The sequence below is a fragment of the Syngnathus typhle genome, linkage group LG17 (assembly GCF_033458585.1).
Source record: "Syngnathus typhle isolate RoL2023-S1 ecotype Sweden linkage group LG17, RoL_Styp_1.0, whole genome shotgun sequence".
Taxonomy (NCBI): domain Eukaryota; kingdom Metazoa; phylum Chordata; class Actinopteri; order Syngnathiformes; family Syngnathidae; genus Syngnathus; species Syngnathus typhle.
Genome location: NC_083754.1, coordinates 1518975 through 1636491, shown reverse-complemented (window position 1 = coordinate 1636491; position 117517 = coordinate 1518975). Strand labels below are relative to the sequence as shown.

General features: G+C 45.8%; 18 protein-coding genes across 28 annotated transcripts; 10 read left to right on the top strand and 8 right to left on the bottom strand.

Moving 5' to 3' along the window:
* The first annotated feature begins 397 nt into the window (after positions 1–397).
* prr12b (proline rich 12b) lies at positions 398–15911 on the top strand. The gene is made up of 16 exons (XM_061302363.1): positions 398–1132; positions 2942–3093; positions 3283–3444; positions 3630–7978; positions 8078–8284; positions 9092–9166; positions 9699–10464; positions 11195–11823; positions 11901–12017; positions 12183–12316; positions 12996–13657; positions 13722–13841; positions 13899–13996; positions 14076–14207; positions 14481–14576; positions 15186–15911. The coding sequence occupies exons 1-16, from the start codon at positions 1050–1052 to the stop codon at positions 15318–15320; spliced, it is 7917 nt and encodes a 2638-aa protein (XP_061158347.1). The 5' UTR covers positions 398–1049; the 3' UTR covers positions 15321–15911.
* A 1066-nt stretch (positions 15912–16977) lies between these two features.
* Positions 16978–20194, top strand: tspan4b (tetraspanin 4b). 2 transcript variants are annotated; one of them, XM_061303480.1, is made up of 9 exons: positions 16978–17263; positions 17949–18018; positions 18105–18296; positions 18408–18482; positions 18605–18700; positions 18766–18894; positions 19123–19206; positions 19314–19384; positions 19573–20194. In XM_061303480.1, the coding sequence occupies exons 2-8, from the start codon at positions 17950–17952 to the stop codon at positions 19380–19382; spliced, it is 714 nt and encodes a 237-aa protein (XP_061159464.1). In that variant the 5' UTR covers positions 16978–17263; position 17949; the 3' UTR covers positions 19383–19384; positions 19573–20194. The 2 variants fall into 2 exon arrangements, with proteins under 2 accessions (XP_061159464.1, XP_061159463.1); XM_061303479.1 differs by having other exon boundaries at positions 16979–17263; positions 19314–20194.
* On the bottom strand, positions 19989–24779 carry bcl2l12 (BCL2 like 12). The gene is made up of 8 exons (XM_061303478.1): positions 24557–24779; positions 23145–23310; positions 22826–23036; positions 22473–22746; positions 22247–22390; positions 21613–21689; positions 21263–21550; positions 19989–21103 (listed from the first exon to the last, which is right to left on the bottom strand). Exons 2-8 carry the CDS (start codon positions 23306–23308, stop codon positions 21062–21064), a joined length of 1200 nt encoding a protein of 399 aa, XP_061159462.1. The 5' UTR covers positions 23309–23310; positions 24557–24779; the 3' UTR covers positions 19989–21061.
* Positions 24780–31198: 6419 nt separating this feature from the next.
* Positions 31199–35178, top strand: nosip (nitric oxide synthase interacting protein). The gene is made up of 10 exons (XM_061303031.1): positions 31199–31247; positions 31466–31541; positions 31734–31839; positions 31989–32070; positions 32310–32445; positions 32511–32656; positions 33377–33493; positions 33632–33702; positions 33778–33886; positions 34461–35178. Exons 2-10 carry the CDS (start codon positions 31472–31474, stop codon positions 34530–34532), a joined length of 909 nt encoding a protein of 302 aa, XP_061159015.1. The 5' UTR covers positions 31199–31247; positions 31466–31471; the 3' UTR covers positions 34533–35178.
* Positions 34710–38019, bottom strand: rcn3 (reticulocalbin 3, EF-hand calcium binding domain). Of its 2 annotated transcripts, none has more exons than XM_061303030.1 (8): positions 37906–38019; positions 37137–37370; positions 36838–37031; positions 36603–36775; positions 36431–36491; positions 36259–36350; positions 36043–36150; positions 34710–34974 (listed from the first exon to the last, which is right to left on the bottom strand). In XM_061303030.1, the coding sequence occupies exons 2-8, from the start codon at positions 37355–37357 to the stop codon at positions 34867–34869; spliced, it is 957 nt and encodes a 318-aa protein (XP_061159014.1). In that variant the 5' UTR covers positions 37358–37370; positions 37906–38019; the 3' UTR covers positions 34710–34866. The 2 variants fall into 2 exon arrangements, with proteins under 2 accessions (XP_061159014.1, XP_061159013.1); XM_061303029.1 differs by lacking the exon at positions 34710–34974 and adding an exon at positions 35167–35834.
* Positions 38020–40958: 2939 nt separating this feature from the next.
* napsa (napsin A aspartic peptidase) lies at positions 40959–45156 on the top strand. Of its 2 annotated transcripts, XM_061303027.1 has the most exons (10): positions 40959–41162; positions 41349–41506; positions 42343–42392; positions 43505–43628; positions 43719–43837; positions 43938–44137; positions 44217–44339; positions 44411–44555; positions 44616–44714; positions 44781–45156. In XM_061303027.1, exons 1-10 carry the CDS (start codon positions 41095–41097, stop codon positions 44940–44942), a joined length of 1248 nt encoding a protein of 415 aa, XP_061159011.1. In that variant the 5' UTR covers positions 40959–41094; the 3' UTR covers positions 44943–45156. The 2 variants fall into 2 exon arrangements, with proteins under 2 accessions (XP_061159011.1, XP_061159012.1); XM_061303028.1 differs by lacking the exon at positions 42343–42392 and having other exon boundaries at positions 40960–41162; positions 41349–41502.
* mief1 (mitochondrial elongation factor 1) lies at positions 45139–47988 on the bottom strand. The gene is made up of 4 exons (XM_061303026.1): positions 47842–47988; positions 47588–47768; positions 47019–47290; positions 45139–46939 (listed from the first exon to the last, which is right to left on the bottom strand). Exons 1-4 carry the CDS (start codon positions 47986–47988, stop codon positions 46100–46102), a joined length of 1440 nt encoding a protein of 479 aa, XP_061159010.1. The 3' UTR covers positions 45139–46099.
* Positions 47989–48133: 145 nt separating this feature from the next.
* LOC133170260 (mitochondrial ribosome and complex I assembly factor AltMIEF1-like) lies at positions 48134–49129 on the bottom strand. The gene is made up of 2 exons (XM_061303032.1): positions 48995–49129; positions 48134–48382 (listed from the first exon to the last, which is right to left on the bottom strand). Exon 2 carries the CDS (start codon positions 48344–48346, stop codon positions 48134–48136), a length of 213 nt encoding a protein of 70 aa, XP_061159016.1. The 5' UTR covers positions 48347–48382; positions 48995–49129.
* A 315-nt stretch (positions 49130–49444) lies between these two features.
* Positions 49445–57049, bottom strand: si:ch211-256m1.8 (uncharacterized). Of its 2 annotated transcripts, XM_061303275.1 has the most exons (5): positions 56921–57049; positions 56470–56644; positions 54397–54860; positions 53929–54330; positions 49445–53861 (listed from the first exon to the last, which is right to left on the bottom strand). In XM_061303275.1, the coding sequence occupies exons 3-5, from the start codon at positions 54481–54483 to the stop codon at positions 49992–49994; spliced, it is 4359 nt and encodes a 1452-aa protein (XP_061159259.1). In that variant the 5' UTR covers positions 54484–54860; positions 56470–56644; positions 56921–57049; the 3' UTR covers positions 49445–49991. The 2 variants fall into 2 exon arrangements, with proteins under 2 accessions (XP_061159259.1, XP_061159261.1); XM_061303277.1 differs by lacking the exons at positions 56470–56644; positions 56921–57049 and adding an exon at positions 56153–56225.
* Positions 57040–58438, top strand: LOC133170388 (3-mercaptopyruvate sulfurtransferase-like). Its single transcript, XM_061303279.1, has 2 exons — positions 57040–57628; positions 57808–58438. The coding sequence occupies exons 1-2, from the start codon at positions 57040–57042 to the stop codon at positions 58104–58106; spliced, it is 888 nt and encodes a 295-aa protein (XP_061159263.1). The 3' UTR covers positions 58107–58438.
* A 489-nt stretch (positions 58439–58927) lies between these two features.
* Positions 58928–60579, top strand: LOC133170387 (3-mercaptopyruvate sulfurtransferase-like). Its single transcript, XM_061303278.1, has 2 exons — positions 58928–59581; positions 60047–60579. Exons 1-2 carry the CDS (start codon positions 58990–58992, stop codon positions 60343–60345), a joined length of 891 nt encoding a protein of 296 aa, XP_061159262.1. The 5' UTR covers positions 58928–58989; the 3' UTR covers positions 60346–60579.
* Positions 60580–60867: 288 nt separating this feature from the next.
* Positions 60868–62908, top strand: LOC133170389 (SUMO-conjugating enzyme UBC9-like). Its single transcript, XM_061303280.1, has 7 exons — positions 60868–61180; positions 61387–61472; positions 61553–61636; positions 61716–61788; positions 61876–61985; positions 62140–62219; positions 62405–62908. Exons 2-7 carry the CDS (start codon positions 61407–61409, stop codon positions 62466–62468), a joined length of 477 nt encoding a protein of 158 aa, XP_061159264.1. The 5' UTR covers positions 60868–61180; positions 61387–61406; the 3' UTR covers positions 62469–62908.
* Positions 62909–63993: 1085 nt separating this feature from the next.
* Positions 63994–67871, top strand: il2rb (interleukin 2 receptor, beta). Its single transcript, XM_061302967.1, has 10 exons — positions 63994–64148; positions 65031–65122; positions 65401–65536; positions 65597–65663; positions 65738–65831; positions 65921–66066; positions 66297–66465; positions 66608–66710; positions 66911–66980; positions 67058–67871. The coding sequence occupies exons 1-10, from the start codon at positions 64051–64053 to the stop codon at positions 67769–67771; spliced, it is 1689 nt and encodes a 562-aa protein (XP_061158951.1). The 5' UTR covers positions 63994–64050; the 3' UTR covers positions 67772–67871.
* Positions 67872–68010: 139 nt separating this feature from the next.
* Positions 68011–70717, top strand: c1qtnf6a (C1q and TNF related 6a). The gene is made up of 3 exons (XM_061302971.1): positions 68011–68682; positions 69462–69650; positions 70060–70717. The coding sequence occupies exons 2-3, from the start codon at positions 69473–69475 to the stop codon at positions 70605–70607; spliced, it is 726 nt and encodes a 241-aa protein (XP_061158955.1). The 5' UTR covers positions 68011–68682; positions 69462–69472; the 3' UTR covers positions 70608–70717.
* LOC133170227 (carbohydrate sulfotransferase 12-like) lies at positions 70627–75771 on the bottom strand. Of its 2 annotated transcripts, XM_061302970.1 has the most exons (6): positions 75517–75771; positions 74545–74686; positions 73589–74224; positions 73212–73364; positions 72921–73100; positions 70627–72846 (listed from the first exon to the last, which is right to left on the bottom strand). In XM_061302970.1, the coding sequence occupies exons 3-6, from the start codon at positions 73979–73981 to the stop codon at positions 72298–72300; spliced, it is 1275 nt and encodes a 424-aa protein (XP_061158954.1). In that variant the 5' UTR covers positions 73982–74224; positions 74545–74686; positions 75517–75771; the 3' UTR covers positions 70627–72297. The 2 variants fall into 2 exon arrangements, with proteins under 2 accessions (XP_061158954.1, XP_061158953.1); XM_061302969.1 differs by lacking the exon at positions 74545–74686.
* A 356-nt stretch (positions 75772–76127) lies between these two features.
* Positions 76128–84258, bottom strand: card11 (caspase recruitment domain family, member 11). Of its 3 annotated transcripts, none has more exons than XM_061302964.1 (24): positions 84012–84258; positions 82145–82373; positions 81935–82072; positions 81664–81840; positions 81240–81388; positions 80933–81112; positions 80697–80843; positions 80488–80613; positions 80226–80420; positions 79999–80148; positions 79654–79866; positions 79481–79587; positions 79256–79290; positions 79058–79181; positions 78797–78998; positions 78567–78693; positions 78249–78492; positions 78096–78180; positions 77928–78023; positions 77506–77623; positions 77258–77440; positions 76917–77038; positions 76710–76825; positions 76128–76466 (listed from the first exon to the last, which is right to left on the bottom strand). In XM_061302964.1, exons 2-24 carry the CDS (start codon positions 82341–82343, stop codon positions 76262–76264), a joined length of 3438 nt encoding a protein of 1145 aa, XP_061158948.1. In that variant the 5' UTR covers positions 82344–82373; positions 84012–84258; the 3' UTR covers positions 76128–76261. The 3 variants fall into 3 exon arrangements, with proteins under 3 accessions (XP_061158948.1, XP_061158949.1, XP_061158950.1); XM_061302965.1 differs by having other exon boundaries at positions 77928–78011; XM_061302966.1 differs by having other exon boundaries at positions 82145–82353; positions 84012–84257.
* Positions 84259–85090: 832 nt separating this feature from the next.
* On the top strand, positions 85091–86052 carry LOC133170980 (immediate early response gene 2 protein-like). Its single transcript, XM_061304221.1, has 2 exons — positions 85091–85327; positions 85452–86052. The coding sequence occupies exons 1-2, from the start codon at positions 85277–85279 to the stop codon at positions 85728–85730; spliced, it is 330 nt and encodes a 109-aa protein (XP_061160205.1). The 5' UTR covers positions 85091–85276; the 3' UTR covers positions 85731–86052.
* A 1565-nt stretch (positions 86053–87617) lies between these two features.
* tnrc18 (trinucleotide repeat containing 18) lies at positions 87618–117261 on the bottom strand. Of its 4 annotated transcripts, none has more exons than XM_061302960.1 (30): positions 117073–117261; positions 115242–115601; positions 108830–108970; positions 106952–107053; positions 105151–106863; positions 103811–103895; positions 103486–103688; positions 102899–103045; positions 102640–102824; positions 102185–102575; positions 101276–102115; positions 101031–101176; positions 100822–100955; positions 100650–100760; positions 100381–100561; positions 100008–100299; positions 99599–99829; positions 97279–97458; positions 96185–96639; positions 95784–95942; positions 95513–95657; positions 95305–95422; positions 94482–94557; positions 94081–94189; positions 93598–93714; positions 92806–92952; positions 90630–92311; positions 90312–90548; positions 90150–90224; positions 87618–90090 (listed from the first exon to the last, which is right to left on the bottom strand). In XM_061302960.1, the coding sequence occupies exons 2-30, from the start codon at positions 115447–115449 to the stop codon at positions 89884–89886; spliced, it is 8817 nt and encodes a 2938-aa protein (XP_061158944.1). In that variant the 5' UTR covers positions 115450–115601; positions 117073–117261; the 3' UTR covers positions 87618–89883. The 4 variants fall into 4 exon arrangements, with proteins under 4 accessions (XP_061158944.1, XP_061158945.1, XP_061158946.1 ...); XM_061302961.1 differs by having other exon boundaries at positions 95513–95654; XM_061302962.1 differs by having other exon boundaries at positions 95793–95942.
* Between the last annotated feature and the right edge of the window lie 256 nt (positions 117262–117517).

Here is a 117517-nt window from a genome sequence, read left to right as displayed (position 1 = left end):
CAAACTCCAAAGGCAACAAGTCCTGTCAGAACAAGGTTTGGCCGTGTTGTCACAAGGCCACAAAAACTGGATTTATAAGCATGTATGTATGAAAAGAAAAAGGAAATGTTTAAGAGTGGTGTTATAAGAAAAGAAAAAGTTTTTCCTTCATGCAAAATTAGTACGTCTTCATGTTTGCAAAGAAAGGGGGATGTGGTGTTAAGTGTTTGTACTGCTGTTTTATTCTGAAGGGCCAAACAGGAAGTGGGGGTTGGGGGTGTTCCGGTGATGTGGAATGGCTGCGAGTTTAGAAGATATGAGACGCAAATAAAGACCGTCTAGTTGCTCTACAAAGTGTTGGTTGAATCCTTACGCCCGAAACGCGACAGTAGCCAACTTGTCTGGCTAGTACAGACAAGTACACGCGCGTGCACGTGCTGGCGGGAAGATGTCAACGCGCCATTCTTTTGCACGTTCCAGCATGTGGTTGTCGTTAAAACGGCAGACGAGTGACCATAAAAAAAGCCGAGCTTGTTCAGCACAGCCAATTTCTTCCTCAAGGGCCCCCACAATACTACCGAGAGCGCTGCCGTGCGTAACAAATTAATGTGCGTGTGAGAGAGAGAGAGAGAGAGAACTGGAGGAGGGGGACGGAAGAGAAGAATCGTCTTAAAAATGGCGTCTTGTGAAGAAAAGGGGCCAAAATAGCTTTGGTGTGGTGGGCTTGCGTATTGGAGCTGCTGAGGAACGTGGAGCTGAGCGCGGGAGACAATAGACAGTATGGGGAGGAGGTACTCCTGGCTGCTGTGACCCCCTCCTCCTCCGCCTCCTCCTCCACTCGCTCCTTCTCCTCCTCCTCCCTCCATTCCTCCCAGTCTACAGGCTCGTCAAGCAGAGAAATAAACAGAAGCGAGCGCAAAGAGAAGGAAGAGAGGACATTCCTCCCCTCCCCTGTCTCTCTCTCTTTCTCTCTCTCTCTCTCCCCCCTACCCCCCCACCCCACTCGTACTATCTGCTGCCCATCTTCATCCAGGCAGCATCCCTTTTTTTTTTTTTTTTTTAAATTTTTCATGGAGAGGAATTATCCTGCAGCCGGCTTCGGAGATCTCGGCTCTGGGACGGGATGGAGTTACGACAGATCGGCCAAAGCAAGGTAAGCGAGGTGATTTGGGGGGCGTGGGGGGGGGGGGACCCCTGCATTCAGCCAGGCGGGCTCAATGCACGGTGCTCGCAGCTCAGGTACAGTCAGGCGTATTGTCATCAAACTGGGGTAGGGGGTGGGGGCGTCTCTAAAATGCGATGGAAGGTTAATAGTGACAGTACGGGGAATCGGGTTGAGGGGCCGGCGGGGGTGTAAAAAAAAAAAAAAAAAAAAGGGGGGGCTTCATATATTCCAATGGAGACATGTGGAAGAATGACAGATGACATCTGGCTCCATACGCGGGGGCTGCATTGTTATCCATCACCGCTGCAGCTTTGTCTGCCTTAAGACAACACACGCGTGACAGGACAGGAGAGGAGACACTTGAAGCTCCGTGGTGGGGTGGGGGGGGGCACGAGCACGCTTCATTGCTGCTCTCTCTCGTCTGGACAACTATTTGCACATATTCAACAGACAAGTGCAAACGGCTCAGCCAAATTGACGGCATTGTTTTCAAATGCCAAAACACCTCCTCCAGTGTGAAATGTGACGTTTCCCCGATTCGTAAACAATGCTTTGCAATCGTGTCACGTGACTGACGAACGTGCCCTCGTTCTGTCGCCGGATTAAGCGTCAGCTAATTACATGCAATGTCTTCCTTCCGCAAAGTTGCGTTTCGTCGCCCGGCAAGTTGTCCTCCCCTCGGTGGCTTACTTGGCTGATTGTGCACACATGTTCGTGAGCGTGTGCCAATGCAGCAGCACGCTGACAGCCTCCACGCATTCTTCCACCGCTTGCTCGGATCCGAGACCGGAGCCCCCCCGGTTAGCGATCGGGCTAAAGATCTAGCAAAGAGTCGTTTGACGTTGACACCATTCAGCAGTGAACTACAGTTGCACCCAGCCCAACTTACTTCTCCCGCCAATAAATGATTCATTGAGTCGATTTTCTTTCCACGCCAATGCAGCCAGTGTGCTGGAATGAAGTGCGCGCGCGCGCGCGCACGCGCGGCCTGGAAGCCTCACTGAATTGAGTCTAGCTGCTGTTAGCTTCGCTGCTTCACGTTAGCGGTCGCCTTGACAACCTCCAACCATGACCAGCCATCGCTCCTCCGTCAGATTCTTTGGCGAGCTGTCTGTGGAAAAATGCTGCGTGCATGAGCATTCCATATTTATGCATGTCTGTGATGCACTGGCAATATGAGAGCTAAAAGCAAGAAATGGGTGAAAGAATTAAATGCAACTTCCCTGCCATTATTGCAAAAAATAAGATCATATTTTGAGATATCAGCATCCAGCACACCAAATTAATAATATAATACAATCAAACAAATATGGTATTACATACATTATGAGAAATTCATAGCTATTTTTTTTAAATCAATTTTAAAAAATAATTTCTGCAATTGCCATGCTCGATGACTCATCAAGTGTGAAATTATAACTATGTGCAGTAATGTGTTTTCATCTACCCATGCCAGTGATTCATACTGGTCGAATAATGAAATACTCCAGCTAAACTAAACTACTTTTTTGTGATGTTTTTGCTTGGTGTTGTGTTAAAAGGTGTTTTTTGTAATGTTAAATATGCTCCCTGACTCAATATTTGGGGAAACATCGGTTGAGTTATTATAGATTTAGCATGAGTAGGATGATTACCTGGCCAACCGCCCAAATGAGGACAAGTAGTTAAGAAAATGAATGAATAAAACAATGATAGTGTGTCAACATTGCACAGGTATGGTGGAGTTGAATTATTATTACATTACTTTTCCCCTCCCATGTATTTTCTAAAAGAACTTAACGTTGATGACGTTTTCAGCCTCATGTACGGGAGTGCCGGCTCATCACACCCCGACTCCGAGCTGCTCCACCGGCAAGCCTATGGTACCCCACACCCCCTCCAGAGTTATGCAACCAATCACCACCCGGGAGGCTCCAGACAGGGTGGGGCCTGGGGTGGACGCACATTGGGTAAGGAAAAAGATTTAAAAAAAAAGTTTTGACAATAAAGATCCAGCCACTTTTGGAAAGACAGTGGCATGTGGTGATTACAGTTTTGAATTGCCCCCCTCCCCCTCTTATGTATATTAATATCTGACTTAAAATATGAAATGTTTGATCAAATTGAAAACATGACATGTGCGCTTTGTTGCCTGCCAGGCCTTTCCGGTCTGTTTGACGCCAGTCTCCACCACTCGGGCCCCTCGGGTCCCGATCCATCCGTCATGAATCTGATTTCAGCTTTAGATTCCCGTGGTCCACAGCCCCCACCCTCTGCTTCTTCCCTCCTCACGCAATTCCGCACTCCCTCTTGGCAGACTGGTAAGTGTCAGCATGTTAGGGGAATCCTAGTTTCATGGAAACACAAGTGAAATCCTGCAGGATTGTAAATAATCCTTTCAAAAGATGAATCGTCAATCGTTAAAATGACCCCATTTGAACTTTCCCCAATGTAGTGACTCGTAAAAACTGACCATATCCATTGAATGTCCATTTGTGTCCTTTAGCAATGCACACACCGGCCCCAACAGAGCTCTTTATTTCAGGAGCTCTTCCGGGTTCCGGCTCCTTCCCCTCCTCATCAGCCCTTTCCGCATACCAGCATCCTGGCTCTTTTTCTGGACGCTCCTTCACTCCTTCATTATCCCTCCAGGACACCCCCACCTTTAGTCCAAGTTCCAATGGTTTGTTGTCCCCTCACGATCCCCTGCTTCACATTAAAACCTCCTCCCAGTCCAGCTTGGGATTTGATCGCCTGCTGTCTTCCCAGAGTAGCGCCTACCGGAGCTCGCAGGAGCTAGCGCCAATGGCGCAAAACCATGCCCCGCCCAACTCCTCCAGTTGCCACCTGCCCCCTCCCCAGTTTAACCTACTGTCGTCCCAACTTCACAACCAGTCCTCTCAGCTCTATAATGCCTCCATGTTTTCCTCTACCCCAGCCCTGATACCCACAACCCCTCCACACGAGAGGGCAATTCCCCGTCAAGATACCGTTATAAAACATTACCAACGTTCCTCCCCGGTTCATTCCACTCCACTCCCACTCCAGCAATATCTCAGTTGCGGCGGGTCAATGGGCTTTCAGCAAATGCCCAGCCAACACCGTCATCCCGGTATGTCCTGTAGTTCCTTAGAGGAGCACAGTCCACCATCAGATCCCAAACCCTCATTACAGTCCGAGTCACAACGGTATCAACCCAATATTCAAACACCCTACACCTCTTCTTCCTCCAGCTTGGCCTCCTCCTCCTTATCTGGCTCGAAAGAAAACAAGAGCTCCACAAGTGGCAACTCCTCATCAAATTCAACATCATCCTCGTCGCGAACCTCACAGACCCCGCCGACGGCTTCGTCCAGCTCCTCTTCAGCATCTTCAAACCCCAAAACAAGCACCGGCACCTTGTCCGCCCCCTCTCGTCAGCAGCCCCCACCTCAACCGGTACCGGTACCGCCTCCTTTGCCGGTGGTGTCATCAGCCCAGTCAGCTCCCAAAGCCCGCCTCTCAGCTTACGGTTCTCCACCAGGGTCTAAATCGAGCACAAGTCTACCGGGCCAGACCCCTCCCCAGCCACAAGCCCAGTCATACTCTCCTAACCAGCCAGCATCGACTCACATGTCTCAGTCTTGCGCTAGCTTTGGTTCCCCGAATCCGAGAGACATCAATTCTGGAGCAGGAGGGAATGGAGGGAAGGCTTACACTGATTTAGGCTCAGGCGGGCGCTCATTCTCAGCAGAAATTGTCTTTGGGGACTCGAGCTTTAGTTCAGCTTCTCACAGAAGAGCAGAAAGTCCTTCTGTAGGGTATGGAAATGCTGCGGGATCAACAGGAAGTGGGGCGTCTGGAATTTCCTCACTTGATACTGGACTTGGATCTGCAGGTTCCGGAAGCGCCAGTGCTGCCAGTGGAGGCGGCAACTCGTACCACTTGAATGAGTCCAGTCCCGCACCTTCTATCGGTTCTACTGTGCCCCACCCCGGGTTGCACTCTCCTGCTTCTGCACGACCCGCACAATCCCCTGGAAGTTCAGGAGCCAGCAAATACCTCCCCTCCATGCTCTCCCCCGCATTCATGGCATCGTCCCATCACATGAACGAAACACACCAACAGCCCTACCACTCGACTCCGCCCAAACCAAAAGCACAGAGCAACATCCTTGGAGGCGAGCGCTCCCAAGAGGAGGAAGATGACGATTTCCTCATCCAGCAATTACTCCACACACAAAGTTCAACTTCTCATTCCGCACAGCATCATCAACCGTCTCTGCACAGATCCCAACTCCCATTATCCGAAGACGCAGACGCTAAGGGAGTGACTTATGACATGAACAAGATCTCCGAGGAGCGTTACCACCTTCACAGTGTCATTCGTACGAATAGCGCTGGCACTCCGGAGCCCGAAACATCTATCGGTGAAGTAACGAGTGGGTTGAGTAGTCAACTGGAAATATCACAGAAGAAGCAACAACAGACCAAGTCTGACTTACCCATCCCGAAATCCGCTTCCGAAGGGGTCACGGACTCTCTTTCCCATACGAACCACTCGCATCAATCAGAACACGACTCCCTGGGTTCTGTTGGTCATTACGCAAGAGGGGACCCCTACACGCAGCACCCGCATTCCCACCATATCTCCCACCTGTCACCCCATTCTCAAAGCCAACAACAGCTCTCTCAGTCTCAGCAAAATCATCCTCACTCGCATCCTCACATGGAGTTAAAAAAGGCTTCCGATGGGACGGATAGTTCCTACTTGTGCAATACAACAGACGTGCGACAAAACCAGGCTTCGCACCAGATGATGAACTCGCCGCCGGATTGTCCTCAGCAAGCTCAGATGCTGCATTCTGTCATGTCGCGGACTAAAATGGACCCCCAGCAAGCACAGCAGCAACATGCCTTGAGCCAGCAAGAGATGATGGGATCATCTCGTGGAGCAGGGCTGGCAGGGGTGGATTCCCATACGCAGAATCAGTCCTCGCAGTTGCAACTCCAGCTACAGAATCAGACTTTGGATACACGCTATAGCCTGGGAGCAGCGAGAGAGCAAAGCCGAATCAACCAGAACTCCACGTTAGATATGATGGACCAGCGTCTTTCGCAGTCAAGGAGCAGAGATGGTGGAGGAGGCTCTCTGTCGTTAGATAGACACGGCATCAGGATTGGTGCAGAAGGTGACGTTGTTGCTGGGGAAAGACATAGACAACAGCACAGTCTGTCATCCCACCACCATCCTCAACCAACGGAGCTTCATGGCTTCCTGTCGGAACCAGACATGGGGTTACCCGCCACCTCCCATTTCCACCATGTCAACCCATCTCAGAGCCACGCACAGCATCAACACCAAGCGCACAGTCACCATCAACTTTCCCATTTAGCTCATCCGCAGGCACATCGGATGGCAGCAAACGTAGGAACCCCTCAACAACTCCAACAGTCCCAACCCAGAGAGCCGGACAACCATCTGTCGCACACCCAGATGGAGCCGCTGAAGCAACATCAGTATGACACCGTTAGCCCTGGTGGAAAAACAAGACTGAATCCAAATCAGCAACAGGAGCAGTTTACGTCTTTAACGTCAATCTGCTTTTCGGACTCGCTCTTAAATGATGAAGACAGGACTTTCTTTCCAGGAATGGATGAGATGTTTTGCTCAGCAAACTATAAGTCCAGTTGCGCTGGAAATTCAGTGACGGGACAGACTTCTCAAGAGGACGTTACCCAAGCTCGTGGGCAGGAGGGCATGGATGTCCTTAAAACAGGAGATGGTGGACAACGTTACGGTCTGGTCGGTCATCACGGAGATCAAGGCTACGGACAATATTGTCACGCTCTCTCCGGATCTGGAAATACAAATCTGAATTTAGACCTTGACTCGATGAAGACCCACGATCTGCCCTCAACTGTGAATACCGATCAACTGGGCCTTATACAGACGCAGACCCCTGCGTTGGGATTGAATCCATCCGCTCAAGATAAAATGAGCGGATCTGTGGAAGTCGTCGGCGCTTCGAGCAATCCTGGTCTGACCTCGGCCATTTTTTGCTCATCCCGACCCAAGAAAATGCTCAAAACCAGCAGCTCCTTTCATTTGCTGAAACAGCGGCGCGAGCCCCAAACTCTCACCAAGAAAAATTACGCGCAAGAGTACGAATTTGAAGACGATGAAGATAAAGCCGACGGTCCGGCCGATATACGTCTAAACAGTCGACGCCTTCCCGATCTTCTCCCTGACTTGGTTTCTAGTTGTCGAAAGTCTAGCGGTACACCCGGAGTCGGCGGGCTCAGTCCCCTGATGGCTGACATGGACTTCTGCCACCCGTCCACTTATTCTTCCCTCGGGCATTCTCAAGCACTCCTCCCCCAGGACGGCCCAAAGAAAAGAGGGAGGAAACCCACCAAACCCAAACGTGAAGGCCCTCCTCGCCCTAGAGGAAGACCACGAATACGCCCTCTTCCGGAGCCTTCTTACTGCCGAGGCCTGATGGGATCAGCGGCTGGAGAAAGTCGACGGGGTCGCGGGAGGGGGAGAGGTCGAGGTAGGAGGGAGGAAGGACACGTGGAAATCCATCAAGATATGAATAAAGGACGCAACCTCCCGTATCAGCATCAACAACCGCAGCAGCAGCAGCAGCAGCAGCAGCAGCAGCAGCAGCACTTCAGCCACGCGCAGCATCTCCAACAGCATCCACACGGACAACAGCTGGACCACCACCTTCATATATCGCAACATCTTTTGCATCATCACGTGCCCCCCTCCCACCACCCGATACATCACCAACAACAGCAACACAATTTCCAACAACAGATGCAGCAACCGGCCCAACAGCTGCAACAAGATCCAGGCAGCCCTGTCAAGGTATTGTGAAAATCATATTTGGATTTTAGGAACCGTGACGTGCCAAATGAGACCAAATCCTTTTCTGACTTGAAGTTCTATCGGGGATGTGTCTTCCAGGTCGCTCTCCTGGGTTCCGCCATGCCCCCGTCGCAATCGTTGCTGAGGACCGATTCACTGTCCAGCACCGATCCAGCTCTGTCTGACGGATCCATGGGGTCAGCCCCATCACTGGGCCCCAGTCCTGGACCCAGTGCCAATATGGACAACAGCAGAAATGAAAGAAATCAGACGCGGGACAAGATGCATCATGAGAATTCTGGAGAGGTATCTACATCAACGCCAATTCAATGCAGTGTCTGAAAAGATCATGTGAATGACGACAATACGGGTTTTGGACTGGCTGTGTGCAATGTGTGACCAAAGCTGAGACTTTCTCATCTCCTCTGTCAAATTATTCACAACAGCTTGAGGGCGAATCAGGCGGCTTTTTCACAGAGGAGTGGCAAAATGACAAAAAAAAAAAAAAAAGAAAAGCAGGCTATGGTTTGGAAAGAAAAGTGGCTAAACAGTGATTCTTTTTTTTTTTCTATTAAAAATGAAGACCTGAGAATCAGAAATATTTGATGCGTACTAAAAAGCATGAATTTCCTATTTCATTCACGATGGAATAAATGATAGGCCCTTTTTTTATACGCTATAAAATAGTTAGCGGTCACGTTATGTAATTTAATTTGAGAAATAAAATAGTCTGATGAAAAAATGTCTCGCTATTCTGGTCTGGGGCATTGTGATTTAAATAGGGATTTATCTCTTTTACAGTTTGAACATTAAATGTGTGATGTATATTTTGGCTGCAAGAAAGCACCTTCTGTCCAACTCCTTTACAGTTTATGTGATTGTATTTGGAGATATGCTCTCATTGTGACGACTTGGTAACCATGGTTATACTGCTGATTTTTTTTTTTTTTTGCAAAGGTGCTGCTTTGGAGGGTCCCTCCCCTCCACCCCAAATCTGCAGTCCTGCAATTTTAGAATGATAGAGCACAACCTTAACAATGGACTAGTGAAGCATCGAGTGATTGTAGTTGATCCACATATTTTGACATTTTTTCTTCTTATTTCTCCACACAGATTAGGTGGAAGAAAGAAATGGAAGATCCGTTGAACCCCGAAGCCTGGGGAGCTATGCAGAAACTCTCCAATTCTGTAAGTTGCATTGCATGAAGACACGCAAATGATTAGGTCAAGCTTTGAAAACAGCATGCATTGCATTGCGTGTTTTCACTTTTTCACGTTTTCACTTGGGAAATTGTGCCATCGATGACTTTCCATTGGAAAAGGAAGAAGATGTGCAAATGGGGAACATTCTGTGCTCTTTTCTGATCACCGGATTTGGGGGGAAAAGGAAGGTTTGAGCTGACTGACAGCCAGTTCTCTCTGACTGACAAAAGAGAGGAGAGAGATCACTGTTACCAGGGCAGCCGTTGCCATGGTTACTGTCTTTTCTTTCCTCCGTGCTGCCACCTGCTGTCTCTCAAGCCTTACTACCGATAAGGCAACAAACTGAATGTTCTTCCTTGATTTCATTTACATTTGAAGGATAAAATTGAGGCAGTTAAAATATGTTTATGGAAATATTTGAAACAGTAGCAATGATGAGCATTGTTAATAATGACTTCTCATAAAAGATCCACTATTCTTGCTCTTGCAGTCATTCCATCTCCCTTCTTATTTCCAGGTGGACGAGAAAGCATTCGACTTTAAACCTGGCTTCATGTCATCCTTTTTGGACTTCTTGAAGACGGGCAAAAAACAGCCAGGCCTCCAACTGGTAGATGACAGGTGTGAAGAGGAAAGCATGGACACGTGTTCCTCTCTGAAAGGTGGGATCAGACCCATAACTCCCACCCCGCCACTATCGCCGCAGCAGCCCTTCGGCGAGGAGACCCGGGGAGGCCAGGGGGTGGACTTAGCTCTCGGTAGTTGCCCCAGTCCTTGTAAACCTCTGGATGACGAACTGAAAGAGAACCTGGAGGCCCTGCCGTCGTTCTCCTCTGACGAAGAAGACTCGGTCAGTAAAAACCAAGACTTGCAGAAAAGCATCTCGTCCGCCATCTCCGCCCTTTACGACACTCCTCACTCTCTGGCTGCCGCTATGGCCTCTGCGATGGTGAAAGTACCTTCGACTACATCTCCCCCAACCCCGCAGGAGCCCGCGCTCAGCCCCTTGCCTCCCGCCGTTCCTCCCCTGGTCACCGCTATGGCTAACGGTGAAGTGGGAATGCTCACGTACAATCAACTTCACGCTCCGGAGGAGAACCGTTTCGTCTCCTCGCAGCCCAACAGAGAAGAGGAAGAGGAGAGCCAAAGTGAGACAACGGGAGAACACAGGGAGGACGAAGAAGGGGGAGGAGGGGAAACAACCACCGAGGAAGCTCTGGAAGAGCTGAAGAAAGACGACAGAGCTTCTGAAAGACAGAGGTCAGAGGCTTCCAAAGTTGAAGGTAATACCGTCGTTTTGACTTTCTCCTCATGGATGTTTAACAGAAAGAAAATGTCTTCAAATGTCAATCCTTAGATGATTCTGGACTCGCTTGTAGGACTAAATCTCATTTGGAGCGTAATTGGTTTGTCTTTGTTCAAAAATGACATGGTCATCTGCTCTCAAAGCATTTGGGCTTAGCAGGTGGCGGAACATTCACCAGGGTTGGAAATGCTTTGTCAGCTTTGCCAAAAACTGATGAGGACAACCCTCAGAAGCAGACCATTAAGATCATCTGCCAAGTCACTTGCTACTGACCATGTGTCCGCGCTGTTGTACAAAGGGAGTTGGAAATTGGGTTCAAGGGATTCACTTATTTACAATAGCAAGTCATTTTTACTGCCAACTTAAAAGTCTTTTTTCATAATCATATCATTTCTTTTTTCATTTTTAGATTAATATATCTTATCCCCCCCCCCTACCAATTCCACATCCCAATTTTTATCTCCCCCCCCCTTTTTTATGGAGAATTTAATATTTAATATGGCTCTTTTGGGTTTCTTTTTTTCCAATGAATTTTAATGAGCATCAATAATATGCGGATTTACTCCTCAAATAATTGATAGTCCAGCCCAACTGAGTAAAACCCACCAGATGGGTCGGTGGCGTGCCTTCCATTCCGCATTCTCTAGCTGAAGGTGAAGCTGATCCCCCCCCTCCTCCTCCTCCTCTTCCTCTTTCCTGTGTTCCAGATTCCTCATCAGGCCCGTCGCTGGCTCCGGCTCCACTGTCAGCATCAGCCTCTGTTTCTCCTTCACCACCCACCTACTCTTCACCCTCGCCGCTCCCTCCCGCACGTCTGTCTGTCTCCGCAAAGTCCCCGGCGCCGATCCAGCAGGATGAAGAGGTGGATGCTTCTTCTCCTCCCTGTAAACAGCAGCAGCAGCAGCAGGTTTCCTACCAAGCAGCTCCAACTGCGGGCACCTCGCCACCCCCCTCCACCTCCCCTCCCGCCTTCCCATCGCCGCCTCTCTCCAACCTTCCTCAGAGTCACTCCATCGCCCCTCCGTCCACCACACCTCCCCCATCGTGCTCTGACCACGACCAAGAACCCGAAGCTGGGCAGGCTTCTCCTCCCTCCTCCTCCTCCTCTTCTTCGTCTTCTTCACCATCCGTTTCTTCATCGCCACCTCCGTCCCCACCCACCCCAGAAGAAGCCCCGGCATCCCAGCGACTCACCGCCCTGCACCTGGCCAAGAAACAGGCCGACGCTGCCATCGCAGGGGAAAGCGAGGCGGAGGACAGTGAGAGCGGAGGCGAGGGGATCTTCCGCGAACGGGATGAGTTTGTTATCCGAACAGAGGACATCGGGACGCTCAAGGTGAGTTCCTCCTCGGTTCACGGGGAACGATTGATAACCAGCCGTAAATAGCACACGTGGTTTGTTTGCGTCATCAGATGGCTTTGCAGACGGGTCGGGAGCCGCCGCCGATCTGGAGAGTGCAGAAAGCCTTGCTCCAAAAATTCAGCCCGGAGATCAAGGATGGTCAAAGGCAGTTCTGCGCAACCAGTAATGTGAGTTATTGGATGGTGCTGCGCCCCAAAGAGACTTGAAGGAAAAAGCACACCAAACAAATCCATGCTCATGTGATACCTGTCAATGATTTTCCATTTAAAAATCTTTTAAAGGCGAGAAAGGTAATGGCCCTTTCTTTCTTCTTCTTCTGTCTCTTCCCACAGTATCTGGGTTATTTTGGTGACGCTAAAATGCGATACCAGCGTTTGTACGTGAAGTTCCTGGAGAACGTCAACAAGAAAGACTATGTCCGAGTATGTTCCAGAAAGCCGTGGCACAGAACCGGTCTGACTTTGAGGTAAGTCAGGCGCTCCGTTTTATACGTCTGTATATCGTAGAAAAGAATCCAAGTGGAGAATCTGGTTTTTAGCTTGATCAATAAAGGTTGACTCAAACCAAATGCATGTTTGATAATGCGGTACTCTTCTTTGCGCTAAAAATTGTGCCACCTAAATGAATTAAAAATGAATAAATAAATAAATAAATAAATAAATAAATAAATAAATAAATAAATAAATAAATAAATAAATAAATAAATGAATGAATGAATGAATGAATGAATGAATGAATGAATGAATGAATGAATAAATGAATAAATGAATAAATAAATAAATAAATAAATAAATAAATAAATGAATGGATGAATGGATGAATGGATGAATGGATGAATGGATGAATGGATGAATGGATGAATGGATGAATGGATGAATGGATGAATGGATGAATGGATGAATGGATGAATGGATGAATAGATGGATGGATGAATAGATGGATGGATGAATAGATGGATGGATGAATAGATGAATAAATAAATAAATAAATAAATAAATAAATAAATAAATAAATAGATAGATAGATAGATAGATAGATAAATAAATACGAAAAATGGGTGGTCAACCTATGAATATGTTCCAAGATTGTGAGCCCCACCACAGAAGACAATGCTACCAACGGTCTCGTTCTTTTCTTCCAAACAGGCGGCAAACGCTCCCGAAACAACTCCCCACCCCACCGCGAGTGGAGAGAGACGACAGGGACAAGGAGAGACCCAAAGACAAGGAGCTGAAGGACAAGAAAGAGCAAAAGGAACGAGAGCGCAAGGAAAGGTTGGAGAGGGAGAAGAGAGAAAGGCACAGGCAGGAAAAGGAGAGTGAGCAAAATGAAGACGACCATCGGGCGAAAGAACAAGACAAAGCAGCAGCGCCCCTCAAACGGCAGAGTGAGCAGAGAGAAGAACAGGACAAGGAGACCACAGAACCCCAGCGGGAGCACAAAGAGAGAGAAAAGTGGAGCAGGGAACTCAGAGAGAGGGAGGAACAGGACAGGAAGCGACAAGAGGAAAAGGACCAACAGGGGAAGGAGCGCCTTCAAGCCAAAGAGAGACTTGCCCAAAAGGACAGACACAAAGAGACAGAAAAGGACTTGGCCAGAGGCATAGCGGCCAGGGAGGTCAGGAGAGGTCAAGTTCAGTGCGTCAAGGAGGAAAACAGAGGAGTTGACAAGAAGATGGTGCGCCACGCCAGAGGCAAGAGCACACTGGACAAGACGGAGGCTCCTCCCAAGAAGAGGAAGAAGTGGATGAAGGAGTTGCCATCCTCCTCCTCCGAATCGGATTCGTCTCTCCCCAGTGAAGACGAAGGTCGGTATCAGCGGGGAAACATCACCATGTCAGTGAGCTCAGCCAGAGTTCTTTGTGTTTTCAGGTCCTCTGCGCGTTGGACTAAATAGCCGGGCCATGAGAGAGATGTTTCGGAGCTACGTGGAGATGTTGGTCAGCACGGCGCTGGATCCCGACATGATCCAAGCCCTGGAGGACACCGACGGTGAGAACTGACATACTCCGATTGATCCAGGTTTATAAAATATCTTTTGTTCCTTAGATGAGTTATACTTACCACCCATGAGGAAGATTGACAGTCTGCTGAATGAGCAGAAAAAAAGATTGTTGAGGAGAGTCACCATGAGTGCTCAGCACCAGGTAAGGCGGAAACAGCAGGAGGTGCTTGAAATTGAAGTGACATTTCTTTCCTGCTTTGTTTGTCTCCCTTGCTCACTAGGAGGCTCTTCATCTCTTTCCTAAAATGACAGCAGACCCGCTGGAATCTGGAAGTGTCAAAGTTCGACTTGGTGGCGAGGGTTACAACCGCAAAACTCTCAACCGTTGCAAGAGGAGCAATCCTAAGCAACAAGTAAGTGCTGCCGCTGCTGCTGCTGTTGCCATGACAACATCATCTTATATGTTCAGGGAAGGATTCTTGGATTTTTTTTGGTGTGTGTGTACATTGAGGATAAAGAGGCAGAAAGCGTATTGTGTTAAATGATGTCAATTTGTTTATTCACATTGTATTCGACCATTTTTGTGTTACTTTCTACACGACCAATCTCAAGTCGCAATTTGACTTTGCCTAAAATTCTTGAAAAAAAAAAATCCCCCTTTTTTTTTTTCTTCAATTCCTTTTCAGGATTTGAAGCTCTCCATGGAAACATGCCGTATCTACAGTCTGTATCATTCCCTTCACCACTACAAGTATCACACCTTTCTCCATTGCAAGAAGGAGGTAAGACTGCTGTTTTGTGCTCAAATACAAAGAGCTACCGTAATTTTCGGACTATAAGTCGCGTTTGTTTTTCATAGTTTGGGTGGGGGGGCGACTTATACTCAGGAGCGACTTATATACATATATATGTTTTTTTTTCACTTTTTGGGGCATTTTATGGCTGGTGCAATTTATACTCCAGTGCGACTTATAGTCCGAAAATTACTCCAGTTGCCCTTTTGCACAAGTTTAAACCGAAACCTTGTTACCGTACAAACAGAGTCACAATTTAGCGTGAAGTCTGCGTCCAAATCAATTGTTATTTTCTCAAGAAGGAGAAAAATGTCTGTTTCCCAGATACGAACGTGCTTTGGTTCGAGATGTGCGTATCAACTCCAAACCAAAAGCGAAAGGCTTTTGTGCGCATGCTAAGAGTATGTCATTATCTACAGAGTATTGTGCCACGATGCCAGAAAGAAGCCATTACTCCAAAACAAACACATTGCACTTTGCAAATGCACTATCATTTTGAAAAACACGTCCTGTGGGCTGCAAAACAAAAATGAAAACGCTTTGATAGACAGATGGAATGAGAGCAAATCATATGTTGAAAATACCTTTTGTGCTCAGACGGACAGCATCGAGCAGGCTGCGGACGACCCGGGCCAGGAGGAGGTGGTGCAGCAGTGCATGGCCAACCAGAGCTGGCTTGAGAGGCTTTTTAATTCCTTCGTGGAGTTGCTCAGCCTCAGTGGCAAAGCCTGAATAACAACGTGTGTATGGACCTGCAACATGTCCAGACAGAACTCTGGACAGCAGAAGAAAGCCCCTGTTGATATATTTGAAGAAGGTTTCATTCAAAGAGGATTATTTCAAGAAAGAAAAAAAAAAAAAGAATTTTTTGAAGGATGTTTGGCGAGAATTCGGTCAGCCACTAAGCCGCATGGAAATGAATGAAGGCCAAACAAAAGATAAAAACACAGTAGTTGCTATTGATAACCATGCTTTGTATCATTTATACAATGACATTTTTCAAAAAAAGAAAAGATCATCCTCAAGGGTTTGATGGTTGTAAATAATTTGGGGGATATGTTTTAAATGGGTATAGAAAAAGAAAAAAAATGGCCCACCTGTAGTGCTTTCTTCTTTCTCTCAGACCTACACAGATAAAACAAAGTGACTATGTAATAGTCTCCTTGTTCCTACCTGCCTCTGTCTGAAAGCGGTTGAGATTCAGGGGTAACGTATTTCAAATAACTTCTATTCTCTTTTTTTTTGGGTGTGTGTTTGTTCTTCAAAAGACAACCACAAAGAGGTTTTATTCCAGTAAAAAAAAAATCTACTTCCGTCAAGGAAGTGCGACATGAAACGATCCAAACGCCTAAATGTCCGTTGTTAATGTGCGTCCTTTTTATCTGTTTGTTGTTGATTGATATTTGCCATCATTTGACCTCTCGGATTCTTGCAGAGCATATTGTTATGATGTGTAAATAGTGTACAGCTTCTTCATTCTCCGCTTCCAACTTCTTCTGTACATGAAATTCCTGTATTTGACAAACGTAAATAAAACACTTCGAATGACAGGTAATAATGGTTAGCTATCTCGACTGCTCGGTGTGTTCGGCCGATCTTTTATGCAATTTTTATTTTTAGACACGACCACCTTAAGATTAACAAATAGCACTGGTCTTTCCAATCAGGGAATATTGAACACAAACGGTGGAGCAACACATGTAGGCCATTAACGTCATAATATTCACGGGCATTTACCGTAATTTTCAGACTATAAGTCGCACCAGCCATAAAATGCCCAAAAAAGTGAAAAAAAAAACCATATACATGTATATAAGTCGCTCCTGAGTATAAGTCCCCCCCCCCCACCCAAACTATGAAAAAAAACGCGACTTATAGTCCGAAAATTACGGTATACTTTTATTGTCTGAGAAGAACCACTGCTACATGGGGAGACGCGCCAACAGGTAAATTTCCTCTTTGAATTTTGTGACATGGTTTTCCTTGGTGGTGAGCGCTGACAATGCTCTCTTTCAAGCCAGCCCAGAGGGACGGACGTTGCTATCCGTCCAGAGCAAGAGCCAGCACTGAGAGGGTCCGCCTGATGACCCGTGTTGACACAGAGGAGAATGCTACGGTATTTAAGGCACTCAAGGAACACGTATTTATTGTCAGCGGGATTAAGATACGATATGATCATTGACGCCCATTGGAATGCATTGGAGAAAAAAAATAATCATTCCAAAAAAGATGGAAAATGGGAGGAAATTTTGTAAATAGACGATGATGAATACATTCAGTGCAGTTGCGTTAATTATTAGAATGAGCCAAACAATGTTTTCTGAACAAAGAGGAAATGTGGAAGAAGTGGGGGGGAGATGGAAAGAATGGGGAGGGGAGGAGCACAGAGAAGGCCGGACCAAACTCAGACATCTGGAAACTTTTGAAACTAGAGTAAAGCTTCCCAGATGGAAAAATACATCAAGTCCAAAGGTTGGGAATCAGGAATGAAGACAAACTCATTGGGGGAAGAGAAGCACGGGGGAGAGAGAACAGCAAAGAAAGATTCTTGAAACGTATGCTGCTGCTGCTGCTGCTGCTTCAGGACAAAGAAAGCAAGCAAGAGGAAAAGCAAGGGATTTGAAAGTGGGAGTACAAAACGCAAGCTAACAGCAACAACATTAGACATCCTCAAGGTAAATCCTGCACACTGATCGACATTTTCAAAATCACATAGTATGAAAAATAGTATGTGCACAGATCTTTTTGATTTTTTTCTGTCGTCCAAATGAGATATCTTTTATTTGTAGTTCTCAAAGTATCATTATTTATTCAACCCAAAAACATAATTGTGCCACCTACCTTTGAAAAGACATGTATTGTAATAAAATAAAAAAGTGTGACTTCTGAATGTTACGTCTAATTTTAAGAATTACCATTTTTTTTTTCATCATTACATATTATATAATTATCATTTCTCCTTTCTTTTTCTTCTCCTTTTCCTCCTTTTCCTTCTCCTGCTACATTTACATTTTGAAACCTTAACTCGACGCTAGCCCATCTGATCCAACCAACCCAAACAAATGAAAATGTCAGATGGTTGTTGCGCTTAGCTGACGAGCAATCCGAGTTACATGGCCATGGGAAATGCCTTCGCCAGTATAATTAGGTCTATCGAGAAGGGAAGGGAGCTTCCTTCCTGTCAGCAATTTGACTTCCCGTATGAGGTCACTTGTCAGAGGTAAGACCACGAGGCTTTACGTTCACAAACAAACGGAAGCGTGGACAAAAGCTGTGGGCATCTTCATCCTGACACAAGGTCGAAGCTCTCAACTTGTGCCCATGATGCTTCTTTTCTTGACTCCTACTTTCTTTCTGCAGGATGTCAGCATCTCGCAAATGTTTGTGCTGCGTCAAATATGTGATGTTTGTCTTTAACCTCATCTTCTGGGTGAGTAGTGTCTCCTCTCCCCCCCCCGATAGTCACGTTTCAGTGCAATCTACCTGGAGTGGCCATATTGTATGTTTTTGAAACAGCTGGGAGGATGTGGATTGTTCGGCGTAGGAGTGTGGCTGTCCTTCACCCAGTCCGAGTTTTCATCTCTTCCGCTCTCCTTTCCGTCGCTCTCGGCAGCCAACCTGCTGCTGGTGGCCGGCGGGATCACCATGGTAACGGGCTTTCTCGGCTGTCTCGGGGCCCTCAAGGAGCAACGCTGCCTGTTGTGCATGGTCAGTCCAAGCCCTTTTTTTTTTTTTTTTTTTATGTGGGTGCGCCCACGCCGAAGATGTCAGTGTGATGATTGTGATGAAAGAGGAGTTTGAACTTCTCCTCCTGTGCAGTTCTTTGTTATCCTGTTGCTCCTGGTCCTGACAGAAATCGCTCTAGCGCTGGTCGTACACATCTTTCGAGATAAGGTGAGCTCACCATTTTTGCAGTAGATTGAGCAGCTGGCAATTTGCAGGAAGAAATGTCATGGAAAAAAAAAAGCTTTTTAAAAGCCATTACAGTGAAATCAGATTTTTTTTTTTTTATTCAGCTGGATTCCAAAGCACAGGGTGAATTAAAGGAAGGGATGAAAAGTTATGAATCGGATCCTGGGCTGAAGAAATCTTGGGATAATGTCCAAAAAATGGTAAGCAGAGGCTTTTGGAGCATTTGAAACTCAAGTCGTGTTTTTGACTCGTCTCCTCCTTCCAGTTCAAATGCTGCGGCGTGACCAACCAAAGCGACTGGTACGAAGTACTCAACGGAACGCTGCCGTCGTCCTGCTGCTCCGTCGGGATTGACCAATGCGCTGACGGATGGAAAGGGCTCGTTTACACCGAGGTACTGGGGGTTCCAAACAACAAGCCTGATCTTCTCATATGAGATCTAAATCTCCTCCAGATGCTCGAATGTGGGCTGTTGCACATACACACCACCAAGGGAGGTCGAATGTGCATGTTAAATAGGAGCACAACGAGTTTGTCTGGCTCCATTCTTGACATACCAATCCTGCCGTATACTCGAGAGAGCATTTTGACTTCTTATCTTACGCCTGTGTCTTTTTTGCAGCCTTGTTATAACAAGGCCAGGGATTGGCTCCTGGAAAACATTCCATCCGTTTTGGTGTTTGGCGTGTGCGTTGGTGTTGTGCAGGTAGTTTCTCAACGACTTTATTTTAGCTTGCTATCTTTATTGAATAGGCTTCGAAGCACAAGATGAGGATTTTGAAAGTTTCATACTGTACTCTCTTCTCCGATCAGATCTTGGCCCTGGTGTTCTCCATGCTGATGTACTGCCAAATCATGTGTGCTGAGAAGTATTTGGACTGAGTGTGAGTGAGCTGCATTTCCTCTTTGTTACGCTCGTAAATCAATGCGCTTAATCGGATCAATAGCATTTTTTTGTCCATCTGCTTTGGACAAAGTCAATTATAATGATTGAGAGCTCTTTTACGACAAAGCCATTAGAAGATGACTGGATAATAACTAAGAGAGATCTTGCTCATCTTGCCCTCGTTAGGATCACGGGTGAGCTGGAGCACACCTTTCCATGTTCTTGGAATGTAAAAAGAAATATACAGACATTCAATTGAAGGCAACTACAGGAATAGTCATCCAGAATATAGAAGGCATGGAAAGTGCAAGTGCACAAAGTAAAATATGTGCGACGATTCAATACGGGATCTTTGTCTTACTGAAGGTTGTTTATACAACATGTAAAATATGTTATAATACCAATTTGCATATATGTATTTGTGATATGAATTTATTTCTGCACTATGTTCCCAGGCTGCTTTTTTCAACAGTTATGGGATTTGATGAATGTTTTTGTTCTTCTTTTTGATTTGTTATTGTGCCTTATGTTGTCTGACGTCTCCTTTTGTTTTGTGAGTAACTCATAATTGATGGCTCTAAATTAACTATTGCAGATCTGAGCTGAAATGCATCAAAAAGCATTATACAGGATTCCTTCCAGTCAATATTTTATTTCCAAAATCTTTTTTTTTTTCAGACCAAGATCTTATTTGCATTCAATCAAGTGATAATGTTTTGTATTGTATCACATTCCCTTTGTCCACTCTCAATTTTTGTACAGTGCAAAAAGAGCAATTTTATAATAAAGCTCATTGAGCAAGCAAATATTTTGGCGCTCGAGTAAACTGGCCTTGCTTGACAGCCTTTGATAGCTGCTTTCCCTCTCTGGCAATATTGTAAATATGAATATGAATGATCAATTAAAAACAGCACTCAGTATTTTTTGAAAAAATACATTTCCATTTGTAGTGGACAAAAGAAAATTGGTGTAATTAGTCAAGGTTTTACCTTGAAACATTCAAAGCAACAACAATAATGATCAAATCTTCAAATCCTAGAAAGAAGACACACATACATATAGAATAACTTATATAACATTGTCACAATTATTTCTAAGCAATAGGGGGGAATAAAGATAGAAAAACGTTGCTGCACAGCCAGGCATGTTTTCAAAGTCCGGTATCCATTGTGTAATACAAAAAACATACAGAAAAAAATAAATAAAAATACAGTAGCGTTTGTACGGATGGTAAACTGAACTTTTAGTGAACTGACATCTTTAAATAGCCACACGCTTGATGGAGGTAGTATTAATTAATTAATTAGACTCTTAACAAAGGTGGCCAAGTGACGCAGTTGGAAAAAGTTTGTGTGCGTCATACGGCGTAAACTTTCCCAACAATTGAGGGCACAAAAAAAAAAAAGTTTGCTACATTAGTCCCTGAAACTTCTTGACCCGACGCCATTATGACTTCCAGAGGGTCTTTTCATTTTAAACTGTGACTCATATATGTAACGTATGCATTCCTCAACCGTCTTCAGTCTCATTCAAACTACTAACGATGACGATAATCCAAGTTGAAGAGTAAACTTTCACAGCAATCATTTTCAGCGATTAAAACAATGCCACCAGACAACCTCAAGATGGCGCAGTTGATGTCATTGAAGAAGAAGAAGAAAAAAAAAAAGGGGTTTCAGTCGTATTCCACAGAATCCTCCATTTCGACGACATTCTCCTGAGGATGAAACAAAATATAAATGTTAGGATTAAAATATATATATATATATATATATATATATATATATATATATATATATATATATGTGTGTGACTGCTCCAGAATGCGTGTTTCTGCTCCTTCAACGTGGTCTAGGTCATGTTAAGAAGCCCTCACCCATCCTCCTTGACTCTTTAACCACGGGGCAAAGGTCTCCATGTAGCATTCTGCGTAGCCTTGCATGCGATGCACACCCGTCGCCGTCACTATCCGCCTCGACAACTCCATGGTGACGGCCATGCGGCGTAACGTCGGGCTGGACGTCGGGCTGGACATCGGGCTGGACATGGGCTGGAGGAAGGTGAGGTCGGATTCTTGCGTGCTGCTGACAAGGTCGAGTAGCCTGGCGTAGGATGCGTACGACAGCCGAGACAAGCTCGCGCGCAGAAATGGGTCTGTCTGGATCTGTATAGGGCAGAAAGACATTTTAGATGGAACGGACGGGATGAGAAGAAACACGACGTTACCTTATTGTTGATGGAATCGGCTTCGGCCGACAGCACTTCAACAAGCTGCTGCACCATTAGTTCTTTGTCATCCACAACTTTAAAAACAGGAATAGTAGGTTTAGTACACGTACAAAGCAAAACTAAAATAATCCATACATGGGTACGCAGCAATGTTTGATTTTCATTGGTTCATTGGTTTTATTTTGAATATTACATAACATTATTACAAATTATTTCTGCGACGACTGCGTGTTTTCTAACCCCTCTGTTATTAAAAAAATCGAACATTTTATATAGAAAATGAATATAATTTTAAATATCAAACATTTTGTACGTCTCCAATTGACCTACCTCATGCAGCATCATGGTTATGACTTACGGGAAAAACGATGGTTGTAAAATATTTTGTGATAATTACAAAGCCAATGTGTTTTGGCAATTGCTCCGCCTTGGCCAAATGACGAAGCAGATCGCTCGAGGTTTGCTGGAAAGGTCTATTAGACGTTCCTGACAGAGGCACGGTCAGCCAGTAAGCAATACATGTTGTTGACGGCGTGCCGTGTGGTTTGATGTGGATCAAACCTGGCCGACAGGTTTTTGACTTTGCACTTGCTTTGTTATTTCCTTGTATGTATCTGAGCAAACGTATTACCCGATGGAGCCTGTGCGGCGGCGGCGCCGGCGGCAGGTGGGGGGCTCACTCTGCCTTTACAGCTGGACCTTTTTAGGCTGGCAGACTTTTGGGCAATTCTTTCCAGCTTCTCCGCAACTTCATAGTAGAAAGCAGGAGGGTGATCTATGTGCCCAAGAAACAACATCACAATCATGAAGTTCTGTAACTTTGTGGTGAATGGGTTGAGGTACATTGAGAAACTTACTTGGGGAAACAATGATGGGTATGAGCTCAGCTGTTTTGTCAAAGACCAATGTAGAAGGCCTCTGCGGTGGAGCTCCGGGTGCCTTTTTGTCCTTCTTGTTCTCCTCCCCCTCCTTTTCTCTCTCTTTCTCCTTTGCCTTATCCTTCTCTAGCTTTATCTTGAAAATCTTGGAAAGGCTTTTTTTAATCTTCTTTCTGTTCAGTCTTTTGCTCTGTTTCTTTTCGCCGCCGCCGTCGTCATCTTCGGACGTAGAGGAGGGAGACAAAACGTCTTCCTGCGGGTAAAGGGTTTCTCTGCGTTTAAAAACCTTTTTTTGTTGTTGTTCCCACCTCCCGTTTGGGTCTCTTGCTTACCTCCGATAGCGCCCTGATGTTTGGTGCTTTGGGCTTGCTGTCCTTTTCTAAAGTACCTTTCCCATCTTTGGTAAATGGGCGCACAGTACTCCGGCGGGGCAGCTGCTTGAGGAAACCCTTAAAGCCCGTCTTCTTCTCATCTCCTGAGCTTTGCTCTTCGGCCTGAGAATCCCATCCATCTTTTACCTTTGGTTCTGGCTTGATGCTCGCACTGTGAGTGACGTAAGAATTGATTAGCAGATGATATGTAGCAGATGTTTCTGACTCCATAAACTAACACGCCATCCATCGGTGTGCCCTTGAGTGATGATAAAATTACCTGTACTTGTTTTTATCCTTATAAGCCCCTCCAACTCTGCCGGGTCGCTCTACAGGTGGGACGGACAGCACTCGATTGAGGAAAGCTTGAAGCACAAGACGGCTCTCAGCTTTAATCTCAAGCAAAGAGAAGGAGGTCACGGAGGAAGAGCGACCCATAGACATCACTATAGGTAAAACGGAAAAGTGGATTAGGAAATGTTTTGAATTTTGTTTTTTGATGAATATTTTGGGAGCAAATTTCAAACTTGAAATACGTTCAGTTAGCGAGATATCATTTTGTTCAACCAACTCTGTCGTTTTAAATGAAGTGAACATGTTCATTTTGTTCCATTTCATGACTAAGAGAAAATCCCCTGCTTATGCTACCTAAGGCCTAAATTAGAGCAGTTCTTCCCAAACACATTGCTACAGTATCGCAATATCACTCAACGGGAGTAAAAATGACTACTGTAGCAAATACTGTTGATCTTTTTACTCCAGTGAAGTTCAGTGACAGGCAAAAGGGTTGAATGCTTTTCCAAAAGATTGCCGAGGATACTATTAACCTGTGTGTCCACACGTTAACATCCATAAAGCCAAAAATAGTCACCCCTTGACTTATGCATGCCCAAGCGTTTCAATTTACAAGTCTCTTCTTTATTGAAAACATGTAAGGAAAAAAGATTGTGATGTCATTTGGGGAACTTGAACCGATTAATTATCATTTCAATTGATTTAATGGGTGAATCTAATTACGAGCTTATTTTCCACATGATGTCATTTTGTGTACTCATACTATGTTTATTGGGTGGTGTGCATTGTACGACACTGTGAAACAATGGCCTAGCCCAATAGACTCTTGGGGATTCCCACCATACAGCGCCCTTCCCTTCACTTCATTCTCCTTTTAGCAATTTGATTATTTGTCTTATTAACTTGTTTTTTTCTTGCCTGTCGCCCTGCCCTGCCTCCAGCAGTGTGGACAACAACTTTGGCGCATTAATAGTACAAGAATAATGCAGTAGTTGTAAAAGTTCTGCAAGGTGACGTCTAACTCATGTTGTTCTGGAGTGACCACGTGACTACTTCAACAGGACATGAATAAACCGAAAGGAAACAATTGTGACGTTGAAAAACTGTGACGTCACGGTGACCCATTTTCAATGTAGCTGATACTACACAGATTTCGGAGGGAATTGATCAGACGCCCCAAAGTAAAACAAAATCTAATTGGGGGAAAAAGAGCAGTGATTAAATTATACAAATAATCTCGACGTTGCATATAATTTACCTTTCATTTAAAAGGAAAATACTACACCGAGCCGCACACGAACCGAACAAGCGATACTCAAACTTTAAAAGAGACTTTACAAAACATTTCCATAATTGTTGAGCACAATAAACATAAATGATACATTTAAGTATAATTACCTTGTTGAGTCAGTGGCAGATTTGCGTCGTCTCGTCTCGACTATGCAGTTTGTACTTGTGATTGTTACGCAGAAACTAAAGTGGGCGGGGCCTGGATTGAAAAGTTGCCACAAATACTTTGGATGTTGTTGTCACTGCGCGCCACTAGATGTCAACCTTGGACGTTTTTTTTGTATATACATTGACAATGTATATATTGAAATCTTTTTTTTTTTTCAAATTTCACTTAATATTTGTTAAAAAAAAAAAAAAAGCCTCTATTATGATGATTTGTCAGCCTGTTTTTTGCCTGGCTCACAGCAAAAAATATGTTACAATGAAACATCAACAATTGTAGTGAGAATAAATACTTTAATGCCGTTCTTGAAATAAAAACAGACCAAGCAAGAAAAATATAGTGCAGTAGAATTTTATTATTGTTCACATTTGCCATCAAAAGTGTATTAGAGTTGAATCTATAATAGGCTTCCTGTATTTTTGCCTCGTTCATATTTTTCCACATGCACAGCAGAAGTGACACATTCACCTTGTGAAAGGAACATGGTCTTGCCTTCACCTTCCTCAGTTGGTTACCTGCTTTACAATTAAATTGATGACCCTATCCAACCCATAAAATCAAGAGTATAACATGAATTTAGCCACACACCAGAAGTGTACTTAGTTCCTTACAACGTAAAATAATCATCAGTATAATAATCATCATCAACGATGGAGCGATGACTTTCCGGCCGTTATGACTTGGTACAACTCCCCCCAAACCAGTCCAGCGTCCGTGCGGAATCAAGACGCTGGTACAAGGATTGGGAGTAGCCACACCAAGAAATCATCAAATTGGTATGCTAGCACCATATATTTATAAAAGTATAGGTCAAATACAGTTTATAAAACAAGTACATATGCAGCAGAAGGTCTAATTCACTTGCACAACTGCAGTACAATTGAGCTTATGCTGTCTACATTAAACATTAGAAACCAAGTTTTCAATTGTAAGTTACCAGTGGCCTTCTTACCTCCGGGCACCACGTGAGAAGTCTTCAGTGCAGCCTTCTACCCTCTGTCCTCTTCCCATCGCCTTTTCTATCCTCCTGTAAGCCCCCCTTCACTGGGTCTTAATCATAGAAAGGACCAATAGTGAGCGAGAGAGCGAGCGAGCGAGGCAACAGGGTGAGGCACTTCCTGTGTGACAGGAAGCTAACAACAAACACCCAGAGACCATGGAAGGAGGTTGGTGGAGCTAATGAGAGATGGAGATAAAAAGATGCAGATGTTTGATGGCTCCGAATAGAGCTCAAGAGGCCAGGAAAAGGTCAATGCGGCTATTTAACACTGACACTGCTCAAGTCTTGTTGAACGAGAGGTTCATACATTTTGGGACGTCCACACATTTGGCTCTACCACAATGAATTTGAAATTTCATCCCAGCTTAGTCAGTTCTCTGTTGCAACGGTTTTTCGTTATTGATTGTTCTCGGGACATTTTCACTTCAGATTGGTCTTCAGCACATAAGATAATTGCTGTTCGAGTTGGCCATGCCAGTTGTTTTCCTTAAAACAACTATTTGGTTGCTTCCACTGTATGTTTCGGGTCATTGTCTGTAAATTGCCATTAAATGAAAGATTTGACTGAAACGCTTTTTCTAGCTCATATTGTTAGCGGTTACATTAAGAATAAACACAATGGGGACCAATTCCGTTTCTTATAATACTTGGATCAAATTTCGATAGAATCCTTAGTTAGATTTCCTTTACTGGTGTTCATTTTCACATTCAGTCTTTTTGGTGGGGATTATTCAAAACATCAATTTGCCATTGTTAGGTTATGGGACCACTCATTGCTTTTCATCTCAAGGACTCTAATGGCCTCTAAAATCTGGGAATATAGTCGTGATGCAAATAAGCAATTTAGCCAAGGGTGTGTTAAATATGGAGAGAATGAGCAGAGGATGGGAAAAGATTGCCGGCAAATGGGAAGGGTGCTGATGGAGCGATACAGCATGTTTGACAAACTCAAGGAGTGCGGGTAAACACCAGTTAAATGCTCTCGATAACTACAGGGCGGCTTCTCCGGAGGGGATTGTTGTTTAGGACACTTTTTTTTGTTATCTTTTCACTGCATCCTCTTGCACTATCAATACAAAATGAACTCTTTGTGTCACCATAGCAACTGCGTCTAACATTAAATGAGAAGAAAGAGACGACACAGTCTATGTACGCTGCAGGCAGATTGACAACTGATCACGCTTATGACTCTGCTGCTTGTGCCTCTTTTATTTTGACACTAGTGATTCCAAGATGTAAAAGACATAGCTACTACTAATGATACAAATCATTATTGTTTTTATTGTATAGCAATAGCAGATGTGGAGGAGTGGGGGGTCTGCTTAGAGGAAATTCACAGTAAGGCAGGAAATGATGCCGTCGAAAGACAAACGATTGAACGAAAGCACTCAGGACAGTTTTGTCATCTGCAAAATGACATTCCGACATTTCTTTACAAAACCACATTTGCCGCATTTAAGTGATTGCTTAACATGGGAAATGATTAATAATGCCGTGATGAGGAAACATGTGTGATCACAAATACATCTTCGGGATTATTGTTCTATCAATTACCATAAATCAATCATAACATTTATACCCTTGTGTCAGAAGGAATGGGGTAGGAATAAATAAATAAGTTCAATGCACACACATTGCCTACAATTTGCATGAACTCCTGGTATGACTGAGACACAAAGTGAAGTTAAAAATTTGGCCAAAAGATGTTTGCGTCTATAAATCTAACCGCTAGAGGGTGCTGCAACTGCACAAATACCACAGCTGACGCTATCGGGACAAGTTCGACAAGCCCGCTGGTTGACTGTCAATCAAAAAGGGCCAGCCTGCGAGCCTCTAATGTCTTTCATGACAAGTGAAGAAAGGAAGATTCCCTAAAAGCAATCGAATTCCAGTTTTGGAATTGGACAGCAAGATGGCTCCTGGAACATCATTGCACATTTGAGTGAAAGAAATCACGAGAAAGACTCAAGGCCTTTATTTTGCTTCATACACATGTACATCAGTTGCAAAAAGTGACGCTTCCGAAAAGAACATTTGTTTCCAATTAGTGTCTTCGTACGACCGCCACGCCATTTTCCACACAAGCGCCTCAATGCTGGGAAAATATTGTACAAATGAGATTATCTTACACAACTAGTCTAAAAAGCGGACAACAACTGGTGGCAAGTGAGCGCTAAAACGAACAAACACGTTAGAACGGAGCCGATTGCCGTCAGCGTGCCGACGCCCAACCCGGAAGCGGCGTTGAACGTCAAATCAGCTGGACGCCGCTCATCATCACTTGCCACTTGCCACACCTCCATCCAGTTGATGCTCCCAATATCAAATTCAGGACCTGCTAAGTCCAGCTGGAGCATGTCGTTGAAGTCCAGGTGGAAAGTGCCACTCCCCCACTCGATGACAATCTGGACAGCGACAAGATGGCGGCAGGCTGGGTAAGCGCTCCGACTCTTTCGACTGCGGTCGACGGGCGGCCAAAAGGCATTTTTCACGCATCTTCATTCATTCTTTCACCTTGAAGGGGAGACCGGCTCCGAAGGGGCGTCCGCGGGGAAGGTCCCCGGTCCGATTGCCGCCCCAATTGCCGCCCACTCTGTAGTTGAGGCTGAAGGTTTGGCTCTCCAAGTCCAAATCTAGTTGCAGCGCCGTGGTCGCCTTCTTGCCGTTGGGGTCGCGTCCGTCCAGGTTGACCACCAGCCTGCGTGCCGCACAAACGCCGTCGTCATGCTAGTAACCTTCTTTGGGTGCCAGTGTGTTCTTACCTCTTTGCTTGGGGATTGGGTCGTCCTCTGATGACAACGCTGGGGGCCACGCTGAGACCGTCCAGCACATCTTGGAATCCGCCCTTCTGCGTACACACAATAGACGACAACTGAGCTCGAGTTCTTCACGGACGACGTGGACAAACGTTCCTGGGGAGGTCCAATCGACCTTTGCCCACGAAGACCCAAATAGATGCCACAAGGCTATTTTGGTGCATATCTTGAACTGGACAATGCCCACTTGGATGTTTGAAGGTGCTGACAAAGGTTCATACAATGGAGGGACGACGACAAGAAGGTAGAAATGCTTTTCGGCATCGACTCACCGGGATGGCGATCATGGCGAGCAGGCACGACTCATCGGTGGAGCTCGTACACATTTGGAACTCCCCGTTGGTCGGAGGAGGGCTGGCAGGACAGGTGGCAGGCTTGGCCGTAGTGGGACAGATGGGGCAGGGAGCAGGAGTGGGACAGGTGGCAGGCTTGGCCGTAGTGGGGCAGGGAGCAGGAGCAGGAGTAGGACAGGTGGCAGCCTCGGCTGAAGTGGTGGGACTGAGAGAACCTATTTGAAAGGAGAGCGCACATTAGAAGACATTCAAATGTTGCTCTTGGGTCCCGCAAAGAGTTCAACAGTGGCCACGTTTGGAGAGATGCCTTGAACTTAATAAGCTGATCAAACGGTGAACATATTCAGGCAAAAAAAAAGGAACTACACAGAAGTTATCATTTCTTGACAAACATGGCCAATTATGAAATCATCAAACGTTTCAAAGGGAGAGGTATAGGCATAATGGGACTTCTTTTTTTTCTTAAGTAAATAAATATCACCTAGTCCTACATTTAGGCGAACACTATAGTTACAAAACAGGATCTGTACTCACAAAAGGGCATCTTGCAGGTGTAGTGCCGATAGTCATAGCAGGTAAGGTCATTCCATCTACCATTGCCTCCGCTCATTAGTTCAGTGCACTCTTCATATCGACCCACGTTGTTTGGCTCGCCGGTATTCCAGTACCTGCAAGGGAAAACATTTTTGCCGCTAACTATTTCAGTGATGTTTTTCTCAAAATAACTGAGAAGTCTTTCCGAGATCTTGTTCATGAATAATGAGCTATTTTCCAGGGTTAACCATCATCATTTAAAGCAACAAGTACGCAAGAAGAACCCTTTGAGCCATTCGCCGCCCGAGGCTCACAAGCTGTTTTTCAATGGAAGGACACTCACGAGAAGGAGTAAATGGTTCCGTCTACCCACTGCCACCGATTGCCAGAGGTCTCACGTCGCAGGCCAATCCAGGATCTGGCATTCTTCATGGCATTCGTCAGCCATCTCTACAAGAAAGACAAAGTTCAACGAGAGAGAAAGGTGAGCGAGTGAGTAACTGAGCGAGTCGTGGTACATTCTCCCGTTGGTCCAATACGCTTGTCAGGTGGCCTCCCCGGGACACACAATCGTCCTCAGCCAGCAACCACGTAGTGGGCTTTCCAAAGAAGTAACAGTGGTGGTTGTATTCCAGCCATCCGGCCGGACACCCGAGCAGCTCTGGGACAAAAACAAGAACATGATGAGAGCCGCGAAAGGATTCAACCACTTGCACATGCAGCAAGACGAAAAGGTGGCGTGCATGGCTCGTCGTCTAACAATGTCCTCAACACTTGTGTGTTCTTCCTTCATGGAGCAACTTTGATGGCTGCTCGCCTATACGGATGGCTTTACACGTGAACTTTCACTTTCTTTTTATATACTTTATTTTTCTATATGCTTTGTAGCTTTAATCTCTTCGTACATTGTATGATGACCATAAAAGGCATTCTCATTCTCAAATGGTGTGACAGCGTTTTAGTAAAAAAAAAAAAAAAAAAGATGGCCTTTTTGGATTAAAAGAAAATCACTGGCAGCTTTAATGCAATCTTTCTTTACTTTGGCTTTGTAGCAATTCTTGGACAGTGAATTTTACAAATGAGTTTTCATTTCATTTCAATGTTTGCACCCTTAAAATGGCTGGGTTCGAAATTGGAGCCAACAGGAAGTTGAGGTTCCAATTTTTCATCTAAATTGGCTTGGTTTTGACCCAGCGCTTTGACGAGTTGCCCAGTATAGACATTCAATTAGATGAAGATTAGATGAAAACACAAACCCTCATTTGCGCAGGTCTGACACAGTGCGAGGCTAATCAAGAGCCTGACAGCGAACGACAGCACCATGGTGGGGATGGATGGATGGATGGATGGATGATGGGGATGGATGGATGGATGTGGTGGGTCCAGCTCAGTCAGAAACAAAGCTGCAGACCACTTTGGAAGATGCTGGTGGGTCGTTGGCGTCCGACGGGGTCAGGGTCAGTGGATGCTTGCTTGCTGAACTTGCTTCTCTCAAGACATGCGCGCGCGCACGCACGCACGCACGCACACCACGCTACAAAGAATGCAGTTGATGCTTTGCGCAAACTGAACATGCCTGTGTTGAGTTTGACTTTTGATAAATAGAACAGGACGTCCGTGACGTCATTTAATAACGTTTTTTTCTCGTTTCTTTTGCAGTTATCTGTTGAGAACATTCATTCCAATCAAATTGTTACTTTTTTAATCAAGTTGTGATTCACTCGTTTGTATCCATCTGGGAATTCCAGGTATTTATCATGTGCTACATGAATTGTTTATATCTTCCCTAACACCGTAGCTCATAACTGCAAAACATATATAAAGAAAAGTTGAAACTGTTACACAAAATAGAATTATAATAATTTGATCATTATTGCAGTTTTATTCGTGCAGATCACGATGACGCGTCCTGTGACGTCATCTGAATGCGACGTAATGACGTATTAACTGCGCGACCAAGTAGCACCGGAAAACAAAATTTCTCCTGAGTGTAAGTGAACGGTCGAATTCACAATATAAATAATCCCTTTGTTGTGGTTAGTAAGTGCATTTTTTTAACACAGTCTGTCATCTATCAGTTACCGGCTGGTAGAACGTTTCGTGTTATCGACGAGCTCCGAGCCGAATGCAAGCTAAGCTAGCGCTGCAAAACATTGCAACCATCCCGGAACTTTCTGATTTTTTTTTTTTAAACGGACCTGATTAAAGCCTATAATGACTCGCCACGGAAAAAACTGCACCGCTGGAGCCGTCTATACATACCACGAGAAAAGGAAAGATACAGGTGAGAAATGTGTTATGATTAATTCAGTTACTTATTGCATACAGTTTAATACCTGGGCGCACGTTTAGCCCATCAACAAGTGCTAATACGACAGTAGATTGTATTCCGTATGCATTGGCAGCATATAAAATCGAATCAACATTTTGTAAAGAAATGGTGTCCGATGATTTGTTCGCTTTTTGTCCTGCTCAGCGGCATCTGGGTACGGCACGCAGAGCATTCGCCTGGGTAAAGATGCCCTCAAAGACTTTGACTGTTGCTGCTTATCCCTGCAACCCTGCCAGACTCCTGTGGTCACGTATGTTTCTCACCACACACGTCTTATAAACAGACAATCTATTTGGCAAACCTAGATAAGAGTCTCAATTTGGAGATGCTGCAGAGTTTCTCCTCCTGTAAACAATCCAAACATGAATGTCAACATCAAATTGCTTTTGTTGTTTTCAGTCCAGATGGATTCTTGTATGAAAAACGGGTTATTCTGGAATACATTCTGCATCAGAAGACAGAGATTGCCAGGAAGATGAAGGTATTTTTTATTTTTATTCATGAACCTGACTTCGGCGTGGGCAGTGCGCACTCATTTTTTATTTTTTAATGACAGCGTGAATTTCAAAGTGAGCGCTTGTCCCCACATAACGATTGACGAGCCATGAAATTCAAGGCTGTTATCGGTCTTTCATCCACAGTTGACTTATTTTATTCCCATCGAAATGTCAATGGTAAAACAAAACGTTTAGTATTGAAGTTTTCTGGATTTTCCTGTAGGCATATGAGAAGCAAAAGCAAGCTCAGAAGCATGAAAGTCATCTTGAGTCCAAGTCAGAAGAACGTGAGAAAGTGGAGAAGTTTAAAACCAGAGAGAACAGCATTGTATCCAAACCCATCAACCCTTTCATTTCTGGTACGTGTGCCGAGAGATACAGCAGCGGAACTCTGGTTTCTATCTTGAGTTTGTTTTCCCTGAAGGGCAAAGCAAAGTCGGCGGGAAAATCAAGACGGACAGTCGCTCATCATCCTCCACTGATTCGGTGGCCTCCTCCAGCCAGAGTCTGCCCAGCTTCTGGGTTCCTTCTCTGACACCTGAAGCAAAGCCCACCCTTCTCAAGAAACCGGTCAGTGGCTGCTTGAAGTGAAACTTTGCTTCAGAGGTTGTCTGTGTTCAAATGTACGTATGGATGGAGCATTTAAGCGTGTTCGCTTATTTCACACGATGTCTACCGTGTGCTAACCACTAAACTCAGCTAGTTTGCGGCTTAGATTTAGACTTGGACTCAATTTTATGCACCGCTCTCTCAGGAAAAATTCCGGTCCCAGTAGCTCACACTGAAACAGTATAAAAGAGTAACAAACAAAAAAGAGAGCAATAAATAAAGTGCAATAAAATGTTGAGCGAGAAATAAATATCCATAGCAGTAATAAGTCATAAATTAAAAAAAATAATTATTATTTATTCATAAATAATAATTGTCAAGCAATAAAATATCTCGACTGTCCCTCTTTTTTTCGACAACTAATACACTTGCGCCCTCTGCTGGTTGCGTCCAACCGGTGAAACCACTTCAATCACAGCTGAGAGGGCTGGCCAGAGTCAAGTTTGGTTCTTGGACTTTTTGACTCATCCACTCATTGAAGTGCAGCCCCTTCAACTATGGTTGCATCATCTGTTTGCCTTCCAATTCTATGTCATGATGACCTTTGTTTATTTAGTGGATGAGGGGACAAGTTGACCTGTGAGTCCAAAGCCCATCCGTGGGTCTGCATATGCAACAGCGAGCAGAGAAACAATGACGTTTTCACAAACTCTCGTTTCCTCTTTCCTATCATCTTGCCAGAGTAAGGCTGTGTTGTGTCCGATGTCGGGACGACCTATCAAGATGAACGAGCTCATCACAGTGCGCTTCACCGCGGTAGACCCGAGTCTGGACCGAGTGGCCCTCATCAACCGCCAGGTTAGTCTATCAGGAAGAGTTATACCCTTGAGATACAGCAAAGGAGCATTTTGTCACAATTTCAAGCAATTCCCGAGTGTCTGATGAATAAGAACAAGAATTAACAACACAATCAACAATCTGATTCTACTCTTACAGGACAGATATGTCTGCGCAGTGACCAAAGACATCCTGGGCAACAGCGTCCCCTGTGCTGTCCTGCGGCCTTCGTGAGTGGTCGAGCCAGCGTGTTTTCACTGCGGCGACGGATTCTGATGTTACACTGCTTTCCGGATTGTGTTCAGGGGGTGTGTGGTGACACAGGAGTGTGTGGAGAAGCTCATCAAGATGGACATGACGGATCCCGTGAGTGGAGACAAACTCTCTGACAAAGACATCATACCACTGCAGAGGGTATGTATGCGTCAAAGTCAAAGTCTGCTCTATTGTCAATTTCTTGCCAAGACGCAAAGAAATCGAAATTACGTTCCCACTATCCCACGGTGACAAGACATAGTACACAATATACGTACTGACGGAAGCCAACAACAAAATGTCCCTAGTATGCGCCCATATTTATTTACAAAGTGGCAAGAACATCGTGAAATGGAAAAGTGGCCAAAAAAAAGATTTGCTTGCCCTCTTTTATACATAACACAATATTGAGTAAGACTTTGTTGATTTGACGGCCGTTCCTTTGTTTTCCTACTCGACCCGTTTTAAGACCGGTTGCGAGGCCCTCATGGTTCTTGGTGAGCAGCGAAACTGATCTTGCATAGATGTCCCTTTTTTTTTTTTTTTTTTAGCTAAAATTCTCAAAATCTAGATTATTACTATTTATTCTGAGCATGAATATATTCAGATTTTTTTTCTGTTTTTTAAATAGCTATATATAGCATCTAAATATGCCCTCGAATAAGATCATTTTAATGGTGACATAGGCGACCCCAACCAATGATCTTGATTTGGTGGTTCTTTTGTTCGACAGGGAGGAACGGGCTTTGCGGGTGCTGGTATAGAGCTCAAGGCCAAAGAAGCTCGTCCAGTCATGCAAGTGTGAAACATAATGATGGTCTGCCTGTATTATGCTTTCCAAAAATTTGGGGGGGGGGAATATATTTGTAATTACGGTAAGCCAAAATATGACATTTTCTTTCTTATTAGATATGATAGCTTGGCCATGTTTGTACTTTTGTGGTCATTTTGAAGAGGCTTAAGAAGAGGGGGGGAAAAGTCACTTTTGTGTCTGTCATTCTGTTCTAGAGTATTTGCCGTGTAATGTTCATATCATTTGAAAAGCCGTGTTATTTTCCATTTTCCTGAATGTATTTGAATTGAGAAACATTTTTAAGGCACAGGAAAAAAAGCAGTCACTTAGTCCGTGGTATTGATATTCACAATTCATCATGGCCGTCAACCTCCATGGCTCCGTAATCTGTGATGGTGCTGATCTTGATGAAGTCGAGTTTATCTAGCATCTCTGATAATGACACAAATCCATCCTGACACGCACAAGGTAGAAAACAAAAGCAACAGTAAAAGGAAAGAAGTGGTTGAGATCAGCAGAAGAAAGGTCCTTCATTGGGAAAATGCGGAGTTACTTATTTTAGCAAGTGCAAGAATCAAAAATACCTTCTTTACTGAGTACGTAGTGGCTGGCGAGTATTCATTGCAGGATTAAATAAAACAACATGTACAAAAATTCATTTATTTGTCCAATCTGCAGTCAATAATTTTTTTTTTTTAATCACAAATTTCTTTTAGTTGCCTGTAGTAGGCAATGTTGAAATTCTTCTGACCTTAGCAAATGAATTAAAACTCAATACTAGTGCTCGAATATTTGGCTTGAAACATTAATAAAAATGGATTTCCATACATGGGATGGCCGACATGAAGTACGCAGTGAAAATATTTCAAGTACAATGAAGTGCTCAGTGGAGTGTATGGTTTCTGATGATTCAGAATTGTCGTGACCACGTTTCTAGGCTCCAACTCAAAATACAGTTTCCGTTTAATTTCAGTGCACGTGGGACGATAGCCACAGTTTTAACCAACACTTCTTAATTGAAATATATTTGGACTGTGTTTAATAATGCTGTGTGGGCATTAAAAAAAAAATCACCTGTAACCACATACACAGTATGTGAATGCATGTGGAATAGTTTCTGCAAGTGATACTTGTGTACTGATGTGACAGCCATCTCACACGCACACACACGCGAGCAATAATATTAAGAACGTGACAGCTCATCAATCAAAGTTCGTCGTGACTCTTTGTTAAATCTTCTCCATAATTGGTGGCCTGGCTGCCCACAAACATGTTCCAGTTGGCCAGGATTTCCTGCTTGTTTATTTTCTCGTCCTGACGATTGGCGTGATTGACAGAAGGAGACGGAGACGTGTGTGAAGTCATGGAAAACATGAGAGAGAGGTTAAGACAGAAGAGAGAAGACAATTAGTGTCAATTAAAATGGAATTAAATCAGAATTATGGCAGTGTGGATGTATTTTCATCTCCCTCCCTGACACCTCTGCCAGACTTGCCAAAAACTTTGCGTGCGGGAGCAATACCTTGTTGGTGTCCGTCTCGTGGATCAAATGTCTGGCTTCATTATCGGCGTGGTCGACTTCTCCAGGCAAAATCCAGTGGGCCACCTCACTGAAGTCCATGAGACCATCCTGTGTGATACATGATGTTAGCATGACAGAGACGCCGTTATAGAAATGGGCAGCTGCTCCGCCGAATATCTTTATGTTTGAATTTCAAACGACAAAATAGTCTCTTACCTTATTGACATCCCTGAAATCGGTGAAATGTTTCTTCTCAGTTTGGACCCATTCAGGCTCACTCTCTCCATCCTCTGGTGTGTACATATCACCTATGGGCATATTACACTCCAAATGATGACACTCCGAATCGGGTGTAAGTGGTTGAAAAGTAAAAACGCAGGTCACTTACCGATGTATTCATGTAAGCTGATCTTGCCGTCGCCGTTTTTATCAATGTCCTCGATGGTTTCCTAAAAGAAAAACGCTTGTGTCGATATTACTTTCGTAATCCAACACAACTGGGCAGAAGAAGAACTATCAAATGTTCTTTTCCATGTACCGTCTCAGTTGTAAGTCTGTACCTGTACGACCAAATCTTTCATGTAATCAAACTCCTCCGGATGGAGGAAGGCGGTGAACTCCTCGCGCGTGGCGATCCCGTCGCCGTCACGGTCGGCCATCTTGAAGCGTCTTTCGTCTCGGGCGAGCATTGATTTGTAGGTGGCTTTGTCGTCCACGTCGTCAAACTCTTCATCTGACAAGATAGGCAAACGGACGTCGGATATTTGCACGGATGCTTTGACCCGATCCGCTTACCCATATAGTATCCGTAGGTGGTGTTCTTGTATTCCCCCCAGGCAATTTTGTCATCTTTGTTGCTGTCATAATCCTTCCAGTGTTTGTTGACGTTCTCTTCGATGTACCTCCTCTGTCTGTGTTTGATCCAATAATGAAGCTCTGCGTGGTTGATTAAGCCATCCTTGTCTGTGTCAATGCGGTCCACAATTTTCCTGTAGGGGGGGGGGGGGGGGGGGAAGAAAGATGGCGTCATGTTGAAAAGTAGTCACTTTTTTTTTTAAATTCATGACAGTTATGCTGACATAAGCAGAACCTACGCCAGTCTGTCTTTACTCTCTTCAGGGGTCAGCTGGTCAAAGGTCTTTGCCTCCTCTTTGCCCAGGAAGGCCTCGTGGTCGTACTGAAAGTCGTGAGCGTCATCGTGGGAATGGTCGCTCAGGTCGGCGCGGTGATGGACGCGTTTCTCCTGAGCGGGGACGGCAAAGGTGGCGGCAGCCAGGAGGTAGAGAGATGCTAGCGACTGTAGCAGCATTTTCATGACCTATCGGCAGCTGAGGATGGAAATAGTGATCATATATATATATATATAAAGATATTTTCAAAGTAGCTCTCCTAAAAATGATTTGCACAGTCTCAGTTGGGAACATTGAGTTGTTGCAAGAGGAGGGACACACCCAAATCGATAGTGTCAAATTCAGGAGAAAAAAGGTTAGAGGGCATAGACATCAAACTTGACCAGGTTAGTTTTACTTACTTTACTCAACTACATCCATTCAAACGCAAGGGGAACTAGTCTGATGCAGAGTTAAAGTAAAAAAAAAAAGGTTTGGTAAAGGTTACCTTTTTTTCATGCATAAGGACAAAAATGAAAACATAAAAAAAAATGATGTAATGTTTTTTAAAACGAATCAGAAAGTTCGAAAAGCATTCCCATCCTCTTTTATGGCTCGTGTATCTTTTGCCTCCCATCACTGCGAACTTCGACGCAATACAAAAAGCATACGATGCACGTTTGAAGACTAAAAACAAGAGCATTTTCCGTTATTACCTTTTAAACCTAAAGATAATGTTGCTAAAATAACTTACCACGTTCTTGCACGTTGTGAAGTTTGACGCACAGGAGAATCTCTGGACGCGTTGGCACTCTGTACCTTTAAATAACACTGTCGAAGAGGCGGGCTTTGTTGGTTGAGTAACCAATGAAAAGAGGCCGAATGAAGTTTTTAAACCAATCACATTGATACATAAATTCAGCTCGTTCTTATTGGTTGTGAACCGCCACGTAGTCACGCGAACGAGAACTGCCTGAGATTTGCTGCAGCACCATTTATTCAAGATTACCTTTATTCTGTGGGACACGCAACAAAAGTGACGAAACACAGTAAACGTCAGTGAAATCACGGTGTAGGATGTCTTTTTTTGCATGATTACATACACAATTGCGCAAAACACGTCACAACTCGTAGGACAGACATTCAATTAATTCTAATAAGAAATTGAGTGGGTAGAGGACCCAGTTGGAGTTTTGCATATTCGTCTGCATAGTTTCTAAATATTACACGAACCCTCCTCTCCTGTGCTCAAAATCAAAGCTATTCCATTCGGCCAACTTGGTGCAGACTTTCCAAAGTCTTAAGCGTAGTCATATGAAGAAAAACAAATGCAATGGGTAAGTGGGTAAATTGTAACTTTTATTTTTGATCTGGTGTATTGTGAGTAGTGTTGGCTCGTGAGTGAACGATTTGATCAAAAGAACTTTTTTTTTTCAGTGAATCTGAGTGAACTTTTTTCATTTCATATGACTTCAACCAGTAGGTGTCGGTAATGCGCATTGACGCTGGTGCTAACTTTATTGCATGAAGGGATGCGCCGTTATATACGCCTAAATATTGTTATCCAATATATCTACTGCGACGTTCCCAGGCCAGCTGAGAGACAGACATGCATTGATTGTATTGTATGTACTATATGTATTGTATTGTATTGTATTGTATTGTATTGTATTGTATTGTATTGTATTGTATTGTATTGTACTGTATTGTACTGTCTGTATTGTATTGTATTGTATTGTATTGTATTGTATTGTATTGTATTGTATTGTATTGTATTGTATTGTATTGTACTGTCTGTATTGTATTGTATTGTATTGTATTGTATTGTATTGTATTGTATTGTATTGTATTGTATTGTATTGTATTGTCTGTATTGTATTGTATTGTATTGTATTGTATTGTATTGTATTGTATTGTATTGTATTGTATTGTATTGTACTGTCTATTGTATTGTATTGTATGTACTGTCTGTATTGTACTGTCTGTTGTATTGTATTGTATTGTATTGTATTGTATTGTATTGTATTGTCTGTATTGTATTGTATTGTACTGTCTATTGTATTGTATTGTATTGTACTGTCTGTATTGTATTGTACTGTCTATTGTATTGTATTGTACTGTCTATTGTATTGTATTGTATTGTATTGTACTGTCTGTATTGTATTGTATTGTATTGTATTGTATTGTATTGTATTGTACTGTCTATTGTATTGTATGTACTGTCTGTATTGTACTGTCTGTTGTATTGTATTGTATTGTATTGTATTGTATTGTATTGTACTGTATAGTATTGTATTGTATTGTATTGTCAGTATTGTATTGTATTGTACTGTACTGTCTATTGTATTGTATTGTATTGTACTGTCTGTATTGTCTTGTACTGTCTGTCTTGTACTGTCTATTGTATTGTATTGCATTGTACTGTCTGTATTGTATTGTATTGTACTGTCTATTGTATTGTATTGTATTGTATTGTATTGTATTGTATTGTATTGTATTGTATTGTACTGTCTGTATTGTATTGTATTGTATTGTATTGTATTGTACTGTCTATTGTATTGTATTGTATTGTATTGTATTGTATTGTATTGTATTGTACTGTCTGTATTGCATTGTATTGTACTGTCTATTGTATTGTATTGTACTGTCTATTGTATTGTATTGTATTGTATTGTACTGTCTGTATTGTATTGTATTGTATTGTCTTGTACTGTCTGTCTTGTACTGTCTATTGTATTGTATTGTATTGTATTGTACTGTATTGTACTGTCTGTATTGTATTGTCTTGTACTGTCTATTGTATTGTATTGTATTGTATTGTATTGTACTGTCTGTATTGTATTGTATTGTATTGTATTGTATTGTATTGTATTGTACTGTCTATTGTATTGTATTGTATTGCATTGTATTGTATTGTATTGTATTGTACTGTCTGTATTGTATTGTATTGTATTGTATTGTATTGTACTGTCTATTGTACTGTCTATTGTATTGTATTGTATTGTATTGTACTGTCTGTATTGTATTGTATTGTATTGTACTGTCTGTATTGTATTGTATTGTATTGTATTGTACTGTCTGTATTGTATTGTATTGTATTGTATTGTACTGTCTGTATTGTATTGTATTGTATTGTATTGTATTGTATTGTATTGTATTGTATTGTATTGTACTGTCTGTATTGTATTGTATTGTACTGTCTGTATTGTATTGTATTGTACTGTCTGTATTGTATTGTACTGTCTATTGTATTGTACTGTCGTATTGTATTGTATTGTATTGTATTGTATTGTATTGTATTGTATTGTATTGTCATAAGGATAAAGCTTGTGACAGCGGTGTTTTAAATGCGGTTTCGTGCGTGCCTTATCACACACAAGTCACGGTAATACTCGTGACTGGTTGACGTCTTATGTGTAATGCTAAATGATTGACATCAGTTTGGACCAATCGAGGCAACTGTCAAGGGAGTTTCCTCCAATGCAGTGCTTCTCAAATAGTGGGGCGCGCCCCCCTTGGGGGGCGCGGTGCTATTCCTGGGGGGGCGCGTGTGACCCTGGGGAACAGGCTTTTTTTTTGGCAGTACTAGAATAAAGTGTAATTGCGCGTTTACTACAGCAGGGGGCAGTGGCGCTCTCATTGTTACTTCTGTCACGTTTGCGACAGTGCAACATTTTACGACTTACAAGACAAGTTAGGATAGTCACGGTGGGGAGGGGGGGCGCGAATCGTTTTCTTCTTGCTAGGGGGGGGCGTAACAGAAAATAATTGAGTAGCACTGCTCCAATGGGTGCCTCGTGCCGAAGATAACCGAGTGAACGCGGACAATGCCGAAGCCTCCTATTTAACACATGCGCTAGTTGGTTGGTTGGAATACATTTAAACGACAATTAATCTCCGGAAAACACGCAAATTATATATATTATTTTCGTCTTGGACAGACATGACACGCCTGGGGATTGTCTACCTACTCGAGGCGTTGCTTGTGACACATAGCATCGCACTTATAAGGTACTATTTGCAAACAATCTATTTTAAAAGACGTATTTCATTGTAATGTATTAGATGTGTTACGACAATAGGAGCGTTAACGTTTTTCACTGTATTCGTCGCCTTCCTATTAAAGTGACGTATTATTGTTTTTCCTACCATAATGAACCCGGGAGCCAAAAGAATTATGACGTCAATTGTTTTTAGGGTCCCTCTTCAGAAGACCAGAAGCATCCGCCGCATCATCAGCGATAATGGGATGTCTCTAGATCAAATTCGGGCTTTGGCAAAGTCGAGCGGATCCCCGGACAGCGCTCCCTCCCCAGAATTACCAGTCGAGAGGCTGACGAACTTCATGGATGTGAGTGAGTGCCAATCCACGCAATGTTAGGTCACCTACCTGCGTGAGTTTTGCATGTGGCCACACCTTTAAACCAGACAATATAATATTATACATTACCGCCCACTTTATATCTAGAAATAAAACTTTCAATAATTGAACAACGTGAGAAATGTTATATACAACAACTATTTGAAGAAAACGTACAGCTGTCAGGAAAAAAAACCGAAAGACTGAAATACATACATTATAAAAATCGACTTAATTACAGTACACCAGTGCTTCTCAAATAGTGGGGGGCGCGGTGTTATTCCTGGGGGGGCGCGTGTGACCCTGGGGAACAGGCTTTTTTTTTTGGCAGTACTAGAATAAAGTGTAATTGCGCGTTTACTACAGCAGGGGGCAGTGGCGCTCTCATTGTTACTTCTGTCACGTTTGCGACAGTGCAACATTTTACGACTTACAAGACAAGTTAGGATAGTCACGGTGGGGAGGGGGGGCGCGAATAGTTTTCTTCTTGCTAGGGGGGGGCGTAACAGAAAATAATTGAGAAGCACTGGGTTAAATAAAGGTTAACCTAAAAAAAAAAAAAAAATGAACCCTGAACTTTGAACCCGCGGTGACCCCGCGGTGACCCCGTGACCCCGCGGTGACCCCGTGGTGACCCCGCGGTGACCCCGTGGTGACCCCTGGGTGACCTTTGAACCCTGAACTTTCCACTCTAGTTAAAAATCGAAAATGTGCACATGACCCCGTGAACTTTGAACCGACCTTTGACCCCTGGGTGAACTTTGAACCGTAAACTTTGACCTTTGACCCCTAGCTAATTACGTTTTTTTTTTTTTTTTTAAACCGGCATAGCAGAACGATCGATCCATGGTCTTCAGATGCCGCGCTGTCGCCATCTCCTGGTCAGTTAGTGAAATGCTTTTGCTGATGTTTTTTTTTCTCTCAATTAAAACAAGTCAATTAGCCAGTTGGTTTTCTTTATTTAATATCTATTATCAGACAAAACCAAATTGTGAATCAGTCACCTAGGCTATAGCAGAACAAACAATCCATGGTCTTCAGATGCCACGCTGTCGCCATCTCCTGGTCAGCTAGTGAAATGCTTTTGCTGTTTTTTTTCCCTCTCAATTAAAACAAATCAATCAGCCAGTTGGCTTTCTTTATTTAATATCTGATATCAGACAAAACCAAATTGTGAATCAGTCACCTAGGCTATAGCAGAACAAACAATCCATGGTCTTCAGATGCCACGCTGTCGCCATCTCCTGGTCAGCTAGTGAAATGCTTTTGCTGGTTTTTTTCCCTCTCAATTAAAACAAATCAATCAGCCAGTTGGTTTTCTATATTTAATATCTGATATCAGACAAAACCAAATTGTGAATCAGTCACCTAGGCTATAGCAGAACAAACAATCCATGGTCTTCAGATGCCACGCTGTCGCCATCTCCTGGTCACCTAGTGAAATGCTTTTGCTGTTTTTTTTTCCTCTCAATTAAAACAAATCAATCAGCCAGTTGGTTTTCTTTATTTAATCTCTGATATCAGACAAAACCAAGTTGTGAATCAGTCACCTAGGCCAGTGCTTCTCAAATAGTGAGGCGCGCCCCCCTTGGGGGGCGCGGTGCTATTCCTGGGGGGGCGCGTGTGACCCTGGGGAACAGGCTTTTTTTTTGGCAGTACTAGAATAAAGTGTAATTGTGCGTTTACTACAGCAGGGGGCAGTGGCGCTCTCATTGTTACTTCTGTCACATTTGCGACAGTGCAACATTTTACGACTTACAAGACAAGTTAGGATAGTCACGGTGGGGAGGGGGGGGCGCGAATAGTTTTCTTCTTGCTAGGGGGGGGGCGTAACAGAAAATAATTGAGAAGCACTGCAGTACACCAATTTCCACCTTGCAACTTATAGTAAAGCATTCATGTCATGGGAGGAAGTTAAACAAAAGGAATTTATAATGAAACATTCGTCTTGAAAGTTCTCAATATTAACATTGCTCTGATGATGTGTTTTGAGGCCCAGTACTTTGGCTCCATTAGTATTGGCTCACCGCCTCAGGATTTCACGGTGCTATTCGACACCGGCTCCTCCAACCTCTGGGTGCCCTCCGTTCACTGCTCCTTCCTCGATATCGCCTGTTGTAAGTGTCTTAAGTTGGCTTTACACTGCGAGCCCAATTCACATTTAATGCAAAGATGAGATTTGTCATGGCTGAACCGCATCTCACCAGGGCTTCATCACCGCTACAACTCAAAGAAGTCGAGTACCTACGTCGGCAACGGTACTGGCTTTTCCATCCGATACGGCAGAGGGAGCTTGTCTGGTTTTATCAGTGGCGATACAGTCAACGTGAGTTCTGCCGCCTTACGCATTCCACATTTGCGTCGGTCACGCCATCTCCACCGTACAAATGAAAAGGACTCTTCTCTCTGGATTCTCGGCTTAACAGATAGCAGGACTGTCCATGCCCGGACAACAGTTTGGTGAAGCAGTGAAGCAGCCCGGCATCACGTTTGCCGTGGCCCGCTTCGATGGGGTCCTGGGAATGGCCTATCCCTCCATATCCGTGGCCAAGGTCACCCCGGTGTTCGATACCGCCATGGCGGCCAAGCTGCTGCCGCAAAATGTCTTCTCTTTCTATATAAGCAGGTAGAAAGTGGGTTAGGGTTCGGGGCGAGCATCGGGAAGGCCGAAAGGCCAGTCAATGATTCCGACGTTTGCTTCTCAGAGACCCTGCAGCAGCAGTGGGAGGAGAGCTGATGCTGGGTGGATCGGATCCACAATACTACACCGGGGACCTGCACTACGTCAACGTCACACGCAAGGCCTACTGGCAGATTAAGATGAACGAGTGAGAAGGAACCTCACACGGAGATTTCTCAAAACATTACTTACTCTTTTTTGGCCCCTCCCCTGCCTCAGAGTTGCCGTGGGCAACCAGCTGACTCTTTGCAAAACAGGATGCCAGGCTATCGTCGACACGGGGACGTCTCTGATGGTCGGGCCTGTGGAGGAAATCAGAGCGCTGCAGAAAGCCGTCGGAGCGCTGCCCCTGCTGATGGGAGAGGTACACTTTGTTAAAGTAGCACTTGATCCGACACATGATCTTGTCTTTCTTCTTCTCTAGTACTTCATTGACTGCAAGAAGATCCACTCGCTTCCCGTTATCTCCTTTAACATCGGAGGGAAGATGTTTAACTTGACTGGAGAGGATTATGTCATGAAGGTATTATTTGTGTCCAGTTGCCGCTCAGCCAACTAGTCAATGACTTTTGCTTGGTGATCTTCGCAGGAGACACAGATGGGGACTTCCATCTGCCTCTCAGGCTTCATGGCCATGGACATTCCGCCCCCTGCTGGACCACTTTGGATCTTGGGAGATGTTTTCATCAGGAAGTACTACACTGTCTTTGATAGGAGTTCCGATCGCGTGGGATTTGCACCGGCCAAGTAGTCCGACTCGTGATTTTTAAATATATTAAATCGCATTTAACTATTGTGCGCTCTGTTATGTTTCGCTTTCTAACTGACTAAAGAACTGCAAATTAGGAATTAGAATGTAAAACTTAGATTCTATGGTAACGCACAGGTACCAACTCATGAAGTTGTGGGTCACGGAGAGTATGTCCCAAAAAGGAAGACCACTAATAAACGATTTTGAAAATCCATTTGTCACTTTTATTTATATGTTGCACTGCTCCGTACTTCAAATAAAATAAAGCTGGGGATCGAGCACAGCATGCAAGATGGCAGCACATGACTAGTGTGAACCCCACGAGGATGAGGTAGAATCTACTTTGGGTTTTGAATCCAATGAACAAATGATGGCACAGTGACTTCCTCATTTTTTGTGCTTAAACTATGTTTACACAGGAAGACTTACTTAACATGCAGAGAAAGACATTGAGATTGTCAGTAAATCCAACACCACTGGTGAAGCTAGCACATTTGTTTTGGGTGGGGGTGTCACGGATACCTCTAGGGTTCCATTTTTTTTCTACGACCCCACAAAATTCTGAAAAAAACACAGATAAATATTCAATACGTGTTCCTAATGGGGGACGGGTAGAAATGTTGAAAAATGTTCCCAGAAAAAAAATTCTGAAAACCTTGACATGACAAAATTCTTATCTAATTGAGCAACCTTGAGTCTTTTGGCAAAGTCGCTTATTCCCATTTTATTAGCTTTTGTGTTGACATACAGACAATAAACATGACATTCTATGGTTTTGACGCAGCGTCGCAGATCCATCATCTCCATAACCGTGCCTATCTATCATAAAATGCATGAGAGTTGTCTGTTCTCCTAAAAACTGTCCAATCAGTTTAAAAGCGCTATAATCTGATGCAGAGTAATTCAATGTTGTGTGGAGCTTTGACCTTTGCATGAAACATCCACCGACTTCATTCGACACCATCGCTCTCAGGTTTGAGATGGGCATTGGAGATTAAAAGTAAATTTGGATTAACACACACAAGTGACCAAGTGGAAGCCACGGACAGGGCGATTTACTCAGATGTCATCGTCAAGCGTGGTATCGGTTCTGAAAAACGATCAACGTGACCTGAAGAACGACTTACCGAGGGAGTAGCGCGTACGTTTGGATCTTTTTAGGAAGGATGGGGACGCTGCGCCTCTTCCGTCACCAGGAGCGTTTCGGGTTCCGAAAGCGCGCAGTAGAGCGTGTAGCCCAGTTCATCCACTTCCCGCTCGGTCAGTTCGCAGAATAAGTTCACTTTTGGGCTGAGGGCGCAGGGCAGTCGCCCCGCCTCCAGGTAACCCACCAGCTCCTTTAGCAGCTGTAGGAAGTTGTCGGCCAGCGCCTCGTGGCTCCAGTTGGCTCGTCTTTCGCTCAGCAGCAAGATAGCGTTGGTGAGCTGGCTGGCGTTAAGCCGGTTGAGGGCGGGATTGAGCTTGCACATGGCCTTGGCCACCTTGAGGCAGGCGCAGCGGTAGCCTCCGTCTTCTTGATCCAAGGCCCTGAGACGTGCCGTCTCGGTCACTCGGAAACTCTGCCTCCAAAGATTTTCGTGGCGCTCGGCGGCGAGCCGATGCGGTTTGGCTATAAGAGAAGTGCCGTCCTCCATCATGAGTAAGGGCAAAAAGTCCACGTAAAGCTTTCGGTTCGTCTCGTACTGCACCTCCAAGGTCAGCGTTTCTGAGGGGACCACGGGACGAATGACATAGTCCAGGACGCTGCCGATGGCGGGCCAGTTGATGGTCCCAATCAGCTTGTCAAAGACTTCAAGGACTGATTTGGGCGACAGGTAACCTCCCACCATACAACGGTCCCAGTAGCTGCTGTTCCGTGGGAAATATTCTAAATTCTCCCTGCGGATCAGCCAGAAACCTGGAACGTTCATGATCGTGTCCTCTCCGGGTATGGACGACCATAAATTCTTCTCCAGGATTAGAGGCACCATGAGCTGGGCGTGGTCTGCTGTCACCACCTTGGTGATGGACAAGTTGCATTTGGATCACAGTCCGACTAATATGTAAAAATAAAAAGACAGATGGGCTACGTCTTACCTGCAGGTCGTCGTAGAGGCTGCCGCTTAGGTACATCTCCCGAAGCGGCATGTCGGGAAGTTTGGCGTGGAGGAACACTCGGAGCTCCGCGCAAATGTCCAACGCTGCTCGCCGAGCCACAGCCTGCTCCTCGGCGGGAATGTCCACGTTGTTCTGGTAGAAATCCCAAAGACGCTCCTGCAGGGAGAGCCGCATCCGAGCACGGAGCAGGTCGGCCTGAGTGGGCCCGCTCCCTTTGGCTGCGGCTCGACCCACAGCCCTGCGCAGACAGTCTGGGAGGCCGTAGAGAAAGCAGGTGGATTAAATGATCAAGAAAACGGAATGGGACTTTACTCCGAATCTCAAAAGTCGCTGTAGTCTACAAACTGAAACAGTGATGTCATCAGACAAAACCTAATCTAACTCCTCTATTATAGTGATGTGGCTAACGAGCAGAAACACCCACTGTGTACAAATGGCAAGAATCCTCCAAAATGGATGTCTGCTACCAAATATAGACATGGAAGCAACAAAATGGTTGAATTTTACTGGGGCCATTTCAAACAAAGTCAGCACGTTTCCATACACACCTGATTCAAAAGAACTGGAGGCAGTAGGCAGGGACTGAAGTGACCTGCTAATGGTGGCCTTCATGTTGTGGTTCAGAACCCGTGGGGACGAACCCACCCAGGCTGGCTCTTCCCAGCTTTGTTTTCCTTTCTGCTCCATCTTGGTGGGACTGGTGGGAGCACTGATGGCACGGTCGTACATCTGAGACACAAACGCAACGATCACGCTTTGGACCAATCACGGGGAAATGTAAATATAATCCCATCTCGCGTACTCTTTTGACAGCAAGCGTCGCGATGCCGAGCATGGCCGCTCCGCCGACCCCCAAAACAAGCTTAGCGTTGGAAAGCATGAAGTCGATCGCAGTGCCGATGCCGTTGTCATCTTTCTTCCCTTTGCCGCCTCCATTCATTGCGGCCATCCTGTAGCTTAAATAAGGAACACGCATGTGCTTACAAATTATTTTCATGTTGCTAAATTTGAAAGCAGATAAATTGAATAGAGCATTAAAACCCCCACCTGAGAGAGACACTTCCAGATGACCACGCCCCAACGGCCGGATCCCCCTACATAAGCCCGCCCAATCGGCTACTGAGGAAGAACTGGCCCCTCTTCAGAGCCTCTTCCTTGTCTTCAGGTGCCGTCAGGGTTTGGCAGCGGCGAAACTCACGAGCCACAGCACGGCGATAGTAGTTGCGGTCAGTATACTGAAGTTGACGCCCTGCACGGAGCAACGCCCGGTACAGCGCCAGCACAGCACTGCTAGACCAGCTGCCCATGAGGGACCACACTTAAAGAGGGGGACACCCTGGCACCTGGGGGGAAGAAAAAAGTGTGATCAAGTTATAAAACGACTGTGATGTTTCATTTTCATTCAGAAAATTCTCAAGAAGGAAAGCAAAAGAGGTCACTACGTATTTTGCACAGTGCTGTGAGTGTTAGCTATGATTGAATTAACCAGGACCAAAATGTTACTTAGAATATCTACACTCCATATTTATTCACGCTATCAGAAGCAATACTTTTCAACATACTATCGTACTACAAGGACGAATAACCAAGAACATTGATTATGTTCACAAAACCATTGAATATGAACGAGGTGGCTGACACGGGTTGGAAATCTGATATCGGAACTCCAGAGACTGAAGCTAACGTTAGCAAGCACCCAACACCTGCATCAACGTGACTGTTCCAATATTGGTCGTGAAAGGACAATAACAGAGGCCACGTAAATGCAAAAGGTTAATTTGACAAGATAAAATGGCTGACAGGAAGGAAAGTCACTCATCTGACTTGCTTGTTAGCTTAACACACCCACTGACGTTAGCCAAGCGCTGACCTACACGTAAAAAACTAAACACAAGGGTACGATGAACATTCAACTATAAAATATAACTCGAGTCAGACAAATATGAAGCACTTACCTGTTCAAATTAGAGTGAGGATTTTGGGGAAAAGCAACAGTCCTCCCTAATGCCGGGGGTCAAGATTGTCAAGACACTCAAGTCACAACCGGAAACAAATAGGCGACGAAGATTCACTTCCGGGTGACTTATTTCGTCAGATGAAATAATTTACATAATCACCAGCACACTGAAAAAAAGTATTTAATTGTCGTATAGTCAATTAGGTATACTTTCACGAGCAGTTGCTTGGTCTATGTATTTATTATTTTTTTACTTTGCGAAAAAACATTTTTGTCCACAAAATAAATAAAACCACATTTAAAGCTGACTTAATAAATTAGAGAGAAAATGTCCTTTGTTTTAGTTTTTAATCATTCAATATAAAAAAAGAGCTTTCTGGGTTCGTTTCAAATGTACTGTATTTATTTCTGTATTACAGTACGTCCATATAGAAGGAGGGGCAAACAGTCATTTGAGAATTGTAGTTTATTACACTTTTAAGTACAGTATAATAGTGAGTTTCTTGCATTCGACAAATAGGCGGTCTCAATATTTTTCGGAAAAAACTATTAAAAATTAAACTAAATCAAACAGCATAGAGCTACCATGTAAACTTGACTTATAAAAGTTGTGAGGGATAAAAAAAAAAAAAGGTAGAATCTGAAGTCCTTACATGTATATCATTTGTACATTACCCAGAAATACTTTGTCAAGTTTGCAAAATAGTTTCTACTATTAGAAGAGACGACTTCCACTGGCACGGTTCTTGGAAATCCATGCAAAAGATGACAATTCTCAACTGATGACAACATCTAAAGAACCTTTTCAATTATAAATGTGCAGTTTATTATGTGTGGAAGAAATAAAGGAGCAAAAGATTCTTGTTGCCATTGAACATTTGGAAATAAATATCACACAAAACAGCATGAAATTTCAACAATTTGCATCATCCAGGCATGTTATGATATACAGTTCTTTAGTCAGGTCTGTCTAGCCAGAGTAGCCTTACTGACGATCACGGCATATATTTTTTGCCTTTGAGTCTCGGAATAATCTGTATATCTCTTACATCATGGTGCTGAAGCAGCCAACACAAGTATCTCTCTGTGCCCATGCCCCACCCACTGGTAAGAAGCGGCTTCACCTCACGCATGTCAGTGTACCATTTATAGGGCTGCTGCGGAACCGCATGGTGTCTGAGGGCCTCTTGTACCAAGGCGGGCGTGGAATGACGCTCACCAAGACCCACAGTTTCTCCCAAGCCCAGCAGAAGGTCTGCAGCCTTGGCTTTGGCCCTGCCGCTGCCCTCCACGTAGGCCTGGTAGAAGGGAACGGCGAGATGATCCATCTCAGTCAACCAAACAACACCACCGTATTTTTCGATCAACACCCGCTCTCCTTTACGCGTAAGCTTCCTGCCAAACTGCGGCTGACCCTCTTGTACCCACTCCAAGCAATCGGCAGAAGGCATCATCGGAATGGCCTGGTCCAGAGAGATTCGTGGTAGTGGTGTTTTTCCATCCAATTTACTCAGCATGAATGTAACATGCGTGAGGCTCCCAGCAGTGTTGAGGATGATATCGGAGTGTCTCTTCAGCATGGACTTGGTGAGATGAGACAAATATCCCTCTGCTACGGAAATGGCACGGTCCATGTCGCCCAACAGTTCACATTCCACGTGGTAGAACTGGTTCAAATGTGTGGCGTCAGGATCTTCTCCTCGAAAGCTGGGAGATATATAGTAGGTTCCCTGCAGGTTATCCTGGAAACGGAGGAAATATTCAAGCACAAATTGCATTGAGTCTGCAAGGTAGATGTCTTGACCAAAGAGGTGAACAGAAACCGGTTCTGAATCAGACCCCAGACCCATTGGGGAGGAGATGGTGTCTGTAGTGAGCGGCGTCAGGGCATAGGAGTAGTGACAGGAATTGCAGAAATATTCCACTGTGCTGTGGAAAAGCGTGTTCTGAATCTGGAACAGGTTACGATACCACTGGCTGGAAATAGCCACGACGGAGTGGGACTGAGGCTCCTTCCATGATCGCAAAGGCCGGCACTCGGTGATCTTGGAGTGAAGCCTTTTGAGGGCATCTGGGTCGGCAGCTGGACCATCAAGCGAGGACACGTATCCGGGGTACTTTAGGAAGAATTCTGCTTGTGTTTTTGTAATCTGAAGACCTTTTGGTGTAGGTAGTTGGGGGATTAATTTGGCATGAGCGTAATTAATCTCCAAGCCCTCAAAGATCAACCCAACAGATTGAGCTCCCATTGTCTCTTCCAGCAGTTGGGCAACTTTATACGTTGCCAAGATCAGAGCTTTGTAGTCAGATTCCTCCAGTTTGAAGATGTCGCTGGGCAGTGGTTTGCGTGGCACCACCATGGTTATTCCGGGAGTGTTTGGGTAGGGTGTTAGAAAGGCAACATGTTGACTATCCTCCCAGACTCTCCAGTGTTGCTCCTCTCCCTTTACAATCCGACTGAACAGGTTCGTATCGAAGCGAGTCCCTGAAAATTCAAAGCTCGACGGTGCGTTTGTTGTTGGTAATCCACTCCTAATCTGGTTTTGAACCTTGTCCAGGGCTTCATCATCCCAACGTGGACCACTGATAGACGTGCAGAACCCAGGGTCGGAGCTGTGAAAATCCTCTTTGCTGGAAAGATGGGGCTGCCACTTTGACCCTAAGCCGTGAAGCGGTAGCAGTCTGATCCGAGCTGCTTGATCGGGGTTGGGATAGAAAACCAAAGCGCAACGTTGCACTCCAAGTTTGCCGCAAAGAACACTTGAGACAGATTTGGCTTCTTCTAGCAGAGACACAAAATCAGGTTCAGCCAGATGGAAGATGCTCCGGGTCCCGCTAAGAGTTTTTCGGGTCAAAATAGTCGAACCAGGAGTCCAGGGATTGGGATTCAAGTATGCGAGCAGCTCATCTGTTTCCCAGATCACATGAGAGACGTTCTTTAGGGGTCGAAGCACTTCCACTCTTGATATTCCGCCGATCATCGAGGCCACGAACATGACACCGGCATTTGTTTCAACCACAGAATCCCCTTTGGAGTCGAGCGCAATGACTCCCGCACAAACATCTTTCAGGTTTTCTGTCATCACCTCTCGACACGCCTGTCTGAGACTATAACCTTTGTGGTGGTAGAGGCTTGCGATTTTTTGCGCAACGGTGTGTCTTAGAAACACATCTCCGTCTCCAGAGCAGCTAACGGCTAATGCGCTATCGGCGTAGATTCCCGCTCCAACGACGGCCGTATCGCCAACTCGCCCTTTCAACTTGGCCGCTAAGCCACCCGTTGATGAGGCGGCGGCCAACCTGTGCTGGCAATCCAATGCCACAGCACCAACAGTTTGAGGATGGTTGCTTTTTGAAAGATTGACACCAGCGAGCTTGGCGGCTAACTCTCCATAACGGAGATCGGTGTAGAAATAGTCAGACTTGACGGGTTTGGCCTCCTCATTCAAAAGGTGCAGAAATTCCTCAGCGCCTTCTCCCACCATAAGGGAATGCGAGCTTTTGTCCATGACGCATCGAGCCGCTTTGACGGGGTTCTTGACGCTTCGTAAACAGGCGACAGCTCCGGACTTTGTTCCGTTTCCATCTACTATGGCGGCCTCCATTTCATTTTGGCCTTCTCTGTTGAATACTGAGCCTTTTCCTGCATTGAAGAGAAAGCAGTCTTCCAGAGCTTCTACTGACCTTTGAACTGCATCCAGACTACGTCCACCCTGTTCAAGCACTCGCGATCCCAGGTTTAAAGCTGTTTGCAGAGCAAACTCGATGACGTTTATCACTTGTGGGTTCAGCATCATCTCCTCTCCGGCGCCACCGTGGATCAGCAGAGTAAAGTCGGAACTCGCACCTGCGCTCCGATCCATTGGTTTTTGATTGTTGCCGGTAAAGTGATTCATCTCACCATTCATCTTCTTTGTTTGGTTTTGTTGGAGGAGACACTCCAGAGCTCCCATTTGACAAGCAATTGCATATTTGAGCGCTAAAAGCATCACTAACTTCAAGTTTACCTTCAGGTTTTCCTGAAGTTTGTCCAGTACCGAGGCAAAGCTACCTTTCCCATTGAGCACAACTCGAACTCGGTCCTTTTTTCCAAGGTAGGTTACAGCGAGCTGATCTTGGGCGTAAACGTTTCCCACTCCACACTCCGCTCCCTCCACCAGGTCGGTACCGGTGAGATACACAGATGGACATCCGAAGGGGTCCAGGAACTTTTTCAAAGGATTGTCGTCGGATAAAGCTCGACGAAGGACAGCTAAGTGGGGGCCTACACCGTGTCCGCTTTTGGTGTTTTTTATGAGAGTCTTGTGTTCCAAATATGCAACATGGAACAAATTGAAGAGATGGTTTGTAGGTTGGATTGCGTTGCGTGATGCCAAGACGCTTACTAACTTCCGAGACTTTGCGCTGACTGAGTAGGTGGGATCACAACGGCCATGTTTGTAGTGGCGCATATGAGTAGGAGTGACGAGCATGTGAGTGGCAGCAGATTCCCCCAGAGTCTGCATCAGGGAAAGCTGCAAGGAGAAGTTGATCCAAGCATCATACAGGCCTCTTTGGCTTCTCAAAGTGGAAAACACGTCGGGATAAGAGGACACGTCGAAGGTGACAACTGGATTTTGGGATTTGAAATCAGGGCGTGTCTTGGTACTGCGCAAAGTAAAGGTTAGAGATGTTGGGGATGAAGGGTTGATGACTGCCGAAGACCCCTTGACTTTATCCGCATTGCTATGGACTAGACTTAAATCAACGGCTTCGGACAATTGGTACACACGTTCAGTTACAAGGCCAGCTACCATCCCATCCACAGCACAATGCTCAAAAACCATCCCGGCTGTGCAGTCCTTGAACACCACCAGATTCATCACCTGGCAAAAAAAAAAGAGACACCACGTCAGCATAGTTCAACTACTCGGATCGTGTCGGCGGTTTTACCTTGTCGTAGTATCTTAGACAAGGACCATCTGCTTTTCCTCCCAACCTCACCACGTTGAGGATCTCCGCCAATTCAGAAGGAGCGTCGCTGTCCTCCAGATTCAACGTCAGCACAGCGCTCTCCATTAGCTTCAGGGATGCTGCGGAAACTCCTCCTTTGTCCAAGATGTCTTCTCTGATGGCAGCCCAGGACTTGCGCTCCAAAGCAGAGAGTCTACAAATGGCCAAGGGGTCGTTGTGATTCCCGGTGTCGCTCCGGTCTACCACTTGAGCCAGCTGGTTGTAGATGTCAGGGAAGGATCGAGCGGATAATGTCGCATTAGTATCGGAGCGCCGGAGTATGTCGATCGGGAATACTCCACCAACGCAAGTGATGATGGCGTGAATGCTTTCCGGGTAAACCTACGGAAGGGAAAACATGGAATGATTGCAAATGGAGATTTCTGACAAACTCGGATTTTCCCGTACCTTAATTTCATCTCGGCTCTGGCCGGGAATTCGGGGTGGCGGCGAAAAGCTCCGATTGCTGCGTTCGTTCCATGGCCACGTCCCCATCCAGCATATTGGGCCGGCTATACAGCTCAGCCGCCGCCCAAAGCAGAGCGGCCGCTCTCGTCAACTGGTCGCATCCCTTCGCTTTGGACGGAAGAAGAACAACCGGAAGGGCCGTGGCGGTTGACAGAGGGTCGGCACAGGCCAACAGACTTTTCTTGAACTGATCCGTCACCCAATTCTCTTGGCCCGTCGCCACGGTTACTAATTTTCGCTGGGCTTCTTCGAGAAGCGGCTTCTGCTTCTCCAGGGTGCTTTTGAAGTCAGCATAACCGTCGGGACTTAAGGTGAGCTGGAGAACGCGGCGGACTTCCTGCAAGGTCACTTCCATCTTTGGAACGGGGTAGTTGAGAAGAGCCATCCTGTTGAACATTGGGGAGCTGCCAAGAGAAGTGGACTTGTTTATTTGTGGCACAGTCCACTCAATGTGAAACACAATTAGAGAAGTTGAGCCAAAGGTTCAGCGATTCAACCGCAGACTGAATTGGTCAGGCTCACATAATCGTGAATGTATTCAATATAAATCAATACGCAAGATCAACTTTGATGTGCTGCTTCGAATCTCCTTTTGCATTATTGTCACAAGATGTCCTATTGAAGGTTTTTGGTCAATCTGTATCGAATCGAATGGATTCATTTGGTTGACCGAGCGGAGATTCTAATCGAGTGCACACACCAATGCACGCGGTTCAAATAATGGACACAATGCAGGCTGTATGGATTGGTTGGAATTTGCGGAGAGCAAGGATACTTGTCTTGTGACTCCAATAGCTTAATAATTAGATCAGCAGAAGCAGAGGATTAACTCCCACTATCCTTAAACATGTACTTGTAGGTGAAGTGAATACTTTAAATTGTTGGTCAAGTTTTCTGTCTAACTTTTGAGCAGTCTCGAGTGTAAGCCACCTCTCGTAAAAAATAATAAAGCAAATGATTACACAAATATACATCGGCCGATGCGGTTACATAAAAATTAGAATTTAAGTTTATGCAGGTTAGAGTTGGAAAATGTTCATACAGATGATAATATCGTCAAAATATGTATTAACTATTGTGCATACATCAAAAGGTTATTTTAGCTAAGAAGTCGAGTAGTATGAATATTTAGGGAAGGGATGATGGTAGGTATAATCGATATTTAGGAATGGATTGATATTTTCCACATTTTTCATTTTTAAATTAAAAAAAAAAAGATATTTTAATTCATCGGATATGAAGTGTTTTTTCGAGGGATGCAAAGTGTTTACTGCTGAAGACATTGGAGCGAGCTGATGCAAGAGGCTGCATGATATTAATTGTTAGCAGTTCCCTTGCCATGTACTGATATTGTATTTTTCCTTTTAAATTGTTACTTTTGCAACATTATTATTTGCGCACTATTTATAGGAAAAAATAATGAGGAAAAAAAGGGAGGGGGGGAAACATTATTTAACCCAATGTACAATACATGTTATACATTTTATTATTATTATTATTTATCTCGGAGACTTCCAAAGTGCTTCATATTGACATATCACTCGGAAAAACATTCTAAGAAACAATCATACTGTCTGAAGACTAACATTTGAGCTTTTTTAGGAAAATAAAATATATTTAGTGAAATGATGTATTTTCCTTAATAAAAAGACACATCAAGATGCAGGATAATAACCTAAGAATAAAATATGCTCACCGCAATGTGGAAATTTCTCCCAGGCCAGGCCAGTCGGAATGAAAGAAGAATGGCTAACGGGAGAAAACTTGGGTTTGTCTCTAATGAAAGTGCAGTGACTCTTGTTAAGCAATTTAAATTCCTGCCCCCCACCCCCGCAGTTCTCATTTTTGTCTTGTACTCATCATTTCGTATTTTGTTCTTTTTGCAAAGTTACAAATAAAAAAAAGTGGACATACACATCTGTGTTCAGAATGAAACAATCACGTTCAAGTAAAGGAACATCAATATGCAACCAGGGCCATGGACAACAAATTGTGGACATGTTTTGAACTCACCACACTGCTCTGTCAAATCCACATCACATGGTTTATATTTTCAGCCATGCTCTCCACTTCCATTCCATTGCATTGGTGGCCCCTTTTGAGTGAATCTCGGGCCATTTTTGCCAAAATGGTTTGTTGTTGTTCCACTCATTTTGGACAAGATGTGCAAGTGCATCAAAAAGAACATCTGTGGAGACGAAGCCTGGATTAATCAAAGATGCATCGAATCCAGCATTATAACCTTAAGTTGATAGTGACATTATGTCAAGCTGGGGAACTTTGCGCTGGAACTATTTCAACTGCTTTTTCTAAACACTAAATAAAGTTCAGAAGTTCTAGTTGGCTATTCCTGACATTATTGTAGTCACGTTTTATTGCACACGCCAGTAAGGGTATGAACGACTGTCAGAGCAGTTTTTTTTTTTTTTAAATATAAATAATTTCGATTAAAAACAATATTTACCAAGTAAGGAATTCGCAGAAAGAAATGACGATGAAACTTGGACGAACAAATGTAACCGAGTTTAGTGCATCTCTGGCGCCCTCTACTGTTGGCCGTGAGGACCACATTCCGACACCATCATGGCGGCACAGGCTAGCGCAGTTGTCTCAGCCCAGTGGCTAGCGGACGCAATCCGAAAGGGCCTTGTAGGCTCAAAGATTCGCCTTCTCGATTCGTCATGGTACCTCCCGATAACAAAACGGGACCCGAAAGCAGAGTTCGCGGAGAAGCACATCCCGGGAGCTTCGTTCTTCGACATAGACGAGTGCAGCGACCAAAGTTCACCGTATGATCATATGTTGCCTACGAGCAGCCACTTTTCACGCTACGTGGGCGAGCTGGGCATCGGCAACGACACGCATGTGGTTGTGTACGACACGAACGGCTTCGGCTCGTACAGCGCCCCACGCGTCTGGTGGATGTTCCGACTGTTCGGTCACAACTCGGTGTCGGTGCTGGACGGGGGTATGAAGAACTGGTTGGCGGAAGGGCGACCGGTGACGTCAGAACAGGTGAAGCCGGAGTGCGAAGACTTTAAGGTGACTACGAACCCTGCGTGGGTCAAGACTTATGAGGACGTGCTGGAGAACATCAGCACCAAGAAGATACAGGTGGTGGATGCAAGATCTGCGGGCAGGTACAGGGGGATCGAACCGGAGCCTAGAGAGGGTGAGCAGGGTTTCGCAAGACCTCAGTTTGTGACGTATATGAAAATGACCATTCTTATTACGAAATACAAACAAGTAGAAGGTCGTTCAAGTTCAGAAACAAAAATAACACCACTTGGTAGCCGTGAACAAATCGAGATGTGTGTACCCGGCCCAAGTTGTATCACTTTTGGTCAACAGGTACCCTACCGGGCCACTTCCCCGGTGCGATCAATATGCCGTTCACTTCTTTCCTGGACTCCTCCGGAAAGTATCTGGCCAATGAGGACCTGTCCAGACTGTTCAAGAAAGCCGAGGTAAAACTGGACCAGCCATTGTGGGCCACCTGCGGTTCTGGTGTGACGGCGTGCCTCGTGGTTCTGGCCGCTCACCTGCTCGGGCACCCGGGCGTGTGCGTTTACGACGGCTCCTGGGCTGAGTGGTTTAAAAGAGCATCTCCTGAAAATGTCATCTCAGAGGGAGAAGGAAAGAAGATGTGATAGGGAGTATTAGTTGGACATTCATGAACCACAGCACTATGTAAAGATTTTTTTTTTTTTTCAAACATAAAAAAATCTTCTTTTTTTCCCCTCTAGTGACCTTTTTTTCTTTTGGTTCAAAATCAAAGTGCACTTTTTGATTCGAGAGGTGGCAAATCATTCATAAAATGCATTCTTTCACTTTTATATGATTCCATCTCGATTTCAGCATGCTCATGGGTCATCCTCATTATTCATGAACCGAAAAAGTAGGATAAATAATCATCTTTTTAATGGGAGATTTGATCTGATTGCAGATTGTATTACACTTTATTAAAGACAACTTGAAATTGCACGTGTTGCTGTTTGTGCTGTGTTGAATTACTTTTGTTTTTGTCTCTTTTTTTCTTTCTTTAAATGTGGCTGAGGTTTAGAACATAATGGAATGTTTCTCTATACTTCTCATACATCTGGTACCCATTTTTTCTGTGATATGTAAACCATTTTGTACTTCTCTGGAAGTGATTTGGGTGGAATGGAAAAATGCATTTAACTGTGCAATACCTTTTTAAACTCTTTAGTAGGTTTTTGTGCGCTAATGTTTAACGTGCACGTTTTTATGGCTCAATTAATCTACTTTTTAGGAATAAAACCTTTTTTTAGGAATACTTGGACCTACTATATTACTGTATTTTACTACTTGTCATACTAGTAGTATTCAGAAGGCAATTTTTTTTTAGATGTCGCTGAATGGATAAAGTCGGAAAAGCGTTGATTAGAGAATGACGTATTCATGCAAATGATAAAGGTTTTGTAAATGAACAACAAATGGGCCCGCCTTGCGCAAACACCCCCTGAAAGAATTTAGTCGACAAAGCCAAATTTCCACAGAATCTCCACCGATATGGCGGCGGCGGCACAAGCGGTGGTCTCAGCCAAGTGGCTTGCAGACGCAATAAGAAACGGTCTCGTTGGCTCCAGGATTCGGGTCCTGGACTCGTCATGGTACACCCCAGCAACTAAACGGGACGCGAAAGCGGAGTTTGCAGAGAGGCACATCCCGGGAGCTTCATTTTTCGACATGGTGGAGTGCAGTGACCAGAGCTCACCCTATTGCTTCACCCTCCCTGCAAGCAAGCACTTTGCACGCTACGTGGGTGAGCTGGGCATCTCCAACGACACGCATGTGGTGGTGTATGACGCGCACGAGTTCGGGTTGTACACCTCGCCGCGAGTTTGGTGGATGTTCCGACAGTTCGGCCACAGCTCGGTGTCGGTGCTCGACGGGGGCTTGAAGCACTGGTTGGCCGAGGGGCGTTCGGTGACGTCGGGGGAAGACGCGAAGCCCGAGCGCAAAGATTTCCAGGTGACCGCGAACCCTGCTTGGGTGAAAACTTACGAGGACGTGCTGGAGAACATCAGCACTAAGAAAGTCCAAGTGGTGGACACCAGGCCTGCGGGCAGGTATAGGGGCCTCGAACCGGAGCCCATAGAGAGTGAGTAGCTTTTCTCTTTCCTTTTCACTGCTGCTTTATCTATAAATCCAAAATAGTATTTATTGTTTTCACTAGCTCTCTTTCATTTTTGTGTGCTAAGTTTGCCATTTCATAAATGTATACTTATCTTGATTGTTATTGATCTTATTCTTGTGTCACATGACTGGGCAAGTTGCCACAAGATGGCGCAAATCCCCCTATATCCGAAAAAAGTGATCCCGCATGCTGGACTTTGGAATGTTGAAAACTTGCTGGGGATTTGCCTGGTCATGTAATACACGGTTAAAAAACTGCACTCCTGGAGATTTGAGTGATGCCCAACCATTTAAGATACAATCGTATCTGCAGGCTCAGCGAGCACTTAAATTAGGCAAGCGCAAACATACAAAACTAGAATGGTAAGGTGTTTTTCCACATTAATTTGTCGCCTTACTTGTTTTTAAATAAATGCTTATTTTGTGACAGAAACTTTACCTGGCCACTTCCCCGGTGCAGTCAACCTGCCATTTACCTCCTTTCTGGACTCCTCTGGAAGGTTTTTGGCCAAGGAGGACCTGTCCAGAAAATTCAAGGAAGCCAAGCTCCAGTTGGACCAGCCGCTGTGGGCCACCTGCTCTTGCGGCGTGACGGCGTGCTTTGCTATTCTGGTTGCTCAGTTGCTCGGACGCCAGGACGTGTGCCTTTATGACGGCTCCTGGTCCGAGTGGTTTGAGAGAGCGGCTCCTGAGCACATCATCTCCGAGGGAGAGGGAAAGAAAATGTGAGAGATGTGTGTTACAACTGGATGAAATATTAGCATTAGCACAGTTTTTAACAGCAAATTAACTTGTTACTCAAGTAGCATTGATACTTAAACTAATCAGCAGTTCCCAGATACCTCTATAGTACCTTTTAATTCTATTCATCACATAGTACAATATATGTTTGCAGTGTATAAAAAGCAATTGATGTTTGTTTTAATGACGAGTAGGCTTTTAATAAATCATGCATCAATTGTATTTTTGCGTCAGTTTTCATTTAGGATTTCATTTAAGCAGCCACACTCGCTTTTCATTTTCATTATACATAAGTTATTGACAAGATCAAACGATTGCAAGTTAATAAAAGTGAGAAACCTTTTAAATATATGTTGTATGAAATTTGCGAAAGACTTTGGATGAATTTTGACGTTGATGACGTTAATGAGTTAGTAAGTCCTTCAACTGTTATGAACGGTGCCACAACAAAGATGGCCGTCAGACTTCACGTAGGTCCCTGGGCTGTCCACAAAAGTGCCTGCAGGTCCTCCCGAAATAAACAAATTGGGGTCCTCTTTAGCCATATGCTAACGGCAGAGACAGGCTTACAATAGATAGACAATTTCGCTCATTTGAACAAATCGGTGAAGGAAAAAAACAACATCCTCGTTGTATATTAGACGAGGAATGTTGAACAAACTACCGTTCTATCGGTTGGATCACTTACGTCCCTAACGGCCCATTATTTTTCTTTTCCAACGACGAAGGGTGTATTTTCTTCGGTCGCGCTAACGGAGCTAAGACGAAACGCAATTTACTTCATTTTCATATTCATCCGAAAAATACCTGGTGGCTTTTGTTTGTAAGTACACTTCGTTTTACAATTAAACTGGTAAGGAGAAATGAATTGATCACTTCAATCAAGTCATTATAGCATGGCGTGTAGCGGTTCCGTTAACGGTGTCTAACGTTAAAATAACGTGTTGGACGATTCGTGCCTACGCGTGTTGTCATTTTGGTGAACGTACCCGGTCGGTGGCCATGTAAACAATTGAATTGTTTCCTTAGGGAGGGGTTCATGAGCATCAATGTCGGGCATTGCGCTTAGCAGATTGTCCCAGGAGCGCAAAGCATGGAGAAAAGACCACCCGTTTGTAAGTAGTGCCTTCACGATTCCCCAAGTCGGAGCTATTTTTCTCCTCGAACTCTCTCAAATGGATTTTGCTTCTCACAGGGTTTTGTCGCTGTCCCTACCAAGAATCCAGATGGAACCATGAATCTGATGAATTGGGAATGTGCCATTCCTGGAAAGAAAGGCGTAAGTACTTGATATAAGTAAATACATTTAACAGAGATGTGTTTTGGATGAATGCCGTAATTACTCCCTCCATTGTTAGACCTTGTGGGAGGGAGGACTGTATAAACTCAGGATGCTCTTTAAGGATGACTACCCCTCTTCTCCACCCAAATGTGAGTCCCCTCTATGTTGCAAGCTTAACCGGGTACATCCTGAAGAGATGAATGATATTCAATAAGATATCTTCAATTTGTCTTTAGGCAAGTTTGAGCCACCAATATTCCATCCAAATGTCTACCCATCCGGTACAGTGTGTCTGTCCATCCTGGAGGAGGACAAAGATTGGAGGCCTGCCATCACCATCAAACAGGTTCTCTTATTCATTCCATGCTTCACTTCAGATCTCAGGTATTGTTGTGTATACGCTGTTTCAATCCAAAGTAAACGGCTATTGCAAGTGAGCAAATTCTTGCATAGTTCTCTCAAGATGCCGCTTGTTCCAGACTGTCACTGTGTGTTTTCAGATCCTGTTGGGAATCCAGGAGCTGCTGAACGAGCCCAACATTCAAGACCCAGCGCAAGCAGAAGCTTACACCATTTACTGGTATGCGTCCACTTTTCGGTCTAGTGATGGCTTTGATTACAATTATTCTTTCTCTGGGCACATTTGGAACAGTGTCAAAAGTCTGCAACTCAGTTCAGTCATCAGTAAATCATGAAAAATGAGGCAAACAAATGCTCAATGCCCTAAAATAAGCCGGAATGTATTATTGTGTTTTCCAATTCCAGTCAGAACCGGATGGACTACGAGAAGCGAGTGAGGGCCCAGGCCAAGAAGTTTGCCCCGACATAAATGTGGCACGACAGTTTGACTTGATGGAACCTGAAGGACCACTCCAACACAAGGATAAATAAACTTTTCTGTACTATTAAGCCATTTCATAGGTGGCATGTTCAAAGATAACCCCCAGCATTTGTAGATTGGTTGTAATCTAAAAGAGTAAGAAGGAAGCAGGCCTCCCTCCGTCCAGCCACAACAAGGAGGGAAGCGTTAGAACAACAAGGTCACGCTTTATTCAACCGGTCGGTGTCAATTTCGCCGCAAATTATCTCCACGCACGTTTGGGAACAAGCAAAAAGGCCCGTGAGTTTTTGCCAAGAAAGAAGTCAGCGTGTGTATATACTATAAATAAAGAAAAATTGTGAAAGTTATGTTTTATATTGTTTTAGCCAGTTGACATTTGTGCGTGGTATTATAACAAAGAACGTGAAATAAAATTGAATAAAAGACAAGTTAATGAGTACTTGTGGTATTTTTTTCAGTGTTGTGATGTGTCAATAAGTGCAATTCATAAACTAAAATCAGATTGAGCCTTTTTATAATTGTTGGCGGAGCAAAATATTTTTCTGAAATTGTGTTGTTTTCAGTCCAAACCTAATGTCATGTTCTCAGGTGTCAAATATGTGACATTCGTATCGTAGGAAATATAACACCTTTTTCTTCGCCTCGCCTCTCGTGTGGTTGAGTAACGACCTCACTGGGCAAAAAACACGGCGAGTCGAAGAAAAATGTTTTGTTTGTGTGGGTTGTGGTAACAGTGTGGATATATCGTTTTTTTTTTTTTTTTAATGTCGTGTTGATTGTGTATTTTAGATAAGGTCCAGGATCGGCCCCCAATTGCCATATTTAATATTATCCAAATGTCAATAGAGTTCAATTAATTGTAACTTGGCAACCCAATAAAAACAGTTGACAGTCATCTATGACTTTTTGACATGTAATGTAAATTTCTTTACCTTACGTTCGTTCCCATGGTGGTGTTTCCATCCAAAATGTCATTTTCAGGTGTGCTGTTACCATGGAAATCTCTCACCAAGGACTCTTCTATCTGCCAGACTCCTGTTTGGCCACAAAACAGATGATGTGCTTATTCACTTGACATGCAGTAAAAATATATTTTTTTTATTTTATATATATATATATATATATATATATATATATATATATATATATATATATATATATATATATATATATATATATATATATATTTTTTATATAGATATATAGATATATAGATATAGATAACGCACAACCAACAGAGGCTTGAGCATTCGAAAACGATACCATTGCACGAGTATGATAAATTTCAAACATTGGATATTTTGTATGACCTATGAGTATTTATTGACATGCAACTAGGTCAAAATATAACCCTAACCTTACTTTCTGTCTATTTACACTATATGTAATTCCCAACTAAAAGTGATTCATTCAGTAATTTAAACATAGAGCTGTGTGGAATTTTTTTTTGTGCACCCACTGAAACTTGCTGCACTTTACGCTTCTTGTCAAGGCAGAAACGAAAAGGTGATTCAGCTTCTCGGGAGGCTTTTTAGTCATCTGACAGGAAGAGAGAGAGAGAGAGAAGAAAATGAGAGCATGCAGAAGGCAAGAAGGACAGCGAGAGACCAAAGGAAGGAGATCTTCCACTGAAGACGACACAAGGGACGATAATGTCACCCTTCTCAGGTATGTCAAGAAAGATGGACACTTTTATTTTTCATCTTATATCGCCCTGGGTTCTTCATGACCAAATGTATTTCTTTTTTTATTTCAATTCGCATATTTACAATGTATCCATAATTTTTAGGATTTATCCATCATTTTTATGATTGATCCATAATTCATAAAATGGATTTATCCCTCCATATTATGAATTACCGATCCAGCCATGGTCATATTTAGGGGGGTTATTTTGTCGGCCACAAGAATAATTTATGCCGATTGTAGCGGCCGAAAAACAGCTTCTGCCGCTCTAATTGTTTCACTTGTCATCATGAGCTAATTTTTTTGTTTCACGTTAGCAAAGCTTTTTCTATTTAGTATGAACACTAATAAGCAAGTTAATAAAATACGTCAATTATTTAATGGTCAGAGAATATTTGCCAAATTATCAAAATGGGTATAGTAATGAACAGTAAAGATCTATTTTTACTTTTGTACCAAAGTACATCTCAGAATCGACATTTTTAAAGTAACGGAGAATATGTTTGTTTTTTTTAACCAACTTTAGAAATGACTCTTCACGTAACTTTTTTTTTTCTTTGCATGCAATCATTTATCTCATATCAATACTTGTGACTCATTTCTAAAAGAACTTTTAATGCAGCAACTGATTCTGAAAAAGTCCCTGTCCTGCTCAAGTCTTTGCTATTTTTATTTGAAGATTATTCTTTTACTTTTCTAAGCAGCACAACACCTATAACAACAATCCTTTTTAATTGAACTCTTTATAGATAAACTCATCAGAGTTTAGATTTTGTGATCCGGTCTCTTTAGGGTGAAATGTCAAAAGTCACTTTTTGCTGCAACTTTCCATGCTACTAGTCAGTTTGAGACTTTTGTTCCTAGGTCGACAATGGTGAAGATGGAGGCGTCACGGCCCTATTTGGTCTTGGCGGCCGTCTTTTCTCTTCATGCTTTGGACTGTGAAAACGTGCAAGGTGTGACTCCTTTTCTTTCTGTTCCTTTTCGTGAAAATTGCAGTCATATTATCAACGCACTGTCGAAACTTACCAAAACATGTATCGTATTTTTCGTGTCATCATTTTGACATTATTGCGTCATGACATTTGTCAGTCGAAATTCCAACTGACTGTTGCATTTTAGGGTTAGGGCACATTTGAGGCATTTTTTTAAATAACCTGAAATTTTCTCGCAGTGTGTCAACCTTCATTTTCCTGCGACACAAACCTGTTAATCCTTATTTTAAAATTTCCAGGGCTCACCTGTGTGAATGACTTCATCAACAATGTCACATGTACGCTCGACGGTCCTTCCGTGGAAAATTGCATTATCTACGGTTACAAGAAAATACGATTCAGAAAAGATGGAAGGACACAATCAAGAATAATCCGGTAAGACTCATCACGACAATATTTACGTATAATAGTGACTGGAATCTTTTCTCAACTTAGTCGGAGCTGCGAGGTAAAACAACAACGTAACGCGCTTCCAGGATGCGATTTTGTCTTTGAAAACCGAGTAAGTATTCATAGAAGTAGACTAGAACAAGAAAGGAAGTCATAGTAGCCTACTCATAGTTTCGCTCTTCTCAGAACTTTGCCCACTTTGAGCAGATGCCCAACATTAGCTTGAAATGTAACGGTACGCTGGTGGAACACCTCCAAAACTACAAACCCCAAAATCACAGTGCGTACAATTGATTTTCTTATCTTGATGTTTTTTCATCTAGTTATCACAACGACTTAACGGACGTGCGTGTGTGTGTGTGTGTTCAGTCAAAATGCACCCCCCAGGCCTCCCTAATGTCAGCCTCACAGACAAAGAGATTGTGATAGATTGGCGTCCAGGAGGCCCCCGCTCCGAGCTCCTGAAAGCGTTTGAGTACCAAGTTCAGATCCAAAAGAGTGACCCCATGACAAAGGCAAGAATTTACATTTGAACATTCTCAGTGATTTCCATCAGCAGTTCCAGCATCATGACAGTAGCATAGTAGGCCTAAGTGTTCATCAAAATACTTTTTTCAAAATACTACCGGAACAGTTTGGTGCACAAATGTAGCGGGCATAAGCAAGTCACGACAAAGCTTAGCATCGCCGTCGGCACGGTAACTCACCGGGAACGACCTTTTCACGACTTGATGTGCTCCACCAGGATGTGAAGATAATTACCACCAACAAAGCACAATTTCGGATCGCTGCTGTGATGCTGAAAGACAAGCACCAGGTTCGTGTAAAAGTCAAGCCAGCACAAAAAGAGCAGAGCCAGTGGAGTGAATGGAGTCCAAGTGCATCCTTGGTGGGGCCACCATCGCAAAATCCGGGTAAGGATGGGAAAGGTCAAATTAGCAGCTCGCTAATGTTTTATTGTAGTCATAAAAATGCCATACTTTCTGTCAATGTCGTTTTTTGGGGATAATTTAATTTCCTCAAGGAATTCAACTCAAAGTTTCTTTTTATTTTCAGAATGGAATCTGTCTCAAATGTTGATCATCGTGGCTGTTTTGACCATCTTGGTTGTCATGATTGTCATGACGCTGGTGTTTTACAAATGTAGCATCGGTATGAGGTGAGTAAAAAATTAAATTCTCAACGTTAGCGTAAGCTCGAGCCACAACCACAATAATAAGCATTGTTCAATTAATGACTTTCTGGCTGTTGAGATTTTTATTTATTTATTTTTCCCCCTAAATTAATTTTTAAAATACAGCTCTCCCAATAGTGCCCAATAAAAACACCTGCCTAATGGTTCTTGTACTACTATTTCAGAGTTGCCAAAGTAAAGCCAGTTCCAAATCCTTCTAAGTACTTCCAAACTCTCGACGGGAGCAAACTAAAGGTAAAAAAAATAAAAATAATAAAAAAATAATAATAAATCTTCAAATGAGCTTATAAATGTGGCTCTTATTTCTACAGGAATGGCTGAATCCGAATTGCGCTGAATCTTTACACACTGCCCAGTGGGTAGACCGCATTTCTCCAGTGGAGGTGTGTGAAAGCCAACTCGGGTCCAATAGCGCCCCGCAACCTCCAAGCGACACTCAAGCGTCGGCGTCCTCGGATGACAACAGGCTTGTGGAAAATTCATCCTCCTCTTCCTCGTGTTTCTCTAACCTGGGTTACTTTGTATCCGAATCTTCCAGCAGCTCCGTTCAAACTGAGCCCAATCCTGTTTACTTTGCGTATAAAGACGATTTGCACATTCTGCACAAGGCCCATCATCCAAAACCTCACCTCTTCCTGCAACCTTCTTTGTCCAAGTCTCCCAGCTGCGACAGGTTGAAGAGAGGGACACAAAGCCCCGACTCGGGCTTTTGCATGGAAAGGGACCTTCTGGACGTCGAGGAAGATCAAGAGAATTTAAATGGGGAACAGGGTTCGGGTCATCGTAGCTCTTCACACCTAAGCCTCCATCTTCCGGTGAAGAGAAGTAGCCCCTCCACTCCGTCTCGGATCTCCTCAGATAGCGCTCAGATGGATACACCTGTTCTCGCGGCCAACGTTAGCGCCACAGGCTGGCCCGTCGCTTGCTCAACGTACCGACCTTCCTCGATGCCGATGGAGTCGAGCAAAGCGGGTTATTTTATCCTGCAGGAGATACAAACCACTTCCAGCCACGCGTCCATCTGAGATGGATCCATTTTTATTTTTAACTTTTGCTGCTGAAAATCTTGATCAACCTCTGTCATCACTCGCTTGTATAGGGCCAAATAAATGACGGTAATTATGATTTTTCTTTTTTTGGTCTTCCTACGTGGTTTCTTTGCGGGCAAGAATCGTTGAGATCATTCCTTCTTATCTGAAAACAGCAGTGCAGTAAATTTCCAGTGTTCTCAGAAAAAGAAAAAAAAACCAAAAAAACAATACAAACAAATCTAAAATGGGTCACCCTGTGACTTCCTGTCTCGCAATGGAAAGCGGGCCTGAGAAATGGTCTGAAGTAGACGTGCGTACGCACGAGCATCAACTTTAAGCGTTGACATGTCCTGTCAGGTGGTTACGGCGGTATGAGAGCGTGTGTATTTGTACGGCGGTTTGACATTTTGCCGCGGCCACAATTTGCACCATCGGACCTACCCGGCACCAAACAAACGACTGGCGTGAAAACCGCTGACATAATAAAGCTGAAGGCAAAAACTTACATATAAAACACGAGCCTTGTCGAGTTGTGCTGTTTAATTGTTGCCACGTGTTAGCTCAACTCAGTGTATTTTTTTTTTATATCCCTCAACAACCTCATCTGAGAAAACTTTTTCAGGTCGCAGCAACCAAAAGTTCCAAAGCCACAACGAAAGTAACCAAACCAAAATGTGATTTATTTCTCTGCTGCCTATGTTTTGCATTCTATACTGTGATGAGGAAGGGGCAGGCCTGAGCTTTCCTCCCAAAATAAACAGATTGAGGCTGGTGAAGCGGGATAAGCAAGAAGAAAAAGTCTCTCTCTCTCTCTCTCTCTCTAGCATACGTGTATACACACACAAGGAGGGTGGACTTGACAATTTTCTTTTCCCGATCAAACTTGCTGCAAAGACTTGACCGAGGTGAGATCCGTTCCATCCTTAACTCGCGGGTTACCGTTTTAACGTTAACTTGTAAACTGCTCCGAACTTCGACATGTGCAACGTTGCAGAGGAGAGCGTGGGATGCTCCACTTCGGTATCTGATAACACAAACCGTATGTGGTTGTAAAAAGAAAACCGTTTGGAATGGAAGCACATGAAAAGCCTGTGGTAATATGCAATATGTACAGTACACACACACACATATTGTGTTGTAGGGTAATGCTGGCCTTAGTTTTGGATCACAATGTGAACAGTGTTGCTAACAAATAAGTTGCGGTGCAGGAATGTCGCTATCCACATACATCGGTGCATTTGACTTGAACAGTCTTGCATAATGCAATCCACGTCTAGTTGGCTCATCACTCAAACTAAGCCACAAATTTTCCGCTGCTTAGCTGCCTGCTGGATTAAATCAACATTTTGGGAAGTCGAGCATAAGCAGCTGACGGCTGATAAATGACACTTGTTTGATTTGTCAACCTGCTGTCATTTTCTTATGAAGACTTAGTTTGAAAGCGCACGTCACCCAATCGTGTAAGCCGGCCGGCTTGCACAGCTGCAAGGACATCTTTTCTCCCAAAGCAGTAAGAATTCCACAGTGATTACACGGACAGCTGACCGACAAATATCTCTCATGGTAGTTCGGCGCCATCCTCTTGTTTTTGTTGGATTGTGCCCAAGAACTCTTTTGCATTGGTGGGAACCTTGTAAGAAAAGACGTGTATAAAATCCACAATTGTTTTTCATTGTCATTGTAGGTCCAAGCGCAATGTTGGCTGTCCTGCTCAGCCTGTCTTTTGTTCACCTGGTGACACAGGCCGCCCCTCCCAACGCCGTTACTTGCAAGCGCTGCTGCGATGACCTACAATCGGGAGCGGACGGCACCGCCACGCCCGCGTCAGGAGCGTACGAGGTCCGAACCTACATCAACATGACCATCCTAAAAGGTGGTACAACCCTCCGTCCTCGTTTTACCCTTCAGGTCCAAACGATGATTCGAATTGACATCTCTGCGTCGTGGAATATAAGTTTTAAATATAAATATGAATTTCAAATTGAAGCCGAAAATCGTGTCAAATAAAACACATTGTACTCACCGGAGACGCTTATGGATCCTGTTTTGCAAGCAGTGCTGATCGGCTCACAGTTAGCTATGATAAAAATGTGAAAATGGTTAGAAATCAATTCATATCGTTTTATACATATTGTATTGCAGTAAAGGTCCTCTAGGCTCATCAGTACAACACTAATATTAGATAAATATGCCATTGAGTATTGCTACATTGTCTGTCTACACGTGTTGCTGCACCATTTGTGTTCAGTCAGGTACTTTAAAAAGGTTTCCATGTCCTTCAGGGGACAAAGGCGACCGTGGTGAAAGAGGGACACCAGGTAAAATTGGACACGAAGGACCTCCAGGATCCATGGGGCCCATGGGCCCGGAAGGCTCCAAGGGCCAGGCCGGTCTTCCCGGACACCCCTGTAAAGTGGACTACGCCGCTTTTTCCGTGGGCCGTCGCAAGTCCCTCCACAGCCTGGAGGCCTACCAGGCGCTGATATTCGACACGGTTTTCGTCAACCTCGACAACCACTTCAACATGTTCAGCGGCAAGTTCGTCTGCCGTACGGCCGGCATCTACTTCTTCAACGTCAACATTCACACGTGGAACTTCAAGGAGACCTACCTGCACGTAATGCGCAATGAAGCCGAGCAGGCCATCGTGTACGCCCAGCCCAGCGACCGCTCCATCATGCAGAGCCAGAGCCTGATGCTGGACCTGGGCCTCAACGACGAAGTGTGGATCCGTCTGTATAAGCGGGAAAGGGAGAATGCCATTTACAGCGATGATGTCGATATTTATATCACTTTCAATGGATACCTCATCAAAGCAAGCTCAGAGTAATAATAATAATAATAAAATGTCAAGTTATTCTTTTTTTATTTAGATAAAATGACATCTTCAAACAACATTGTATGCAGAAAAGAAGAAATAATAAATGCTTTCGAACTTAACACTGTGCTCTGACCTGGCAATTTGTGGCACCGGGCTCATGTAGTTAGCCACTGCAGCCACTAGAGGGCAGTGACGTCAAAATAATTCTACGTTTGAAAGCAGGGCCAACTATGCATGTCATGCAAATCCAGAGATGGCATGGAGATTACTCTCCGATGGAATCCTTCACTCGGTTCTTTCCTTTTCTATTCACCTGAAGAACTGAAGGCACCATTTCAGTTAGAAAACTAACAGTTGTCGCTTTGATTGGATTATGATGAGGGCAGTGAATGAAAAGACATCTGGGGAAGAATTGACAATTACAGTCCTATCTCATGTTGTTTTTCTTCTTTTCAATAAATCTGGGATAACCAGACACTGCACTGTAAAAGACAAGAAAACTGATACATCCCATCCAAACAGATTACACTGTATAAAAAATGGGGCATGTGCAAGACTCAGAATCGTCTGTTTTTAACCAAATACACACTGCATCAAGGCTCAAGACAAGATCTCAGAAACGTTCCGCTGACCCATATCGATCGGGGGGTGACAAAAAGGCAAGACCGAGAATATCAAACAGACGTGTGGAACCGCACAGCTGCAACTGCATGCTGTTCAAAGTAAAAGAAATCCATCAATAAAAAAGATTTTTTTCCTTTTTTTTGTTCTTATGTAAACTTTTGCAAAGGCACTATCTTGTATCTTATTCATATCACCGGGTAGGATTCATATTCATGCACGAGCCTTTGTAATCGCAAGCTCGGAAATGTTACAACCGTTTGCAGCCTCCAGGGTTGACAACGCCAACGCACAACCCCAAAAAAAAAATTCCCTTTGGAAATTACATCCAGGTTTTTACCTGTCCCTGCATCCAGTTACAGTTGAAGGAATGTTAAGACTCAAAAACAAGCCCAGACAAATTCTACTCGCCGGAACTGTTGCATTTTTGGACATGATGCTACAATGCCGTTTTCATCATGCTTTAAAGCGGGCCAAAACAAAGCAAGCTATTAAACGCCGGAAATGATTACATCACATCAGTTAGGTCGCCAAGCTGAAGGCTACAATGGATAGCCGTAGGACAATTGGCCTACTCAGCTCAACAAGACCACGTATATACCATTCATGCTTTATAAAAAAAAAAAAAAAAGAATTACAAGAAACCATTGCACAATATAAAATAAATAGGTTTTCCACTACCACTGTAAGGCAGCAGCATTTTCTTTTTTAAAAATTCATTGGCCAACTGGCAGCCGGCTGCTACAAAACCTGCATGGGGAAGTCACATGGTAGCTAGGTAACTGAGCGGCCAATCAAAGGTGACATCAGAACCGGGAGTGTCAAACACTCGCCGTGGGAGCTTGCAGGACGTGCCAAAAGACAGACACCTTCCTTCGAGTGCTTTGTGCGATTGGAAAATCTTCATTGGACGGACATTTGCTTCGGTACGCCGCTATGATCAGAGTCAAATTAAAAAAGATGGGTTTTTTTTGTTTTTGTTAAAGTCCCTGTAAAGTGAATTTGTGCACAGACAGAACTAATTAGCACAAAAACATTTCACATTTCATTTTACAGGGACTTTAAAAAAAAGAAACAGTCACTCATTGAGGATGGGGTCGGGTCGGTTATAACCAAAAAGCCTGAAGTCGGGTTCATAGAGCTTGTAAAGCTCCCTCCGCACCTCTAGGGGCACCGTGCCGAACCAATCCGATTCCGAGTCACTGGCTGTCACATTTCTGTGTGAGGTAGGAAATTCCACCACGTTGTCCACACGCAGCAGACGTAACAAATGCTCGGCGTCTTCCTCGGCCGTCTCCAAGTGACCCACAAAGTCGTACTGGATCTGGCACGGGTGGCAAAGGCGGTACACCTGCTGCCAGTGCTCATTAAAGGGACTGTCCTTCTCCGTCTGAGGGTCCAGTAGATACTGGATGAAGTGGGAGAAGGAGGGGTGGGCTCCCGCGGCAAACGCCTGGTCCACAGACTCGGGGGGCGTTGGCTGATTGGCGTAGCGCTGCAGCATCACCTTACCGAAGCGGCGGTAGAAGTCCTCGTTGCGCAGCTGGAATTTATCCCGGTAGGCTGAGATGAGCCGCAAAAAGGGGTCCCGCACGAAAAGGAACTTGGTATACTTTTTCAGTTTGACCTTCAAAAGAAAAATCATTTAGGAAATGAAATGCTTTCGTTGGGAGTCAAAAAAAAAATGAATTCTGAACCGACCTTCATGAGGTGCCTTGCAAACTTGCCGTAGCGCTTCCAGAATTTGTTGAAGGTGAAATGCATGCTGCCGTTGTGAGCCAGCTCCCTGGGGATGACCATTGGGTCTCTTTGGGGAACACCGTCGTGGAGTAGGCTCTCACTGAGAACAATCATGATTCGCTTCCAATTTGTACAGGCCACCTAGGGGGTGCAAACATCGAATGATCACAGGGGAAGAAAAAAAAAAAAAAAAACACCAAGCTCCTATTTGTGAAAATAATAAGCCAACGAGTGGAGAAAAAAAAAAAGTACCTTTGGAACGTAACAGTAGATGACTCCATGCCTGTCATCAACTATCAGATGATCCAGCTCCTTGTTGGGAATGTCATCGAATGAACGTTTCTTGCCGGGAAACATCAGGCTGTCATTGGCACACAGTTCCTTAAGTAACCTCTGCCGGTACTCCTGTTCATTTCATTTCATTTGGAAGGCAAATGGATCATCAATAAATGAAATGTGGGCTCTTTTTTTAGATGACATCTTACAGTCAAACTAGAAAGTCAACGTGATTTAACTTTTGTCATTTGTCTTCTGCATGCAAGGAAAAATAGCTTGATTTGACTTTATACTTCGATTGTACTGTAATACGGCTAGAGTGAGACTGAAATCATCTTCATAAATATATTTACTTGTCTCTGGCGGAGCTCTGCTGCCACTGGAGTCAAATGAATCTTCCACTCCTGCCTTGGTACATAGCGCTCTTCTGCCTTCTCCGATTGGTTGCTGCTTTCGGCCGGCACCGGATCGGTGGGTTCGCCCGTTCCGGGCTCTAAGAACTGGTTGACGAAGGCATCGATGTCGGAGAGGAAGGATGGAATTTGGGGGGTTTGAGCTTGCTGCTGCTGCTGCTGTTGCTGCGGCTGCTGCTGTTGAGCACCATTTGTCATTTTGGGTCCGGGTGAGACCGGAGTGTGCAAATACTGACGGGACGCCCCAACTTCCGTCCAATAGAGAATGATGAGAAGAATCATGAAGGCGGAGCCCAGGAGGACAAAAATATGAAACAGCCTGGATGTCCCCATGGTAACAAAGTAGTGTGCAAGATGTGCTTTCCCAGCTACAGAAGGGCGTGGTTACATCATCACCATGGCAACAGATTGAAATAGTGACCTGCCTCTTTTTAACAGGGTCACCAAGGCAACAGATTTTAGTTACAGAGCTCTTGCTACAGGGTCTCCATGGCAACAGTCAAGGGCCTCTCTCACCATGGTAGTAGATAGGCGGCAGCCAGCGCGGAAATTTTCACCTCCGCTCCATGTGGCCAACTGCAAAGAGACAACACACAATCTTACGTGAGCATGACACTTGGATCCAAATACCGCAAAATCTTCTTTTTTTTCTAAGCACACTTGCCAAATGAAAGAGCATAAATTCATTTCACAGATTATTTGACAAGGCATACACTCAAATTTGACCTACCTCTCATATAAAAAAACAAAAAAAAAAACACGAACTCCAGTATTTAATACATGCGCGTCACTTTTCCACTCATCTAAATTTGGAGCTCTCGCGCTACAGTCGGCACTTTTATTCTCCCCTGGAAATACAGCCGCTGCAAGATGGATATTGCTCAGTGCCCGGTTACCTCATCCCGCTGGAAAGCTCAACGCCACACATTTTACAACTTGTTTGGGAAACGAATCCAGCACCTGCAGACTCTCTGCCTCACTCTTTCCATTCCGTGCAAATAGTATGAAGGAATGGATTTGGACACCTGGGCATTACACCTACAGGAAAAGGAAATGGAAGAAAATACAGAGTGGGTTCCACTCTCCCGTGAAGGCTTTAGGAGTGGGAATGATGGAAAGGTTAGCACTCCATTTTGAAAAAGGACAATGCTAACAACTATTCATTTCAAAAGCATTTAATGGCTCTCAAATTCTTTTAAACCAAACTCATCTTATTTACATGATCAGGACTTGCTGAAGTGTTTTATTAAATAGGTGGTTCATTCTGATTAAATGAGTTATAATACAATTCACTCATAAAAATAATTGTTTGAAGTAGTTGTGCAGAAACAAAAACATTTATAAAAATATGTTTGCACAAACCTACCAATTATTACCCCCCCAACCAACTTTCTTTTTGAAGATATTATTCGTCTTCTTGACTTCTAGAATGTGATTCAAATTGATGTTGAAGTCCATTGAAAACATTTTGACCTGCTTCAACCAAGCGGCGAGCAACAGACAGACAGACAGACCCCTCGGCGCGCATCCACAGCCGCCGCCGCCGCCGCCGTTACCGTCCTGTCAACGGATGCCAGAACGGGCACAATGTCGCCTTTGACCAAAGGCCCGGGGAACGCGCTGTCCCAAACACCCGAGGTTGCTCTTGTGGAAAAGAAGTCTCGCGTGGAACCGTTAGCTCTTATTCTGGAGGTAATAATTCAAGGTAGCCGAGGAAAACAACAGTGTGTTTTTCCCACGTTATCGCCCTCTCGAGCTGCATTTAATGTCAAAGTAGTCTCTTGGGTTCAACAATACACGCAGGGTTTCTTCCAAGACTTGGCGATGCTAATATGCACTATAAGCGGGGAGAAAGAGAAGCTTTTTACCTCTTTAGGGGGACGCTACTTGCCCCGCGTCAGCTGAGTCCTCTGTGATGCCAGCAGCCCTTCGATCTGGTGCTTTACTCCTCCCGAGATCAAACGAGATTTCTCCAAGTATCGCGATACTTTCCTCTTGACGTGCCCGTGGAATGCTGTATCGAGTTGGCTTATCGAACAAAATAATCGACGTGTACATTTGCCGCATTAAAGGCGAATAAAATTGTGGTACATCACGGTGACCAGCAGCCATTTTCTCCTCAATGCAATCATGATGATGGAATTAAAAGTCAGAGGTTAGAATGCTCTCTGCTGCTACCATTCATTGATTTCCTTTTAGTGGTTAGTTGTTGTAACTACAAGTAAACGTTCCATGACCCACAAAAAGCCACATTTGTTGTTTTCTGCTGAAATAACATTGAGGTGAATACAAAATATAGAAATGACGATATGCAGGAAAGTCTAAGTGACAATTCTATTCGCTGTCTAAAGCACAGAACATTTTCATGTACTTATCACATTGGCCACTAGAGGGTAGTATACTTCAGATCACGTTTGCCGAAAGAAAGTTTTTGTATCGTCCATGTACGTACAGTCTTCAAAACAATGCAATGCACAACTTTACAAAAGATCATGTTTATTGTTTTACTATTAAATACAGAACATATAAATCTACAATTTTGGTGCTGTATTTGTTGTGGTTCAGAAATAGTTTTTTTTCCATGTACAGCCCATGGTGAGAAATGATAAGTGCCTACAGTAGATCTTGCTCCACCCACACAGTCTTCTTCTGCTCCTCAAATATTCGCTCTTTAACCATTCTGATGAGGTCGTCCGTCCCTGGCCAGGCGTCTGGCTCCAGGCTGGCGTAGAGGCAAGGAATGCCCTCCAGCTCCTTCTCTTTTGCCCTGCTTGACCTCAGAAACTCCTCCTCCGACTCCAGCCGCAGTGGCAACTTTCTGTGTGTGGACAGGAAACAGGAAGGAAACAACTTAACTGTGGTGGCTGTTGTAAAATGATGACAACCTAAAATCAAGCTGTGTGTGTGTGTGTGTGTGTGCACAAATTGTACCGACAACAATTTTGTTTCAATATTAAGAACCGTTCCTTTGAAATGTTCCAGTCGGTCTCTTTTTTTTTTTCACAACTGGCATTCGAACAAGGGTGTGTAGACTTTTTATGTTTGGTTTTTTTTCCCCTACCGCAGCTTTTTGACATTTTTTTCACATATCTTGACAAAGATGATGATTGGGTATATATCCATCTTCAGGAGGTTCTTGACACAACTAAGTTCCGCTTCCAGTAGACAGTGTTTGCCCTGAAACAATATGCATAGTTCAGAACAAACAGAGATCAAATCACAAAAGTACAAATAAGTCAATCTGGTAATGATTGGCTGTGCAAGCAACCTTTGCAGCGATGGCCTCTATGCTGTCTTTGGCGATGAATTCAATAGAGGGATTTTTTTCTTTGTAGTGAACAATGGACTCTGCACTCAGTTTCTGATTATACTCCTCTTTGGGTAAAATATCTACAAAAATAAGAAGAGGATAATGCACACAAAGGAACATTCCTGACAATGGTTGAACAAATGTTGGCTGTAAAATCAAGACATCTAAAACAAGCAAGCAGGAACAGAAAGTTGGTTCTATCTTGAGACATCCGTGCAAGCAGAAACTAAAGTGATGATTGGTACTTTTCACAAGGGGGGGGGGTGCAAATAATCACATCATTCACATTCCAAACAAACCTGGTTTGCACACACTGAAGTCCGTGACCCCTCCCATATTAACTAATTTCTGTGAAAGTGTTTTGGCTAAAGCAGATGGTGTGAAGAGCACCGGTCTCTTCCTCTCAGTCCACTGGGGGGTGACAACACTGTAGGGGGTCAAGTTCAAACTCCTGCTCATCTCTCCCTCGGGATCAGCTCCATCTGCTTGCACCAAAGACAACGTGATGTAAAAGCAGAACAATCTCAAAAGAAATATGAAGACTGACCTTCTGCTCTGAGTGCGTCTAAGCCTTGTCTGGGGAGAGTTGCGCTACTGGAGGTTATGATTCTCACACGCTCGTTGCTGTTCAGTCGCTTGTATTTGGTATCCGTCCTGCTGACAAGCTTCAGAGCACCCATAATGAATCATGAAATTATTTGAAGACTGCCCCTTTCACATCATAACACACAGTGAAGGTAGTTTTATACAAATAGTACTGGATACACGGGCGGCGCTAGAGGGGGGGCCGCAGGGGCACTGTCCCCCCCATCCTAAAATATGTAGTGGACATCCAAAGAGAAATTTTCCAAGAATATTTTGTAAATAAAAATGTTTTGCAGAACCCCCCCCAAGAAAAAAAAAAAATCCTATCCCCGCCAAATGTCATTTCAATCCAGGGTCTTTCTGAATGTACTGATGCTTTGTTACCTGCATGATCTGAGTGAGGAAGATGCTAGCTCTGGACATGCGCGGGCTGGCTTTGGGATCAGACGAGGGGGTGCCTTCTTCTGCCTGCAAAGTGCTCTAGATATACAATCATCATCATAAAGTCATTTGCTGCACCCTATCCATCAAAATACCTTCAAATATATTTACCCTCATGTTGCGCTGCATTTCATTTTCCTCTTTCCCCCCTCGACACATCAACTTCTGTATCTTGACTAGAAGGAGCTGCTGGGCCCTATGTTTACAAACCCATTTGTACTTTGTAGATGACACCTTTCGACTTCTCAATAGAGCTTGGCATACCGTGAGTTGCTAGGCAGAGTCCCGCGATCTGGCAGGTCGCAGCCGCTGTAGGGATCAACCCGGGCGCACAGCCACTCGCACTGGCCCCGGTGCTTTGTGTCCACAACGTGGACCACCTCATCGCATTGCACACTCAGCGAGCAGTTGTCTGACTGACTGGAGATGTTCATGTTCACCCGTATGTAGAAAGAGTCTCCGGAAACCCGCGTACCTTCTTCAAGGTCCCTCTGAAAACGACGGTAAGCTGGCACGCACAATACACTCATCTGAGTCCAATCGAAAAATGATTCTAACGCTGTCGTCGGGTGACATACATACAATCAAAGTTGGCCCGGTAGTGCAGTCTGATCAATCCGGAGCAGTACTGCTGCACCCAGTGCGCTTCCTCCAGGGTGCTGGTTTCTAACGAAATCCTCTGGTTCTCTCCACGTATGCGCCCGTCAAGCTGAGGAGCGAGACGCACGTGACGGATTGACGTGAGCACGCCGAAACATTTGCACGAAGCCATCGGAATCCACTTTTGTGAGGTGATTTGAAGTCCATCTCACCAGCAAGAGGTGGTGACCTTCTCGCAAGCCGCTCTTCTCAGCAACGGAGCCCGGCTGGACAGATGAGATGAAAATCCCACTGTCATTGCCTCCGGTGAGAGTGATGTCCTTTAGTAGGTGTTCACCTAATAAGGTCAACTCCTGCATGGGCTTCCAGGCCGAGTTGATGCTGGACACGGAGGACAGAGATGGACGAAAAGGCCTGCGCACCCAAACAAATGTGAACAATAGAGGAAGCGACCAAATGTGTGTCATGTATACCTTTCCAGGGAAAGTTTCCTGAAGATGTTATTGACTTGCTCCATGTCGTAAGTGTCCATGACTTCTGATTGATAGGATGATGAAGAGGAGTGGAGAGAAGGTGGACCGCGCTCAACTTCTTCCTCTAAGGATGTATTTTGGAGATTTAAACCTTGGCAGCTTTGATAGCAGGAAGGAGGTTTTTGCAAATGATATTACCAAATTCCATAGTGTCACTGTCAAAGTCCGAGAGGCTGGAAGAAATCAAACGGAGAGGACCGATTTTTAGATTGCCCACGTTAGCTTCTAGCGCTAATCTGCAGCTTGTTGCATTCGAAATCAAACACTTTTTTTCTCAGATAGGAAAGTTCCTCAGGCAAAACACATCCAATGAGGTCATCACAATCACAGAGGTATTCAACCAACAGCATGTTTCGACAGTACCTGCGGGGGTGGAAGTCGTCTTCGTTCTCCCGTTCCCTGCGGTACAAAGAGGCTTTCTCGGGGGGCTCGGGCTGCGTGGATTGGATGCTGTCGGTACGGTAACGCATCTGGACAATATTTTTGGGGGAAGGATCAGATGAATCCATTGGCGTACCGAATAGCGTCGTTCTCACCATATTTGCCCGGTTGGACTGTTCCGTCATGGAATGATAGCTTTGATACGTGAGGGATGAAGGGGCCACGCTGGGTGTAGGAGGGAGGGACATGCTGCTGGCGTTTAAGTTTGCTGTCGGAATTTCAAGAAGTTCTCCACCGTTGGCGGGATGAGAAGGCTCGGTATTAGCCGCAAGCTCTTTGGGTACCCAGCTGGGAGACTTTGCTCTGTTCTGAAAGGTCAAGCATACAGAACTTGGAGTTATGCGTCAGCTTTTGTCCAAAAATGAGATAACGGGCAAATTTAAAAGAGTAAATTGAAATAAATGCCAAAGTTTGTCATTCATTCGGAGCGATAGCCTCACTGCTTTTAGATTGGGTCTGCGTCTGAGGCGGGACTCCTCAGGTGGCATCCTTTCCTCTGGTGACTCGTCACTGGACCATTCCGACTGGGCCTGGGCGGGTTTTAGCTCCCGCTGAAAGAGGAAAGTTGGGGCTACGTCCCTTGGTAAGCTCTGAGGAAAAGAAAAGAACCCAAAAAAAAAATCTGAAATGTGCATTTCACAATGACATTTCCGATTTTATTTCCAACCTGATCCAAGGCGATATCCTTGGAGATACGTCGCATGCGAGACTCCAGCGTGACCAGCTGAGCTTCTTTGCGCACCATCTCGATTTGGAGCTCATCGCTTTTCTCCTCCAACTCTCGAATCTGCTTGCGATACTTGTCTTTGTCGATCAGACTCTGCGAGAACTGGTGCTGGGCGTCGTCTCGGCCCCGGAAAGCCTGGGGCGCCAAATAGACGTTCTATAAAACGACGGCGCGTGCTTTTTGCTCGTATATATCGAGTCACCTGGTCCCTCTCTTTCTCCACTTCTTTGAGCTGCATGGTGATGGTGTCCATTCGGTTGCGGTACATTTGACAGTCTTTCTCCAAAGTGGAGCACTTGAGCTCCAGATCCTCCTTCTCCTCCAGATACTATGCACACACAAACAATGATCACACACACTCAGGAAGTTTTCTTTTTTTAAATGTATATTGGAAACACATGTATTTATTACCTTGTCTCGCAGTTCCTCTGCCTGCCTGACTTCCTCATGAAGGTTGTAGATGCGGTTGACCAGGTCCTGTCTGTCGTCCAGCGCTTCCTGTCTGTCATGCTCCAAAATGTCAACAATGTCTTTGTCTGAAGTGGACAGGGGACCAGGCTGGGCATTCAAAAAGAAAAAATAATTTCATTTTGAAAGCAAAAGGTGAGATTTGATTGCAAGTTAGCGAAATGCAAGTTTGTCCGCACCTGGATGATGGACTGAAGCTCCTGTAATTTGATTTTGAGTGTCTCGTTCTCCCGCTCCAGCTCAAAGATCTGCTCCCTCTTGGGACGTTTCTCGATGTCGTTCTTCAGTATGAGACTATGCTTCCTCTCTATCTTACACTCTTCCTCCATCTTGTTTAACTTGTGCTTGAACTGATCAATCTGTTTGAACGCAGATGAAGAAGTGGAATCGTGAAAAACAAGGGCCCTAATCGAGATCCCTGTGGTACTCCTGGAGCGATGGGTGTTGATAAACTTTGAATAGAAACTTGACATTTGGATCTGATACCTCCAGCTGCAGGTCTCTGCTCCTCATCACTGCTAAGTTCTTCTCCTCGCTCAGCGCGGCGTATCTCATGGCCAGCTTGTAGTTCTCATCCTTGACTCTCAGCAGCTCATCGCTGTAGGTGTTTCTTTCTTCTTTCATTTTGTTGTACCCTTGCAAAGCCAAACACAGGAAGTGGGAATCCATTTTTCATTCATGTCATGAAACTGTGGAAGAAGAAGAAGAAAGAGCGCAGGACAGGGAAGGAGGAACTAGAGTCTTTCTATGATTGCGCATTTTCAAACCCACCCTGACCACGAAGAATGTAACTTCATCATTTTCGGAATAATAATGTGACCGACGAAAAGTTTCCACCTCATGCCCTTCCTTGTGTTGTTTTGCAGTCTTTCCATTCTCGCCCACTTTGAAATGTATTTGATTGTTTTACTCTGTTGCGAGGTGTGAAGTTCCTGATTTACGAGCCGCAGTTTCTTCTGCTCATCCTCCAGGGTGCAGTTCTTCCTGCTGAGCTCAACATGCTGCAGGGCCTTCACTTTCGACTGCTGCTGCAGCTTCATCACCTCGTTCATCAAAAACTGGGTCAGACCTTCATGACCTTCTTCCACTGCGGAAAAGCGGCAAAGAACAAAAAAAAAAAAATCAACTTACAATCAAATGAAGAGGTAAAGCTTGGATTTGAGCAGAAGATGCTCTCCCACCTACGATGGTGGAGAAGCGCCGTGTTGGGTTCTTCCCCGTGACCTGTTTGTAAAGTTCCGGATAGTAAAATTCTAAACTCTCCAGAAAGACCACATAGCCCCGCTCTCCCTTGGAGTGCAGGATGTCAAGAAGGCGACCTGATGGGAGATTAGCATTAGCATATTCATTTTTTTTCTTCCCTTAAATATCAAAGAAAACAGGCGACATACTTGCGCGGTTGGCTTTGGAGACCAGCACTAAAGAGTTGAGGATCTCATCTTCATCTTGCTCATCCAGCACTTTGCATTGGCGGAGGTACGGGGTGAGCCGAGCCGGAGCGATGAGTCGACAAACTTCATAGCGTTTGCACTCCACCTTCTCCCACCGCTGCTCGACGTCGTCAAGGATACCCGGTGTGCCCTTTTCCATCTCATGCGTCCTGACAAGACCAGACAAGACCTCCATTTGGTGGTGGTGACATTCAGGGGTTTTTTAATTTCAAAGTTGTTTATAAAAGTGAGAGCCAAATGAATGATTTATCTTTCAAACGTAGCCTGAGGAGTGGAAAAAAAATATCTCTTGCCACATCTTGAGGGTGTGTGCCAGGCTTCGATGCAGATCACAGACTAACACACACACACACGTCTGCAGTAACCGCAGATATGCTTCCTCTTCTCTTCTTTTGTTTTCGACTATGTTGTCGAGAAAATTCACCTTTGTTTCCTCCTTGCCAAACCAGATGTGCGTAGAAGCCTCATCTCGGGGGACTTGAGAGTCCTTTACGCATGAGTGTGTTTCGCTTTCATAGCAGCACTTAGTGTGAGAACTAAACTAGGCGTTGTCACTTTGCATATCCCTTTTGGCACTTTATATTACAACCGGCGAAACAATATTTTGCGGCAACACATCGTCATCGCTAAACAGCGGGGATCATTCTTGTCAACCTCATTCGACAAATACGCCGATCAAACAAGATGATTCGGAAACTGTATGAATCCATCACCTGTATGTAAATGAACCGACTCCGGCCGACAACTCGTCGAGAGTCTAGACGGAGGTGACGCGAGGTCCAACCTGTTATTAAAACAACTCTAGAAGAAGACATTTCTTTTCTGTGTAGACTCCAAATGCGTGCGCAACATGCTTCCCTTATTTTATGTGCCGTGGTCTAGATTGACGTGGCACAAACCAACCGGACCTGTCAGTAAATACAAATTGTTGTTTGTTCCACACTCGACGCCGTTCTTGGCTAAACCGGGCAGACGATCAAACTAGTGGAGAAAATCACTAGAGTGATTATTAAAGCGAAATAACAGTCATGCTGAAGAAAACGCAAGTAGCTTCAACTAAATAGTGATTTTAAATAATCCACACTGACTTTAAATTCTTGATAAATGTCCTCACTTAAATATCATTATCATAGATAACATAATTAAGAGTCATTTGAGAACATTTATTTCATTTGAGTTATATTGTATGCACAGTACATTAAAACAATCATTTTTTTAATCATTTGATGTATTTCTTTTTTAACAGATCAACTTTTCACTATTGTACCAACACATTCAGATTGAAAATAGGCCATGCAATAGAGGGGCTGGAATTTGGATTGATGTAGATATAAAATGGTTCAGGTGTGTGCAAGCCATCATAAAGACTTCATTGTCCAAGCTTTAAGAAATGTGAGATGCCTTCCTTCCCTTGTGTGCGGAGTCCGATGGAGGAGAACAGGAATGAGAAGTTTTCCCCATTTCTTTTCAATTCTTTTTTCCCGACCAAGATAAATCTGCCTTTAGATAGATATTAACAACTTGGGTTTTGCAGTGACAGATTATTAAAAATATATATATATATTAGTATAATGCAATGACAGTGTCAGTCAAAAGTGAGCATTGTTATCTTTGTACTTCATTTGTTTGTGTAAGTAACGCTATTGTTGTGTAGAAAATGCAGAAGCTATAATGTATGCCCAGCCCTTTTGAAGCAGGTGACTGTGTGCAGAGCTGGTTTGACATACAGCTCAAGTTGTTGCTGCTGCAGCCACTTAATAAGTTAAATATTCTCCATATTCCAGCAACAATCAAAATTTGGGCTTACCTGAAATGTGGACGATAAGCAGTCAGCAAAGTCGGGAGAAATTGGAAATGACGAGGCGTGCCACTCTGTGTTGCTGCTGCAGCGCTTCTTTTTCTTCTTCTTGTCTTTTAAAGGGCATCTATGCTCTTTACCTTTCCAGGTCTCGAAGACGCGCAAAGTCAACTTTGTCTCACTCCGTCCTGAAGTGAGAGCGCAGACGCAGAGAGAGAGAAAGAGAGTGTGGGAACGGGACAGAAAGAAAGAGAGAAGTGGTGGTGGTGAGGGGGCGTGCATTTTGAACCTACCTGTACCGTATGACGTTTCCTTCAACTATTTTATTTTTGTTTCAGTGACCTTTTTTTCTTCTCTAAAAATATGGGGTCGTTCCTTAGTTTTGTGTTAACCTCTGTTGTAAAGAATGTTCTTCAGTCTCTTCCTGTATGACCAGTAGTAGTAGTAAATTATTATTATTATATTCATTATTATTATTATTATTATTATTATTATTATTATTATTATTATTATTATTATTATTATTATTATTATTATTATTATTATTATTATTATTATTATTATTATTAAAGAAATGTTCTACTTGTTCAAAAAACAAATATATTGTACTTGTTGAACGGTGCTTTGTATACTAGCGCCACCCAGTGGCCTGTCATGATGACTGCTTTGGCCTACCCCGGAAATTGTTGTTTCAATTTCACCACCGCCACCAAAATAAAAGCAGCCTAGCTATCGTTCCATCGTTTTCCGGTGCAGCGCTGTCGCCATCTCCTGGTCACTATGTGAAATGTCGACTTCTAGGAACCCCAAACAAATAATCGAACTTTTTTTTCCTCCCCATTTGTGTCTCCTGCTATATTCTATTTAGTTTGTGCAACTAAAAATGCCGCCCCACTCCTGCATATGGACGCTGAGGAAAAAAAGAAGAAATTATTGATGCACTGGACGGTTTTGGAGAAGGATATTAAGACTGACTTGGGAGATGGAACAAATGCAAATGGCCTACAGAAAATTGAAATGGAAAGAGAACTGTTAAAAACATTGAAATCATTTCTTAGGGGAGAGACTTTCTATTGTATCGTCATTGAAGGAAGGCCAGAAGAGAAAAACGATGAGGAAGAAGAAGATGACAGCACGTTTGTTACTTCACATTTAAGAGCGTCGCAAACGAGTGGTGACATCACGGGTCATTTGAAAGCTTCGGACAATCTCATTTGGTGCGCCACAAAGAACTTTGACTGGTGTCTTCGTGACGTCACGGGCGCATCGAACGGATGCGCGAAGCAAACGCACAAACGGACTCATGGGGAACTTCGACAGACAAGGTAAGCTTCTTTCTTCAAATGACCTCATTTAGTGGTGATGTTACCAGGGTTTTTTTTTTTTTTTGTAATTATCTTGGAAATTGTAGTAAGATGGAGCTTGGCAGTAAGATGTTTTGGACTGAAGTCGACAGACATGGAGGTGAGCGCCCAGGCCTTAAGGATCTATTACACGTCTTGGGGGAAACTGCACAGCTCCCGCATTCAGAGAGGAGGACAGCGTCTTCACAGGAGCCTCATGCTCATCCAAATGATCGAATCCTCCACTGACCTCTACTACTCTGCTCTGGCCATCGCGCAAAGCGGCCAACGGGTGGCTGACAATCCCGCAGAGACCTTCACAGCCGCTAGCAATGAGGACGAGCGCAAGGAGACCATGGAAGCGTGCCTCGCTATCTCCCAGTGATGGATGGGATGGATGGGATGGATGGGATGGATGGGATGGATGGGATGGATGGGATGGATGGGATGGATGGATGGATGGATGGATGGATGGATGGATGGATGGATGGATGGATGGATGGATGGATGGATGGATGGATGGATGGATGGATGGATCCGCCCTCTTTCTCCTCTATGTGAGGAGGCAACAACCAAAGTATCACCAAAGTACAAATGCATTGCAAAAGAAAAGAGGATGGCTCCAATTTGATATACGTAACAGCTGGAGTTCTCTGAAACGGAACTGGACTAGCATACTGTGAATGCAATAGAGTTGCCAAACTATCTATTGGAGATGATTTTTTTTTTCTTCTTCATCTCAGTACAAGCACTTTTTCCAATAATAAAAGAGGAAAACTATCTTGTGTACAAGTTTGTTTTCCTTGTGCTGCTCTTTGTGCTGTGGACATCTGGTGGCAGTATCATGGAAATATTCTTCATTGAAAAGTCACTAAACCTCTCAGCTCAAAAGTACGCCGCTAATTCATCTTTGCAGAGGAGAAAGAATATTGCCGACATGGGGTCAAATTAGGAAAGCTGTTCATCCAATTTCCATCTGTTAGCGACACAAAGACTCCAAGTATCTTCATGCTGACAGCTTGTTTTGCACTTGAGCTCTTTTAGCCTCTTGTCACTTTGTATCGTAAACCAAGAGCAGGAATGACAACTGTGAAATTGAGCGAGTATCTTGACAGCGAGGAGAACTTCTTCCCATGCTTTTTTTTCCGCCAATGTGACAAAACAGAAGGACAAACATAGTTTGATGGTGTGACATTCTCAAAGTCAGAAGATAATATAAAGCCTTTCAACTGTTTGTGCACGGCTTCTTTTGAACGCCCCCGCACTTAGACACCTGTCTCCTGGGAAACCACTGCTTAGAACACACACCCAGAGCTGCCTGGAGGAAGATTGAAGAAAAAAAAAAATGATGCAAGTGAGAGGAACCGAAATGACACTCACACAAAACCACACCTCCCCTTAGTGTAAGACGCCTCAGCCAATACGATATTTCTGTTCTTGGGATGGCAGCCTATCACAATCCTTCCTGCTCACACACCCACAGGATTGTGTGTGTGTGTGTGTGTGTGTGTGTGTGTGTGTGTGTGTGTGTGTGTGTGTGTGTGTGTGTGTGTGTGTGTGTGTGTGTGTGTAAAAGCGCAGAGGCAGGATTGAGGGGGAGGCAATATGCCAGAAGATGCCGCTCGTGTGAGAAGATTCTCCCAGCAGGTGCTGATGTTATGCTGATGTTGGTCCTTGGGGACAAACCGAGAGGGAGCCAAAGCCCAGACTGCGGCATTCTCCATGAAACTGGATCGCCATCTCTCACGCACACACACACACACACCATGTCAGCAAATATTTAATTACCCCCAGACACAGTGGTATCACACACACACACACACATGCAGCCACATCATGGAGGGTCAGCAATGGAAAATGCATCTCCTGCGGTCAGCGGAGGAAGCTGGAGTTCCCTCCATTTTATCACAAGCAGCAGCAGCAGCAGCAGCAGCTTCATTACAAGGCTGCCAAAATGGAGTCCACTGATGATTAAAGGGGCAGTCGGCTCACACGCAACGCACACACCTGACAGCGCAGCCAAGGGAAACATTTCAAATATTCACTTAAGCTTTCATTCAAATATATCGTCAGAATTTTAGCTTATTTTTGGATTTGAATCCGCTAAAAACATGAAATGCTTGATCATGTAAATCTGCACAAAGGCTTTGGTACACCTGCATTTTATTATCTTTTTTTTTTTCAAATATATTAATTGTCTTCATCAAGAAATGACTATTTTTAATTTCAAATTCCTCCTTCAAACCAAAAAAATGACACAGAAGCCCACAAGTACAGTTCCATCTGTTTATTAACTATAAAATACTGAGTTACTAAAACCATTAAAAAGAAACACTGGTAAACGTGGTCGTTGTCTGTAAAAAAAAAAAAAAAAAATCCTTACACATACAGTATAGAGCAACGGTATATATCTGGTGTCTGCAATAAAATGTATTCTTTTGCGTTTTTACAAGATTAGACGTGTACAAAGTATATTCTGATAAGCTTCTCTCTCTCTCTCTCTCCCTCGACAGTGAAGGATCATTTACAAAACGTAGATCATTTTTTTCTAGTCATTTTCAAAATAATCTTGTTATACGCCTGGAACAGGACGAGTTACGATATCGAAGGAACAGCAGACGAAGAACCAGCCTCCAGTCCACCTCTCTCTCATTCTCTCTTATGCTCTCTCGCTCTCTCTTTCTAGCAGCTAGCTCCCAGTGCCTGTCAGCAGGCGTGGACGATTGTTCAGAGAGGGGATAGTAAAACGTAGGCATATAATATACACACACCCAAAAAAAACAAAAAAAATCACAGCCAAAGAAAACAAATAGAATCTGATGATACAAAAGAGAGCAAATGAGTTGGGGAATGAGGGTGTGCACATTGGACCCTGTAAGGCTGAACTTTGGATGTACGTGGGGCTGGAAGGCCTTAACGCACCCAAGATGGGTTACAAAAGCGACACGCACAAAGACACAAACATTCAGAACCAGCACTTCTCGTCTGTTCTATCTTTTGTCTCGCTTTAGCTGTACCTTGTCAAACCTCAAATATGAACACAACTAGCAGCATCATGATCAAACCTTTGTGTTTTTTTTTTTAGAAATGCAAAGCTCCATTTAGGAGTTTGGTTTCTCTTCATTGAAATTATAACCGTAGTTAAGATGAGACAATCGGTAGTGTCTGCTGCAATGGCGCCTCAGATGAATGGAAAGATATTCAGCGCGGATGCAGGAAACCTTGAGTGGCCGCAAAAACGGAGTAGGCTTAACCATTTGGCATAAAAAAAAAATCATTATCATGATGGTCGTTAAGGAAGAGTGCGGCCATTGCTTATTCTTTAGCATGACATTCAACAGTTGAAACCTAAAAACGGTCAAATTAGGCACGTCAAAAAGTGGCTGAAAGCGGGATGCCTGCCTGTGGGACTCAAAGGGAGTCAGGGGGCTATGGAGGAGGAGGGGAAAAAAAAAAAAAAAAGACGCCCTTTCAAAAAGTTGTTCAAAGTGCACTCGTGGTAAACAGAGGCACTGGCGGAGCTAGGATTTTTTCCCCTTTGCTGATAAAAATTCATTAAATGTGTGGAAATGTTGAGAAGAAAGAAAAAAATCCCATAAAAGTCATTACCTGGCTTGGCACCTGGTCTAAGCATATTTAGGAGGGGGGCAGTGCCCCTGCAGCCCCCCCTCTAGCTCCACCAGTGCGTAGAGACTGAAACTTGCTTGAAAGGATGAACGCATGACAAAAAAAGACATACATTGAGCTTGACAATGTGTTTAGGGAAAAAAAAAAAATCAAATCAAAAATTCCATCCTGAGCTTCCAATATTTGTGCAATCCATTTGATTAGTTTTCTATCTCACATTTTGCACAATGTGGACAAAATCTATTGCTCTGCTTTCTGCCTAAAATCAAATTTCCGGGTGGATTTAGCTCTTGCGGTGGCTGACAACGGACAAGTGCTTTTTAAAAAGTAGATCACACGTCCGTCCGTCCACTTGCTCTCTCTTTAGCCTGAGTGTCTGAGGGAGTTTGAGACACTTCTGAATCTACCTGCCTGCCTGAGTTTCGATTGTCAAGGGGAGCTACGGGGCTTTGCGTGAAAAATAAAAAACGCCCGCGAGTTGGATTTGAGGATTCTAAGTGCTCTCTGTTTGGACAGCAAATTGGAGGGAGTCTGGACCTCTTTCTCTTTCGCTCCTGCTGTTCTCTACTGTAGATACATGGAAAAGACATGACTGGAACATCACCACGGCAACATCAGAATCACAACCTGTGTGGTCAGTCACGTTTCCTTAAAGCTTCTCCACTCTTCTTTACCTCTTGGAGAAAAAGTACTCGGACATAGCTAGCACGTGAAAATAAAACACTCATATTTGCCTCTATATAGCTTTTCTGTTACACGGGAGTATTTACACGACGAGTGCGTTCCGACGAGTGCGTTCCGACGAGTCCGTCCGAGGGTTCGTTTGTGTCTCGTCACCAATCAACTTGGAATGGTCACCTGGTTTTGCTGGTCGGGTCACATTTTGGTTGGAGAGAAGCGCAAGCTCGCGTTTAGCAGATGAGCGGGACGCCGTCCGTGTTGAAGATCATCCCCGTGGTGGGCTCGTAGGTGCCGGCCAGGTAGTAGAGGTCCTCGCTCTCGGCGTAGCGACGCGTGTGGCTCATCTGCTCGTACTCCTCCACGCCGACCACCAGACATTTGTGACTGACGGTCTGCACGTCGTTCTCGTCGCTGTGGGACGACTGGTAGAGGGCGCGCTGCACGCAGATAGATTATTAGGAGATGATATTCCACTCGACTGATATATTTTGCGTACCTCCATGAAGTCTTTTCGTTGAATGGAAGACTGCAGAGCCGCTGGTAAAGACTGCCCACATATTTGCTCCCAGTTCTCAAAGGGGGACAACGTTTGACCGTTAGGAGGAACATTCAAATATATTCCAGCTGTGTTGTTTGGTCGCTCGCTCGCTCTCCTTACCTTCTTGTCGGTGAGTTTCTTGCCAGGGTTGGTCTCCTCCGGATGGTAGAACCAGTTGACCCTGACCACCATGTTGCTGCCCCACGATTCCCACATGCTCTGAATGCGACCGATGAAGGGCAGGTTGGGCCTCCCCGCCGACAGGAAGACGGCGCAGTCGCCGATGCGAATCATCTCCCGGCCACGCACGATGGCCTTGTAGAAGAGCTTCTTGGCCTTGCCTTTCATTCCTCGCCTCTGCAAAAGCGCAACGAGAAAGTGGAGCAACAAAAAAAGACAGCGGCAGAACGGTTCTCCGAGCGAGGGTTGTCTGCTCACCTGAGTGGGTTTCCCGAACCACTTCCAGAGCTGTCTGGCTGGAAGGAAGGCGGAAATCTTGGGCCTGTTTTCCACACTGGGGAGGCGTTGGCGTTTGGCCAACTCCTTGGTGGTGGGGAGGTGGACGCCCTCCCGCCGCTTGGGCCTCCCCACTTTTCCCTCTCCTCCGCTGGGCTTGGGTTTGGGAGGGCGGCCCCTTTGCCCAGAACCTTTGCCGGTGGCCGCTTTGGCCGGAGCCGAGGAGGTTGAGAGCGACGGTGACGGCGAAAGGGAGCCAGGCGACGCCTCCTCCTCGTCTTCCTCCACTTTGACGTCCACCTCCTCCTTTAGGTCCTGCTCCTCCTCCTCCTCTTTCACTTTGTCCTGTGCTGCTGCTGCCGGCAAGGGAGAGACGGGGCCCGGCGGAGGGGTGGCGGTCCTGTCTTCGTCGGAGCTGCAGGAGGAGTCGTCCGTGGAGGACGAGGAGGAGGAGGAAGACGAGGACGAGGACGAGGAGGAAGAGCCGGAGCAGGATGAAGAGGAGGAAGAGCAGCTGGAGGTGCATTTCTTCTTTTGCTTGACACTCCCTTTGCCGCTTTCTGCTTCCGACTCGGAGCTGCTGCTGCTGCTACTGCTGCTGCTGCTGCTGCTCGGAGACTCTTCCTTGATCTTCCTCTCCTTCCTTCTGTCCTCCTCCTTTTGCTCCTCTAGTTTGCTTTTCTCCTCCCTGGCGTCGGGTTCCTGCCCTCTAGCGCGGCTCTCCCCTCGCTCTTTAGCCAGGACGTGCGAAGCGTAGGCGGGCTCCTTCTCCCGCAGGCCAGGCTCGCTCTCGGGAACCCTGGCTTTGGATTTGAGCGCTTTCTGCTCGCCCAAGGGGGCGGGATCCCGTCTGACGCTTTGGCCCTCCAGCAACATCAGAGCCTTGGTTTTTTTAGTTTTGGGCGAGGTCACGCCCTCGTGATCAAGCTTCACCAGGGGCTCGGCGGAGGCGGGCTTCCGCTTGACCGTGTCCGCCTGTCTGGAGGCGGGCTTGATCCTGGAGATGGGCCTGGAAGCCGGCTCAGACGGCATCTTCACTTTGGGTCCAGAGAGAGGTCCCGATGCCGATGACGTTCTGGCAGCCAGGGAAGAACCGGATTTGCCTGCCGACAGTCTGGAGATGGGATGGAGAACAGATCCGATGGGTCTGGAGCTGCCGTGATGTTCCGAGGCGCCTTTGCTTTTGGGCGCTGGGGTAGAGGGAGATCTGGGAGTGGAGACACCGGGCTTTGCCGTCACACTGGGTCTGGACACGGGCCTGTTGGATGCACTGACGTTGGCGGCGCCGCTCTCTCTTTCTCTACGCTGGCCGTTATACGAGGTCAGATTGGGCTCGCTGTACAAGTCCACAGTCAGGATCTTTCCGTAGGTGGACGGGTAGGATGACGAAGAGAGCTTGGCTTTCAATTGAGCGGCAGGAGCCGAGCCGCTCTTTCTGGGTCCCGCCGAGGAGGTCGGGCTACTTGAAGGGGACGACGCGATGGAACTCTTGCGTCCCGGTTTTGCCGCGGGGCGCGAAGCGGGCCGTGGCTTCTCCTGAACTACTTTCTGGACTGACGAGCTTCTGTCCTGGGCTACTTTGGTGGAATCCTGGGATTTGTCTGGGGGCTGGCCGGACGACGGAGACTCGTTTTTTTCCTTGCAGTCGGAGTTCGAGGAGGTTTCTGGGGTAGGAACAACAATTCAACAGGATGAGCAATGATGAAGCTCATGGTGCTCCAGAAAAGTCATTTTGTTTTGGATTGACAATAATTCTAATGACTTTATTTTAAGTTGGGCTTTGGGGAGCAAATTATTATGCACCCACGAGTCCCTGCAACAATGAAGCCAAAGTTGGAAGCGATTGGTGCCCCACCTTTTTTCAAAAAAACATTTTTAAAAACACACCCATGGTCCTCTATGATGATGTTTTTATTGTGTGGCTTTGTGACTTTTGTAGTTAACAAAGCAACAAGGACTGAATTGAAACGCTTTCAGGCCTACTTAGTCGGGCAGTTTGTTATATAACCCAGTGATGACTCAGCAGAAAATGACATCATGTTGTCTCATTCTATTTTAGCCTTTGAATACTCTGAAGTAGTCAAACATAAAAAAAAAAATTAAAAAAAGGATTGTTTTGATATTTCAATGATTTCAGTTGTGCGTGAGGTGAACTCGCCTGGTTTGGATTTGGGCTTGCGACCAGGTTTCCCCTTGACCTTTGGAGCGCTTTCATCACTCTTGGCCTCTTTGCCCTCCTTGCTGCATTTGCGCACCCTCCGGCGGGAGCAACTGGCCACCAGAAGTGCAGGGGAAGGCTCAGCGCCTGCACAAACATTCTTCTGCATGTTAACACCACTCCCAAAATCATGACAGTCATATATTTAACCGACGTTTGTTTCTATATACCCGAAAAGATTCGACCCGCACGCCTGCGTTTTTGGAGACAAACAAAACCGTGTACTCTGTCACGCAACAGGTGGTGCTCTAACCCTTAACCCCAATGTCACTTCAGCCAATCAAATGCGTGAAGGAAGTTATTTTGAGAACAAGGGTAAACGGAGGAAACGCATGCATGTGTGTCAAGAGCGAAACCGAGTCACGTTTCTCGATCCGGTCGGCAGAACCGAGCCTCGAAAAGGGTTAGCAAAATATTGATCTTTCTTGGCACGCTGGAAAAGTTTTAGGAAGTCAGTTCAGCCCGACCTCAAACATACTTTGCCAGTGGGCAGATTTTCGAGACGCCCGCACAGACCGGAAGGAATCTTGCCAATAAAAACAGGCGTGACCTAAGAGCGCGATTCGAAACCAACTTTGACTGCCGCAGATGTCGAGCAAAAGCCCCCGAGGACCGCCGTGTAAACAAATGTCCTCTTTGTCCACTGGGAGCTATTTTTTTAAGATCACTGTTCTGTGTTGAAATGCGGAAGAAACGGAAAAAAAGGAACAAGAAAAGAGTTGATGTGCTCACAGTGGATTTTGTAGTCCGGTGGCAGAAGTCGGATGTGCGAGAGGGGGATGCGCCCGGTGTCGCCATCGTCGAACTCCACCGTGATGAGATCGTCCTTTTCGTCAATGTCGGAACTTCCTGTTTTGGGAGGAACGCGGACAAATTGAAACAAAACACTCTCGACTGGCCTTAAATTCAACTGTGGTGAAAAGTTGTTTTTTTTTCCTACAGATTTTTTTTTAACATACGCCCCAGCTCTGTCTAATAATACTGCAATAATAAACATATTGTCAAATAACTAGCTCTCTGTGACCAGTGTATACTACATGCTATATTTACACGGGCACACCACTAAACTCAGATATAATAATAGTTGAAAAAGCCCAGTTGATGTTATACATTTGCTGCCAGCTGCAATTCAATTATAAATTGACTATGACTCATAGCACTCAAGCGCCGTGTGTGTGTGTGTGTGTGTGTGTGTGTGTGTGTGTGTGTGTGTACCGTTGACAACTGTGCCAGGATAAAGGCAGCGGTACTGCTGACTCCAGTAGGCAGCGATGCGGGTGCCCTCGGGGAGATAGCGCACCGAAGGAGGCTTCACATCGATGATCTGAACATCGACGAGAAGAAAGGGCTTGAAATGTCAGCGCCGTGCTAGCGCGCATATTTTCTTCCCGCTTTGTTTATTAATTTCATCAAGACAAAGGGGAGAGGGCGAGAGCTCGGGGAGCTTTAAGCGCATGTGGCCGTCACATGACGCTTGACCTACTTTGTTTCATGCATGTTTCATGTTTCACTTTCAGCACCGAGCGAGCGAGCGGCCGGCCGGCCGGTCGACATCTCGCGTGTCGCTCGAAATCCGAGCGAGAGCATCCGAGCCTGCCGTCATTGGGTTTACTCACAGCCTCCTGTAGCAGTTGCTCCAAGCAGTAGATGTGCGGCCGGTTGCCTCTTTCGCCCTCCACCACCACGCTGTATCTGAGAATTCACAACGCGGCAGATAAATCAATTGGAGTTTCCTTTCTGTCCTAGCCGCAACATTGCATCATTTCAGTTTCATTAAGCGTATGTGGCTGAGGCGGCGACGCTACGGCTATTTTCGCAGCGTACCTCGATTTGACATTTGCACCCCAGGAAACCAAACGGCTGACGCCGTCATAATAAATGCACTTCTTTGTCTCTATTGTCGCCCAGCTCACATTGACGTTCCCAGAGAATATTAATCCTGCTTTACAGGGGATTAAGTGGAGTTTTCTTCTAACTCAGCCACGCTGGATTTGAGCAATGCTAAGTGAGCAAACTAGAGCTGATGTCAGAGTTTGTCAAATGCTCTTATTGATTTGCTGCCAGCGATTAAGACGTTAAGTATGCATTACGCTGCATGAAATAAAAAAGGATTCCTTCCAAACAGTTTAACCTCAAAACCTCTTAACGGTCGTTCATAACAAGAGAAAACCATAAAAAGCTCACAGTCGTATATTCTTTATCCTCTGCAAAGAGCAACTCACATGCTGAGAACAGTAAAGACCACGGAAACAAATGTACCGTAATTTTCGGACTATAAGTCGCGGGTTTCTTCATAGTTTGGGTGGGGGAGGCGACTTATACTCAGGAGCGACTTATATACATATATATGTTGTTTTTTTTTCACTTTTTTGGGCATTTTATGGCTGGTGCGACTTATAGTCCGAAAATGACGGTAAACACATTTTGTGTAATACTCACATATCAGGTGAGTGCACAGTGTTGACGTGTCCCGCGTACAAAAGCTGATCATCCATTGGGATCAATACCCGGAGTCCGTCCGCCAAAGAGTCCTTGTCCAACACGCACTGCACTGGAGCTGAAAACAGCAAGTCAAAAGAAAACACACAACATGAATACACACGAGGCTTTTTTTTAATATAAATGATGAGTGTCAACAATGGCTGACCGGGTGTCGAGGACCTCTCGGGCACACTGCTGCCGCCGCGCCGCGGGACGAGCTCGTCTTCGCTGAAGCTGCTGTCCTGATTGGGCTCAAAGTCCTCATCAGCGGCCATGCTCTCCATCAGTCGGCTCACCGCTCCCCTGGACTGCTGGAAATGACACGCGAGCAAATCATATTCCTTGATTGGGTCTCACTCAAGCATTCTGCTTTTGACCTTGCCAGGATAATAAGCAATTATTGTACGCCGCTAATGACTTCTCAGCTCATCAGTCACCTCACTGACCTCCCGGGCCTTGGTCTTTGCTTTAGATTGGCTCTTCCGCGCCGGGCTGAGGCTCAGCGCCGTAGCGTTGTCTCTTATTGGACTACTCAGAGACGACGGGCTGACGGGCAGAGAGGAGGAGGAGGCGGAGGATTCCTTGGGCTTCTTTTTCTGTTTTACAAATGTCAGAACACAAACGGTTCCGATGAAGACAAGCGCAAACACGCACTCCAATGCACGCGGGGTGGGAGAAGCCTTTCTTGTCAGCGACAGCGGGGAAGTGCCGCAGTGATTGAAGAGCTGGGAAACCCTGCTGGAACTGGGACACATGCACTAGTGCTGGGAGAGGATTTGGAAGAAAAGCAGAAAAAGAGACTCCCGCCAGTTGCCGAGTAGATGAATAATTGACGTACTTTCGCGGCATCTCTGTTGGAAGGAGGCTGTTTGGGTCGGGAGACGGCTTTCGGGGTGAGCGGCGGGGCTGAGCTGGACGAGGAGCTCTGACACGTGCCGGATAACGACGACGTCTGGTTGGCTGAGGCGGTGGCGTCGTGGAGGAAGATCCGCTCGCTACGTCGTCGGTTCCAGGCCTCGTCCTCGCTGAACACGCCCGAGCCGGAAGCGGTCGCCAGATCGAAAGTGAAGCGCCGCTGAGGTCGAGGCGAGGGTCGGCGTTGTTTGATAGGCAGCGGCTTGCGTTTGACGGCCAGCGTTTCGTCCCGCTTGCTCGGGCTGCTCTGCTCGATACGGCGGTTGGCCGGGGGCAACAGGGGGAGTTCCGGCGCCGAGCGTTTGCCGTGCAGCAGAGAGGGGAACTTCCTCAAGCGCAAGTCGCAACCGGAGTCGGACCACTCGCATTCTGATGAACCTGGTGGTGGGAGGTGGACACAAATCAAGATGGTCAACAAACACAAATGAATACGGGAAGACTTCCATCTATGGTACTTTGAACACGCTTTGAACATTGTAAGTTAGCATGAAGCTAATTTAGCTTCATAAAAATGCATTCTTAAATGCTCTTGTGCCAATTTTACAGTCAATAAGTAGAAATGACAAATAAACAACTCGAAGCAAGCACACTCGGCCTCTTTGGAGATTTGTGTGAGAACACACACTAAAATCATTTGTGTTTGAATGAGTTTAATGACAGCCGCTTCTAATGTTTGCGATTCTCGACCATCAATAATTGCGAGAATAGTACGATTGATTACACCTAAACAAATGCATAATTGAAGAGTGAAACATGACATTCACCACAATGTGACAATTGGAAATGAATGAATATTTAACAACGCTGGCAAAGCAGAGCTGAGGGGAAAAAAAAAAAAAAAACAACAACACTCAGGCGGATAAACCTGCTCAACCGCAAAACGCACAATCAGAGGAACCATCGCAGCTGTTGTCCTTTTGTTCACACAGTAGATAAGGAGACCCGTCTTTTTTGGTGATCAACAAAACAGGAAACACGAACCCTTTGTGCAACTCTGCTTTTGTGTATAGCTCTTACCCAGAGTGCTCGATCGCCTGTGATGTTTGCCATCGGGGAGAAGGCTCAAAGGGGCGGAGCTAACGGGGAGAACGCTGGCCGCGAACCTGGCCAAAAGACCCAGGCCGCTCTCCTCGCAGCCGCCGTCTTCCCAATCGGAATCCTCGTTGTATTTGTCGTCGTAATCATCCTCCGAAGACTCTGTTCCGGGAAAGGAAAAAAAAAAAACATTCCGCTCAGAGCCGGGATGCGATTGTTGTCACAAAGCTCCCTGCGATTCGCAAAAAAAAAAAAAAAAAAAAGAAAAGCGCCCTGCTTAAAATGACACGGCAGCCTGGATTGAATTAACACATTGATGGATGGAAGCCACATCACATCCAAAAAGCCTGTATGATCCAGATTCTGCTGCAGACACTCTACCTCCCAGTCCACATACCATTAGCACACTCCCAAATGGGGAAAAACCATGTGACCTCCGACCTTAACATGACTATTTACAGCCCCTGAAGGGAGTGTAAAAACGGCAAGAATCCACTTCCTCCTTCAGCTGTGAAAAGATATTGCGGCAAGCAAACAAAACACACAGATAGTAAAGCATATTAGCGCCGTAAGCGGGTTAGGTCCAGCAGATGAGCAGGAGGAAACTCCGAAAGAGCGTTAACACGGGCAGGGGTGGATGCACAGTACAGATAGGAACAAACAAGTATTATTGTCTTTGTTTTGATCAACTGAAATTTGCATTGGCCAAAATCATCCGAAAAGGTTTGACTCATAGCTAAGCCATATCATGCATTGGTTATATTGCATTGACCCTGAGGTTAGACTCGACTAGAGGTCAGAAAATTTGTAATTGTGTGAAAATATGGATGCAACTACTTTTCCAGATAGAGGTACTGTGAATCCAACATGGTGTGCTAACAATGGCAGGCGGACAACAGAGAGGACAAGGCAGGCACTGGAGAGGACAGCCCCTGTGAGGGAGGCCCTTTGCTTTGCTTTGAGTAACCATGGCAACGGCCTTTAACATCCATCACTCAATAGATACAGGGATGAAAGGTAGAACCATGGCTCTCAAATAAAATTTGGATTTGAATTTCGGCCGTGTGAGAGCATTCATTCATCATCCTTGACACTCAGGTCCATGTACTAGTACACTCCTGTTCCGCCATTTGAAGACAATTCAGCTGTCTTACTAGTAATATTTCCCCCCCTACTATTAGCACTTTGCTGGATTATTAGAATGTCATTAAATTGCAAATGACTGTGAATTGTCCAACTTGAGAGAACAGAGCACATTAGTACAGACGGACTTTAAGTTGGATCTCAAGGATATGGAATGAATGCTCCAACTTGTTAGCGGTGGAGAAAAGAAAGGGGCACATCCTACTTACAGAACAGGTGACAGGGGTGTGGCCTCAGGCAGGGGGGGGCCGGGCGGGGCAGGGCAGGTAGGGCAGGCGGGCGGGCGGGGCAGCAGCAGCACAGCGGCCAGCCTAGCCTTAGCGCGGCCGCACCTTAGCATAGTCTAGCGTAAGCTACGCTCTGCTAGCCGTGGCGAGGAAGCGTTCAGGATTAAGGCTGAGCGAGTCCTTGCCAAACTTCTGCAATGTCGGCGGCAGCGGCAGAACAAGCACGTGGAACAGACACTCAAAGCATCGCGGCAGAGACCATTCGGGGAGGCGACAGAGCAAAGAGGTTGACAGCAAAAGAAAATGGGCCCGCCCCCGGGGGTTATTGGAAGGTTTAGTAGACAGACAAGGAGCGCTTTTGTCCAAATATCCCAAATGTCAATCAAAACAAACATTTGGACCATGAAGCAATTGAAAAAGTCAAATCTTTCCAACCTCTCAACCTGGCTCAAGCTGAGGGATATTTGACAAACACAAAGCTCTGGGAAGAAGGTGCAGTTGGACACAATGACAAAGACAGACGGACGGACGGACAAGACAAGACAGATGAAACCAACACAAGGACCACAAGCGTGTCGCTTTCCGTACTAATCAAATCCAAACCTTTAATAAAGCTTTTGATAGGTACCAAACTGCAATACAACTTTGTGGAAAAAACAAATTCACACAATATTTCAATTCAATGTACAAATTCTACAAAAATGCTTTTCAATCCAGGCAATAAAAACACCATAGAAATATGGAAACCCTTCCCCAAAAAAACACAAAGGCAACTTTGCAGAGAAACCAGCAGCAAGAAAGAGGTAGGGATGGTCACGCTAAAGCACAGTCGGAATAAAAAGCTGCAAACAAACACAAGCTGGGACGGACACCGTATTGGCTGACTCAACGGTACGAGGGGGGGGGGGAGGGGAAGGGGGGGTGTCAGTAACCTTGATCGAACGAGTCGTCGGAGGAGCTCAGGCCCGCTTCCTCGAGCAGCAGGGATAAGTGCTTGTGTTTCTTCTTTTTCTTCTTCTTCTTTTGCGACTTAGACAGCGCCGAGGTGGGCGACGAGGCGGCGGCGGCGGCAGCGGCGTGTCTCTTCCGGCCGCCGAGGGACCGCGTCCCCGACAGAGAGGGCCAGCCCCCTCTTGCCCAATTGTGACCCTCGGAATCCGAGTCTGGTACAAGGACAGAGATAAGCCGCTAACTATCCAGCAAAATCATCGGAGAGGAGGCGCCGGCATTGAATTCGAAAGGATAATGGCAATGTCGTGGGAAAATGGCGCCGGAATTGAAATCGTCTGGACCGAGCACATAACTTCAAACATTATTATTTTGATTTTTTTTTTTACTCACTGTTCGAGCAGCTGCTGAGCTCCGATCTCCCCGGGGAGAAAAAAGCACTCTTCTTCTGACCTTTCACCTTGCGTAGGGCATCCGAGGACCTGGCGGCCACTTTGTGTTTGCTTTTGGACGGCGAGCGGTCGTTTGAGCGCCGGCCGTCGGCCGACTTGCCCCTGGGCCGCTCTTCTTTGGAGCCGGAAGCCGCTTTGCGACACGAGTCCAGGCGCGAGAGCGAAAGCGCTCGGTCCAGGTCGGAGGCTAACTGCTCCTGCTCGCACACGTGGCCGCGTTTCACCTTCGGCCCCTGACGACGGCACCGAGGCATCATTAATCGAGAGCGGCCTGTCGGGGAACGGACGACGGTACGCGCCGGAGATCGGCTTACCTCGGGAAGATGCCCGCCGGAGGCGTCCTGCTCTTTCCAGCCTTTGCTCTTTTTCTTCTTTTTGATCTTCAGCCCTAAACTCCCCACGTCCGTCTCCTCGTCTTCTCTGGAGCCCGGGAACCTTTTTCTCTGTCCTTCCCCGGTTTCAGAATCCTCCGAGTATTGCGTGGACCTGGCCACCCTGAGACGGACGAGGGAAAATTTGGACTTCCGGACTGCAAAGAATGCGCCCAAGCTGCCGGGTGGCGATTTGTCGCTTTGCCACTCACTTTGCGGGCCTGCTATCCGGTTTGGGAGGCGTGGCCAAGTGTTTTCTCTTCCTCGGCCGACCTCTGCCCCGCCTCATCAGGCTCCGCCTCTCATCCTCCTGCTGCCGTTCGCTGACGTGACGAGAAGCGTTAACGTCGTGTGCGCTGGAGAAACGTTCTGCTCGGCACTTACTGCTTGTCTCGGCGTCTCTGCAGCTTGCTCATCTCTCTCTGCTTCTCCTTGTACGTTTTCTGCAGCTCAGCCAGGCGGACGCGGTATTCCACCTCCACCGCGTCCAACACGTCCATTGACATTTTACGATAGAGCTGCAAGGGGGTGGCAAGAAACCCATTGAGGCCTTTCCCTGCCACATTGCGGATTGATCCTATTTCTCTTCTTACCGGCTCCTCCTTCCTCTGCCTCCAGCTGTACTTTCTGTCGGGATCCAGCGCTCTGGGCAGATCAATGTGGGACTGTTTCTCGATGGCCTCCAGTAGAATCTGTCTGCTCGCCTCGAGAAGACAGTCCAGGCCTTCCATTGCTAAATCTGAATGGGGATGCAAAGGGAAAGGGGGGGGGGGGGGTATTGAAACATTGAACGAAAAAAGTTGAGAGACGCGAGTAGGATCATCCTCAGATGCCTCACCGGGCTCCGTGCTGATGCTCTCCATTTCCCGCCGGGCCATTTGGCTGAGCATGGCCATGCCCTCCAGCGCCACCATCTCCAGCGGACCAGCCCCGCTGCAGTTTTCGGGAGTCCGGGCGATGACCGTCTGGCTGAGCGGGTACGGCTCGGACAGCTCGCTGGCTGCGAGCAGAGCCAGCATCCCCGCCATGGGATCTTCAAGGACCGACGGCTCGGGAGGGATTTCGGTGACCGTTTCCTTCCGACTTGGGGTGTGTTGCTTTGGCGACGATGCTCGATGGGATTCACAGACATCGCTCGCGCCCGGCTTAGCGGATTCCTGGCCGTCCACATCGGACGACCGGTATTGCGTGGGCTCCGGATCCTCCGCGAGGGGTTCCGTTCCGTCGAGCGGAGAAGGATACGCACTCTGATATGATTGTACCTCTCTTTCCATCTGTCCTCCCTTTTCTTCAGCCACTCTCTGGCGAGGACTGGAAACCCGCGGAGGGATCCGCTGCAGCGTCAACGGGCCCCCGTCGTCCTGTCGATTGTGTCGCGCTCCGACGGGACCGCAGCTACGCGCGAGCGGAATCGGCGGCTCCGGCGTCGAATCGGACTTTTCCACGACGGGTTCCTGTTTCAGGAAGGGCTCATTCTTTGTTGTCGGTTTTTGCGCTTTGAGGTGGGCGTCCGGCGGCCCCGAGTGGAGGCGGGCCGTGGTACTCAAGTCCAAAGAGTGGGCGTGGCGCCGTGGAACAGCTTCTGTGTTTGCCGCGGCGCGCGCTGGCACGTGATAAGTCGGAAGGGGCGCGCCGAAGGGAGCGCCCATCGACTGGTAAGGGTAACCGGGCGAGAGCTCTGCAACCAGAAAAGAAAAATTGTCAAGGGGAAAGTCGGCGACAAGCAAAGTGTAACGTAACGACTCACCCGAGTAGACATCTGGGAAAGCGGGCTGAGGTCCTTCTCGCCGCTGCCCCCTTTCCGCCGCCTGTCCGTCATGGGCAGACTCGTGTTTGGGCAGCCGCGGTGAGGCCGGGGGCGGCGAGGCCGAACACGGGGAGGACGCGTGCGGCGGCGGCGGCAGGTGAGACGACGCTCTCTGCCTGGATTCCTCCGACTTGAGGTTGGTCGCCGGTGACGGCGGCAGCGGGGTGAGGGAGGACGTGGAGGGCGTGGACGAGCGAGACCGCGGCGGGGGCTTGCGGGGATGGAGGACGGGCGACGGGGAAAACGACGACGGCCGGGCTTTGGCTTCGGCGTTCTGCTTGTCGGCTTTGTCGTCCGAGCCCGGCCGCTGCTCGCTGGCCTTGAAATGCTCCTGAAAGGTACGGCACGCTGCTCAGTACTGGCTCCTTTGCTAACTGGAGCCAAATGGCACTTACAACGAGCTGCGCGTTCCTCTGCAGCTCCAGAACCTGCGCCGTGTGCTGCTGGATCATGAGCAGCTCCTGTTGCCGGAGCATCTGCTGCTGGGAGAGGAGCTGGAGCTGGGCCGCGTGCTGCAGGGAGGCGCCCGGCCCGTACATCCCCGGCCACACGGGGGTCCCGCGCTCCAACATGTCTCCTCCTGCAAACACGCTTTTTTTTGTCAAATCAAAGTGTCCGGGATCATCGGGTGGGTGGAGGAAAAGGATTTTCTACCGTAGTGTGGCAGGTGCTCGGTCGGGATGACTAGAAGCTTCCCAGTCTGTGAGTCTCTGACAAACTGGTAGGGAGGCGCTATGGAGCCCGGTAGTGACGGCGGGTAGCCTGGGGAAAGCGTCGGGTGAAGGGAGGAAGAGCTCAAGCCTGACGAGAAGCGGGTACAGAGACAAACATTTTCTTAACAAAGCTCAAAACTAAACATTTATTTTCCTTAAGCGAGCCTGAAAACAAAAACGGTGCGAGTGTTGACACGGCTATTTCTGGGCTGGGAATGCGGAATGCTTCTGGAACGTCCTGCAAAGTTCAGGAATGTCTGCGGCACTTGACCCCCCCTCCCGGAGGCGGCGACTGATGCAGCGAGTCAACACTTCCTTCTCTTCCTACACCCATCCAAGACTGCATGTCGAATTTCGCAAGCGCGTCACGGGCGAGTGCTAAACGGACTTGGACTGTCTTTAGCGTCGGGATGAATCATTCCCATGTCAAAGGGGGCGGCCGAAAAGGGAAACGCTTTGCTCGACATGTGGCGGGGCCCCGTTTACACCCAAAATGGTTTGTAGCATATTATTTGCGTGTCCACGTACTGTACGGTGAGCCGGGGAGCCAAACTGGAGGAGCTCCAGGGCGAGGCAGCCAGGGGTGAGAGGTCAGAGTCGACGGGTCGGGATGCCATCGCCCCGCCCCTCCGGTCACCATGAGGTTGGGGGTCATGAGGCTGGTCGTCATCATACCGCTCGGAAGTAGGGGAGGGGGCAGCTGCGTGAAGTCCGACAGCTCTTTGGGCTCTCTGCGAGGAAGCGAAAGGCGGGAAAGGGTAAATGGAACACGTCAACGTAGCCGCAAAACGAGATTTGAAAAAATAAAACGAAATCAACGGCACAGGCCATCCCTGTTCTACGTCCGCCTCACCTGAGCATTTTGTCATCGCGTTCCAAGCGGCCGGCGAGCATTCGCTCTTCGTGATGACGTGCGCGCTCCTCGCCTCGTTCTTCATCTAGGTTGACAGCCCAGGTCATATTATTAGTGTGAGGAAACGGGGATGAGACCATTTGGCTGCTTCTTGATACAACCCCACAACAAGGGTTAATTAACTGCAGGTGGGTCGCTTGACCTCAATCCAAAAACCCAAGGTGATGGTCACAGTGTTGAGCCCGCTGCTCTGCATTTGCACTTAATCAGTCCACAGCCAAGCCAAATGGAAAAACATCTCAACAGTATATGTAGTGGTATTTCTGGTCTGCCAACATTCACGGCTAATTAGCCACGCTAGATTAGCGACAGGCAACTTGCGTCGCTTACGCTGCTGCCATTCGAAACGAAGAATAACCACCGGGATCTCTTTGCACTCTCGCTCAAGCTGACTCAAGGTCCCCGAGGTACGTCAAATGGTTTTGTGCCACTGAGCTGAGCCATTCAGAGTGTGTGTGTGTAGGGACAAGAGACTGTAACCGTCCCTGACATGCTCCGCAGGAAAGATTTCAAGACTGTTACCAAGGTTACGGGGACCCTGGCCCACATGCCATCCTCCTATGTGAGCCGGCGATTAGCCGGCACCTTGCTCACCTCTCTAATACTCAGTCCCTTGCATCCTGCGAGAAGGCTCTCGTCCCATCACGCTGCTTCGTTTAGACTAAAGCCCCTTGGCGGGGAGGGATGGATGGACGTGCATGCACGACCACATGCTAATAAACACTCTGTGAGTCATCCATTGTACCTCGCATGGTCTTTCACACGTTAACAAAGTCCGTCATTGCTTAGCAACAAACCAATGCGCTTATTTGTAGCTTTTAGCTGCGCTCTGCAATGAGTGACTGGAGGTGAGGCTGGCGAGTGCAGAAAAGAGCCAGGAGAGGGGGAGAGCAGGGAGGGAGCGCTTTGCCAAATAACTCCGAACTAGAGACATTCAAGGAAATGAAAAGAGAACAGAGGATGGGGGGGAGGAAAGAAAAAAAACAAACACTTGGAGCTGTGACAGACAGACAGAAAAGAGATGTTTGGATGGAGGGTGCACAAGGAGAGCCAAGAGAATGAGCCTCGCATGACGCAATTCGTAATCCGGACAAAAAGCTCCCTCTCCAATCACATGACAGGCGGCAAAGTCAAACAGAGACCGGAGAAAAATGAATCGTTATTAATTCATAGAAAGCAAAATGAGAGAGCCTTTGCTCTGGCTTGCTTTAATGAGCTACAGCCCTGCAAGTTGATTTGGAAAGATCATATGAAGAAAAAAAAAAATCATCAATCATTACCTTTAATAGCCGTCGGCAGCAACGGGGCTCTCTGCGGGTCCGAGGAACCCGTGCTCTGCTTGGCGCCGGTGCTCTCTCTCTGCCGGGCCACGGCCACGGCGATGCCGACCGGAGGGTGGCGCACCTCTCCCTCCGTCTCTCGCCCAAAAGAGCGAGCGCTGTCGGGTCGATCCTGCTCCCTTTTCAGCTGGGGAGGCCCCCTCAGCGAGCCGGAAGCGCTCGAGCCCACCACCGACCTCTCTCGCTCTCGCTCGCCTTCCATCCCGATGCTGGCCAAACCTCCGAAGGGCCCCCGGGTGTCGGCCGCGAGCCTGGCGGCGGCGGCGGCGGCGGCGGCACCGCCCCCCTCGGCGGCAAAGTTGCCGCTGTATTTAATGAGACTCTGCATGGCCGACACCTCCGAGGGCCCCGAAGTTCTCTCCCCGCCGGACGACACTCCCGGACGGTAAAGGCTCGACGGGTCCAAGTAGAGTCTCCCTTCCTCGCCCGTGCGGCTCTGTCCGTGCTCGCTTCGAGGGGAGTGCCTGGGCGCGTTCGCGGCGGCGGCCCGGTTGGTGGCGTGAGGGGAAACTTGCGTGTGTGACGGAGAAGAAAGCGTGTGTCCGTGTTGGGCGGCGAGGGCGGCCATGTGATTGGTAGCATAGTTGCTCAAAGGACTGATGGAATTCCAATGTTTGTCCCGCTCCAGGCCCAAACGACTGGAGTGTTTGGACACGTCCCGGCCCTCTGGGCTAAACCTCGACTGATTGGAGGAGCGAGAAGAGTCCTGGCCTCGCTTGCCGACAGAACCGTTGCAACAGATGATGGAACCTTCCTCTCGCTGATGAGGATTGCTCGAGTCGCCGGGCTGGGAAAGTCGAGGATGTTCCGTCGGGCCCCTCTCGGGGAACCTGTAACTTTCCCGTTCGGGCTCTTTGTCGCTCTCTCGCTCTCTGTCTCTGTATTTGTCGGCGTGCTTGTCGCGGGCCTGCGACGCGATCTGGATGGGCCCGACCCGCTCGTCATAAACCTCCACGGAAGGCACGTAAGTCGGCGCGCTGACTCTCTGCTCCCTCGTGGGGTCTCTGAGCGCGGGGGGGAGGGGCACGGCCGTGACGGAGGGCTGGAGGGAAGGACGAAGGGCGTAGGAGAAGTGGAGCGGCCCCGCCGGCGCCGACTCGTCCCTCCTTTGTCGTTCGGAGTGAGACGCCGCGGGCAGGTTATTTGCGTTGGAGTGATGGTGGACTCGGGAGCCCGCCTCCCCCTCCCGACTCCCTCGCTCCGCTTCGTTCCCGAGGTGCCTGCTCATGCCACCGCCCCCACCCGCGGGGAAGGAGGACTGGAGCACAGGTGATGGCCTTGACCTGGGCTCCCCTGTGGAGGGCTGAGAGCTTGATTTCTGCGGATGATGATGGTGATGATGATGAAGAGGATGTAGGGACCAGGCATCTCTGTCTGCGTCCCTGTCTTTCTCTCGCTCCTTATCCCCAGGGCGCCCCCGGCGCTCTTCCTCACTCCTCCCGTCCAGCGTGAGGTCCACCACACCATGCTGCCGAAGCTCCTCCCGTGACCTCTCTCGCTCTCGCTCCCGCTCCCGGTCCCCCCGATAGGACCGTTCTCTGCCCACGTCTCGGGATGCCTTTTGGGGCGGCGTGGAGCCGGACAGCGTGCTTTGGGGAGCAGACGGGGGGTGGAGGGGTGACTGGCTAACAGTCGCTGGCAGGAAAAAGCTCTCTAAAAACAAGGCAAAAATAGAAAGCAACCTCAAATAGCCTTTCTAGACAAATCCCATGAATCCAAAACGAAGCCAGTGACTACTGACCTTTATGGGAGTCATAGAGGTGATTTTGGGAGATGGAAGGTGGCTCCAAGTGCCCCAGTGATAGGTAGGGACTCGAGTACAGGCTGCCAGGCAGAGGGTAGCCTGCAGACACAACATTGCGAGGAATAATCATTGTAAATAATAACCACCAAGCTTTACTAGAAGATACCACATGCGCCATGTCATCCAAAGATATGAATTATTACGACAGGTTCTTTTGCACGTGCAGTAAAAGGCTTCCGTTATTGTCAAACGACTGACCAGCCGTATACACCTCATACATTTCTGACCCGCCGTTTAATATTTAAGTGCCCAAAGGAGAAACGACAAATTAAAAGAAATAGTTGCGGCTTGGCTTCCCCTTCAGAAAATGTGCGCGCGTGCGCTTAGAACCACTTAAGAAACTCGGCCTGAATACAGAACATTATGGATGGCGCTTTCATAAACATGTCATGAACCTAACGATGGCCTCCATCCTATAAGGCTGCTTGAAAAATCCCATTTGAGCTAGGCCAAAGAGGCAATATGGGGACTATTCTTTTTTTTGTTGGCTTCACATCCAGTCAAGTTGCGCGCAGAAATAAAATTGGGTCATAGTCTGAGCGCTTATCTGCGCGAGCTATTTGAGCATGACGAGATCTGGCAGACTTCATGTCAGACTTTGCACCCCACCCCACCTGCACTCAGTCAGCAATGGGTCGCCCCCGGAACCAGCTGCTGCTCTCAGAAACCACTTCTTAAGCTAGAGAAGGCAAAAAAAGGCTCTGCCCTTTATTTCCATCCTACCAGCAAAAAAAAAAAAAAAAGGCACGTCCATCCGAGCGTGCAACAACTGGCATCTGAATCCGTCCGCCTTGTGAGACGAAGAAACTGAGAGGCGGGCGGGCGGGCGAGCGGGCGAGCGAGCGCTTGCACAGCGAGCTGGAAATATAAACGAGCGAGAGGGCAAACGACGGCAGCGTAGCGATGGAGCTTCCTTTAAACATCCAACGTTGATCTCTCGCAGCTTTCACGCGTGGGTGCGTCCAAAGCACATCCAAAAATCTGCTGCCCAGTTTTTTTTTTACCTTCAGCTGCTACTACAAGCAGGCGCCCTGGAGCCATGAACGATTGTATTTATATATCCGCTGTGTCTATGGCGGAGGTTTAGAAGAGAAAAAAAATCACGTTGCTTTAGTTCAGATTAGATTTGACACCAAGTCACATTTCCATCCGTCCCATCATCTCCTGATATTAGTTAGGTCAGCCAGGGTTTATCTCCATTTTGCTGCTCTTAGGTAATTCATCATCATCTTACTGGCATGACAGCGATGACCTGCCTTCACACCACCAAATGGAACAAATGTCGCCCCCATCTCTGTCAGGTACACCATGCAGTCCATTTTTTTGTCCGACTTAAATCCCAAACGAGATCTATTTGTCCTTCCTCTACTTTGCGAGATGCGCCCCACCCGATACCTGCGAACACGTAAACGAGGGCGCGGGCATTCAATCACTTCGTCGAGTTAAGGAGGAGAGGACAGAAGACAAAGACACTCATACGTACATGGACGTGTGTCTTGAAAAGATAGGTCAGGGAGAAAGAGAGAGAGAGAGAGATGTTGAAAAGTGGGGCGGGCGGGAGAGCATGTTGGGCAGGAGGCTTTTAAAAAAAGAACAAAAGAAGATCATGCATTCGAGCCAGCCGACGTGGCAGCAGGTGAAAGTGAGACTGGAGGGAAGAAGAAGTGAGACACATTTAGGACAGAGGTAGACAAATAAGCCCACGAGGAAGAAGAAGAAGAAGAACGGGCCTCCATGGGGCAAAAGTGACAGCGCTCTCTCGGCGTCGCTTTTACGGTGCCCATTGATGGAGTGGCGTGGTGTGTATATATTTACCTTCATGAGCGTGTGATGCCCAGAGCTGAGCCATGGGCAAAGCGCCGGGATTGGCCGATCGGTATGCCGGGTCAACGCTCAGGGGGGAGGGGCATGGATAACCAGCCAGGAAGGGATTGGATCCCGTTGGGAAGGCATCACCTGGTGGGAAAAAATAGAAATGGTCAGTCACCATGGTAACCACCACTAATCAATAGAATACAATAACACCGTAACCTAGTCTGTGAAAGCCTGCAGAGTTTGTAACGGTGCAAAAGATTACAAAAGGAATGACAGCTTTATTGGGAGGAAATATAGGAGAATTATTATTTCTTTTTTTTTTTACACAAGGGCACCTTGAGCAGATCTGAGCCAAGGATTTGCATTTCAACATTTGGAATGCATCATTTGAGGTGTGACAACCATTTCGGCTTCTCACACCCGAAAATGCTGCTAAAGTCGGACCAAATTCCAGCAAAGTCAAGCTCGAGAACATGTTTATTTCGACTCAACTTATTTTAAAACAAAAAAAAAAAGTTGGATGAAGCAATGTGGTCCTCGATTCTAAAGACAAACAAAGCGGCAGTCGACGTGCTTTTATTAGGATTCAGCAGACGTCGTTCCTAACTTGATTATCACCACAAACAGGAATCAGTGGGACCACGATGATGTCCACTGCGTCTATTTATCTCACACAAACTCCATTATGAACACATGCAGGATACAAAAAAAAAAAAAACTACTGCTCAAAAAGAAAAAAATTTCCTTGACTCAGCATTGATACTTTTATCAGGCTATTTTTGAGCAGGCTCAGCCGAGCACTATCAGAGCATTAGCAAACTTTGAACCTTTGAACCGCTGCCGCTTCCTCCGACGGCAAATCTCAAGAGCTCGAAAAAGGTTTTTGCGTTCGACCCAAGTGTCCCACCGCTGCCCTGCCCAGGCCATTAACCAAAAGCAGTGCGCTGCCTTTACCCTGATAAAACTAGCCATGTGTGTCGGGGAAAGGGTGGGGGAGACTTGTGTGTACGAGTCCTATGGGAATCCGGACACACGCCAAGGAGAGGTGTTTTTTTTCTGCATCTACATAAGTACATTAAAACTGCAGCGTGTCAGCACGCAGATGGATTTCCAAATCAATAAATACATTTTTTTCCAACGAATCACCAACATGTACTGTACGCTCACGTTGAGTAGTATGCGGATTTTGCCAAGGTGCCCCGAGCTCCGAGTTGCTTCCATTTCAAAATCATTCCCCCATGGGAATGAATGAAAAGGCAATGTTATGTTTTTTTGTTTTTTTTTTGCCACACAAATTACCTCAGGCAATACAAGCCAAAATAGGATTAGCAAAACAATGCGCATCAAAATGTATTTACCGTAATTTTTGGACTATAAGTCGCGTTTTTTTTTTTCATAGTTTGGGTGGAGGGGCGACTTATACACATATATACGTTTTTTTTTCACTTTTTTGGGCATTTTATGGCTGGTGCGACTTATACTCCGGTGCGACTTATAGTCCGAAAATGACGGTATTGATTAATTTGCTGACCTAAGCTGGTTGCTCCAGCATGGCAATGTTCTCCGCAACCAGGAATTGTCAGGTGCTCTAGGCAACGTGAGCAAGCGCGTTGTCATGGTGACGCAGCTAACGAGTCATCGTGCCATGACTCTCACCTCTTCTCCCGCACCGACCAAAGTAGTAGTAAGATGGTCGATTTTTCCCACACCTGACTTTTGTGACACATCCCGTGTAATGTGTTGGGCCTGGGGGCATCCATCTTCCAAGCTTTTCTTTATGGCTCTCACACACATCCACAGAAACAACTCCCACTCCACAATATTTGCCATATTGGTACGAGTGAGTTGCCAGGAAACAAAAGCTTTGACTGCAGGCATCTTCTCATGATGCCTCCGTATTCAGATCCTCCATATAAAAAGGTCTGTCGGAAATCAATCGGAGGAATGATGCTGCCGCTGCCAACGGTGGAATCGCTGAATTGGACTTACTAAGATTCATGAGCAAAACAAAGCTCAATGAAAAATCTATCAGATTAAAAATAATATTGGAACAGGTACAGACGCGAGATAAAACTAAAAGGAAAAAAAAAATCTGAAAGGTCCTACACGCACACACTCACGCACCATCTGTTCTCCATCAGTAGTTGCAGGGAGGCAAAGAGATTTCTGGGTTTTATTTCCCACAAGAAACCATAAAACTGTGATCTGCTTCCAGTCTCCAACAGCAGCACACTGCCACTGCCGACCGTAAAAAAAAGAAACTTTTTTTTTTTTTGTTTTGTTACCAAAGTGTCAAAGTTTCTACCATAAAACACAACAAATGTTTTGCGCTCGGAGAAGCTACGAATGAACCTCCCGGCTCGGAGTGGTGTGTTTGCGGCCGTAGACAGGAAGTGACACAAACGCAAATGTCAAACAAGTGTGGAATTTGCTTTTACACTTGACGTACAATAGAAACAGCGCCAACGTGACAATTGTGGAAGAAACAAAGGACGGCTCGGCACTTTTCCCGCTCCGTGACACTTTTGCAACACTACACAAGCGCATTGAGACTCTAATTGGCGGCTCTTTTGTCCCAAATATGTACGCTTTTGTAAGCGGCCGTGCATGCCGAGACTCACCGGCCGAGCATAAAGACGAGACACCCTGTGACCTTTGTGTCTTTCAATTGAGGGAACGTTTTTGGCAGGGTGGACCAGTTAGCTAATGCACCGGGTATTTCGACATGCTACGGCATGTCGCCGCACACACACACACACACACACACACACACACACACACCCGTCTCATGTTTGACAGCTGTGTGTGCCGAGGTATGCTTGTGTGTCGTTTGTCGACCTCTGACAGGTTTATTGTAGCAGGGCAGCCGTGCCTTATGCTTTCCCTTAAAGAGCCTGTTTTCTTTCCTGAAAGATTCAATTTATCTGAGGGGGGGGGGGGGGGGTCCTCCGTCTTCTCACCGAGAGGACTGCGCCTTGCTCGCGTCTAAACACACACGCTCACTACATTAATATTAACGTAAACAGACGCTATCCGAGCGGCGGCGAAGACAAATTGCTATTGGCTGAGACAACACGGTCCTGCCCTACAAGCTGCGTGAATTCTACTCGCGCTCCAGTCCCTCGCCGTGCATATGTACGGCGGCCCGTCCGTGCGTGTGAAAGAGCGAGAGAACATTTGAAGGGCTAGCACGTTCATCCGACGCTATGCCAGTGCGTTGTGGTTAGGATGAATCTCTATGCAGAGAGTCCCGGGGGGGGGGGGGGGGGGGCGGCTGGCCCGACCAGCGAAAAGCACAATCACATGCTCCTATTCCCACACACAAGACATTTCTTCTCACGTAAACACATCTCAGATGTTATCCCTGTAAAAAAAAAAAAAAAGAAAAATCCTTCTTCAGTTTGTTTTCAAGCCTTGACCTCGACGCTCCTCGTCCCCTCCTAATCACGTGCGTGGAAATAATCGTCTATTGTTTTACGGCGAGTCAGCCGACCGACACCAGGTTTGCGTCTGGGATTTAGCCCCATAACAATCAAACGCTCAGAGCAGATGTGGTGTCTACGGCAGTTGTTGGGGCGGAAAAAAAACATCGTGCTTTCTGGGAAATCCAAGCGAGCATTGAATACGGGGAGAGGGACGCCACTCAACACTGTCTTGATTGTGCGCACGCTTTAGAAAATAGCCTTCAAATGCCTCCAGGGGAAAGAGAGAGAGAAATTTCTGGCCTTGTCTCATTCATCAGTGTAGTTACATTTTTGTAGGTCCTACATCTGCTGCACAAGGGAGGTAACGGGACAGATGGCCTCAATCTGGTGACCGAGGGATTCTGCAGACCTCCGCTTGACAGAGAAAAATGGATAGCCACAAATAGCGACTAGAAACGCATCACTTTATGCAGCGGGGGGGGGGGGTAGCTAATTGTTTACAGTTGAAAAGCACCGGTGTATTTCTTGATTTACTATTATTAACGCATTCAGTGCCATTGACGGTTATAGACGTCAAACATTTGGATGCCGAGTTGCAACAGAATTTAAAGGCTTTTTTACACCGACAAAACCCCAAAATATGTTTTTATTTGTTCAGGGTCTTCTGCGCGGAACCCAGCGACGCGAAAGATCACCACGCTTTCATACGGCCACATATCAAGCCACAAATTGGATAATTAGACGCGGGATGATGTTGGCGCTGGCATCTGGTTTATATAAAAAAAAAAAGAATTAAAAAAAATACTTGTGGTACACTAACAATTGCTTTCAACATAGCAGGGAGGGAGAAGTGAATGTCAGGTGTTAAACTTAACACATGGTTCTTGGAGGTGCTGGACCAGCACTGGTACCACCTCTGAATGACTTCGCACCCCCCACAGTCCAAAGAGCGGCATATTTTATAAATATTTTTTAAAATGCCGGATTTAAAATGATGTGAGGCAGACTTTTGTGATAGTCCAATGGGCTTCAGAGCGGTGCATCTTCAATTTCATATAACAAAAGCCCCAGCTTTGCTCATTTGATGACTCACTGGGTGCTTGAGTTCAAGCCGTTTGCAGTAATTAAAAGTGGAACATTGCTACCATTTGCAATTACCAAATAACTGTCATGTCGCGGAGCTGGGGGTTTTATGACGGCAAGCCCGGGACTGGTATCTCAGTCCTGTTTGCTTGATGTAATCTGGAGGGATTTGATATTGAAGAGAAGCCATAAAGCCAAACGACCTGTTTCATATGGTGCTGTGCTGTGTGCTGTGCTGTGTGGGCTGCTGAGTGAGTGAGTGTGCGGAGGGGAAGAGTTAGCAAGTGAAAGGGTCACCGCGTGGGCACCAATAACTACATACCAGTACTGAACAATAGCATGGCCAAAAAAAAACATCAGCAAAAGTAGTCAAATCATTTCAAATTATGTGTATTTTTATTCATAATTAATAATAATTTGGGATGTTTGTTGCCACTTTTTTTAGTACCTGGATTCAACCCTTTAGTCGTCACCGATACCGAGTACCGATACCACGAGATACATCAAATGTATATATAGCAATTTCCTATTTGTCTAATTTGTCATTTCAAGTTCCTGATTGTAAAATGACAACAAGAGGCCGGCCTATATCGGTATCGACTGCTGTTGCAAGTACAGATACCTTGATTCCGATACCTGCTATCGGTACTATCCTATCCCTAACAATAATAATGATCCAAATAATAATATTCCAAATTGAAAGAAACCAGAATAAACGACGCGGACCGTGTTCATCTCGCGAGCGAACGTCGTGGTCCTCTCCACCCCGCGTGACACAAACCGCATTGGACGACAATCCCATTGAAGAATGGCGCTCGTGTGAAACATTAGCATCTCTTGGGGTTTACCCTTGAACAGAAACCAGAGAAACTGTAATTGTAGATCTGTCTGCAGCTACAAGACTTCAGGGGGGGATGTCACACGATGACAGTATTTGTCAGACTTTCCATTTCCCCCCCCAAAAAAACAACAACACCCATAGCTCTAAGCTTTCCTCCTTCCAACATGTGTTTAGGTTCCTGACGTTCCCTCCCCTGCTTGACCACAAGGCAACACACACACACATACACAAAACTTCCATTACTAATAAGAGGAGCAGGCGTGACACGGCAGCGCAACGACGAGCTAATTCACTGGCTCGGAGGGGAATAACAAACACGGCGCTTGATCTACTGACTGGTCAGGCAATGCAAAAACACTCGCTAACCAGCTCCGATACCTCAAGGTTGATTTACAGCAAAGTCCCTTTCTCCACAAAGCGCCCCAGAACATTGGGCTCACCCCTTCCGTGTAAATTTCTCAACACACAAATGAAGAAAAATGAAAAACGAAGAGCCAGTGGCAGAACGTTCCCAGAGAAGCGTGCGCTTGCATTGTCGCTAGAATAAACAGCGCAATACAATCCGGCCGGCCGGCCGGCCACTCTCGGAGGAGAAGTATCACGTTGCTGCAACATCACACGTCGAGCAGTCGAATTCTGACAACGCGCACAAGCGACGTTTGGAATACGAATGGCGGTTTAACGGTCCGCATGCGATCCAAGAGCGCTCGCTCGCTCGACTCTGGCCTGCCCACTGCTGTGCTCCTGTTTGGGCCAAGTACTTTTCCACTCATGTGTTGCCCATCCAAAACGTGGGAATCCTTCACGCTATGACTTACTTTATCTCAAACTCGCCTCGACCTTTTTTTATTATTATCTTTTTTTTTTTCTTTTCCTACAGTCACCATAAAACAAGTCCATATCTGCTTTAATTTCCCACATTTAACATCATCGGGTGATGAACATGCATGCCAAGTGACACAACCGTCCCCATTTAAAGTTAATAGTTAATCCTTAGAGGGGGGGGGGGGATAATTCATGCAAGTCGTAATGGCGTTAAAGTAGCGCAAAATGATTTACTCACTGTGGTGTCCGTGCAGGTTAATAGCCGATGGTAAGAATTTTCCCGAGTGGAGAGGCGGCGGGTGAGTGGCGGCCAAGTGGCCGGGGGAAGGAGGGATCCTCCCGCCTGCTCCGGCAGCCCCGAGTCGGTGAGGCTCCACGGCCAGCCCGGCCAACAGCGGGGGAGGTACGTGGACGGATCGGGGAGCTCCAAAATCTCTGCCATCCATTATCCGCAACGGGGAAAGTTAGGATAAGAAATTGTCCTTTCGGATAGGCCACCTTTTCCGACAAAAGCCAGTTTGGGCTATGATAATGATAATAATATTAATGTCTTTAGTGGTCCGGGTGATTCGGACTCATTTTCTGCCATTCTGCAGACCTGTGAAACGAAACAAAACCATCAATTAATTTATAATATGAACTCTCGCTATAAATGTATCAAATAGAAGGATTCGTTTATGTGTATTTTTCAGCATTTTCGGCGGCCAAGCGGCGCATTTGTGCAATGACGCAGTTCGGGAAGGGAGAGGGGGAAAAAAAAAAAAAAAAAAGACTTAAAACGGACTGTTGGTTGGTTTACACTAGTGTACGATTCTAACTCCGAAGTCAATCATTTCAGAGCGATTGTACCAAAATCGACAGCGTTGTGGTTCAATGTTTAAGCGTAAAAGAGGCGCTCCGCCTCCCCCCCCGATGCGCAGAGAGCAGTCAGCCGCTTCAGGGCTTCGCGTTCCGGGGAAACACGAAGAGCGAGTATCGGTCCAGTGGATCCGCGCCGCCATGAACATACTCGGCGATTATTGCATGATAAGCCATATGTTCATATTTCGATGAATTTTCAGACTCACTATTTAACCCTAATTTAGGTTGCAGTCACTGCGCAAACCGAATGTACCGTAAATATACACCAAATGCCCATTCGGAACGGATTTGAAAGGTTTAAAAAAAAATAAAGTTGTCGATCCGTCGTTAGTCAGCGCCATGGTGGCGTTCTGTTGCACGCATTTTTAGCAATCGGGTATCCGTGCTATTTTAAAGACGGACTAAAATTTCACATACATACAATCAAACGACGCCGTCTTGCTGTATATCGTGCGGGACGATATTTTTACACGAGTGTGACCTACTTTGTAAAAGAGTTTTCTGGGAGCGTCTTAAAATAAAAAGGTCAAATAAATGATCGTGGGGACGGTCAAAGGGTGCCTGCCTCCTGCACGTATACGTATTTACGCTACAAATACAAAATAGACACGTTAACTTGAAATGACAACAGCGAGGAATTGCGACTTTATGAATTATTCAAATGATGAATGGAGCCACGAAACAAAACCGAATGAAGTGGAATCACTCCTAAACATAATTGTGATTCGGCATGATGTCATGTTTACGAGGAGAAAACAGATCGAAAGTGGACTTAACCTTCAAATTGCTGCAAGCAAACATTACAGCAATGACTCGTGATATGCAGGCAGGCGGGCGGGCAGGCAGGATCTTTTACGCACGGCTCGCTCGACAACACTCGCTTGTGTGTGTTTTTAACGCAACACCGCCAACACGCAATATTAACCAAGCCATATGTGGAGTTAAGACAATAATTGCGCCTGTTATTCAGTGGCGGAGAAACACGGCATTAAGAGCCACGTTTCAAAGTTTGCAACCATTCCCTTAACGGCTGGCCAAACTTTCTCCGGCATGGGGGGGTGGGTGTTTTGAAAGAGTCATGTTTTCACTCCGCAGACGAGACTACCACCAAGACCCTGAGCGCACGGGCAAAAAACAACGCAACTTGGAAGAAAAGGTCGCAACATTTCTTCTGGACTGCAATCCGAAAATAAAGTCAAAGGGCTTACTTGAAAAGGGAGGGGTGTTAAGGAACACGATTTAAAAATGCCAATCGGTCTTGCAAAGTGCGTCCAAGTTGCTTGGAGAACTGCTGTAGTCCATTCCAGGCTCACTCGAAGGTGAACTGGGGGATAAATGGGGGAAGAGAAGAGAAGAGAGAGGAGCCCCCTTCTCGTGCGTTTACTCCTCAGCAATGAAACATAGCATTGTTTTACAAGCCCCGCCCTGTTCACAAGCCCCGCCCTCTTAACAATCCCCGCCCATTGCTTGGCGAGAGCTCCTCTGTGATTGGCCACGCCTCACGTCCGTCTAATGCCAAACACTGTCCCCTTAGCAGCACTATAAAAGAAATTATGGAGCGAGAAAGGCACCGCTGTTTCAAGGTCCCCTCTCTCCACTGTCTTCTGTACCACGCGATCAAATTTGAGGGGCGCTGGGATGATGATTGTTGTT

Excerpts from the sequence above, each read along its gene's own strand:
- rcn3 (XM_061303030.1), bottom strand. The coding sequence starts at position 37,357 with ATGAAAATGCTGCTACAGTCGCTAGCATCTCTCTACCTCCTGGCTGCC. Across the intron at positions 37,032-37,136 it reads GAGAGTAAAGACAGACTGGC|GAAAATTGTGGACCGCATTG; the intron begins GTAGGTTCTGCT and ends CCCCCCCTACAG. Across the intron at positions 36,492-36,602 it reads TGAAAGATTTGGTCGTACAG|GAAACCATCGAGGACATTGA; the intron begins GTACAGACTTAC and ends TTTTTCTTTTAG.
- il2rb (XM_061302967.1), top strand. The coding sequence starts at position 64,051 with ATGAGAGCATGCAGAAGGCAAGAAGGACAGCGAGAGACCAAAGGAAGG. Across the intron at positions 65,123-65,400 it reads GGACTGTGAAAACGTGCAAG|GGCTCACCTGTGTGAATGAC; the intron begins GTGTGACTCCTT and ends TAAAATTTCCAG. Across the intron at positions 65,832-65,920 it reads CTACAAACCCCAAAATCACA|TCAAAATGCACCCCCCAGGC; the intron begins GTGCGTACAATT and ends GTGTGTGTTCAG.
- bcl2l12 (XM_061303478.1), bottom strand. The coding sequence starts at position 23,308 with ATGTCTATGGGTCGCTCTTCCTCCGTGACCTCCTTCTCTTTGCTTGAG. Across the intron at positions 23,037-23,144 it reads AAGGATAAAAACAAGTACAG|TGCGAGCATCAAGCCAGAAC; the intron begins GTAATTTTATCA and ends CGTCACTCACAG. Across the intron at positions 22,747-22,825 it reads ACATCAGGGCGCTATCGGAG|GAAGACGTTTTGTCTCCCTC; the intron begins GTAAGCAAGAGA and ends CTTTACCCGCAG.
- LOC133170388 (XM_061303279.1), top strand. The coding sequence starts at position 57,040 with ATGGCGGCACAGGCTAGCGCAGTTGTCTCAGCCCAGTGGCTAGCGGAC. Across the intron at positions 57,629-57,807 it reads CGAACCGGAGCCTAGAGAGG|GTACCCTACCGGGCCACTTC; the intron begins GTGAGCAGGGTT and ends TTTGGTCAACAG.
- si:ch211-256m1.8 (XM_061303275.1), bottom strand. The coding sequence starts at position 54,483 with ATGGGGACGTGGCCATGGAACGAACGCAGCAATCGGAGCTTTTCGCCG. Across the intron at positions 54,331-54,396 it reads AGAGCCGAGATGAAATTAAG|GTTTACCCGGAAAGCATTCA; the intron begins GTACGGGAAAAT and ends TCCCTTCCGTAG. Across the intron at positions 53,862-53,928 it reads GTCTAAGATACTACGACAAG|GTGATGAATCTGGTGGTGTT; the intron begins GTAAAACCGCCG and ends TTTTTTTGCCAG.
- LOC133170389 (XM_061303280.1), top strand. The coding sequence starts at position 61,407 with ATGTCGGGCATTGCGCTTAGCAGATTGTCCCAGGAGCGCAAAGCATGG. Across the intron at positions 61,473-61,552 it reads GGAGAAAAGACCACCCGTTT|GGTTTTGTCGCTGTCCCTAC; the intron begins GTAAGTAGTGCC and ends TGCTTCTCACAG. Across the intron at positions 61,986-62,139 it reads CTGCCATCACCATCAAACAG|ATCCTGTTGGGAATCCAGGA; the intron begins GTTCTCTTATTC and ends GTGTGTTTTCAG.
- LOC133170387 (XM_061303278.1), top strand. The coding sequence starts at position 58,990 with ATGGCGGCGGCGGCACAAGCGGTGGTCTCAGCCAAGTGGCTTGCAGAC. Across the intron at positions 59,582-60,046 it reads CGAACCGGAGCCCATAGAGA|AAACTTTACCTGGCCACTTC; the intron begins GTGAGTAGCTTT and ends ATTTTGTGACAG.
- nosip (XM_061303031.1), top strand. The coding sequence starts at position 31,472 with ATGACTCGCCACGGAAAAAACTGCACCGCTGGAGCCGTCTATACATAC. Across the intron at positions 32,071-32,309 it reads AGATTGCCAGGAAGATGAAG|GCATATGAGAAGCAAAAGCA; the intron begins GTATTTTTTATT and ends ATTTTCCTGTAG. Across the intron at positions 33,703-33,777 it reads TGTGCTGTCCTGCGGCCTTC|GGGGTGTGTGGTGACACAGG; the intron begins GTGAGTGGTCGA and ends GATTGTGTTCAG.
- prr12b (XM_061302363.1), top strand. The coding sequence starts at position 1,050 with ATGGAGAGGAATTATCCTGCAGCCGGCTTCGGAGATCTCGGCTCTGGG. Across the intron at positions 10,465-11,194 it reads AGAGGCTTCCAAAGTTGAAG|ATTCCTCATCAGGCCCGTCG; the intron begins GTAATACCGTCG and ends CCTGTGTTCCAG. Across the intron at positions 12,317-12,995 it reads AGAACCGGTCTGACTTTGAG|GCGGCAAACGCTCCCGAAAC; the intron begins GTAAGTCAGGCG and ends TCTTCCAAACAG.
- LOC133170227 (XM_061302970.1), bottom strand. The coding sequence starts at position 73,981 with ATGGGGACATCCAGGCTGTTTCATATTTTTGTCCTCCTGGGCTCCGCC. Across the intron at positions 73,101-73,211 it reads TCTACTGTTACGTTCCAAAG|GTGGCCTGTACAAATTGGAA; the intron begins GTACTTTTTTTT and ends TGCACCCCCTAG. Across the intron at positions 72,847-72,920 it reads TTGCAAGGCACCTCATGAAG|GTCAAACTGAAAAAGTATAC; the intron begins GTCGGTTCAGAA and ends TTTCTTTTGAAG.
- card11 (XM_061302964.1), bottom strand. The coding sequence starts at position 82,343 with ATGGAAAAGGGCACACCGGGTATCCTTGACGACGTCGAGCAGCGGTGG. Across the intron at positions 79,588-79,653 it reads AGTCCAACCGGGCAAATATG|ATGCGTTACCGTACCGACAG; the intron begins GTGAGAACGACG and ends AATATTGTCCAG. Across the intron at positions 77,441-77,505 it reads AGACGCACTCAGAGCAGAAG|ATGGAGCTGATCCCGAGGGA; the intron begins GTCAGTCTTCAT and ends TGGTGCAAGCAG.
- c1qtnf6a (XM_061302971.1), top strand. The coding sequence starts at position 69,473 with ATGTTGGCTGTCCTGCTCAGCCTGTCTTTTGTTCACCTGGTGACACAG. Across the intron at positions 69,651-70,059 it reads CAACATGACCATCCTAAAAG|GGGACAAAGGCGACCGTGGT; the intron begins GTGGTACAACCC and ends CATGTCCTTCAG.
- mief1 (XM_061303026.1), bottom strand. The coding sequence starts at position 47,988 with ATGGCCGCAATGAATGGAGGCGGCAAAGGGAAGAAAGATGACAACGGC. Across the intron at positions 47,769-47,841 it reads CGACGCTTGCTGTCAAAAGA|ATGTACGACCGTGCCATCAG; the intron begins GTACGCGAGATG and ends TTTGTGTCTCAG. Across the intron at positions 47,291-47,587 it reads CTCCAGTTCTTTTGAATCAG|ACTGTCTGCGCAGGGCTGTG; the intron begins GTGTGTATGGAA and ends ACGGCCTCCCAG.
- LOC133170980 (XM_061304221.1), top strand. The coding sequence starts at position 85,277 with ATGCGCGAAGCAAACGCACAAACGGACTCATGGGGAACTTCGACAGAC. Across the intron at positions 85,328-85,451 it reads GGGGAACTTCGACAGACAAG|TCGACAGACATGGAGGTGAG; the intron begins GTAAGCTTCTTT and ends TTTGGACTGAAG.
- napsa (XM_061303027.1), top strand. The coding sequence starts at position 41,095 with ATGACACGCCTGGGGATTGTCTACCTACTCGAGGCGTTGCTTGTGACA. Across the intron at positions 41,507-42,342 it reads GACGAACTTCATGGATGTGA|CAGAACGATCGATCCATGGT; the intron begins GTGAGTGCCAAT and ends AAACCGGCATAG. Across the intron at positions 42,393-43,504 it reads CGCGCTGTCGCCATCTCCTG|GCCCAGTACTTTGGCTCCAT; the intron begins GTCAGTTAGTGA and ends ATGTGTTTTGAG.
- tspan4b (XM_061303480.1), top strand. The coding sequence starts at position 17,950 with ATGTCAGCATCTCGCAAATGTTTGTGCTGCGTCAAATATGTGATGTTT. Across the intron at positions 18,019-18,104 it reads TCTTTAACCTCATCTTCTGG|CTGGGAGGATGTGGATTGTT; the intron begins GTGAGTAGTGTC and ends TTTTTGAAACAG. Across the intron at positions 18,895-19,122 it reads AAGGGCTCGTTTACACCGAG|CCTTGTTATAACAAGGCCAG; the intron begins GTACTGGGGGTT and ends TCTTTTTTGCAG.
- tnrc18 (XM_061302960.1), bottom strand. The coding sequence starts at position 115,449 with ATGGATGGCAGAGATTTTGGAGCTCCCCGATCCGTCCACGTACCTCCC. Across the intron at positions 102,116-102,184 it reads TTTCCCAGATGTCTACTCGG|AGCTCTCGCCCGGTTACCCT; the intron begins GTGAGTCGTTAC and ends TTCTGGTTGCAG. Across the intron at positions 100,761-100,821 it reads CAGAGACGCCGAGACAAGCA|CGAACGGCAGCAGGAGGATG; the intron begins GTAAGTGCCGAG and ends TCGTCACGTCAG.
- LOC133170260 (XM_061303032.1), bottom strand. The coding sequence starts at position 48,346 with ATGGGCAGCTGGTCTAGCAGTGCTGTGCTGGCGCTGTACCGGGCGTTG.